Source organism: Aethalodelphis obliquidens, unplaced genomic scaffold (genome assembly GCF_003676395.1).
Source record: "Aethalodelphis obliquidens isolate GAN/ISIS:26980383/991018 unplaced genomic scaffold, ASM367639v1 scaffold44, whole genome shotgun sequence".
In the NCBI taxonomy this organism is placed as follows: domain Eukaryota; kingdom Metazoa; phylum Chordata; class Mammalia; order Artiodactyla; family Delphinidae; genus Aethalodelphis; species Aethalodelphis obliquidens.
The window spans coordinates 12028388-12158875 of NW_020837988.1; the positions used below are offsets into that span (position 1 = coordinate 12028388).

At 58.4% G+C, this 130488-nt stretch overlaps 11 protein-coding genes and 2 long non-coding RNA genes across 46 annotated transcripts in view; 6 read left to right on the forward strand and 7 right to left on the reverse strand.

Annotated features, from left to right (window-relative positions):
* Window positions 1–3957: 3957 nt before the first annotated feature.
* NOTUM (notum, palmitoleoyl-protein carboxylesterase) lies at window positions 3958–11295 on the reverse strand. 2 transcript variants are annotated; one of them, XM_027081054.1, is made up of 11 exons: window positions 10487–11292; window positions 9307–9359; window positions 9129–9224; window positions 8541–8601; window positions 8234–8292; window positions 7736–7838; window positions 6884–7075; window positions 6669–6769; window positions 5982–6129; window positions 4919–4966; window positions 3958–4688 (listed from the first exon to the last, which is right to left on the reverse strand). In XM_027081054.1, the coding sequence occupies exons 1-11, from the start codon at window positions 10816–10818 to the stop codon at window positions 4382–4384; spliced, it is 1500 nt and encodes a 499-aa protein (XP_026936855.1). In that variant the 5' UTR covers window positions 10819–11292; the 3' UTR covers window positions 3958–4381. The 2 variants fall into 2 exon arrangements, with proteins under 2 accessions (XP_026936855.1, XP_026936854.1); XM_027081053.1 differs by having other exon boundaries at window positions 6669–7075; window positions 10487–11295.
* A 12940-nt stretch (window positions 11296–24235) lies between these two features.
* Window positions 24236–55118, forward strand: ASPSCR1 (ASPSCR1 tether for SLC2A4, UBX domain containing). Of its 10 annotated transcripts, none has more exons than XM_027081060.1 (17): window positions 24239–24388; window positions 25291–25346; window positions 28305–28419; window positions 29704–29804; window positions 37795–37852; window positions 38798–38871; window positions 39225–39660; window positions 48939–49078; window positions 49315–49396; window positions 49762–49828; window positions 50276–50338; window positions 50898–50950; window positions 52012–52139; window positions 54325–54376; window positions 54613–54682; window positions 54758–54933; window positions 55018–55116. In XM_027081060.1, the coding sequence occupies exons 1-16, from the start codon at window positions 24287–24289 to the stop codon at window positions 54889–54891; spliced, it is 1731 nt and encodes a 576-aa protein (XP_026936861.1). In that variant the 5' UTR covers window positions 24239–24286; the 3' UTR covers window positions 54892–54933; window positions 55018–55116. The 10 variants fall into 10 exon arrangements, 8 of the variants coding, with proteins under 8 accessions (XP_026936861.1, XP_026936862.1, XP_026936863.1 ...); XM_027081061.1 differs by having other exon boundaries at window positions 52015–52139; XM_027081062.1 differs by having other exon boundaries at window positions 24240–24388; window positions 52036–52139.
* A 1160-nt stretch (window positions 55119–56278) lies between these two features.
* Window positions 56279–60357, reverse strand: CENPX (centromere protein X). 5 transcript variants are annotated; one of them, XM_027081075.1, is made up of 5 exons: window positions 60199–60357; window positions 57546–57597; window positions 57187–57331; window positions 56890–56978; window positions 56279–56795 (listed from the first exon to the last, which is right to left on the reverse strand). In XM_027081075.1, the coding sequence occupies exons 1-5, from the start codon at window positions 60226–60228 to the stop codon at window positions 56617–56619; spliced, it is 495 nt and encodes a 164-aa protein (XP_026936876.1). In that variant the 5' UTR covers window positions 60229–60357; the 3' UTR covers window positions 56279–56616. The 5 variants fall into 5 exon arrangements, with proteins under 5 accessions (XP_026936876.1, XP_026936875.1, XP_026936879.1 ...); XM_027081074.1 differs by lacking the exon at window positions 60199–60357 and adding an exon at window positions 59890–60030 and having other exon boundaries at window positions 57546–57598; XM_027081078.1 differs by having other exon boundaries at window positions 56755–56795; window positions 57278–57331.
* Window positions 60358–60467: 110 nt separating this feature from the next.
* LRRC45 (leucine rich repeat containing 45) lies at window positions 60468–68343 on the forward strand. 5 transcript variants are annotated; one of them, XM_027081057.1, is made up of 17 exons: window positions 60468–61143; window positions 61624–61685; window positions 62074–62144; window positions 62423–62601; window positions 62876–63004; window positions 63847–63959; window positions 64330–64388; window positions 64680–64757; window positions 65058–65193; window positions 65296–65373; window positions 65471–65582; window positions 65668–65738; window positions 66161–66253; window positions 66363–66455; window positions 67003–67176; window positions 67261–67408; window positions 67679–68343. In XM_027081057.1, the coding sequence occupies exons 1-17, from the start codon at window positions 60924–60926 to the stop codon at window positions 67873–67875; spliced, it is 2013 nt and encodes a 670-aa protein (XP_026936858.1). In that variant the 5' UTR covers window positions 60468–60923; the 3' UTR covers window positions 67876–68343. The 5 variants fall into 5 exon arrangements, with proteins under 5 accessions (XP_026936858.1, XP_026936856.1, XP_026936857.1 ...); XM_027081055.1 differs by having other exon boundaries at window positions 60469–61143; window positions 62864–63004; XM_027081056.1 differs by having other exon boundaries at window positions 60469–61143; window positions 62864–63004; window positions 67006–67176.
* A 134-nt stretch (window positions 68344–68477) lies between these two features.
* Window positions 68478–71520, forward strand: RAC3 (Rac family small GTPase 3). Of its 3 annotated transcripts, none has more exons than XM_027081068.1 (6): window positions 68478–69040; window positions 69616–69725; window positions 69888–70005; window positions 70195–70257; window positions 70691–70850; window positions 71002–71520. In XM_027081068.1, the coding sequence occupies exons 1-6, from the start codon at window positions 68849–68851 to the stop codon at window positions 71130–71132; spliced, it is 774 nt and encodes a 257-aa protein (XP_026936869.1). In that variant the 5' UTR covers window positions 68478–68848; the 3' UTR covers window positions 71133–71520. The 3 variants fall into 3 exon arrangements, with proteins under 3 accessions (XP_026936869.1, XP_026936870.1, XP_026936871.1); XM_027081069.1 differs by having other exon boundaries at window positions 68778–69040; window positions 69616–69687; XM_027081070.1 differs by having other exon boundaries at window positions 68890–69040; window positions 69616–69687; window positions 70691–70854.
* A 1394-nt stretch (window positions 71521–72914) lies between these two features.
* DCXR (dicarbonyl and L-xylulose reductase) lies at window positions 72915–74900 on the reverse strand. Of its 3 annotated transcripts, none has more exons than XM_027081071.1 (8): window positions 74773–74900; window positions 74592–74689; window positions 73918–74072; window positions 73778–73820; window positions 73602–73701; window positions 73444–73508; window positions 73234–73351; window positions 72915–73114 (listed from the first exon to the last, which is right to left on the reverse strand). In XM_027081071.1, the coding sequence occupies exons 1-8, from the start codon at window positions 74822–74824 to the stop codon at window positions 73011–73013; spliced, it is 735 nt and encodes a 244-aa protein (XP_026936872.1). In that variant the 5' UTR covers window positions 74825–74900; the 3' UTR covers window positions 72915–73010. The 3 variants fall into 3 exon arrangements, with proteins under 3 accessions (XP_026936872.1, XP_026936873.1, XP_026936874.1); XM_027081072.1 differs by having other exon boundaries at window positions 72997–73114; window positions 73474–73508; XM_027081073.1 differs by lacking the exons at window positions 72915–73114; window positions 73234–73351; window positions 73444–73508; window positions 73602–73701; window positions 73778–73820 and having other exon boundaries at window positions 73980–74144; window positions 74231–74689.
* Window positions 74901–77470: 2570 nt separating this feature from the next.
* On the reverse strand, window positions 77471–78906 carry LOC113606589 (carbonyl reductase [NADPH] 2-like). The gene is given in 6 exon segments (XM_027081093.1): window positions 77471–77616; window positions 77713–77830; window positions 78055–78119; window positions 78242–78365; window positions 78548–78721; window positions 78817–78906. Coding segments are annotated over 6 exon segments (675 nt in total). The 3' UTR covers window positions 77471–77512.
* A 192-nt stretch (window positions 78907–79098) lies between these two features.
* LOC113606590 (uncharacterized) lies at window positions 79099–87445 on the forward strand. The gene is made up of 2 exons (XR_003427615.1): window positions 79099–80944; window positions 87165–87445. It is a non-coding gene; the product is annotated as an uncharacterized LOC113606590 (long non-coding RNA).
* A 14370-nt stretch (window positions 87446–101815) lies between these two features.
* Window positions 101816–106155, reverse strand: RFNG (RFNG O-fucosylpeptide 3-beta-N-acetylglucosaminyltransferase). The gene is made up of 8 exons (XM_027081092.1): window positions 105824–106155; window positions 105121–105169; window positions 104450–104552; window positions 104164–104317; window positions 103774–103862; window positions 103519–103684; window positions 102859–102944; window positions 101816–102785 (listed from the first exon to the last, which is right to left on the reverse strand). Exons 1-8 carry the CDS (start codon window positions 106103–106105, stop codon window positions 102704–102706), a joined length of 1011 nt encoding a protein of 336 aa, XP_026936893.1. The 5' UTR covers window positions 106106–106155; the 3' UTR covers window positions 101816–102703.
* Window positions 106156–106181: 26 nt separating this feature from the next.
* Window positions 106182–111404, forward strand: GPS1 (G protein pathway suppressor 1). 8 transcript variants are annotated; one of them, XM_027081084.1, is made up of 14 exons: window positions 106183–106277; window positions 107155–107247; window positions 107753–107934; window positions 108373–108537; window positions 108661–108796; window positions 108899–108976; window positions 109156–109216; window positions 109653–109738; window positions 109956–110050; window positions 110159–110264; window positions 110345–110425; window positions 110509–110646; window positions 110717–110851; window positions 110934–111402. In XM_027081084.1, the coding sequence occupies exons 1-14, from the start codon at window positions 106245–106247 to the stop codon at window positions 111006–111008; spliced, it is 1464 nt and encodes a 487-aa protein (XP_026936885.1). In that variant the 5' UTR covers window positions 106183–106244; the 3' UTR covers window positions 111009–111402. The 8 variants fall into 8 exon arrangements, with proteins under 8 accessions (XP_026936880.1, XP_026936881.1, XP_026936885.1 ...); XM_027081085.1 differs by having other exon boundaries at window positions 109159–109216; window positions 110934–111081; XM_027081086.1 differs by lacking the exon at window positions 106183–106277 and adding an exon at window positions 106328–106657 and having other exon boundaries at window positions 110934–111081.
* Window positions 111405–111641: 237 nt separating this feature from the next.
* On the reverse strand, window positions 111642–118696 carry DUS1L (dihydrouridine synthase 1 like). Of its 3 annotated transcripts, none has more exons than XM_027081089.1 (14): window positions 118540–118696; window positions 117432–117678; window positions 116854–116962; window positions 116289–116339; window positions 115762–115814; window positions 115125–115207; window positions 114816–114919; window positions 114444–114588; window positions 113750–113846; window positions 113582–113670; window positions 112987–113132; window positions 112462–112499; window positions 112132–112207; window positions 111642–112031 (listed from the first exon to the last, which is right to left on the reverse strand). In XM_027081089.1, the coding sequence occupies exons 2-14, from the start codon at window positions 117666–117668 to the stop codon at window positions 111892–111894; spliced, it is 1368 nt and encodes a 455-aa protein (XP_026936890.1). In that variant the 5' UTR covers window positions 117669–117678; window positions 118540–118696; the 3' UTR covers window positions 111642–111891. The 3 variants fall into 3 exon arrangements, with proteins under 3 accessions (XP_026936890.1, XP_026936889.1, XP_026936891.1); XM_027081088.1 differs by having other exon boundaries at window positions 115762–115874; window positions 118540–118693; XM_027081090.1 differs by lacking the exon at window positions 116289–116339.
* A 37-nt stretch (window positions 118697–118733) lies between these two features.
* On the forward strand, window positions 118734–119398 carry LOC113606591 (uncharacterized). Its single transcript, XR_003427616.1, has 2 exons — window positions 118734–118850; window positions 119002–119398. It is a non-coding gene; the product is annotated as an uncharacterized LOC113606591 (long non-coding RNA).
* A 5843-nt stretch (window positions 119399–125241) lies between these two features.
* The window catches only part of FASN (fatty acid synthase), an 18725-nt gene continuing 13478 nt past the window's right edge, over window positions 125242–130488 (reverse strand). For 2 of the 3 annotated variants that reach the window (XM_027081094.1, XM_027081095.1), the window contains exons 28-42: window positions 130336–130486; window positions 130071–130249; window positions 129866–129985; window positions 129547–129669; window positions 129214–129437; window positions 128934–129135; window positions 128647–128798; window positions 128443–128534; window positions 128083–128234; window positions 127744–127989; window positions 127313–127501; window positions 126803–127033; window positions 126470–126690; window positions 126284–126382; window positions 125242–126188 (exon numbers count right to left, since the gene is read on the reverse strand). In XM_027081094.1, coding sequence (XP_026936895.1) covers window positions 125799–126188; window positions 126284–126382; window positions 126470–126690; window positions 126803–127033; window positions 127313–127501; window positions 127744–127989; window positions 128083–128234; window positions 128443–128534; window positions 128647–128798; window positions 128934–129135; window positions 129214–129437; window positions 129547–129669; window positions 129866–129985; window positions 130071–130249; window positions 130336–130486 — 2771 coding nt within the window. In that variant the 3' untranslated portion in view covers window positions 125242–125798. Of the gene's footprint in view, window positions 126189–126283; window positions 126383–126469; window positions 126691–126802; window positions 127034–127312; window positions 127502–127743; window positions 127990–128082; window positions 128235–128442; window positions 128535–128646; window positions 128799–128933; window positions 129136–129213; window positions 129438–129546; window positions 129670–129865; window positions 129986–130070; window positions 130250–130335 lie in introns of all 3 variants that reach the window. The other variant, XM_027081096.1, reaches the window with a different exon arrangement.

Below are 130488 nucleotides of genomic sequence, written 5' to 3' on the forward strand. Positions count from 1 at the left end.
CTCCTCTGGCTGCTCTTGGCCAGGACGGTCTCTCAGACTTTCCTGGTTTGAACGACCCCGACGGTTTGAAGGAGGGCTGGGCAAGGAGGTGCGGACTGTCCCTCTGCTAGTTTGTTTGATGTCTTTCTCATTATTAGTCTGGGCTTGTGGGTTTGGGGGAGGAAGACCACAGAGGGAAAGTGCCCTTCTTACATCCCTTCAGGGCCTGTGCTCTCAACATGACTCCTCACCGTGGCTGTGCCCTTGGTCACTTGGCTGAGGTGTGTCTGTCAGGTGTCTCTACTGGGGAGTTCCTCTTTCTCCCCCTTTCCATCCTGTTCTCTCTGGGGGCGGGATGTCACCATGCATGGCCCACACTTAAGGGGGGTGTATGCTTCCCCTCCTTGAGGGGACAGTATCGACATAAATTATTTGGAACTCTGCAAAGAGATTTCTTTTTTCTCCCCCACTTAATTTATTTTATTTTAATTTATTTATAAATTTATTTAATTAATTAATTAATTTATAAATAATTTATAATTTATTTATTATTTTATTTTATTTTATACTTTATACATTTATTTTATACTTTGAGTTATAGTCCAAAACGATATTTTTTTATTCTGTTGCTCAAAGCCTTCCATGTGTCCCCTTATGTACCCCCATCAATGGGGGTGGGGTTTTCGGCACCTCCTCACTGCAGGCACTGCAAGATGCCCGGGGCTCATCCTGCACGTTTCCTGCTAGGTGTTTTCCAAGGAGCCCTGGTTCCTGTTATTGGAGATGGTGTAAGAGACTAAGATCTGGGTGCCAGGTGTGCTCATTGCTGCTGGAGTGAACTTTCACACATTGTAACAAGTATTTGTATGTACAAATAAAGCAATGTTATTCAAAATGTATTTAAAGAATTTTCCTAAAAGGGCCTGCAAAGGTCATTAAAACTAGGTAGTACACATATATCAGGTTTTACCAAAACCTCTGGGTTTCTTCTCTTCACGTCTCCTTGTGGCTTTAAAATTTCCAGTAGTGTGTTATTACTTTTTGTTTCTATTCCTTCTGATTAATGTTTTCATTCACTAAACAAGTTCTTCTGCAGTAGCTGCTGAGTGCCAGGCCTCGTTCTAGGCGCTGAGAAACAGCAAAGAACAAGGGAGACCAGAGTCTTTGTCCTCTTGGAGCTGCTGTTTACACCACGTCACGTCAAGGGTCCGTGCTCTCAACACGGCTCATATCAAAACTGAGCAGAGAGCACTGAGAGTCCTGTATACTCCCTGCCCTTAACCGGGCACAGCCTGCCCATTATCTACATCCCCACCAGAGTGATACACCATTGACTTTTTACCATCGATGAACCTACACTGATCTGTCAGCATCACCCAGAGTCTACAGTTTACATCAGGATTCACTCTTGGTTTTGTACCTTCTATGAATTTGGACAAATGTGTAATGACATGTACCCACCATATGGTGGGACCGTACAGAGTTGTTTCTCTGCCCTAAGAATCCTCTGTGCTCCACCTAGTCAGCCCCATCCTCACCCCTGGCAACGAGCGATCTTTTTACTGTCCCCATAGTTTTGCCTTTTCTAGAATGTCATAGAGTTGGAATCACACCATATGTAGCCTTTTCTGATTGGCTTCCTTCACTTAATAATATGCATTTAAGGTTCCTCCAGCCTTTTCATGGCTTGAGAGCTCATTTCTTCTTAGTGCTGAGTAACGGTCCATTGTCTGGATGGACTGCAGTTTATTTACCCGTTCATCTACTGAAAAGAAATCTTGGTCGCTTCTGTCCTGAGCATTTTTGCTGCTACGGGAAGCCTGTGATGTGGAAAATGTAAAGCAGCAACATTTCTAGAAAAGTTGGGGACTTCCTGGTGGTCCAGTGGTTAAGAATTTGAGCTTCCACTGCAGGGGGCACAAGTTCGATCCCTGGTCAGGGAATTTAGATCCTGCATGCCGCGTGGCACGGACAAAAAATAGAAAAAGAGAAGTCGGGAAGTCAGTGTGTCACATCGATGGCTCACTGAGCACTGCAGGTTTGGCGTCACCCGCTGTCCTTACGGGTCCTGGGCTCATTTTGCCACTAGTCCCCAAGGTAAAGCACAGAGGCCGGAGGTAGGCCTTTCTCCCATGTTCCTTCTTTGTCAGGAACATGGGGAGAAGGGATTTATTCATTTGGTGAAATCCCACTGGGCCTAACCCACAAGTATAACATTCAGTGGGCCTGGCATGCCTGAGACACACAAAGCTACCCTCTGACTCTTTTCAGCCCACCTCAAACAGAGCGAGACATCTGTCTGTGCTGATGTCACTGCCTGCCGCCCTTCTCCACACAAGGAACTGGTCTTGCGCCAGCACCTCCGGGGTCCCCCCCAGCCAGCTCCGACCAAAGCGTGGGCCCCTCCCTCTGAACAAGTCTCCCCAGGTAGGTGAAGGCCAGGCCCCTTCCAGGTCCTCCCAGCCCCCTCTCCCGCTGGGAGCCCACTGTCGTATGGGGAGAACTGTCCATGGCCCTCCAGGGAGGCCAAGGATGGGGCTGCTCCCCCAAACCAGCAGCTGCCCCTGGGTACCCTTTCTTTCATCTCTAGCCTTTTGCCACCCCCCTCCCTCACCTCACTGTTTCCCTTGGCCACTGGGACTCCGTGGCTTCCCACAAGAGTGGTCCACAGAGGAAACCGTGATTGGGCCACTTAGCTCCCCCTGGGGAAGCTGACATTGGTGATGAGTGGGCCGCAGGTGGGCCCAGAGCTGATAAGACCTCAGGGGACACCCCCAGTCTTGGCGCGGGTGAGACGATGGGGTCTCTGTGATTCTCCCCACTCTAGGACTGGGGCTGCAGACTCCCTGAGAGAGGCTGGGTGGTCGGAGGCTGGGAGCAGAGCCCAGGCATGAATCCTCCCTCTGTCCCTTCAACCCTTCACATAGCCTCTTTGGGCCTCAGTTTCTTTATCTGTAAATTGGGGTTTTATAATAAGACCTACTTGCCCAGTGCCTGGAGGAATCAGGGTGCTATGTGCGTGGGACACTTAATGCAGGGAGTGCTGAGGAAGCCACGTCTGTTGGAGGGTCATGACCTGGCCACCTGGGGGGGCTTATCAGTGTGTCACTGAAACCACAGGTGCTTGCTTACTGTCTTTGACCCACATGCCACTTCTGGGTGCATCCCACAGAGACGACGGCCGCGTGCAGTGATGCTCACACAGGCTAGCCACGCTGCACCCTTCATACCTGAAAAGGGTATGAAGCACAGAGCTCACTGCTCACTGGTCATGTCCCGCCAGCATGGAGCTCTCCGCGGCCCCAAGATGCAACGGGAAGTAGAAACCAGGCGGCAAGTGTATGGCATGCAGTCACATGTGGAAGGAAAAGTAGTGTGTGTGTGTGTGTGTGTGTGTGTGTGTGTGTGTGTACGTGTTTATGGGAGGCCAGGTCCTCTGGGACTAGCCACAGATGCAGAGCCAGGGGCTGGCCAGAGGGAGAATTTTCACCCTCCAAAGCTTTGCTTCTTTCAAATTCTGGACCATGTGCATGTGTGACGTAGTGAAAATAAACACAATACAAACTTCTAAGAAAGTGTTAGCTGGGTAGGGAGTGTTTTGTGATAAAGTTTTGAAAGTGGAGGTTGCTGGTAGAGATAAACATTGTGGATGTACAAACGCTGAGTCATGCACTTAGAAATGGCGGGGTTGCGGCGTGAAGGTCACCCCAAGAACAAAATAAAGAGGAAAGGGAGCATAAAACCTTGCTGGGGGCTTGCCCGAAACAAGCCCATCACTACTGTTTGCTGAAACGATGAACAGAAGGAGCAGGGATTGAAGGGCAAGAGGCCCCGTGGTCGCCCCCAGTCTCTCTGCTGCCCTGGACCAGGGGGGTGGGGTGGGGGTGGGGGGTGGGGGGGGGGGGGGGGGAGGGGTGTGAAGTGGGCAAAGTGCCCCCTCAAATAAACACATCTACAGGGTGAGGCTCTTTTGTTATCTTTTTTCTTCATTATTTAAAAAAAATATGTTACAAAACAATATCATTCACTATATATTTCTTGCTTATTTTTCTTTCTTAAAAAATTAAAGTAATAAAAAAAGTCACTTTATAAAATAATACAAAAGGGCAGGCGAGGCTGGGGGCTGGGCTGGGGCAGGGCCTTCTGGGCTGGGGGCTGAGGAATCCAGTGCTTCTGACTCCCCACTGTGGGCTGGAGGCGGGAGTCAGGAGGGAGGGATGGGAGGGGGCCCAGGGCCACAGCTGGGCTGACGGTGGGTCCATCTCAGGCTGGGCCTCCCAGAGGCAGTGGGAAAGAGGCAGTGAAGGCTGCCAGGGGAGGGCATCCAGACCCAGGATGGGGATGGCCGGGGCCCTGCGGCCCTAGGAGGACAGGAGGGCCTGGAGGGCAGGTGGGCGGGGCCCTAGCTCCCGCTGCTTAGCATCCCCAGCAGTTTACTGGGCTCCAGGCCCTGCTGCTGTGCCACTGTCTGCACGTCGAAGCCCATGTGCATCAGGAACTGGGCCACGTTCATCTCCTGCCCCGTGAACTGGTCCCGGATGGTGGGGCAAGATGGGTTGCAGTGGGGCCAGGGGCAGCTGTCCACCAGGTGGATGGGGCAGCCCTTCAGGGGAGCTTTGCTGGCCTTGTGGCTGTCGTGGAGGCTTCTGTCCCAGCAGTGCAGTGCCCGGGGCAGCGAGGTCCCCTTTACCTGGACGTCTGTCCAGTGGCTGCAGACAGAAACCCAGGTGGGGGTCACTCAGGTGCGGCCAAAGCAGAGGACGGCATTGCTGCCAGTGAATTCTTGCCACACAGTGGGTTGTCTAAGTGATTTTGAAAGCCCCCAAAAGAAGCCAGAGCCGGGGAGGCCGGTGGGCAGGCCTGCTGGGGATGGGGGCACTGCAGATGCTTGGAGTGAGAGCCATAGACGCGAGCTGTCCTGGGGCTTGGCGACACTGACCTTCGGATGATGATCTCGTGGGAGAGGCAGGCAGGGGCAAAGCTGGCCCTGTTGGGGAGAAGACAACCTGTGAGCAACCATGTCCCCGCCTCAGCCCTTCCCCACCCCCAAAGCCCACAGGTCACAGCAGCTCCAGCCCCCTCTACTGGGATGCTGTCCCCTGCCTGCGTCCTACTTCCCTCCTGCCTCTGTGCCAGCCAGCGGCTCCCCAAGGCCTTGTCCCCCCCAGCACACATGCTCCCTACTAACCCCTGTCCCTTCCGGCCTCCAAATCCTGCTCGGAGTGGGGGCTCTCCCGGACAGGTGAATATTTTGTTTTTCTTAATAAGTTAGCTTTTAATCGAAGTTTTAGGTTCACATCAAAATTGAATGGAAGGCATAGAGAGCTCCCATTTATCCCCTGCTCTTATACACGCACAGCCTCCCCCGTCATCAACAACCCCCACCAGCTGGTACATTTGTTACAATCAATGAACCTACACTGACACATCATTACCACCTAGAGTCTGTACATCAGGGTTCACTCTTACAACATTACCACCCAGAGTCTGTACATCAGGGTTCACATCAGGGTTCACTCTTACATCAGGGTTCACTCTTGGTGTTGTACGTTCTATGAGTTTGGACAAATGTATAATGCCACGTATCCACCATTGTGGTACCATACAGAGTAGCTCCTCAGGCCTAAAATTCCTGTTCTCCACCTATTCATACCTCTCTCCCCCAACCCCTGGCAGCCACTGATCTTTTTACTGTGTCCGTAGTTTTGCCTTTTCCAGGATGACATAGAGTTGGAATCACACAGCATGTAGCCTTTTTAGATTGGCTTCTTTCACTTGGTAACACGCTTTTAAGGTTCCTCCTGTCTTTTGCCGCTTGATCGCTCACTTCTTTCTAGCGCTGGGTAAGATCCCCTTGTCTACGTGGACCACAGTTTGTCACGTACTCAAGGACCCCTTGGCTGCTTCCTGTTTTCCATCTTTGAGGCCTCTCTCTCTTTTTAAGTCAAGTGGTTTACTGTATATTTGGGGTGGGGGCTGAGTGGGGTCCCCAACACACTCACGGCACGTCCTTGAGTGTGTTCCGCAGCTCACGGCCCAGGTTTTGGATGTACAGCCACTGGCCCTCCTGCACCGGCTGCCCCGTGAGGTGCACATTGTCCACAGTCAGCTGGGCCTCGTCAAACAGCCACTGTACCACGAACACCGGGCCTGGGGGGACGGCTCAGATGGGCCTCGCCTCGGTGCTCTGCCCCCCACCCCAGGCTCAGGGGCCCGAGGCTGCAGTCAGCTCCACAGCAGGCTCACAGGCCAACCGGGCTCTCTGTGCAGGGTGCTGGCCGCCAGCATCCCCAGCACCCTTCCTTGAAGAGATGCCTTGTTCCCTCCCTGCACCTTGGCCTGGCTCCCAGGGACTCTACTTTGACCAAAACATGGTGATGATGTCCCTTCAAGTGTGGGGCTGGGGGGACAGCCAAGGCCCCACACGGGCGCAGCACTGGGATCCAGCTCCAAAGCGCATTCCTCACCGTGGATGTGGAAACATGACTAACCATCCTGGTTTGCCTCGAACCAAGTGGACTGCCAGTGCTAAGACCAGGAAAGTCCCAGCCAAGCCCAGATGACTTTGTCACCCATCCTAGGTGGGACAGTGGTCTCTGGGCCTAGCCTCTGAGGGCTGGACTCCAGGCTGGGTTTCCAGCAGGCGCAGATAGTCTAAACACCCCCCGCCGCCCCATATGCCCACTCACAGCGCAGGGTTGGGTAGACTTTGTAGCCAAAGAAGCAGTTCCACTCCTCGCCCTCCTTGAACTGGCGCCTACAGCGCTCCGGGACCACCCCATTCCAGTACCTAGGCCACATGCTGCAGGTTAGGCTGCCCCTGGCCTCCCATGAGCTTCTCCACCCACAGATGCCACCACACCCCAGGCCCTCTGCACAGGATGGGCCCTCCCTCCCAGAGCACCTGATGCCCCGGCGGATGGCCTCCGTGGGCGCGCAGGTGATGGTGTCAATGCAGTCTGTGCGGCGGTACTGCTTGTTGTCCAGGAACCAGCCAGAGTCAGCCAGGCCCCGCACCTGGATGGCTGGATAGCCCAGCTCCTCCAGCTGCTCGGCCACGCGGTCCACGTTCAGCAGCACTCCTGTGCCCCCCGCGCTGCAGGGAAGGTGGGATGTCAGGCCAGGCAGATGAGGACACTCACCCACCAGGGCCTGCCCATCCCCAAGCCCATCCCCGAGTGGGCAGGGATCTGAGAGCATTCTGAGCTGCCAACACGTTCTGTGTTCATGTGTAAGTCCCCTGGGCCCTTCGAGGTCTTGGAGGCAGAGAAGGGCTGGCAGAGCTCCCGGCACTGACCCAGCGCTAAGTGTCAGGTCATCCCACTTCCTCCCACCCCTCCTTCCCTTCCTCTCTCTCACTCTCTGATTCAGTTTCCTTATCTGAAAATTAAGATGAACTAGGTGCCCCAGGCCTCTGCATCCATTCCTTGGATGTCCCCTGGGTCCCCTACATGCCTGCTGGGATACGGTGACCAGCAGGTGTGATCCTGCCTACAGGGACCCCAGCCCTGGTGGTACATGGGTTCACAGCTAACCCCTAACCAACTGCCTAGGTCACTGCAGTCCAAGGCTTCCCTCACACCCAACAACCATGGACCCAGAAGCATCCTCTGGACAGCTTCCAGCTACATGGCACCTGGGAGCCGAACTCTGAGATGCCCCGTGATGCTGAGCCTCCCGGTCATGCATTTGCCCTGGCTCAGCCCCATCTTCTCCCTTCCATCCACACTCCCACCCCAGCCCCTGCCCAGCCCACCTGCTCCCTGCCAGCAGCAGCACCTTGGCCCCGCTCAACCCTTTGCCCAGGAGCTCTCGCACAACCTCCCGGATGATGAGGGCGCCCATGAAGGCGTACTCGTCTGCACAGAGAAGGAGGGTGGATTCAAGTGGGGGCCTGGACACAGAGCAAGGCCTCCCACCCCCAGGTTGGCAGAAGGAGGGGTATAGCTGGGGGTCTGGAGGGTCTTAGAGGGGATGGGAACAGGGTCTGGGTAGACTAGAGAGAGGCGGGTTAGGTGCACAAGGCTGTGCTGGGGGCTCTCCCGCAGGGAACAACCAGGAGTGAGGACGCCTCAGGGTCAGGCCAGCCATGGACAAGCCAGGCAATGGGTGCTGAGGGCAGGCACCCTGGGACACACTATCAAAGGGTTAGAGGGAGTTACAAGGCTGAAAGTCTGTATTTCCCCAGGAGCTCCGTCCTCCCTGCCCTGCCTCTGTCAGGGGTGGGGGGGCTGGGGGAAGGCAGGGGACTCACTCTTTTCAGACTTGGATGAAGCCCCACTCCAGACATCGCTGGAGCAGTAGGGGATGAAGCTGTGACACAGGGATGGTGTGAGCCCGCCATGCTTCTCTGTTGCCCGAGGACCCCAGGAAGGACCACCCTCCTCAGGAAGGACTCCTGAGGACAGGAACCCCCTAGGAAGACCTCTCCCAGGACCAGACCCCCTCAAGGATGGGATCCCCAAGGATGGACTCCCCCCTAAGAACCTCTTAGGAAGGATCCTCCAGGAAGGACCCCCAAGGACAGGACCCCCAAGGAAAGACCTTCGGCTCCCTCTTACACCATGTTGGCGTTCCACCAGTGGGGGTTCTCCTCTGGCTGGGAGGACAGGATCCCCGTGCCTGTGGCAGGGGAGGACAGAGGCAGTGGGTCTTTCTGGTGGGAGGGGGCATGCAGGGGTGAGGACTATAGGAAGGTGTGGGGCTGTGGGGGCATCCTACTTGGCCACAGCAAGGAGGTGGGTGGTGACACCCACCTGAACCAAGGTGGCTGAGGAAGTGGGGAATGAATGGATGGGTTTAGTTACTCCACGGAGTCCCCATGGCCAGGATGACCAGCGAGGCTGTGACATCTGGACATGGCCCTCAACCTCCCCCCTTCCACCAGATATTTTGAGCTAGGGACCAGCTGTGTACTGCACAGCCAGGGTGAGCCCTGGGAAGTTACCTGTGGAAGAAGAATGAAAGGTGAGAATGAATGATCCCTAACTTTGGGGGGGGATGGATGGGGTGGGGCCTCTCTGGGCCTCTAGGGAGTGAAAGAGGAGGAGCTTCTTCCAGGACTTCCAATTATGAGCCCCTTCCCCCGCCACCCCCCGCCCCCCCCCCCCGCCTCGTGGGGGCTCCTGGTCAGTCCCTGGCACGCTGACCTGTTCGAGTGAGCGGCCAGTCCTTGGAGCTCATGAGGCGCCGCATGGTGTCATATCGGGAGTCGCAGTTCTCCCGGTTGAAGCAGTACCAGCCTCCTGCGGGCACAGCCACCACCTCAGGGTCCAGTGCCGAGTGGATCCCCACCCCCACCCCGCCACCTCCGCACCTAGGACGCACCTTCCAGAAACAGTAGCCATCGCCGGCTGCCCTTGGATTCCTTCAGGTAGTAGCTGCAAGGGAAGTGGGCGGAGCGGGCGGTCAGCTGGGGCTGCAGGGCCCAGCTCCAGGAAGGAAGGGGTCATTCCACCTGTCGCCGGGCGCGCGCGGACCGCACGGGGGCGCCAGCGGCCAGGCCCCCGCAGAGCGCGCCCGGCCCGGCCAGCCAGTCCCGGGAGGTGGCGCTCGCGGGGCGGGGAAGGGCGGCGAGGGGTTGTGTGGTCCGTGGAAAATCCCCACTGCCCGCCCCGCGACAGACCCGCTGTAACCTCGGCGCTGGCGGCCGGGCGGGGGTGGGGGTGGGGGTCCTCGCTGGGGCTCGGGATCCTCCTGGGACGCGCAGTGGCGCTTGGAGAGTGAAAAGCACTCTCGCTGGAGGAGTGTGCGTGGGGCAGGGGCACTGGGGTAGGACAGGCGCGCGTGGAGGGGCGAGGGCGCCACCGAGGCAGGGTCGCAGCCTTCCTTCCGAGGCCCGACCTAACGTCCAGTTCCTCGGGCTGTGGAGTCGCTGAGGGCATGGGCGCCCCCAACCCCTCCCCAACCCTCAGCCTCGCATTCTTTTTTATCTGCTTCCGTTTGGAGAGGGGTGAATGCTGCACCCCAGGTCCTTCTGTCCCACCTGCGCCCCCTGCCTGTCCCTCTGGCTGGCTGGGCTCCCTGGCAGTCCCAGCAGCAGCAGGGAGCAGACGGGGCGAGTAGAGCTGGTGTGGGGGTGGGGGTACGGCAGGACTCTCCCCGCCCCCCTGTGTCACCTCCTCCTGCTGGAGCCAGGGCCACTCGCGGACTGCCATCTCCCCGCCCAGGGAACGAAGGACGCGAGCACAGGGGCTGGGCACCGGTGGCCGAGGGGTCAGTGCCCGGGCTGGCCCGCGACCAGCGCTGCCAGCGCTGCCCCACCCCCGCGCGGCAAGCCTCCGAGCAGGGCCCTTCCCGGGGCCAGCGCCTCCGAGACCCGACGGGAGCCCTTTCCCCTGTGGGCGAGCACCGCTGCGGCCAGCAGGGAGGGTCCAGTGCAGAGACTCCGTGCGTCTGAGCGGGGACAGGGAGGCGGGTGTGCGAACCCGCCGGCGACGAGGCGGCCCGCGGCCCCGAGGCCAGCGGCGGGGGCGCGCCGGTCGCGGCGGGCGGGTGCGGGCCTTACCCGGCCGAGCTGCCGTCGTTGCAAGTCACCGACGTGTTGAGCAGGAGGTGCAGGCGCAGGTCCTCGTTGAGATGCTGTGCCGAGCAGGGGTACAGGGACTGTGCCAGGCTCTTGACCTGTGCCATGAAGCTGTCCATGTTGCCTTCCACGGCCGTGAAGTCCAGCGGGAAGCTCTCCACCGGCTGCCCAGCCGCCGTCGCCGCCTCGGCCCGCGGCGGGGGCGGCGGCGGGGGTGGCTGCTGGCCGCGGCGCCGCCAGGTCTTCCTGCCCTCGCCGCCCCCGGCCCAGTGCAGCAGGCCCAGCAGCAGCAGCACGCGCACCCCTCGGCCCATGGCCGCGCTGCTCGGGCCCGCGGCCACCTGCGGAGAGCGGGCGGCCTTGAGGCGGCGCGGTGGCGAGGGCGCCGGGCCGGGGGCGCCCGGGCCGCGGGGCGCCAGCCGCGCCTGCTCGTTCGCCCCGCTCCCTGCGTTGGGCCCGGCAGAGGAGGCGAGGGCGGCTCGGCGTCGAGGCTCTCGGGCCGGGCGCCGTCGGCCTGGGCAGCTGGGGCTCCGCGCGCGTCCGGCCGAGGGCAGCGCAGGGTCTGGGTGCGCTGGCTCCGGCCCGCGCCAATGAGCGGCGGGGGCCGAGCCTGGGCGTAGTTTGCGGGGGCCGCGGCGGCCCGGGTGCCCGCGCGTTAGAAGTGCCGCCACCGCCGCCGCCCGGGCTCGGCGTAGGGGGAGGGGGCCGCGCTCGCTCTTTTCTTGGCGGAGGCATCGCCTTTTCTTCCCAAACCGCAAGCCTGACGGAGGGGCCTGGACTATCCCGCCGCGGCCGCCGGAGGCGCTCCCGGCCCGGCTCCGTGGGGGGCAGCGCGGCCCGGCGGCCCCGGCGGCTCATTCATCGCGGCCAGCCCGGCGCCGCCGCCCCCGCCCCCGGGCGACTGGAAGGGGCGGCGGGGGGGGGGGGGGCGGTGGGGAAGGAGCGGGGCTTTTCCGCGCGGGGGGAGCTCCGTCCGCCACGGGGCGGGTCGGCCCGACGGGCTGGGGGCACAGGGGGAGCGCTCACCTGAGCCGCCGGGGTCCCCTCGCCCCCGCCGCCCAGGCCCACAGCAACCCACGGGCGATCAGAACCCCGCTCCGCAACCCCCACCCCGAACCGGCCCGGAGCCCTGCGCTCACCGCGGGCGGCGAGGGCGGCCCCGCGGCCCCGGCTCCTCGGCGTCGCTCGCCCAGCGCCAGCCTGCTGGTACGCCCGGCTCGGCTGCCTCCCCTCTGGCGCTGGCGCGGAGCCTCCCGGGACTTTTATCCAGCGGGGCCCCCGGGATCAAAGCGACGGCGGACACAGGGCTCCGCGCCGAGGGGCCGGCAGCAGAGGCGCCGGGGCCTCCCGGAGGAGCGGACAGGTGTGGTGCGAGGCCCCGGCGCCCTCGGCGACCTGCGGGAGGGACTGGGCGCCGCGGCACGGCGCCACGGGGGAGTCACCCTGTCCCGCGCCTGGGTGGACAGACTCTGGGCGGCCCTCGGAGGGCAGTGGGGGCAGAGGGGGCGCTGCCACTTATCGAGGTCGGTGGGCCTCGGGGCGGAGTCCTGGATCCTCCCCGCGTGCGCCCTCGCTTTGCACCCCATGCCAAGGACCCCCAAGAACCTCTCCCGCAGCCCCAGCCGCCCCTGGGGTGGTCGCGGATGGAAGAGCTGCCGCCTTGGTTTCTGTTCAGTGACCTCCAAGCACCGTAGTGCATCTGCCCCATCACCTCACCTTCCCAGTGCACCTCACTGGGGACAGAAGGAGATTCCTCCTCAGAAATCAAAATGGGATGAGGGGGCAGCTGTTTACTTAGGAGGCTTCCTCCTGGCTAGGTGGGCAGACAAAAGAAAAAAAAGGGCATTTATTTGCCCTCCACACACACCCACAAAGTGCCATAGACAGCTTTGGTAGACCTCTCATTCCCCTCCCAGCCACAGCTCCGTGGATGTCATTACACCATTGTAAAGACAGGAAACAGACCTTGCCTTTTGGGTCTAGAGCTGGGGTAGAGCTTCCTGAGCTCCCTCCTAATTCGGGGCAGTGGGGAAGCTGTGTCCGCTGGCAGGCACCTGCAGCCCCTCTGGGGCAGGAGAATAGAGGTTGCCAGAGGCTCTGGCAGCACCGGGGATCCTGCCCCTGCCTTTGCCTCCTGAGCTGTCCTCACCAGTCCCTGGGCTGAGTAATGGGCTGAGGGTTAAAAAGTTACAACACCCACCCCGTGCACAGACACAGCAGGCTGCTCTGGCCAGGCTCTCAGAAGACAAAGTGGGAGACCAGACAGGGTCCTTGAGAGCTGCTGTGTGAGGTTTAAGCGGTAAATGAAACCTCAAAGCCTAACATCAGGCTGAGGTGCCCCAGAGGTCGGCCTTGGCTGGGGTCACTCAGTGAAGGAGAGAGCAGCTGTGACAAAAAGAGGTCCTCCCCACAAGCTTCTGTGGTGCAGCTGGGCATCCATTTTCCTGATGAGGGGAACTGAGACTCAGACATGCCAGCAGAAGAGCTGAGAGTGAGCTGTGCATCTGGAAATCCACACTTGCCACCCTCCTGTCTTCAGGTCAATATATAGGCCCTGCGTGGGACTGGCCAGAGGCAGGCATTTCAAACACAGGTCCCCCACGCGAAGGTGTTCCTAGGCATGGGGGAGAACGTGCCCCAGGAACACTCTACGTCTAGGAGCTTGTTATTCCAAGTCCCAGGCAGGGAAATGCTGCTTCCAGCCGGATGGCAAGACTGCGTAGGGTTGTACTTCACACGGACCTGGCTCTGAGCCATTTCCTGGCAGGAGCTCCTGGGCAAGGCCCGTGACCTCTCTGTGTGCCTCTGTTTCCTCTTCTTTAAAGCGGGGCAATGACCGTACCTCCATCAGAGGGCTGTTGTGGGATTACGGGAGCCCATGCATGAAAGTGCTCGGTGCTGTGGGAATGGCAGTTACAATTGCCAATGAAATGCCCGTGCGAGGCGGGAGCATGCACGTTGGACTCGCTAGTGTTGCTGTAATAAGACTTAGCCTGCACTTTGACCGAAATGAATCCGTTTGATTTATTCAACACTACTAGCAGAAGTGAAGAGTCTTCCCCAGAACTTCCCTGTCCTTCTGTGTCTCTGCCTTCCCCACACCCTCTCCTTTAAGCTTTAGACCCCCAACTCAGACTCTTGGTGGTGACAGCCCCTGAGAGAGCCTTCCTTGGCTGTTCATACTTCATCCTTCTCTCGACTCAGACAGACTAGCTCTGTACTTGGGCTCCCTCCCCTCAAGGGCCAGCTTTACCTTCTGCACCTCAGACTCCCCCAACTCAGAGTTTTCAGCTCCCAAAATATGGGAGGGGGTTTCTAGGACAGCAGGTTCTGGGAGCCACTCAGCTCAGCTCCGGGCCTCTGCTTCCAGGCTGCCTGCACTCAGCCCAGAGGCCACTGTGGCCTTGACACATGGGAGGAAGGGGAACCTGGTGGAACAGCAGCAGTTCAGATAACACCTCACATCCACTAGGATGGCTGTGATCAAAACCATGGAAAACAGGGAATTCCCTGGTGGTCCAGTGGTTAGGACTCAGCGCTTTCACTGCCGAGGGCCTGGGTTCAATCCCTGGTCAGGGAACTAAGATCCTGCAAGCCATGTGGTGTGGCCAAAAACAAAAACAAATGGAAAACAGCATGCATTGGTGAGGATGTGGAGAAACTGGAGCCCGTGCATTGCTGGCGGGAGCATAAAATGGTACAGCCACTATGGAAACAGTTTGGTGGCTGCTCAATAAATTACATGTATAATTATCACATGACTCAGCAATTCCACTCCTAGGTATAATCCCAAAAGAGATGAAAGCAGGTGTTCAAACAAAAACTTGACCATCAATGTTCACAGCAGCAGTACTCACGATAGCCAAAAGGGGGAAACAACCCAAACGTCCATAATGAATAAAATGGATAAATAAAATGTGGTCCATTCATACAATGGACTATTATTCAGCCATAAAAAGGAACAAAGTACTGACACATGCTATGACACAGACGAACCTTAAAAACATTAAGGTAAGTGAAATAAGCCAGAAACAAAAGGCCACATATCTTATGATTCCATTTACATGAAATATGCAGAATAGGCAAATCTATAGAGATAGAAAAGCAGACTTTTGGTTGCCAGGGGACAGGGAGGAACAGGGAGTGACTGCTAGTGGGTACAGTGTTTCTTTTTGGGGTGACGAAAATGTTCTAAAATTGATCATGTTGATGGTTGCATAACATGGTGAATGTACTAAATGCCATGGAATTGTACACCTTGAAGTGGTTTTATATTATAAATTTTACCTAAAAAACCCCAAACACCAATGGGTCTAACCAATGATGGTCAGCAGGCTGGGCCTGAGGCACCAGGTGACTGGCAGGGATGCGGGGCAGGTGAATGAACGTGGTGGGCTGGTCCTACCCTGGAGATCCTGCTGGGACATGGCATGTACATGCCCCCATTCACTCATTAGACAAATGTCTGTGGGGCCCACACACTAAGAGATGTAGCTGCGGGACTGAGAGCCTATCTCTGCATTCAGGGCCTGGCTCTGCTGCTGCTGGGCCTGCAGCTGGCTCTCTGAACCTCAGGCTTGTTATGTGTAAGGTGGAAACGAGAATAGTACCTGCTTTCCAGGGTCATGAGAGCATGAAATGAGGCAGGACTTGTTTGATAGTTATTGCTCCCTGGTGGATGCTGGCCATCCTTCAGACACCAAGGTAGACTGAGGTCCTGGGCACAGGGGGCTCATGGAATGTCTGGAGGGCCAACACTCAAGCTTGAGGAGGAGAAGCAGGAACAATGTCCCAAATTGCCTTGTTGCAGTGGTCCCATGGGCCATGGACACCACATATGCTGGACATGGGACCCACCCTTCTGCTTACCAGCCCCCCCCATTGCCATGTCCAGGGTGGGTTCTGTATCATTCCTGCCTCTTGGCTTCCTGGCTCCCATTCAGGTGGGCTGCAGGTGCTTCTGGTCAAGCTTAGATCTCATGCATGCCCAGGTGCAAGGAGGCCTGGGAAAATGAGAGCCCAGAGGGGGCCTCTGCCTATTTTGGAGCAGCATCCCCAGGTATAGGATGGGGGTTCAGGGGCTGGTCCCTTGGGGAGGAAGATATAAGGAAGGGATCACAGAGGGGGGCAATGAGACTTGTGGTCCACACATGGACATGTGCCCAATTCCTGGGAAGGGGGCATCAGAGATGGCACATTTCAGGAAGCAAGAGCTAGGGCCCAAGTTGAGGCAGGCTTGGGGCCCAGACTGGCAGGCAGGCCCTGGGGAGGAAGGTATGGTGGGGACAGTCAGTGGTGCAGGGGAGCCCACCTGGGACTGGGCCTTCAGGTCCTCAGGATGTCCAGGAGCTCCAGACCCAGTGCCCTTGCCTGGACTTGGGACGGCCCCGTATCACACAGCCAGCTCCTTCCTGGGGATCCCCGAGGGCCCTGAGCCCAGGGCTCCAAGAGCACAAGGCTGTTCTGTGCTGCAGCTGCTGCCTGCCGTCTGGGGCCCAGCTGTTGCCTGCGGGCCTCAGCCGCCCCGCCTCACACAACCACCTGGGCGGCTCTGCATCCCAGCTGCTGGCCTCTGAGGCCCAAGAGGGCAGGGAAGTGGGGCAGACCACTGCACTCCCCCCAGTGGCTTGCCCTGAATGGAGACCCCACTCCATAGCCAGGCAAGAGCCCACTGCGGGCTCTGAGCTGGGGGAGGGGCCTTAAGCTCAGGCCATGTAATTACAGAGCTTGAACCCTTTTGGTTTCCCCGAGCCCCCCCCCATCCATCAGCAGGAACCCCCCTTGCCTCACATCCTGGGGCCTTGATGAGAAAAGTCCATTGGAGCCATCTGGTGCAGGGGCAGGGGAAGGTGGGGCTGGGACCACCTGGTCAGTTACAGGCTTTAATAGACAGCTCCTAGGCATGATGCCAGAAGAAGTCCTCTCCTGGGAATTGGTGGCCATTTGCAGGCCTGGCCTGAGCAGCCTTGGGGTCACCTGCAGAAGAGACCCACACACACCTCACCCTAGGACTGGGAACATGTGGGAGTCAGAGTCCCCTTTACTTATGGGTGAGAGCGGGAGGAAGCTGAGTCCCAGATGCTCCTGCCACTCTGCTGCAAACCCCACCCTCCGGTGCCTGGTGAACAGAGGACAAGTAGCGTTTTCTGGTCCCAGGCTCGACCCCTGGGAGCCAGCTTCTGAGAGCCCCTGCCCCAGCCCACCCCCCTCACACAGCCACACCTGGCTTGTGGGCAGTCCTGGCTGAAGAACCCTCCTGGATGCCAACCCACAGCTGACCTCAGCTAACTGTGGCGTGTCAGGGTCCACCTGGGTCCACCTGGAACCAGCCATATTCCAAAGCTGGGGGGAGGAAGGTCATGGCGATGGGAGGGGCTTCCTACACATCTGTGCAGATGGGGCTTCTTGGGGTGTGGCCAGAGCGGCTCTGAAGTGCCAGCGCATGCTCCTCACTGTATAGGCGAGAGGGCGTTGGGGAAGTCAGGCTGCCCCAGGCCCACGGGGAGGGCGGGAGACAGCGCCTCCTTAGCTCTCCCAGCTGCTGGCTCTGCTGAGCCCTAATGAGCTCCAGCCGCCTGGTCCCCATCCATGCAGCCTGCTGGTCCTCAGTGCCTGCTGCAATAGCGGCTGCAGGCCAGGGAGGCCTGGCCGGCCTTGTGACCTTCGGCCCTCCCTCCCTCCCACCCTGTGATCCGCACGTGGCCTCTGGGGAGGCAGAAACAAACCCTCAGATCTGCCACTGGGAACCTTTCAGCGCCAGGGACTTCAAAGGGGGCAGCAGGGCAGCGGGGGTGGCGGATGCTTCTCTTAAAGGGCCACACCACTTTTTAATTCAAAGCAGAGCCTGGGAACAGCTGTCTAGCCACTGCCTGGGAGGGAGGAAGATGAGGTGAGGAGGAGCAGGAAGGTGGCCTTCCCTGTCCTCTCCAGACCCCAGTGTGTTTGCTTACTTGTGAGAGGGCTGTGGGAACTATGCTGCACACTTTCCTTATACCGTCTTGCAGAAGCACCACCACCCTCCACCTAGGAGTCAGGATCCATTTCTCAGAGGAGAACGCTGAGGGCCCAGAAAGCTCCTGAGTCAAGGGCATTGATTATTCTGCCAGCGGCTAGGGTGGCAACGTAGAAACGCAGCTCATTTCGTGAAATCGATAGTGTGATCTCTCTTGCATGTGTGAGAATGAGCCAAGGTTCTTACCTGTCCAGGTGTCTGTCCTGCCTGGAGGCCACCGACTGAGACCAGATGTAGGGCAGCTCCATGCACGGGGGAAGGGTCCCTGACGATCTCACACTCACTCACCAGAGCCCTGGCCCAGGCTTGTCTGCTGGGGGTGAGGGGGCAGATGATGGAAAACAGCTGCCCAAGGGGCTCCACAATGTGATGTCAGGAGGGGAGAGAAAACGAGAAAACCAGGCAGAGGGTGGCAGGTGGGATGCGGTCACGGAAGTCCCCCAGCAGGTGACATGTGGGCATAGCCCTCATGACGTGAGGGAGCTGAGGAAAGGCTTGGGGGACAGGCTGAAGGAGGCTGTGTGGTGGAGAGCAGTGAGAGTGAGCAGCACGCAGCCACCAGGAAGTTACATTTTTTTCTTTGGTGGTGGAAAGCCACTGCCTTATTGATAATACAGATAAACTCCCAAAGGATCTATGCTGGAAAGTAGATTTTTAAGGGACTTCCCTGGTGGCACAGTGGTTAAGAATCCACCTGCCAATGCAGGGGACACAGGTTCGAGCCCTGGTCCGGGAAGATCCCACATGCCACGGAGCAACTAAGCCCGTGTGTCACAACTACTGAAGCCGGCGCACCTAGAGCCCGTGCTCTTCAGCAAGAGAAGCCACCGCAGTGAGAAGCCTGCGCACCACAACGAAGAGTAGCCCCCGCTCGCCGCAACTAGAGAAAGCCCGCGCACAGCAACGAAGACCCAACACAGCCAAAAATAAATAAATAAAATAAATTTATTTAAGAAATATATTTTAAGCTGATTAAATTTAAACTGCAATTTTACCACAATTATATATATCTTTACATACATATTTTTAAATGCATTCGGCTGGACCGTAAGCACAGCATGGGGCAGGGCTGTGCCTCCGTGGGCCCAGCTCAGAAGAGCCTCAGAAGCCACTTGCTCTGAGAATGAGCCATAACTTTCCCAAAGAGACAGGTTCGAGGCGCTTCGGTTCCCAGGTCAGCCCAGCCCAGCCATGGGCTTTTTAACTTTAACCTATGACCTGAAGTCCTAATAGAACCACAGTTTGGGACATTGTTTCTTTGGAAAATACAGCCTTGGTCCCACCAGGGACACCCCACCCCAGCATTCAGGTGGGACCCAGGCCAACCTTGAAAGGATTCTGTGCAGCCTGGGGTGAGGACCCCAGCCTCACCTTCTGACTGGGCTCAGGGCTTCCCACAGCTACTGGGGGGAACTGCTGCCTGTGATGGTCTGTCTGCCTCACCTGCACTGACCTCCACCTCCCTGGGTCGAGTTTTACAGATGAAGCATGGAGGCCCGGGCAGCCAGGAGGTGTCAAAGCTCTGCTTGGCGCAGGTAGGGGAGCTGGGACCCCATGCCCTGACCACTCTCTGGGCTGCCGGGATGCTGTGACAGCCTATACGACATCCAGGACTTTGTGCTCTGATGTACCGCACTGTGGAGGGGAGCGGAGTTAGACGGGGTCCCAGAGTGGGTCATGTAGGCTGCAGAGAAAAGAACAAATGAGGGTATGTTCTGTGTCACCTGCTGTGTAAGAAGGAAGGAGAGGAAGAATCCACATCTGTGTCCACTTAGCCTCTGCTACATGCATGTGCTCATCTTTGCAAAAAGGCAGGAAAGCTACCCCAGAACCAGAAGAAGATTAGTTCTTATGGGGGCGAGTGGGAGTGGATGAAGAAGGAGGACCCTCTTCTGGCTATGTGTCATTTTATACTTATAACTTTTGAATCAAATAATATTCAAATCAAATAATAAATAAATATTTTTCATAATCAAAATATAACATTAAATCAAAAAAGAGTGAAAAAGACCCTAAAATTCAGTAATAAATGAACATGTGTATCCAATTAACATAACCACACACACAAAAAAGAATTAATTCAAATAATTTTGAACACAATACTCTGTATTTCTTTTTTGCGATATATTCTGAGGACAAAAATAACTACAAAGAAATCTTGAGATTTCCTTAGTAGGTCTGGTTACTAGCAGTATTGCTGTAGTAATTCCAAAGCTATTTGGAGGGTTGTTGTTTTTTTAATATTTATTTATTTATTTGGCTGCGCCGGGTCTTAGTTGCAGCATGTGGGAATCTTCGTTGCAGCATGTGGGATCTTTTAGTTGCAGCATGCATGCGGGAGCTAGTTCCCTGACCAGGGATCAAACCCGGGCCCCCTCTATTGGGAGTGCGGAGTCTTAACCACTGGACCACCAGGGAAGTCCCTGAAGGGTATTTTGGAACAGAGCAAATTTATAAATATATTGATGCTGCTGAAAACAAGGGTTCTCACTGTGGATAAGGGGATATTTGGTTGTGCCTTTTTTCGTAGATTGAAAATGGTTGAATATTGGCAATTTCATACAATTCAACCAAATATAAATAAGGAAGGAGGGAAGAAGAAGACTGAGGGGTGGTGAATTCAGGATGCTAGTTCTGTGCCCTGAGAGGGCCTACAAACCAGAGGCACACCGGGAGCAACGAACGTGCTCAGCTCCAGACCTCGGTTTCTAAATCTCATTCCCCTCAAAAAGGGACTAGGGCTTCCTTGAGAAATGGCATTCAGGGCTGGGGCAGGGACATCCTGGGGGGGCCTAAAATACTTTCTTGTGGCTGAAGTGATGAAGTGCTCAGAGAACAACACAAACATCGAAAAGATGCAGGAAAGATGTGAGTGCTACAGGTGACTGTAGAGTAGCTCGGGGTGTGGTATCAATGACAGATCTCCCAATGTTGTATCACAGTTCGGTGGTGAAGTAAGAGAGTGGCCTTGCTCTTGAGAAATACACACTGAAATATTTAGTGGCAGAGGTGAACAATGTCTCCACTTACTCTCAGGTGGTTCAGAACATATATACACATATATGGAGAGAGAGAGAGATAATGATGATGAAGCAAATGGGCAACATGTAAACAACTGGAGAGTCTGTCTAAGAGGTATGCAGGAGTTCCTTTTACTGTTCTTGTAACTTCTACATTTGAAATAATATGAAAATAAGAAGTCACTGCCCCCCCACCCAAGGGAGCATAGGAGCCAGCTTAAAGGGGGTGTGTGTCTCACTGGCCAAATTTGGATCAAATTTGAGCATCAGAAAGAATAACTGAATGAAGAAAAAGAATCCATGAGTTCATATTAATATTTAGGAATTAAAAAAAATTCTTGACCAAAAAATGCCTATTAAATGTAGAGGAATGATAAAGTTGGAAGGCTGTGATTTTGCACCATAAATGTAATGATGGATTCAGGCAAGGACCATCAACTGATGCTAAAACCACTGGGTAAATGGTTCTTGGAAAAACATCATATTTGTGCTCTCAAAGAATTACCCCACACATAGCTTATTCAGTCTACACGGGACCTGGAACATGGAGGTTCAGTCTGCATGTCCCCACTAATGGGACAAACTGATATCCTGGACCTCCTGGGGGGCTGTCATCTATGCTGCCTCACTGCACTGAATGTTTAACTCCAGGAAAAGATCAGACAGATCCAGCCTTGGGCTCTAAAAAATGCAAATGTCATGAAAAATTAACACGAAACAAAAAATAGAGGGACTGTGGTAGGGTGTTTTTTTTTTTTTTTTTTTCTGGCCTCACCACACAGCTTGCAGGATCTTAGTTCCCCAACCAGGAATCGAACCCATGCCCTCAGCAGTGAAAGTGCAGAGTCCTAACTACTGGACCGCCAGGGAATTCCCAGGACTGTGGTAGATTAAAGGAGTGTAAACAGACCCAACAACAAAATGCAATGTGACAACCAGCTATAAAGGACCATTTGGGGACAACAAGGGAAAGTCTAAAGTGGGCTGTGTATTAGATAATATCATTATATCCATGGTTGTTGGGTGTGGTGATGGGTTATGATTAAAAAGGAGAAGGTCCTGGTTCTTAGGAGGAGCTGCCGCATTATTTGGGGGGAGAGTACCTGGATGTCATCAACTTACTTTCAAATATAAATATATATGCATATATTAATGCAGAGAGAAAAGGCAAATGCTGTCATTTCCATAATGCTATATAAATGGAATGGCACAGTATGCAATCTTTGGGGACCAGCTCTTTTCACTCAGCATGTTTCCCTGGAGACTCACCCAGGCTGCGGTGTCAGTAGTTCATTCCCGTGATTGCTGAGCAGTGTTCCATGTGTGGATGTGCCACATTGTTTAACTGCTCAACCTGTTGACGGTCATCCAGGTTCATTCCAGCTTTTGACTATTAGATAAAGCTGCTGTGAAAGTTAATGTGCAGATCTGTCATTTTTTAAAACAGCAAAATTGGAAAGAAAAATGTGAGCTGCAGAGAAAGGCTGAACTATGAGCACAAAGAAGAGGCTCCCCTTTGGGGCCTTGAATGCCTCTCAGAGATGATTTTTTTTTTCCTAAAGATTATGTATTTATTTATTTATTTTTTGGCTGCATCGGGTCTTATTTGCAGCACGTGGGATCTTTCACTGCAGCATGCGGGCTTCTCTCTAGTTGTGGTGTTCAGGTTTTCTCTTCTCTAGTTGTGGTGTGAGGGCTCCAGGGCGCGTGGGCTCTAGTTGAGGCTCGCGAGCTCAGTCGTTGTGGCACGCAGACTTAGTTGCCCCGCTGCATGTGGGATCTTAGTTCCCTGACCAGGGATCGAACCCGTATCCCCTGCACTGTAAGGCTGATTCTTTACCACTGGGCCACCAGGGGAGTCCCCCAAAGATGATCTTTGACCCTACAGTTATCTCTGTGACCTCTGCTGTGATCACGCCCTTAAGGCTGTGCCTGGACCACCCGCAGGAGGTGATGGGGCCTTGAGGGAAGGTGCCAAGTTGCAGCGAGGAACTGTGGAAGGTAAGCACGAGGAGGCAGCCTCCCCACAGAGCAAATGGAGGGCCAGGCGTGTGGGTCCTAATCTATGGCAAACTTGCCATGGGGCAGGTGAGGGTCCTTCCTGCTGTGGTGTGGAGCTGGTGTGTTAACCTGGAATTTTTGCCTCCAGCCTGAAATAATCCCCTGTACCAGGGGAGCCTCTGCTGGGCATTTCCAGCCTCTGGAGGCTTCTCAAGCTGAGATCCAGCATCCAGGGGTCGGCTCTGGGGCTTGCTTCATGGGAGCTTCGTGGGGTCTGGTCTGTCCTGCTTGGTCTTCACCAGGTCTGGCCCAGCCAGGCCACTAAGGGAGGCGGGTCTGCTCTGCCTTTCCCACCTCCTAGTGCCAATGCCAGGACACAGACCCCATTGAGCCTGGGGCACCCTGCCCCTGCCAGGTGAGTGGCAGCAGAAGGAGGAGAAGGCACATGTGGGGGGACTGTGCATTCGTTTGTCCCATCGATAGTCATTCCTCTCACAGATGTTTGCAGAGCACCCACCCCGTGCCAGGCTCTGCTCTGCGTGCCTGCCGGCGGAGGGCCAGACAGACGGGGCTGCCTTGGGACAGCCAGTAAACAAGTGAGCAGGCACGAAAGGCCTGTCCCAGTGCAGATGAGGCTCTGAGGAAACCCCACAGTGCTGAAGAGGCCAGGTTGGGGGCAACTTGGGGCCTGGCTGCCGCAGAACTGCATGTGGGGCCCTGCTGGGCTGAAGGGTGGGTTTGAGAGCTTGCAGGCAGTGGTCACAAATGCCCCACAGGTGTCTGCTCCAAGGCCTCGTGTACTCGGCTACACATAGATGATGAGACCCATGTGAGCAGGTAGGAGGGGGTGGGGCAGGTCAGCAGACCGCTGTCTCTGAGCCAGAAAATTTCTCTGTCCTGTGTCCTGTGGTGTTCCCCGGCCTCAGGAGAGGGGACTGGCCGATGGGGACCAGGAAGTGTGTGTGGCTCGGTGAGGCACTGAGGTTGCATAGAGTGCTACACAGTCCCTCGGGGGTGGCCGTGGAGCTGTGGCTACCCTGAGGCTTTCCCGTTTTCTCGCATAAGCATGCAGTCGTCTGTTTGTCAGTATGAAACTGCTTGTGAGACAGATGTGTCAGCTACACCAAGGCATGACAGCACCCACACCAGAGGGGTGGCAGGATCCCACATGCCCCTCCTCCCGGCCCTTCCACTGCCTTGGGCAGGTGGAATTGGGGGACAAGTTCTGTCAAGAGTTTAGCTGCTGGCAGAGTGAGAGCACGGACAGGCACAATGCTCGTCACAGACTTTCATTGAATCTGCTCTCTGGTTTGGAGTTTCTGGCCGGCCTTTCCTGGCAGCTGCTCCCTGACCTTGACACCACCCCACGGCCGGCAGGCATTCACTCCGCAGGGGTACCGGGCCTGACCCTACCCCTCGGGACCAGAGGGGGCAGGAAGGGGGGCAGTGGGACCCAGGACGGGCCGGCGAGGACAGGGAGCCGAGGCCTAGACGCACTCGCTGCCCGCACCGCCGGCCCAGAACCGGGGCCACGTGGCCGCGCTGGAGTGACCGCGCCTATCTAACGTCGGGCGCGCGCTCGCGGGCCCCGCGAAAGCACCGGGGGCGTGGCCAGGCAGGGGCGGGCCCGGGGGCGCGCTGGCCCCGCCCCGCCCCAGGGCCCGCCCCCGAGGCCGCGAGGCTGTGCGTCCGGCTGTTGCGGATAAAGTTTGACGCTGGGCGGGCGGCGGCAGGTCACGTGAGGAGAAGATGGCGGCCCCGGCGGGCAGCGGGGGCTCTGCGGTGTCGGTGCTGGCCCCGAACGGGCGGCGCCACACGGTGAAGGTGACGCCGAGCACAGTGCTACTGCAGGTGCGGCCGCGGGCGGGCGGCGGGCGGCAAGCAGGGACGCGACGGCCGCGACTCGGCGCCGGCCGCTCCAGCGGTTCTTGCGAGGGCCGCGGGGCGGGGCCGGGCGGGACCCTCGGGGCGGGGTCTGCGACGTCCAATGAGCGGCCTCCTGGCGCGGTGGGCCCGCCCACTTCCGCGCCGGGCTCCGGGTCCGTGGGGGCGGGGGCGCCGCACTCAGGGGCTGTCAGGGGTCGCGGCCTCTGCCACCCCCACCCGAGCTCGCGGTCCTCCGAGCCCGCCTCCGAGGGCCCCCGAACCTTGTCCCCACCCCGGGGTCGCCCTTCGTCTCGGTGTGCTGTGGCCGGGTGTGCTGAGTCACTCGCAGCACTTCACCGGGCACCTGGCGGACGTCGATTGCATTACGTTGGAAATGCTTGTTGGACCCTGAAGTGTAGGGGACGGTGCACATACACGGTGGTGCAGGGGGCTGAGACGATGAATGGTAACTCAGTGTGTGCAGGGTAGGGACTGGGGCTCCCGCCCAGGGGGGCACCTAGGACCCACTCGAGCTGGGTCTCTGTGGAGTTTGAACTTTATTCTCTGTGTGTGGGGTGTCCCCGAGTGTAGGAAGATGTCTGTGGTGCCGGGTTTGTTGGGGACCCGGTTTGTTGGGTCCCACAGAGCTGGGTTGACAAAGCAGGCCCAGTGAGGAGGAGGAGAGTGAGCAGGATTTGCAGGTGAGACGTGTGGAGCTGTTGAGTGGACGGTCCATCACCTGGCTTGTATTAGGCTTAGTCCTACAGAGCCGACCGGCTCTCCAAGAGGTGGACTCTGTGCCCTTGGCTGCCTCAGTGTCACTTGCCTACCCCCGCCGGGGCCCACCAGGCCAGATACAGTGGCTCATGCCCTCATCTCACCCCTAGGTTCTGGAGGACACGTGCCATCGGCAGGACTTCAACCCCAACGAGTACGACCTGAAGTGAGTTTGCTTTGGCCGGGCCTCGGGCTCCAAATCCATCCACCCTTCCCGCAGGGCCCTGCTGAGGCTTAAACCCACAAGGTTTATTCTCTCATCCTCTGGAGGCTAGAAGCCCCTAATGATGGTGTTGGTGGGGCCGCACTCCCTCCAGAGGTCTAGGGGAGGCACCTGTCTTGCCTCTTTCAGCTTTTGGGGGCTCCAGGCATCCCTGGGCTTGTGGCCGCCTCCCTCCAGTCTCTGCCTCCCTGCTTCCTGTGTGTTTGTGTCTCTCCTCTTTTGTCTCTTATAAGGCTACTTGTCTTTGAATTTAGGGGCTACCATGTAATCCAGGATGACCTCATCTCAAGATCCTTAATTACATCTGCAAAGGCCTTGTTTCCAAATAAGGCACATTCATGAGTTCTGGGTGTTAGGATGTGGATATGTCTCCTTAGGGGCCACCATTCTACTCACTGCAGAGGGCTTTTGTGCATTTGGTTGTGTAAGTTCCTGGTGGAGCTCTGAGGGCAAGAGGAGGTGGTCATGGAGAAATGGGAAGAAACCTGCAAACTGTAGGTGGGTTCTGGTGGGCTCACAGACTCTGGAGTTGTGTGCATGGGTCTTTGTGTGCAGGCATTTTTCCAAAGAGAGGGCTTTTACCAGATTCTTGTGGGGTCTAAGGCAATGAAAGGCTCAAAACGCCTCACTGGTTGGTATGGATTTCTGTCCCGTATGGGGAGCTTCCAATCTTAGCAGCGGCGTGTCCTTCACTGTTTGGCTGTCCTCACATTCAGGGGTAGAGAGGAGCCCAAGGGGTGGGAGCCTGCTCTACTAGACCTGGCCCGTGCTGCCTCTCACGTAGGGCTCTGCAGAGGAGGTGTGAGTGGAGATGCCCTCACATCATCCCAGGTCTCTGCCTCTTGCCACCGAGAATCCTAGGGCCAGTGCTGGGCTGTCCCCTGGCATCCTGTCACAGAGCTGTGTGCCCTTTCTTTGCTCTCCCTGAACCTGCCTGAGATCTCCACGTGGTGCCTGGTTGGACTGTTACAACAGGTATTGATTTTTCTCTTGTCTCCTTTGTATCCACCAACTGTGTAATTTGTTTAAAAACTGCTGCCACTGCCACCGAAGGCAGCGTTTTGCACACACATGTGTGTGCACGTGTGTGAGACCCCTTCCTCTCATCTCCAGAGCTCTGAGCCCCGCTTCTCGGGTTTTCCTTAGGTCATCTGTCCTGTCTTGCACTTGACGTTGAGGTTGTTATAAGGCAATTTCCAGCCAGTGTTGAAGATGGGTATCAAAGGTGTTTCTTTCCCAAGTCTTCTAAATGCCCTATTCATGTTCAGAAAACCATTGTTTCCAAAGGCATCTTGGCATTCATGCCATCGGGTGACCACTTTGTGTGTATTCAAAGCTCACATTCTCTCACTAGTGCTGTAGTTTTTCCCCTAAACGTTCATTGAAAATAGAGCTCACAGTCTGATTTCTGAGAGACATAAATAAGTTCTCTTTTTCCCTCTCCTGGTGACTTATTCTGGCTGCTGTCTGTCTCTTGTAAAGTCAAGGCCACACGGCAGAACTATTTTCTACTGTGGGCAGGAGCTTTTCTGAGACCCAGGTGATCTATAGGGTTAACAGTGGTGGTTCTCCTTCCTGTAGGGTTCCTGGGAGCTAAGGGGGTCAGGAGGAGAGGGCCCAGGGTCACTCAGGCTCCAGGGCCACCTGACTGCCACCCTCCCTGCCCACGGGTGAGGCAGTGTCCAGGCCTTCAAAGCCCACGCCCCTTCCTCTCTCTCCTCTTCTCAGGAGTGGGTATCTGCCTCCCTGTCAGTCCACCAAAGAGGTATGATCTGAGATGGATATCAGGAGCTGCAGATTGTGGTCCCAGCACTGCCTTTGGGTGGCCTGGGCTACCTACTGGCACTTCTCATCTGAGTTTCCTGTTTGTGAAGTAGGGTGACCACGACCCTGACTGTGCGTCTCGGGAGGGCAGGCTGTCAATAGAGAGCAGCAGGCGTCTCGGAGGTCCCTGGATTCTCCACCTGCCCTTCTCTCCTGGCTGTGGATATTTCCGCCCTGACTCACCAGTTCACTTTGCTCCCCTCAGTTCCTTCCAAGAACCATCCCTCCTTGGATCCAGGAGCTCTATGCATGAGGGTCAGAGGAGGCTGCAAGCCCATGTGGGCCTCTTCCTCATCTGTTGGAAGCTCTAAGCTGCCAGGTCCCTGTGCAGCAGCTAAAACATGCAGGCCACAGGCAGAGAGACTGAAGGGCTGCTCCAGGGTTGGAGGACCTGGCTTTGTGAGCTAGGAATGGCGGTCTCAGCCCTTCATCTGTGAATCTCAGCCACCGTGAGGGCCTGGCTCTCCATGGAGACTTCAGGCCCGGTCATTCCATTTGTGGTTCTCTAGAACTTTTGCCTCTGTCACTGGTCTTTGGGGTTGTGGCCCTGCTTCCAAGGGTAGCAGGAAGCAGGAGTGACAGGAGCGGGTCATTTTGGCTGATGGCCAGCAGCACAGGGAGAGTGGCCACAGTGGCCAGACTGCTGCAGCTCCGAGCAGTGGCGACAAGGCATCGTTCTGTTAGAACTTTTCTGCGCAGAGCATGGTGCACACCCCTTAGTCATGCCCACGTGCGCTTTTATCTTCTGAGTTTGTACTTGGGCTGGTTGCTGCTTCACAGTCTGAAAGAGCAGGCCCTCGGTTTGCCCCAGGGGTGACCTGTCTGTGTTCTCTCTGTTCTTGCCTGAACTGTATCAATGCTCACTCTCTCTTTCCTTTGGAAGACCCACTGCTGGAGTCAGGGACCCACCCTGTCTCTGCAGGCTTGCCGGCCGTCACTCTGTTCCTGCAGCCTTGGCGCCATGGGCTGTGGAATTGCTAGCCAGACGTGGGCGTCACTCTGCTTGTGCCGTGGTCCTGGCAGGGCTGGGCTGTGTTCGGGTCGGCGGGCAGCCTGTGGCTTTGGTCTGTTTTGCAGGTTTCAGAGGAATGTGCTTGACCTCTCTCTCCAGTGGAGATTTGCCAATCTGCCCAATAACGCCAAGCTGGAGATGGTGCCCATCTCCCGGAGCCGCGAGGGGCCCGAGAACATGGTAGGTGGCTCTCAAGGAGGGACTGGCTTCACTGCTCCTCCCGGCTCTTCCATTCAGACCATTTGGGCCGCAGGATGTATCAGCAGGCCGAGCAGACGGGGTGTGGAGCGTGGGCTGTTTCAGAGGGCTGTGCAGGCGAGGCACTTGTCCTCGTCCTTGGGTGAGGCTGCCTTCTCTAGGTTAGGCCAGAGCCACTTTTCTACTCCAAAAGCTGATGATTGGAAATGAGACTTTTCATTCTTTGTGCTGAATGTTTTTTGGGGGTGGGGGGTGGAGAGGCGATTAATTGTGCTGTGTCCATATCAGCGTGCTGGTAGCATCCACCATACGACCTGATGTTTCTGGTCAGAAAATCACCAAGAGTCTTAGAGCCCACAGGACTCTGTGCGGTGTCCAGTGGAGCCTCACTTCTGGGACGAGGACACCCAGCTCAGGGGCGCAGGCTTCCTCTGACCAGTCTTGGCTAGACCACAGCCCGAGTCTCCTGACTGCAGTCCACTGCTTTCTACCAAATCAGTAACTTTTATGTCCTAGGGATTTAGTGAATGACACTAGGGTTACTGTGGATAGAGACAAGAATCATGGTGATAGCTGCTCTCTTGTGCACAAGTGGGTCCTTTACATACAAAACTGCAAATTCTCCCAACACTGCAGGGAAGTGGTTTTCATCCATGTCGAGAGGCAAGGAGGCTCAGGCCCTGGGGTGTTAGTTCTCTGTCCAGAGCCCACCAGGAGTCAGGCGCCTGGGGCTGAGCTTATTAATACACCTCTTTTTCCATTACAGTTGTGGTTCTCAGCCTTTCACATGGAAGCACCCTGACTTCCCTTGTGGGTTCCTTGGGTGTGCTGGAGACCCCCTCGCAGTTTCTTCCCACAGAACAGTTCCTCCTTTGTTTGTTATTGGGATTTAATGTAAATAAACGTGCCCTTGAGGAGTCCCTTGGCTAGAAGGGCAGGAGTAGCAATGACCTAGAGAGTCATGCGCTGGGCTGTGACAGGTGGGGCTGTGCAAGGTCCTTACCTTGGGTCTCTGCACTCGTGCTTTAGTGTGTCTGTTGTTCAACAGAGGGACCAGAGGAGAATTTACCCGCTTGTGGGTTATAGACTTGTGTCACTATTTAGGAAGATAATTGTTAAAATTATCCTGTAAGGCAGTGTGCTCCCTTACTAAAATTCAGCAAACACAATGCCCTCCGCCTGTGCCCTAAGGATCAGACTTGGTCTGGGGTCCAGCTGGGATAGCTGCTCCTCTTCCTGACTTGGTTCCTGTATCTCGCCCCTCAGGTGCGCATTGCTCTGCAGTTGGATGATGGCTCCAGGTTGCAAGACACTTTCTGCTCAGGCCAGACACTCTGGGAGCTTCTCTGCCGCTTTGCCCAGATCAGGTAAGTGTCAGTGAGCAGGTTTGGGGCTCTGCCTCCCTCTGCCCTGGGGATGCTGCCACGGTCACTGGGGCTAGTCCAGGGCCACAAGCCTGAGCTTTGCTTTGACTTCATACCAGCAGGTGCTGGTCACCAGTAGCTCATCTTTTTTACTTGGTGTCCTGGTATGATAGCCAGGCCGTGCCCTTCTGGAAGAGCTTGTGGGGAACCCAAGAGGTCCCCACCTGTGTGGTGAGCAGTCAGGGGAGAAGTGGGGTGCTGGGCTTCTCAGCAGACAAATGTTGCAGGTGTAAAACTTCCTTGTCGTGAGAATGGGCCGTATTTAAAGAAAACATCTTGATGACAGTTAACATGTGTCAGTTTCTATCTGGTGATTAATGGTTTAAACTTTATTTCTGAGTGTGTCAAAATGGTAGTCTTCTAAGTTTTGGTTTTTCATTGTGGGATGGAAGACTTTGTCCACTTTTAAAGGTCTCAACCAACAGAATGGAAGGGACCGTGAGAGGGTGTAGTGGTTGCTGTGTGGCCGTGGGCAAGTTGTTTGCCCTCTGTGGGCCTTGCAGGGGTGATGTGAGGATGAGATGAGTTAATGTGTCTCAAGTGCCGAGAACAGGACCTTGCCCACGGTTTGTCTGTGCAGAAGAAGGGGCTCTGGGTAGGGCCATCACGGTGACAGGGCCTCTAGGAAAGCCTGCTCTGATCTGATGTGGCACCCACTGCCCCTGCTGTCCCAGCATCCAGATTCCTGCTCCCCCACCTCAGCCGCTCCCATGGAACTCCTCTCCCCGTATCTGATGTGCTGGTGTCCCCCTGTTGCCAGTTCTTTCTATGACGAGGCCACGGTGGGCTGCTGTGCAAAGACCAGCTGGCCCCTTCCCCTCCTATGAGCCTGGTCCTGGGTAGCCGGGGATGCCGCCCCTGCAGCCAGCTTCTGCTTCCTACCCAGATGCTCTCCTGAGAGAACTCTGTCCCCACTCAGGTGGCTTCTGACAGTATTAGTGCTTCTAAAATGGGTACATAGGCTGCCACCTCACTCTACTGCTCTTGGCACCTGTTGTCTGACTGGTTCCTCTGTCAGCTGGGGGGGTCAGGCTGCTGTTACCCTTGTTTTCAGAAGAAGAAACAGAGACCCAGGGGAGGAGGGGGCTCCTCAAAGCCCAGGGCCTGGGTTGCCAGCACCTGCCTTCTCAGCTGCTGAAAAGATGGGGCCTCTGCCTCTGTTTCTACTTCCTTCTTTCATTTATTCAGCACAGGCTTGGCTGGGGCTCTAGTAGGAAGTTAGTCCTGGTCTCCCATAGCTAATAGGCAGGTATACAGAACTACCAGAAGAAACTATCAGAAGCTATCACAAAGAAGAAGGGAAGATGCCTTGGGAGGTGGTGGGGAAGGTCGTGGAGGAGCCAGCTGCACTAGGATCTGAGAAGGAGACATCTGGGCCAAAGGAGGAGCAAGTGCAAAGGCCCTGGGGCAGAAATAAGGAGAGGAGAAACACATGGAACACAGCTTGTGATTCTTCTCCCTCCCAAAAGGCAACTAAAACGTCATTAAAGGACTTTACAGAGATACAGCCTGGAGGATGGAGAGAGCAGGAGCTGAGGCAGTGACAGCACCTGGACGTGGGTGGGGAGGGTGACAAGGGGCCAGGGGTGGCAGGGGGGTGGCCAGGGCAGGCGCTGGATGACGTGGGGTCCTAGATCCCCTCGCACTCCATGCTGCTGGTGCCAGAGCTGGTTCCCTGGGTAGGGTGGGGCTCTCTGGACTGGGGATGCCCTTGCTGTCCCGAGAACCGGGGTAGGTGAGCGTGAGCCCCCCATGTGGCTTCCAAAATGGTGGAAGCTCCCAATGTTGGGGGCATGGGTGGCTCCCCAGATCACCACCTGGATACTGATAGCTGCACTGCGGCCAGAGCCCTGGGCGTAAACAGGAGCCCACAGCCAAAGGTGCCCAGACATTTGAGCAAGGCTGACGGAGAGGCCAATGCAGACAGACAGGAAGAGATGGCAGCTGTCAGGACAGGTGACAGCATTTGTTCCTGTTCTCCGAGGATGGAGGGGCTGTTGGAACTGGAGCTGGATGCTATTAAAAAGAAACATTCAAAGATAAGGAAGGGCTTCCCTGGTGGCGCAGTGGTTGAGGGTCCGCCTGCCAATGCAGGGGACACGGGTTCGTGCCCCGGTCTCGGAGGATCCCACATGCCGTGGAGCGGCTGGGCCCGTGAGCCATGGCCTCTGAGCCTGCGCATCCGGAGCCTGTGCTCCGCAACGGGAGAGGCCACAACAGTGAGAGCCCCGCGTGCTGCAAAAAAAAAAAAAAAAAAAAAAAAAAGGAAGAGCCCTTGGAAGTGGATCGGAAAGCTGCAGTAGAAGGTGCAGGGGTCAGCCACAGCTATGGATCAAACAGCACAATCCCTGTCACACATGACAGGGTGCCGCGTGTCTGGGAGTGGCCGGTGGTCCGAGGATATGCCGTTCTACTCACGCGCCTGAGGGTTAGCCGGTGTGACTGGCTGGTCTGCAGCCTGACTGAGCGCATTCTTTCCGAGGTGGCAAATGCCTGAGGGCACGTGGGGTCCGCCACTCGAGGCTTGGGAGCCGATGCTTGGACCTGGGGTGCAGGGTCCCTGCCATCCCTCCTCCTGGGAGGAGCCACAGAGCCAGGCGGCCAAGCACAGGATGGAGGCCAGAGGAAGGGGACTCGGGACAGGACAGGCCGCTGGCTCCTGATACTGCATCTCTAGAAATAAAGCAGAAGCACAGGAGGAAGCTGGTGAAGATGGTGGGAAACCGTCCTGGAACCGAAGGGCATGCGTTTCCAGAGTGACAGGCCGGCTATGCCTGTACCAGTGGGGCCTCATCTGGTGGCATCACTGTAACTCATCAGGAGCTGGAGATGATGGGATGGTTCCCCACGCTCAGAGAGGGACAGCAGTCCTGCACAAAGGCCTCAGGCTCCCTGTGGCACCACCAGGAAGGTGGCCAAGCAGTGCCTTCAGAATACTGTAGGAAATTCATTTGTTCTAGAATTCTCTATTTTGCTAGATTGTTGAAGGGTGAGGATGAAACAAAGCCATTTTTAGACACAAAGGTCACCCATTTACCGCACACACCCTCTGAGCAAGCTACTAACTGCTCCACCAAAGGGCAGGCGGGCAGGTCCACCCAGAAGCAGGCAGACGAGGGGCGTGGGGGGCTGACGCCTGGGCCCCAGACACAGGCGTGGTGGGAGCCCATGTTGCCAGGCCCCCCGCTTAGGCTGTGACCACCAAAAGGAGGAGTAACCCAGAGGGAGGAGACGGGGCTCCATGGTACGGGGTCCATCCCCCCGGGAAGACTGGGTGGTTCCTCAGCTGTTGGCCTGGGGAGCCAGGGTCGCCCTGTCATGATGAAGCCTGATGCTCCCATCTGGCCCTCGAGTTGTTGGCTGGGCGGTCTGGGGGCTGCCTCTGTGGAGGGGCCGAGGTGCTGGGAACACTGGTTCACACGAGCCTCTCAGGACTGACTGACTCAGTAACCTGGGTTTAAGATACAAGAAACAGAATGTGGGGGCAGTGGGGACAGCGGCATAAGAAGCGAGGTGACATCAGGAGGATGTGGGCCCTGGGAGGGGTCGTCACGCAGGGACGAATTCTTGACTCTCGTGCGGCGTTGAGCACGGCACAGCACGCACCCTCTCTTTCCTGCTGTGCGCAGGGACGGATTCTTGACTCATGCAGCGTTGAGCACGGCACGGCTTGCACCCTCTCTTTCTTGCTGTGACTGTTCTGCGTTTTCTTGGAAATGCCCTCAGCATCGTTTCCATGGCTGTGCAGTCCTATCCTGTGTGTGTGTGCGCGCGCGCGCCCAGCCCATCCTGTGGGCAGCTGGAGGTCTGTGCCCCACTCCGCCCTGAGAATTTACTCTGGAGGCAGAATTGCTGGCCCAGCAAATGGGGACTTGTCTCGGCTTCATCTCCGGAAGTGCAGGTCCGGGCCTTTCCTTGGAAGCTGGCACTCCCTAACCGTGAAGCAAGGTTCAGATGAGGGAGGGAGGGCAGCGTCTTCAGCCCCAACGTCATGGCCAGATGCCCAGTGAGCTGGCGAAACCATGCTGGGGCTGTGCAGGGGCTGCATCAGCTGCCCACCACTGCAAGGGCCTGCCAACATGGGGGGCAGCTGCCTGACAGGTCCGGTGAGGCAAGGGAGCTCTGGCTGGCTCACAGCAGCTCCCTTGCTGGCCGGGGGCAGGAAGCTCTGGGAATTCCAAGTGTCCAAGTCCCCACAGAGTGGGACAAGTAGGAAGCTGGTTTTTCTCACTTGATGCTTTTGGGAGCAGTAAGAGTCCCAGAGCAGCTGGTGCCGTGCGTGGCCGGGAGCTGTGGGAGATGAGCACAGCACCCTGGATCCACTGTTGGTCAGGAGGCAGGTCCTATGCATGGGGATCAGGGTGGATGGTGGCCCGGCCCTGACCCTAGCATCTGGAGCAATGAACTGTCCACTGGACATGCCATGTGGGCCACATGTGCGGGACATGGAGGTAATTCAGAATTTTCTGGTAGCCACATCAAAGGAAAGTAAAAACAGGTGTAATTAATTTTAGGAATATAATTAACTTGACTCAATATATCCAAAATATTCTCTGAACGTGTAATCAACAGGAAAAAGGAGATATTTTACATTCTTTGTTGGTAGGAGGTCTTTGAAATCTGGTGTGTCTCACACTTGGAGCTGGCCTCCTTCTGGGCCAGCTGCCCTGCGCGTGCTCGGCACCCGTGTGGACGGGTAGCCGCCACGGAGGGCACTGGCTCCATGTGGGCTGGCCCGTCCTCCTCTCTGCTTCTCGGGCATCTGCTTCAGGGAGGGCTCCAGGCATGCCATGCCAGGCTGGATTCTTCCCGGAAGCCCGTTGCCCCTCTACACCTGGCCTCATTTCACAGCCAAGCCCACTGGTCCATCTCAGCCGTGTTCATCCCATGCATAGTAAAAGCAGGGAGTCGAGTGTCCCTGGGAAAGGTAGGTGTCTGCCTGTTCTCTCAGGGTCGTAGGGCCCCCAGGGCACAGCGGGCTGCAGGGAGGGGCTGCCCCTGAGGTTGGGGGCCGGCCTGTGGTCACGCTGTGCCCAGACCCAGAGCCTTGTGGGCGGGCAGCCAGAGGCCTAGATTCAGGGCTCTCGCGCAGCACCTCCCCACCCCCCGTCTTGTTTGGGAAGGCCAGAGGCTGCCTTCCCCCTGCAACTGCCCACTCCGTCTGCTCTGGAGGAGGAGTCTCTGTGATTCGGCCGAGCCTCGGCCTCCTTGCTCCCTTGGGCCACAGCCTCATCTCTTTGTGGGTTGGGCTGCTGGGTGGTGGTGGATGTGAGCCACCTGGCCCCTTGGGATGTGGCCTCACCCACCCTGGGCTTCCTTGTGGCAGCAGGGACCCCTCTGAGCCTGAAGTCACAGCTCTGTTAGTTTCAGTTGGTTTTTGTCAGTTTTGGTTGTTCTTTTTTTTTTTTTGCGGTACGCAGGCCTCTCACTGCTGTGGCCTCTCCCATTGCAGAGCACAGGCTCCAGACGCGCAGGCTCAGCGGCCATGGCTCACGGGCCCAGCCGCTCCGCGGCATGTGGGATCTTCCTGGACCAGGGCACGAACCCGTGTCCCCTGCGTCGGCAGGTGGACTCTCAGCCACTGCGCCACCAGGGAAGCCCTTGGTTGTTCTTGTGTGGGAGTGCTGTGGTGTCAGGCTTGTGTCGGTGGCACCTGAGTTTGTACCAGCCCAACTTGGTCAGGCCCAAACAGGTGACAAAAACAGAAGGGGCTCCAGATGCCTGCCTTGCCCCCAGTTCACAGCATCACCTCCCCGCGAGCCCTGCCAGGAGCCATCTGGGTGGGCGGATGGCCCATGTCTATGGGGTGACACCCTCCATGGTGGTTGAAGAGCACAGCAGCAGCAGCGCCTTTGCCCTGCCTGGCTGACCCTGCTGGCCCCAGGCCTGGCCCCGAGAGCAGGTGTGCCGGCCTTAGATAGAGTGAGATCCTGCCACTCCTCCCCAGCATCATCCCTTGGGCCAAGTGGCGTCCAGTGGCTCTGTCTGGGCTGGGGGGTGGGAGCAGGTCCAGGGGCACAAGGGTCCCCGGGAGGTCCCCTCTAGGCTCCCTCTGAGACACGTGGAACTTTAGCAATGTCTGTTGCAGGGAGTGGTGGCTTCGGCTCTCCGTTGAGCTGGAACCTCCTGGTCCACTGTCTTCGGCCGGATGGGAGAGCGCTGTTAATTGGCCAGGAAAGTCTGGAAGTGATCTCGGCTGCCCCTCCCCTCGGCGTGTTTACAGGCCTCTCCTCAGATCCCACACGCGGGAATCCGATCCCTCTGGAGGAGCCGACATCAAAGCTGAGCTGCTGTTTGATGTCCAGGGGCCTCCGAGGGCAGCAGGCAGGCAGGCCTTCCCGGGTGCTGCTGTGCTCTCGTCCCTGTTTGTGATTTGTGGTCCCCACGCTGGCATTGGGTGCCCTGGACAAGGATTTCGAGGGAGGACGCCTGGCCAGAACCCCTGAGAGCAGAGGGGACTCTGCCTGTCTCGTGGTGGGCAGTCAGCTTGCTTTCTGAGCCCAGCCCTGAAAGCTGCTGTCTCTGTTGCCGTTGAAAGGAGCAGGACCCCTGTGTCTCCCCACCGCCTTCCTCCTCTCTAGCCCTGGGATCTTGTTTGCTGGAGTATCTTCCTTCACTCTTTCTCTGTTTTGGCTTCAGGATGAAGAGTATGTAGGCCTGGTCAGGGTTGTCTCTCTGGCACTTTGGGGTCTTGTGTTTTCCTGAGGCCTGGCCACGCTGTGTGTGCGGGGTCACACCCGCCATGGCCGGCCCCCATGAGGCTCTGGTCGAGGGCTGGAAGCCTTCCCTGGGGAGCAGCTTCTTTGTGAGCACAGCCTTGGGGAGAGCCCGGGGTGCTCCATGGGGACCGGCAGCCTGTGGGAGGTGGCCAGGGACCTCTTCCAGGGGCCCCCACGGCAACCTCTGGATTAGCTTGAGTGTCTCAGCCCTGAGGAATATGCAAAGCATAAACTGAAAGCAAACAAGAGAGACGGGAGAAAACATGCTGAACCTGAGCAGAGGACAGTGTCACGGGTCTCGGGGACGGGCCCAGGCAGTCGAGTGTCCGAGTGTCTGTGTACAGTCACCAGCTGAGCCTCTGTGTCTCCCATCCCAGCCACCTCCTTGTCTGAGCCCTGGGCTTGGCCGGGAGCACTGCACGGCCTGAGGGTGCTCCAGGTCTCCTACTCTGGCAGGCGCAACGCCTTGTGTCACCCTTCCCGGAGGAGAGGGTCAGGCCTGGGGCACTGCTGCTAGGTCTGGGACATGCGTTTATTTGGGGGCTAGTTCTACGGGTATGTGTCAGGAAATGCAGAAATAAACTTCCCTTGGTCGTCGCAGGCCTGTGTGGTACAGCTGTCGAGGTACAGGCCTGTGTGAGTGGTGTTGGCCATCCTGAGGGTGTGTGCGCGATGGTGCGCCTGCATGCCTGCCATCCTCCAGCCTGCCCAGCTGTGCTTCCTGGGGGCCCTTCCCTCCCATCTCAGGGTCTGGTTTATAGGGGAGGGGCGTTGGTGGCTGGGCCCGCTGCCCACCTCCCTGTTTGTCCTGGCATTGCCCCACTCTCTCCTCGGAGTTTGTGTGATAGATCCGTGCCAAGTGCTCCTGGTGCTTCTGGGGCAGCAACCTTCTCAGGGGACAGCTTCAGATAAAAGCCCAGATCATGCCCTCCCAGGACTTTCTCATCGCCGACCCTGGGCACAGTTGACAGCAACCCAAGGCACGTCCAGGAGGTGGCTGGTGCCGCCCGTCCCCGTGTTCTGTGTCCTCCCTTTGCTCTGAGCCGGGAGGCCGTGGGCAGGTGGGAGACACCCCCAGGCCATGGGCTGATGGCCAGCCGTGGGGTGGCCAGGGTGGGCGGGTCCCCCACAGTGGCTGGCCAGGGTGCTGTCCCCAGGGCAGCAGTGTCCCCAGGCAGTGGTTACCTGTGATGCTTTCTTCTCTCCCCTCTCAGGGAGTGTCTGGACCGGCCGTGTGAGGCCAGCCCCATTTGCGTGTACATGAGAGATGAGGTAGGTGAGCTGTGGGCCCACCCGCCGGGCCCGCGCCCTGTCGCCCCCTCCCAGCCGCCACATGGGCCCACCCCACTTTCCAATCTGGAAAATTCACTCCTTTAGACCTTTCAAAGCAGCGATGGGCAGACTGGGGCCCTGAAAGCATGATGTGTTTCATGGAAAAAAGGCAGGACGCCGGCTCCGCTGGAACCAACTGCGGGCCGCCCGGGCTGCTCCCAAACCTCCCTCAGAGCCCTGTTTGTTTTCTCAGCTTCTCTCAAAGCCCAAGAGTCACAAAAGTGGTTTCATTTTAATAAATATTTGCTTTGCTCAAAGTTTTGATCTTTTTCAAAACCGAGTGTGGCGTGGTGCAGGCTTGGCCTGGCACTGAGGCCCTGCCTGTCCCCGCCCGCCCGCCCGTGACGGGGGACCCTCTTGGCGCTTGTCCCCTGGCTCACAGGGGCTTTTTGTTTCAACCCTGGCCAAGCGCCCTTTCCTGGCCTGGGGTGCCCACTGTCCCCGAGGGGCCCCTGGTGTAGACAGGGCACACTCACCTATTTATCCCAGTTTGAGGTTCCTGACCCAGGGCTCAGTGGGGCAGGGGTTCCAGGGCTGTGAGCGGGAGGGACCTTGGGGGATGGGTCCTCCCCTGGAGGAGACAGACCACTGGGCCTCAGGCACCTGGGCCTGGATCAGCTCCAGCCCTCAGAGGGCTGGTTAGCTGGCCAGATGTGCCTAACCCCGGCCTGAGCCCTGCCCACCCAGACCTCGGATGGGGTGGGGTTGGGGAGACAGACATGGACCAGCGAACAAATGCTCGGATGTAGATTGGGGTGCAGGGGGCTGGACCCAGGCCTTTTGGGAGCTGTGGCTGGCTGCGGGACCCCATGGTGCTGGTGACACAGTGCCCAGGCTGGGGGAGGCAGCGAGGGGTCAGCAGGATGTCCTGTTCCTTCCTCACAGGTGACCGGTAGAGCCGCCTTGCAGAGCACGACGCTGCAGTCACTGGGCCTCACCGGGGGCAGCGCCATCATCAGGTGGGGGGTCTCTGAGTCTGGTTTAGTGAAGAAAACTGCGGTCTCAAGGGAAAGGAAACAGGAAACGTGGGGAAGCCCAGACCCTTGCCAGTTGCTTCTCCTGCCTGCAGTCTGTGGGGGCTGGGCACCATGGGGTGCAGCATCAGGTGGGGGGGATCTGCCCTCAGCCGGGCTGGCGTGGCGGCCCCACGCACGCTTCTTCCCCCGTGAGCTGAGGCGGGTCGGGAAGGGCTGTGGGGTGCTTTCAGGGGTTGGGTTTGGTTTGGTAGTCACCAGAAGATACGATGCTGGCACTGTGAGACGCGGGGCTCCGTGTATGGAGTTTCATTTGCTTTCCGGGCCTACCCACTCAGGTTTTCCATGAAGAGACATGATTCCACTGGCAGGCAGGAGCCTGGGGTCTCCTGGAGCAGAAGCCCAGGAAGCCCGACCCCTTCCTTGTCGGCCGACCAGGCAGCCAGCAGCCCTCCGTTTCCACTGAATTCAGCGGAGCTCAGCCAGGGCGATGTGAGCCATCAGGATGAGGCAGCGAGCCCGGGGGCTGGCCGCGTGGATGGCCTGGGCCCGAAGCCGGTGGACGCTCAGGCAAAGCAGATCTCGAAGGAGCCCACGCCAGCCCCCTTTGTTCCTTTCTCGGGTGGGGGACAGCGACTGGGGGGCCCCTCCGGGTCCGTGAGGCCTGTGATGTCATCTTCAGCCAAACTGCCAAAGTCCTTCTCCAGCCCTGCAGGCCCCTCCCAGCCAAAGAAGTCGAGGCCTGGCCAGGAGCCCCAGCCGGAGCCGGAGCTGGTAAGGGGCGAGCTGGGCGCTGGGGTCCTTTCTCTTAACTGCACCTGACCTCGTGGCTGCTCAGCCCAGGGTGCAGCAGGGTCGCTGGGTGCGGTTTCATCTTCCCAGGGAAGCGATTTTTTGGTTTTGCTTTGCCTGAAATCAGCTTTCTTGAGGCACCATTTTAGATGTACAGTTGATGGGTTTTGACAAACCTGTGTGTCCTGGCTGGCCATGTCACAGCCAAGAGAGCCATCCTTCCTAGAGCCTTGGACGCGGCGCCTCCACCTTCTCCTGGGCTGGTGGGTTTGACTGGCTTTTGACAGGAAGATGGTTTGGCCTTGATCGTCCCACGCCACATTGACTCCTGAGCCAGGCGTGCTGCAGCTCACATGCTACGTCCCACCACTGGCCAGTGGGCGTGTGGGGCACGCGCCAAACAGGCAGAAGAGGGTGAGTTTGCTCACTCTTCACAAGCTTGTGGGTGGGGCCTCAGACGTCTCTGGTGGGGACTTCTTGGAAGTTCCTGGCGGCCGTCTGAGCCACAGCTGGGAGGAGGGCGTGCAGCCCTCACGGAGCTGTGATGAAACGGCCCAGGCCCTGGGTTGCCTCTGTGACGCTGTCTTCTAGTCTGATCAGCTCTATTGAGGTACGACTTAATAGACACCTACCATCAGGGCAGTGTTAGGCTTTTTGTCTTCTCGATGTTGAATCTGTCTTTGGGCACCTTTGAGCTGTGCCCTAGTCTCACATCCTCCCCCACAGTGATTCCCGCCCCCGTCCCCTGCTCTGACCACACACAGACATGAGGGGTGGAAGGGGCCTTGCATCTTGGATCACGCTGAGCAGGAGGACCCCCAGGTGGGCGGCACCTCTGCAGAAGTCAGGCGTGTGGCCAGTGTCTGCCTCCCCGCTGTCTGATGGAGGCCATCTCTGGTCGTCTGTGGGTCAGGCCAACCTCTCCCTGGGCAGTTGCAGCTGTGTTGGAGCTCCTAAGAGGGAGGACAGGCGTGGCCCCTGTCGGGTTGGTGCTCAAGCTTGGCACCAGGGCAGGACTTTCTCCCTGGAGCACCTCTGGGACTTTCTCCAGTAGGGCTTTCATGAGTCGTACGGCAGAGCTTCCATAGGCTTCTTTTTTTTTTTTTTTTTTTTGCGGTACGCAGGCCTCTTACTGTTGTGGCCTCTCCCTTTGTGGAGCACAGGCTCCAGACGTGCAGGCTTAGTGGCCGTGGCTCACGGGCCCAGCCGCTCCACGGCATGTGGGACCTTCCCGGACCGGGGCGCGAACCCGTGTCCCCTGCATCCGCAGGCCGACTCTCAACCACTGCGCCACCAGGGAAGCCCCCATAGGCTTCTTTGTGTCCCTCTGTGTGACTGCTCCCTCAGCAGAGCTCACAGACTGTTTCCAGGAAAGGCGTGTTGTAGATTTCCCAACGTTTTGGGCTCCTGCGCTGTGCTGGGCCCCCTGCCTCTTGGGGTTGGCCCCTGGAGAGGCTCAGGCATTCATCCAGAGTCCAGCTTAGGTCTCTGGCTCGTGGCTGGAGAGGGTCTTTCCAAATAAAGAGACCTTACGGTGGGGCCAGCCTGGGTTTCCAGCCTGGGCTGCACGTTGTCACCTGTGGAGCCCATGAGGCTGCACAGGTGCATGTGGGCGTTATTCGAGACGCAGCTGCACCTTCTGAGTGAGGGCTCCAGGCTCTCCGCTCTCTTCTGCCCTTCCTTCCAGCCAGAGTGGCTCCATGTGCCAACGCTTAGGGTCCACTTGAGGTTTTAAGTGACGAGAAGGATGCCACTGCTGAAACGAATTCCTTTGTACAAATCACCTTTCCAGACGATGGAGAGCCATTGCAGGATTCCCTGCCTGGAGCAGGAGCTTGTGGAGTGAGAATGGAGAGGCTCCACCCGGGCATGGATGCTGCTGGCTTTTATACCCAGCAGCCTTGCTCACTTGCTTTACTGGTTCCAGCAGTTTCTTATTTTCAATTGGAGTCTGCAGATAATGTCAGCTTATCTTTTTCCTTGATGTCCTTACTTCTCTCATTTTTTTTTCTTGTCGTATTGCAGTGATTGAGTCTCTGTTGAATAGCAGCAAATTTAGTGGGCATCCTTGTCTTGACCTTGATCTCACACGGAGTAATCTTAGTTTATCTGTGAAAGATGCTGTGGGCTGTGAAAAATCTTTATCAAATCAAGAGTTTCTATTCCTAATTCTCTGAGAATTTTTCTTGATCAAAAGTAAGAGTGGTGCTTTTTTTTTTTTTTTTGCCATACGCTGGCCTCTCACTGTTGTGGCCTCTCCCGTTGTGCAGCGCAGGCTCAGCGGCCATGGCTCACGGGCGCAGCCGCCCCGCGGCATGTGGGATCTTCCCGGACCGGGGCACGAACCCGTGTCCCCTGCATCGGCAGGTGGACTCTCAACCACTGCGCCACCAGGGAGACCCAAGAGTGGTGCTTTATGAGCTGCGTTTCCCACATTGAGGTGATTCCACGCCTTCGCTCTCATTTAGTTCGTTTGCATGCTGAGGTTTGGGATGGATTTCCCCCACGAAGCTATCCTTGCATTCCAGGGGTCAGTCCAGCTTCAGTGATGTGTTTAGCTGCACTCTGAGCTGCTGTTAACTAATATTTTAGTGCTGGAGCCTGCATCCTGTCTCTTCTAGAGCACCCTCCTCACTCTTGCTTTCAGGTCACATACCTGAAGGGGAGGGTAGAGGGACAGGGGCACCTGTGCCTGTGCGGGGTGGGCCGTGCGGAGGCTCAGCGGTGGGACAGAGCCCAAGTTCCTGCAGAGGGGCAGGTGGCGGGGGCTTCCTCCTGCTTCCTGAACCATGCTTTGTGTGTCCTTGCTGAATGGATGGGGGAAGGGAGGGGAACTGAGCCAGTCTCAAGCCCCGTGAATGTCCGTCCTGGGGAGGTGGTGGTGGTGCCCTGGCTCTTCAGGGACCCCACTGGCTTCTACGCTGATGTCTGGGCTGCATTAGACACTAGTACGAAGCCCCCAGTCTCACAGGCTCGTCACCTGGGCCCAGAATCAGCTTTCGAAAGCAGAGCCTTGTGGTTGGGGTGAGCCAGGGCTGGGGGCCCAACTCCCTTCGGGCCTGCTCTTTCTGGGGACCCCTAGGTTTGGGGGCCAGAAAACTAGTACCGGGGCTGGCTGTCTCCTTCTCCCACCCTAAAGGCTGTGGCTCTCTGCATCTCTTGGGAGCCTGCTGACTCCCCAGGGCTGTGTGGGGAGTGGCCTGGTCTGGTGCCAGCCTGATAGGTGGTTGCTGTCAGGCACAGGATCCCAGTGCATCCCCGAGCGCTGACCCCAGGGGCCCCAGGAAGGAGGAGTCCTGGGGAGGGTCCGCCTGGCCGCCAGCAGTGCGTGTCTTTGATCTGGGAGCCCCAGCAGCTGGTTGATTGTGGAGCGTCCCCCGCCCGCCTGCCTTGCGCCTCCTGTCACATTGACAGCCGTGCACCCGGAGGCCCGGCTGGCCACATGCTGTCTGCTTTGTGTCCCCTCGAGTCCTGGGGGAGGGGAGAAGGGAACAAATCAGAACTTTTGGGGGAACTTCAAAGGTACACTTTAGTAATCAAAAAGAGTTTCCAAGTTTCCCATTAATGCTTTGCCTGTGTGTGGTTTTGGATTTGAATGAAGAGTCAGAAGAGACAGGATGAAATACAGGCAGGTCCTCGGCTGAGGCCCGGGATGGTTTACAGACCCGGGCGGCTCCTGCCTTTGATGTCAGAACATTAATTATTAGAAGGTAGTTTTACTGGCCGTCAGAACCAAGTGCGGAGAGAGGCTGGGGCTGCCCGGCGGCCCCTGGCCTGTCCTTTGAAGTCCTTCCGCTGGCCCAGGAGGCTGCCCCGCAGCTCTTTGTGCTGCTGGGCTGTGCTCCCAGCCGGCGTCCCCCCACGCAGCTGGCACAGGGGTTCGTGATCAAAGGCCCCAACCCCCTGGGAAGGGCGGGCTGACGGCAGTCTCCCCTGCCTGCCCCTCACCCTCCAGGGGATGGTCTCATCTCCTGAAGACGTGGCCCCGGGGGCTTACTCCGCACCTTGCACCCATGTCTCAGGGCAGGCGTCAGCTTCGCCTCTGGCTGTCCCCGGTTTACGGGAAGGTTTAGAACACGCAGGGCTCGGGGGAGCCTGGCCAGGACCTGGGGCCTGGGGTGGACCGAGAGCAGTGCCCCTTGCTGCCCTGCCACCCTCCTCCTCTTGGCCCGGGGTGCCTGTCCATGACATGCCCCCAAGAGCACAGCCCGCTGTCCCCCCATGTGTGGGCCCAGGGCGTGCTGTGAGCCTGTCCCTGCCCTGCCGCTGTTTGTGGACAGTCCCGGGGCTCTGGCCTTGGCCTTAACTTGGGATGCCCTTTGAGGTTTGCTGGCAGATGGGTCAGCAACTTTGAAGGCCCCAACTGAGTCTTGAGGCGGTTTTTAAAGCCTGGTGACAGGCAGGTGCCCTCCAGCTGTCCTTGTCATGCTGTGTCTCAACCATGACTGGACTCGGGGGAGAGACAGATGCCCAACCTGCGAAGCCATGGAGAACCGGTGGGCAGGGTGCCCCGGCTGCCAGAGTACCCCCTGGAACCCCAGAGCTGCCCGCAGGGCCAGGCAGCCTCGTTTGCAGGCCCCCATCCTGATCGGGCTCAAGGGGCTCCCTCTGCGGGGTTTCTCCTGGCCCTTTGGTCTGCTGTGTGCGTCCACCCCTGGGTTTGCTGGCCTGGAGCAGGCGTCTTACCCTGTGCATGAGGAGAGCCACCCCATGCCTTACATTTGCTTATTTCAGTCCTTTGGAGGTTCATGCACTGCGTGCACAGACAGGTGGGGCCACGCCAGGGCGTGGAGCCACCGGGTTTCAAAGTATGCCTGCGTCACTGTCGCAGCCCAGCGTTTCTCCTCTTCTTAAAGATGCTCTCATTTTTCCTGCTTGGAAGGCGTGCAGGCCCAGGTGTGGACGTTGGCCCAGGGCTGGGGCAGGCGCGGCCTCCGCCTGTGCCGCTGGCAGGCCCAGCGGATGAGGGGCTGGAGTTCAGTGCAGCCTTGCCGGTCAGGCCTGGCCTCGTGCTGGCGCGTTGCTCCCTCCAGAGGGCGGCCGGCTCTGAGAGTGACGGAGGCTTGGCCCGCCTTCCTCCCGCGTAGTGTTTCATTTCAGCTCCAAGCCTCAAGGGGAAACGCTTCACATTCCCTGTTACCAAAAATCATTGTCAGAGGACAGTCTGGGTAAGAGGGAGGTGGGAGGGCGGGAGGAAAACAAGAGCCCTCACAGGGCAGCTGGAAAATCTGGGGTTGAGGTCACCTCCAAATAGTTTTTACATTTTTTCTCCCTGTGTCATCATGTCCTGGAAAATTACTGTCAAGAAAATGAAACCTCAGCAGGCAGTGAGGCCGCTTTTGACATGAGGAGACCCCTGTGTGCCCAAGTGGGTTCTCAGCCACTCGTGTGGTGGCCACTGGAGCATGTCCACTGGCTGTTGGGGGAAGCCGTGGGCCCACGTCTCAGCCCAGAGCCCCGTCCCCTGGTCCCCTCCAGGCCTGGCATCTCACTGCCTGTGGCATGGGGCTGAGGGTAGGCAGTGCCCTCACACCTTCCTCCCCTCGGGTCTCCCTTGAAGGGTCCATCCTGGTGTGACAGAGGCTCTTCCTGAAGGCACTGGTGGCCGTCCACAGCTGGTGGCGGGTCCCCAAGTCCCCATGGCTGAGTGGCCCAGGTGTCAGTCCAGTGTCTGCAGCCTCAGGCCGTCACCCAGGGCCTCCTCTGAACATCACCCGCAGAGGGTGCTCCTGTTCCCCCACCACCGGAGGGTCCTTTCCCTCCCAAATGCCCTCTGTGCCCCTCGCCAGTATCCTCCAGTTTGCAGACAGCCTGACTCGTCTGCTCTCTCCGTCCACCTCCCTCCTTTCTGGTCTTCTGGGTGTTCTCTTGTCTTAATACCCTCGGTGGAGGCTGGGACAGGGGAGTCTTTGCTAGGGTCTTGTGCTTGCTTGCAGGAAATGAGAGACCCCTGCTGGGCGTTCCACCAGAAGAATCGGGTCTCCTGTGGCCCCGCCCTTGGAGGCTGCAGACACCTGCCGATCCTCCCCTCAGGATCATGCCCGTGCCTGTTTTCTCATCTGTCATGCGCTGTCATGTAGGCCCTCCCACCCCATGGGCTCAGACCCCAGGCTCTGGCTTCCTCCTCCTCATTCTGCCCATCTTCTAGCCGACAGTGAGATGCCCGCAGCGTCGGGGCCACCGGGGGAGGAACCGGCTCCTCTGGCTTTCCTGGGGTTAGGGGGTGGGGGCGGCGGGAGACGGGGCCGGGGCTGTGCTCTGGACACTGACAGCGTTCAGGAGCTGGACCTTGAGCTGATGATGGAAAACCTGTGACTTTGGCAGGATGACCCAAGCCTGGTGACATTGGGTTCTTAGTGGAGGCGCGTCCTCTGAGTGGCTCCCTGGTAGGATCTGGAGGAGCAGACCTGGAGATTCGGGCTGTCAGGTGGCCCAGCTGTCAGGTGTGCTGGGAAGGTTCTAGGCCTGTCACCCCACCAGCATCCTCGGGCACCAACTGGGAGGTTCATCTTGGAGGCCCATCCTGGACCCTGGGGCTGTGTCCCTCCCTCGGCCAGCACACAGGAACCCAGTCCCCACGGTGAGGGCGCTGAGGCCCTCTGACAGTGGCCACTGTATGCGTTTTTTGTTTTTTTTCTTAATGGTGTCTCATCCTAGATCTCTATCTCCATCCAAAAACATCTCCATAAATCCACCTAGGATGGGAGCTGTGCATGATAACTGCCCATGACTAAGGAGCGGCGGGTAAAGGAACAGCAAATGAGGGCTAGATTGCCGGCAGAGCATTGGAAGTGAGCAGGGCCAGGGCTTGGCCTCCGCTGGCGCCGTGTCTGCCCTGCTTCCTCCCACATGGAGCGGTCAGACCCACTCCTCCTTTCCTGGTCTCTCTCCTCTTTGCGGTGGAAATATCTTCTGGGCAGGCCTCATGGAGGTGTTTGAAGCCCCCTGGCTTCTCCCTCGGTCATTTGGTAGGACAGGGTGGTCCGTCCTACCAGCCCAGCCATGGATATCCACTGTTCTCATGGGACAGGGACCGCCTGGGGTCCAGTCGTGGCGGCAGCTCTGGGACTTGGGTGATCTGGCCCCTGGGCTCTGATGGGCAGCAGAGGCTGCTCAGAACCCTGGCTTCTCTGCCCAGGAGCAGGGAGGTCCCCAAGACGCAGGGCGGTGCAGGAGAACGAGAGAGTGGGATCTCGAGGTGGCTCTCTCCCAGTGCTCTGGTTCCCGTGTGGGACCCCGGCTCCTGATTGCTCTTGGACAGACAAACGGGCTTCTGGAGCAGAGCTGAGGCATGGGAGGAGGGGTGTGAATTGAAGGTAGATCCAGCGGGGAGAGAGATTTTTGTCTGCTCACTTTCTGACTGAAAGTCAGTGGCCCCTGAGCAGCATGAAGCCAGCAGCTGGTGTCACCTGCGTCCCTGTTCTGGAAGTTGTGGGAGGGTTGTGGGAAGTGCTAGCAGTCTGCAGTCCTCCAGGTTACCCCTGGGCTGTGCACTGGAAGTACCCAGGAGGATAAGGAGGCCAGAGTGGCCCCGTGCACTCAGGGTCGGGCTTCCCCAGCCGTGCCCCCTCCGGGGATCAGGGGGCCTGTCTGATGGTCAGGCTCAGCTCCAGGCCGTGGATCACAAGTCACCCAATTGCTGGATTCTCGGGGTGACTCATGTGTCCAGAACTGGGTCCTTGGAGGGCGGGACTGGGACAAGGAGGTCCCAGAGCTTGCTCGTTGGCTTGTGGGCTTTGTGCTCGAGCGCCGGGGGCCTGGCACTCGTGGACACGGCGGTGCCCAGCTCAGGCACATTCACATCTGCCCTCGCCCTCCCCCGGGAGCCCAGGCGAGTGCTCGGCCCTTCTGGAATGCAGGCGCCGTGGCTGTGGGGGGCAGCCTGGCATCTTGTTATAAAAAGCTCTGGTGTGGACTGCCTGTGGGCGGCAGGAGGGTTGTGGCTTTGAGGGGGCAGCCCCCAGGGGCCTCGATCAGCCACCTACAGACCCCACTGCCCGGGCCTCAGCCAGCCCTTCCTGGCCACCCTGCCACAGTGCCTTGAGATCAGTGGGGCTTCCTGGCGAGAACCCACCTCCCTTCATTACGAGGAGTGACACAGCTGTGCACTCAGGAATGGCAGAGACCTGCTGGCCTGGGCAGTCAAGGCCTTGGGTGTGGCTGGGGGAGCAGCCCTGGGACACCTGGCAGGTGCACTGGGCAGCCTCAGCCCTCGACCAGCCCCAGGTTGGTGAGTCTGACCTCTAGAGTGGGTGGGGCTGTGGTCGGGCCGGAGCGCAGGAAGGGATGATCAGAGAAGCCTGCTGAGCCCGGCTCTGAGTGTTGAAGGCAGGAGGTGGGATTTCGGTGCCAGGCTGGGGCGGGGAGGAGGGGGCAGGCGGGAGCAGAAGGCAGAGAAGTGACCTCACCCCAGACGGCTTGTGGATGTTCTGTGCGAGGGAGGGTAGGACCTGGCATAGGCCCTGCCGGCGCAGCTGGACCCCTCTGTCGGGCCCGGCTCCATGGGCGGCCTCAGCGCCGCGAAGGTGTCTCCCCACATAGTCACTTGGGCTACACTCGCTACAATTACCCACCCGGAGGCACTGCGAGCAGAGCAGGCCCTGCCTTATAATTTCCCACTCCGTTGCTGCCAATTAGGAGAGACGCTGTCCCTTCCTGTGTCCCCACGGTGGGCAGAGGGTGGGGCCAGCTGCTCCCCCAGAGAAGGGAGGAGGGGTCAGCCTGGCCATAGGGCCAGCAGCTGGCAGGTTTTTGCCAAATCTCTAATTTGGGGGCTGTCGCTTCTCCTGCCCTTCCCGTGGAACCGCTGACATGGCCATGACCAGGGCATTGCTCCCCAAGTTTGTTCCCCACTGGGAGACCCTGATAACAGGTAGCTCCCTGGGGCTCGTGGGGAGCCCCCACGGAGACAGGAAGTGAACAGAGATGCTGCTGTTCACCCACTGCCCAAGTACCCCCCAGCAGTCAGGGTGCCAGCTGACCCGGCTAAGCCAAGACCCCAGGGCCATGTGCCCTGGTGGTGAGTGAGGGTCTCAGTGTCAGTGTTGCTAAGCAGGCAGGCATGGTGGGAGGGGCTCCAGTCCTGGACAGGCTCGGCTGTCCCATGCCCCATCACGGAGACCCGGCCCTGGCCATGGGCTAACAGGCGGGGCCGGCAGCACATGGCTCAGCCGGGGTCTGCACGGCCACCCCAGCCCCCTGGGGTCGGGAGCCTGGGCCCTTCCCGGGACCTGCATCAGCCGAGCCCTCTGCCTGCCTAGCCAGTGGACCGAGACCCCGTGGTGTGCCACCCTGACCTGGAGGTGCTGCTCCAGGCCTGGCCTGCAGAGCTGCCTGACGAGTTCTTCGAAGTGACCGTGGATGATGTCAGAAGACGTTTGGCCCAGCTCAAGAGTGAACGGTGGGTATGCACCCGGCCCCTTCAGAGACACCCGTTCCCTTGGCAACACCTCAGAGGGTGAGGGGTCCCAGGCAGGGGGCTCCTAGTCCTGTCTGGCCCTATGTTGCGGAGCAGCTCACGAAGTCCAGGGGGACGAGGGAGAAACCCAGAGTCCAGCTGGTGTAGGGCCTCTGCTCTGGTTGGGGAGACCTGGGACCTTCACCACTGCCGCCCCCTACCCCACCCCCCCACCCCAGGAAGCGCCTGGAAGAAGCCCCCTTGGTGACCAAGGCCTTCAGAGAGGCTCAGATGAAGGAGAAGCTGCAGCGCTACCCTAAGGTACCTTTGGGCGGGAGGTGGTCTGCACATGGCTCTGCACTGGGGCCTCCTGCGGCTTCTGCAGCCCACAAGCCACTGGCCATGGTCTCCTGTACTTCAGCCCAGGCCTACACGGCCGTGGTTCGTTAATGAGCCAGGCAGCCCCATTCTAAGATGAAAAACATCAGTGTGTTTTCACAAGTGCACGTGGGTACTTGACTGGTCCTTGTGTCCAGCCCATGGGGCCGGGAGCGTTAGGGGGCAGCCAAGGTGAGGGGGTGCTGGCCTGACGTGGCCGGGGGACCTAGCCATCGTGGGCCCAGGGGTGTGGACGCCTGGATTGGACTCCAGCTGTCCTGTTGACAAGCTGGCTTGTCCTGGCCTAGGTGGTCTTGAGGGTCCTGTTTCCTGACCGCTACATCCTGCAGGGCTTCTTCCGCCCCAGCGAGACCGGTGAGCAGCCCCGTCTGGGCGTCCGGGAGGGTGGGGGCGCCCTGTGAGCTCTTCCAGGCTCCTTCCCTCTGGGCCATGGGGCAGGCAGCGGGTGCAGGGCTGGGGACCGGCTCACGTTGGAGGCTCGGCAGACCAGCTAGGCAGTACCCGTGGGACTGGGTGGCCCCGTGCACCCATCTGTTCTGAGCATGGGTGGGACAGAGGGGCACCCAGAGAAGGGTGGACCCAGGTCTCCCCCACATCCAGTAGCGGGGTCTTTGGCCTGGGGCTGCAGCTCATCTGGAAGGAAGGCAGCAGTGCCACCAGTTCTGAGTGGGGTTCTTGGTGACCTTGGGGAGCGGGTCTGCACACAGGTTGGACCTGGCTCCCGTCCCATTGCAGAGGGGGCCCGGCCCTGGAGTGGGTCTGAGTGTGGGATCCTTGCTCACCCCACCCTTCCTCCTGCAGTGGGGGATTTGCGGGACTTCGTGAGGAGCCACCTGGGCAACCCCAAGCTGCCGTTCTACCTGTGTAAGTGCTTTTCTGGGACCTCCTGCTCAGCAGCCCTGGCACCTCCCAGTTGGGGCTTGAAGCAGCTTTTCCCACAGAAACAGCATCATGGGGCAGGCAGGTCCTGTGCCGGTGTCTGAGCATGAGTCCGGGACTGGGGAAGTTGGGGAGGGAGGTTGACCCTGCTCAGCGCCCCTGTGCCCTTTGCTTCCCACCTGGCCAGGAGCTGTAGGGGCTGGGGGCACAGGGGCGAGCTGCTGGCTTCCTTTGGAGGGCGTCTGGGTAGTGAAGGGTCAGGCCGCAGGGCTGCACAGGGAACTGTGAAGGGCAGGTGTCCCCTTGCAGGTGAGTCTGCCCGAGGCCCTCTTCCCAGCTTCTTGCTGGGTTTTTGCAGCGGTAGAGTGATGGACAGGGGGATGTGAGCTGAGGAGTACTTCAGAAATTCCTCAGCTGAGGCCTATGGCCCAGGCCTCATGCTCACTCTCAGGCCTGTCCTGGGGCAGGGGGTGCATGGGCAAGGGATGGGGGGGTGATGGGGGGCGTGAGGCGTTTCCTGGCGCAGACAACCATCTTTCCGCAGTCATTGCTCCTCCAAAAACCATCCTGGACGACCACACGCTGACCCTCTTTCAGGTACTGCCTGCCTGCCTGGCTGGCTGGTGGGTGCTGCTAGGCTGGCCCGGGAGGGGCACCTGCCCAGGAGGGAGCGTGAGGCCGCAGTCGGGAGTATGATAAGGCCTTTTAGAGGGTGGACTAGGAGGGAGCAGGGTGCTGCTGAAGTCAGTTTGGGGGCTTTCCAGCCTCCTCTGCCTCCTGCCCCGGTGGGGATGGGCCTGCCCGGCTGGCTGCCACCATCCTGAGCCAGGACTGCCCCTGGGTCTGGATGAGAAGGGGCTGGCAGGTGGGGCTGCTTAGGGGAACCCCTTAAGGGCCAAGGGTCAGAGGCCTCGGCTGCAGGTGGCCAGCTGCCCAGACGGGAGGGGCTGCTGCCAGGCCTGCTGCCCTGCCCCTGCCTTTCCCCTGGGCCCTGTGGCCTCCTCTGGGAATGCCGTGGTGGGCCCTCCCTGCTAGCTGGAGGCCCCTAGAGCTCCCAGGGTGAGGAGCGTTGATCCGGTGCCCTGCTGGGCCGCAGTCCAGAGCAAGAAGGAATGTCCTGTCCCTTCACCCCAGGAGAGCAGCCTGAGGCCTCCCCAGCCCTCTAGCCTAATGGTTTCCTCTTAAAGTGTCTTCAGATATTTTAATTAGTAACAGAGGCTGGCCTTTGTTGAGTGGCCAGCAGGCCCTGCAGAGGTCTAGTTGGGGCAAGGGGGTCTGCTTGCTGCTCAGGACTGCCACCGTCATGGGGGGATGGGGCCAGAGCAGCAGAGAGGCTGGAAGCCCACCAAGGAAAGGAGTCAAGGTTGGGGGGAGCAGGGTGCTTCCCCCGCCCCCACTCCCCCTTCTCAGCCCCCTTCTGCAGCCCCCCGGGAGCCCCAGAGGCACTGGGCCTCCTTCCTCTATCCCCACCCGCCCTCCCTCCCTCCCTCCCCACTCTCCCTCGCTGGCCAGCCTGTTGATAAACATTGAATTTGGAAGATGCTTTGGGATGGAGAGGGGCCAGCGTCCAGGCACCCCCCTCCAATTAGGAACCCTGGGGTGCTGCCTGTCCCGCCCACGTGGCCTGATTCCTGGTGACACTCTGCCCCCGCTACCAGCAGCCGTCTCCTTTCATCCGTCAGCTCGCCCTGGAGCCGTGGGGCCTCTGCTCGGAGTGGCGTCCCTGCCCGCCCGCGATCAGAGAGCTGGCAGGGCTCAGGGAAGGAAGGCTTCCTCCCTCCTGCGGGTGAGCAGGCGCGGGCGCGGAAGCTGCTGGCTTTCATGTCCCTGGCAGGACCGCGTTCTGGCTGCCGGCTGCCCTGGAGGCTGCCCGGGGGCTGGTCCTGCGCCCCAGAAAGTGACAGCTCAGGGTGGGTGTGGGGGATGGCAGCCCAGTGCCCTTTTTGGCCACTGGATCAGGTCAGAGTGACTATTCGTTGGGAGAGGCCAAAAAAGGGTGAGGCCAAGGATGGGAGGATGCAGAGGACCCAGTCCGTGGACACAAAGGTCCCCAACCCCCCACGTCGTACCTGCTTCCTGGGACTGAGCCCCCTTAGTGCTGGTTCTGCCCCAAGCCTCAGGGAGCTCACTCGGCTCCTGTCTCAGCCACCCCCACCACTGCCTCGCCCAGAGCCCCTCCATCACCCTTAGTGGGCCTTGAAGACCACCACGATCCATGTAGACTTCGTCAGCGTGAGCAGAGGGGTACACCCTCCCTCCTGGCGGTCATGGTGGTCTTCTGTGCCGTCCACTCACCCCTTTTCCAATGGGATTCCCTGAGACACAGGCTGGCAGGTAGGGGGCTTCCAGCAGGTGCTGAGGAAAGGCAGGGAGGCCAGGTTCAAGAGGAGCTGCCTCGAGGGGCCCAAATGGGTCCTTCAAGACTTCAAGCTCTGCAGCTCCCAGACGGCCCAGCCGGGTGGGTGGCCCCAGTGCCTGGCGGGTTGGCCGGGTCAGGGTCTGGCTTCACTGCGCTACCCTAGAAAGGTTGAGGCACTGTCCTACCTGTGTTTCTCTCCCCACGCCCCCAGCTTCCAGTGCCTCCAGGGCCCTGGGGCTGCCCTCCACCCTGCAGCCCATCTCCCCGCACCAGGCTATCATTCCAGGCATCACAGTGGGGTTTCAGAGTGTTCACGGCCCTTCTCTGTCCCTCAGCTTCAACTGCAATCTCAGCGTTCCTAGGCCTGGCCTTTGAAGCTTCCTCTTATTAATACTCCCCGCCCAGACGCCAAGAGCTCAGAGCTGGGCAGAGAGGATGCGCTCACCTGGCAGCAGTGGCCCTTCCTCCAGGGCTAAGGACACAGAGCCTTGGGCGGTGGCCTTCCTGCTGGCTCAGGCCAGCTTTGGGGCTTACAGCCATGGTCCTCGTCGGGTGCAGAGGCGGGAATAGAGGCAGGTTACGACACTGGAGGGCTTCGGGATCCTCTGCAACAGCCCTGACTCTGCACCACAGTCCAGCCCCCTACCTGGGAGGCCTCCGGGGGCGTTTCGGGGGCCACGTGATATGTCCTTGTCCCACACCTGCGCAGGTGGAGCCAGTCCTGAGCAGAAATCTTGCACCACCACCCCCATGGACAGGCCTCCGGGAGGGGTGTGGGGACCCCAGTGCAACACCCACCCTGCAGGACAGGCTTGATGCTGGCTGGCACTGGCTTTTCCTTATCAAGCGAGACCAGTGCCGAGTCAGGGAACCCACCTATGGGCTTTTGGGTCAAGGCAGTAGGCCTGGAGGCACCGATCAGCCTGGGACTCCCAAAGCAGCTTGGCTCCCAGAGCACCCCCCCCCCCGCCTTCCCCTTGTGCCGGGGCCACTGAGGGTCCCTCCCCTGGTGCTCCTGTCTCCAGTCTAGCTGCTTCCAGTGCACCTGGGCTCATATGTCAGTCCCTATGGAGTGCCCCCGACTCCTGCACTCTGTTCTTTGGGCAGCACAGGTGAGGGAGGGGAGTGGGGGGCATGGTGGGCTGTGCCCCATGCCCCCACCCATGCAGTTCTGTGTGAGTCTGCATCTCCTCTGACCTCTTGACCTCCTGCAGTCTCTGCTGAGGGCGGGGGCTTCCAAGCTTAGTTCCCACCTTCAGACTGTCAACTGTTTACCCCGGGAACTGGGCAGGAAGGGGAGGTAGGTAAAAATGCCAGAGCACACACACCACGAGAACTTCCTGTTCAGCTGGTGTTTGGGGCTGGCCCTAGGATTCGATGGTCTGATGCCTTGGCCTGGCTTGCACTGGGGTTGGTGCCAGAGGAGGAATAGGTGAAGCTGGGCAGTGGACTGCACGGTGGGAGGGGCCTGGTAGGGCCGTAGCCCTCAGCGGAGCCCTGGGCCTTATGGGTGCAGCACCCATGAGGCCAGCATGGAAGTGCAGTGTGGCCCTCTCTGCCGTCCTCCACGGTGCCCACTTGGTCCCTGAGCTCTCCTCTGTCCTCCCTGCAGGCAAACCTCTTCCCTGCTGCCCTTGTGCACTTTGGACCTGAGGAGCCAACAGGTGGGTGGGGCCCCCCTCTGCCCACCGCTGCTGACCAGCCCCGGGCCGCACATCCCAGCTCATCAGACGCCCCAGAGCAGGGGACTTCGGGTCTGGGAGGGAGACCTGTGGCCCCGATACCCCATACCCTTCTCCTGGGGGCTTCAGGCTGGGTCACGCCCCCTCCCAGAGCAGAGCAGCAGTAGGCAGGGGCACCCCATTCTCTGTGGCCTGAGGGTAGGCTGGGCCTCCTGCAGGCATCTACCTGGAGCCCACGCTGCTGGAACACACCATTTCCCCGTCTGCAGCTGACGTGCTGGTGGCCAGGTGAGTGTCCACAGAGGGTGGGGAGAGCCCGCTGCCACAGTGCCCACCATCTGGCACCTTGGCCTTTGTTCTCAGGTCCATGTCCAGGGCTGCTGGAACCCCACCCCCGCCACCAGCCCCTGACCCTGCGCCCGTTGAGTTGGAGCCAACTGCTGAAGAAGGGTCAGTGGGCCCCCCTGAGCCCAGCCCTGGGACGGCCCAGCCAGTGAGGAGGGGTCTGGGCAAGGTGCCCAAGTGGCTGAAGCTGCCAGGTACTATGGGGGGTGGCCGGGCAGGGAGGGGCTGCTGGGCGGGAGCCCAGGGCCCAGAGGTCATCCCATGTGTTTGCGCTGCAGCCAGCAAGAGGTGAGAGCCGCCAGCCCAGAGGTGCCACTCTGCCAGCCACAGGACCCCTGCCCACCCTGAGCAGGAATAAACATGCAAGCCTCTCTTGAGACCCTCCTGTCGTCCTTTCCAGGGCAGAGGCCCTCGGTCCTCTGACCCACGGCCCTCCTCCTGCTGCTGCCCCTGCGCCGCGTCCCCAGCCGCGGGCCTCCAGCCTGGCTGGACGGTGACGTGGGCCTGGGCGGCTGCTTGCTGGGGCTTGTTCTCCTTAACGAGGGCACAGGTGTCTGCCCTGAACCGCCTGCCCCTTGGCTTTTACTTCACTGACGTTCATGACGACTCCTCTAGGCAGGACACGAGTTCAGGGAGAAGGACCTCCAGGCATCGCCTGCCTGGCTGCATCTCAGGCTGGGCCCCCAGCCCTTGGCAGGAGAGGGGCGGACGCAGCCCCCACCCTGCGGTGGGACCGGGCAGGGCTGGCCTGGGGTTTCCCGGTGCCCCGCCCGCCCCACCATCTGAGCGCACTTCAAAGTGGCTGTGGGGCACGGGCTCTGGCACTTGTCGCCAGCCTCTCCCCTCAGGTCTAATGACTTCCACATGCGCCCAGAGCTTTGAAGCCCTGAGACTCCCTGCAGGAGGGGGGAGAGGGGAGTGGGGGGCAGAGGCGGGGAACGGGTGCGAGAAGGGGCCAGCGGGGCTAAACTAGGGAGGGAGGGCTGGCCCCCCACCCATGCCATCCTTGGGCATGGGGGTGGGGCTCCTGGGTGCCCGTGGCAGCAGGGGCAGACGTCCCTCCCCAGTGGAATAGGTCCTCCAGCTCTGTGAGAGTCCTGACCCCATGGTCACTGGGCCCAGGGCCCTCTGGGTGTTTCTGTCCTGGGCTGATGAGTCCCAGCAGCTTTCAGAACTGGTGGGAGGTGGGTACTGTGTTGCGGGGGGAGGGCAGCCAGGCCTCCCGACTGGGCTTCTAGCGGCTCCCAAGCAGCTCTGAGCTGCCTGGCCCTGTGGCCCTGGGACCGGTGGTCCTTCCCGCTGGCGTGGCTCCCCCTGCCCCACCAGCACCCCGGCCGGGCCGGTGGCACACCACACTCACGGCAGCCCTGTGGCAGAGGCACCGTCCCAGGCGAGCAGCCACACGTGCGAGGGCTCCGATTTCACAGCCTCTTGAGCCTGGCCCACAGCAGGGCACTCACACATGCTGTTTGTTATTCTGTCCTCTCCCAGCTTTGAAGCAACTTGACTTTGGGTGATTAATGGCAACAGGAGGCTGTGCCTGGGGAGGTGGCTCTGATTTACTGACGTTGCTTTGTGAGAACAAATATACAGCTCAGGCAAGCATCTTTTGAGGGGAATATCAGACGGCTAGAAGGTGACACACAAGCTTTGATGTCGGTGGCAGAACCACACCGTTCTGCTTGTTTGTGGAGGACACACAGGCTACCTGCTCAGGCAGGCGGGTCTCCCGCACCTGCTTCCCGGTGACCAAGTGCTTCTCCCACACCGGTGGGTGCTCGGCTGTCCTGAGGGCGGGGGGCGTGAGGGGAGGGCACCAACCCAGGTGCAGGACCCTCATCCTGTCAGTGACCCCTCTATCTGCTGCATCCCGGCCATCAGCAGCAGGCAGAGGGGATGACAGGGGGAAGAGAGTGGTGCTTTGCTGGCACCCGGCCAATCCTGGGAGCTGGAGGAGAACCTTGGGGGATCAGCAGCTCCTGTCCTGTCTGAAGCCAGAGGCCGTGACGTGGAGCGGTGGCCACAGTGAGGGTGGAAACCCCTAGAAGTCCAGAAGCTGTGGGGGAGAGGAGCGCTCAGAGCCTCGTGGATGTAGCCACCCCCCCACCCCCATCTCCTGGGCCAGGCCCTGTTCCTGGAGGTGCACCTACCAGCTGAGGCAGCACCTTCTCCAGCTGTTCCACGTCCACTTGGGCCAGGTCCTCTGCCTGGGCCTGCCGGACACTGCGGATGGCCGCTTCTGCCGTGATGCAGGAGGGAAGTGAGGCAGAGAAGGCTTGGGGGGCCTTGAACCCTAAACCCCGTGGGCCTCAGCCCTGGCTGCTGGCCCACCCCCGTGCCAGCCGACAGCTCAGAAGGCTGAGGTTGGGGCCTCTGAAACACGGAGCTTTTCAGGGACAGGGAGCTTAGGTGCTTGGGGAAAAACTGGAAAAATGTGTCTTGGTTACCCCACTGAAAAATAAAATGCAAAGCGGTCGTGAATGATCCGGACGGGCCTGGGTGGGATACTAGAGAACACTGCTGGGTCCCTCTGCTCACCCACAACGAAGATCTTGAGCAGCTCGGCCATGAGCTGCAGCGCGTCCCCGCTGACTGCAAGGTGAAGGGAGAAGGTTACAGACACACACCCTCTCCCTGCTGCCCCACTCTGCCCTCACTGCTGCTGACCTCACGCTCTTGCCGGTGACCTCAGCCCTCCGTCTGGCCCAGTCCTCTCTGAGGCTCTGGCCCCTGCAGAGGTGCAGTGCAGGGTCCCGGGTGCCCAGCAGTCCCCGGCCACCGCCCCCCCCCCCTCCCCTTCACACACCTTTGGTCTTGTCGTCTTTAAAATGCAAGTGCAGCAGCTTGCTCACCAGCTCCTGAGGGACGGAGGGGGCGTCAGTGAGCCACCGCCCCCGCCCCTCTGCTGCACACCCCTTAGGCATTTAGTTCTGGATGGGATGGGGTTGTAATTTCTGGCTGGAAATGCTGTCTGTGGGGCTCTCCCAGGGTGGGGAGATTAGGCAGTGGGGAGAAACCTCTCTGCCTCCAGGAGGACCAGAAATTAGATGCAAGTGGCAGACCGGTGGGAGCAGCCCAGGTGCCTGCCTGCTGCTCTCTGGGGCTCCAGTCCTCATGGTATCCAGAGCAGTCCTGTGCTCCTGCCCCCAGGGACGAGGTGCTCTCCCCACACTGGGCCCCTTTACAGGCCTGTCCACACCACCAATGCCGCCCAGCTTTGCCAGACCCTGCTCTGGGCACTGGGTCAGCTCCATCCCAGGTCCCTCCCTGGAGCCTACGACACGACACGACACGTGGAAAGGGATCTTCCTGTAATGGGGAAGGGCACTGTGGGAACCGCAGAGCTGGGGAGGGGCCAGGCTTCTCGGTCAATGGGCAGTCAAGGTAGGGGGCAGGGCCCAGACTATCTGCAGGACTTCCTGACCAATGAGGATGGGACAAGGGCGGGCCCAGGCCAAGACTCCTCAAGGGAGAGGCTTGAGCCCCAAAGTATGGCACCACTAAGCGGATATAGATTCTGGGGATCAGCATCTCAGGAGCTCAGCTTGGAACATGTTGCATGAGGGACACAGTGAGGTGTCCAAGCAGAGCAGCCATTGGGTGGCTGGAACTCAGAGATGGTTGAAGCTGGCGATGAGGATCTGGGAGGTGGCAGCACGTGGGTGGACCAAGGGAGGTTGCTGAGGGCAGGGACCAGCCAGAAGAGGCTGCGAATGAGGAGCCAGCAGAGCGCCAGGGGAGGCGGGAGGACAGCAGCAGTGGGTGCCCAGGAGAAACTGGGTGTCGTGCAGGGAAGGTGAGCTGGGGACCCACCAGACCTCTAGCCTTAGCCACGGAGATGGCACTGCCTCACCCAGTGCAGCTCAGCAAAGCTGGAGAGCAGAGTGGAGGGAGCGGACCCTGACGAAGCCCTGGCTCAGGAGGGTAAGAGCTCGTCACCAGTCACTTGGGGCAGCACCAAAGAAGCAGCCTCATCCTCCCAGCAGTGACCACGTGAGCTTGGCGCCACCTGCTGGCCCTCCTTGCTGTGTACCTGAAAGGTACCAGCAAAGGCACAGAAGGCTCTACTGCTCCGCCAGCTCCCAGACCCTGGGGAAGAGCTAAATCAACCAGGCTGCTGCTGGGGGGCAGCTGCATGGGGTTGCCGTGACAACTAAAGCAGTCAGCACCAGCTGGGAGCAGAGGTTCCCTAAACTTGCAGAGGGTAGGATGGGACCTGGGATGTGGTCAGCCTTTGCCCCACTGTGTGGGGGCACCACGACCCCTCCCCCTCCCCGGGGACAGCCCTGCTCATGGGTAATGACCATAACCCCAGCTCTGGCCAGAGCCCTCTGAGGGTGAGGGCTCCAGAGCTGTGCAGGACTGCATGAAGGAGGCCCAGCCCAGTGCTCCCCTCTGCAGCTATTACAGTGGAGGATTCCTACAACCCCCTGCCTCGGTGGTTTTCCCTTTGACACTATATACCCCTTGTAGGCCAGGGCAGAGTGACGATTCTGGGTGATAGAAAGAGAACACCCACTGGAGACTGGCTGGACAAGTACTCATGAGGGGCTGAGACTCTCCCTCCTGCCCACAAAGGCCTGATATCAAGGGCTCAATGTCACCTAACCTTAAGACAGAGCAACAATGTGAGACTCAGACCACTTACAGCCTGCGGGGTGTGGGAGGCAGCTGACCTCACCACCCACCCACCCAGAGCCCCATTTGCCAGGTGCAGAGCAAAGGGGCTGACTCTGGAGGCGGATGGCCTGGGTTTGACTCTAGTTCTGCCTCTTTCCCACTGGCAGGTGGGGGTAGTACCAGTACCCATCTCCTGTGGTGTTGAGCATTACACGGGCTAATCCATTTCAAGTGCATGTAACAGTGCCTGACTGTGCTGGGTGTGCTGCTAAGAAAAGCACTTGTAGAGCCACGTACACACCAGGCAACGAAGCCAGCCTGGCTCAAGTGAGACGCAAAGCACTGGGCTGGTGTGATAGGAAACAGGCCAAAAGGAAGCTTTAGAATACGCAGGCGCCGAGACTACCCGCGAGCTGGGCCGCACTGTGCTCTACGCTAAATTCTTTAGGGTGAGTCCTGCGGATCCCGGAGCCGCGGGGCGGGAGCCCAGGCTCCTCTCTGAGCCTCCCTTCATTTGTGCTGGCACTTACCCTGCCCGATTTCTGCAGACCCTCTCCCTCTTGCCGCAGACCAGGCTGCCTACCCAACCTTCCGCTACCCGGCCGCGGGATCCCATCCACGGAGGACGAAAGGTGTGCAGGACGAGGGTCATTGCCAGATTCTGGGAATGGGCTCACCCTATAAGGCACCCGACGGCAGCGCGGGGTCTGGCTCAGGATCCGCACGTGGGTCACTCAGGGGACCGGGCCGCAGCGTCCCCGCCGGACCCGCGCGTGCCCCCCGCCCCGGCGGCCTCGCCCCGCGCCCCCAGCCCGCCCCGCCAGCAGGCCCTCTCTCACTTTCCGGAAGCCGGCGCCGATTTCCTCCATGACCGCCACCAAGGTGCGCGCCCTCCGGAGCCCCGCCCCCGCGTCCCCAGCCAATGAACCTTGAGCGCGCCCTCCGGAGACCCTCCCTCGCGACTCCAACCAATCGACAAAGAGCGCGCCTTCTGGAGCCCCGCCCCCCGCCTCCAGCCAATGGACCCTCCGCGCGCGCCCGCTCCTTCGCCTTCACTAGCCCGCGGTGAGCGCCCCTCCTCCGCAAAGCCTCCTGGGAGTTGTAGTTTCCTCCAGGTCTTCCCGACGCTCCCTGCTCTTCCTGGATACTGAGGCGCGCGGCGGCCGTGACGAGCGAGCGGGGGGCCAGCGGCGCGAGGGCTGGGGCATCGGGCCCGGAGCCCAGGGGTACGGGCGACGTCCGGACGGACCGGCCCCGCCGCTGGAGGCCCCGCCCCCGAGGACGCCCCACCTCCTCGGTCCCAGGCTTCAGCGGTCCGCTGAGAATCACCCGCCCCTGCCCTCCTGGGGCCTCGCGCCTGTTGGACCAACTCAGTTTGCGCCTCTTTTCCTGGCTGCTGAAGACTTAGAGTCTTTGTGCCCCCACTGAGCTGCCGGGGGCTCTCTGAAGGCCCCCAGGGGAGAGGCCCTGCCGTACTGCCCTTCCCCGGCTTCCCGGTCCCAGCTGGCTCCTGGTGAGGCCTGTCTAGGCGCTTTCCGGGAAGCCCTTCCTGCACCCCAGGGACATGGAGGAGTTCCGGCGCACCTACAGCCGGCTGTGCAAGGAGAGTGGGGCCGAGCCCCAGGAGACTGTTCTGCAGCAAATGCACCAGCTGCCGCAGGGCCGGCTGGACCTGGCCACACAGAGCCTGACAGTGGACACCTGCAGGGCTCTGGGCAAGCTGCTACAGAAGGAGGCACTGCTGACGGAGCTCGTCCTGAGTGACTGCATGCTGAGTGAGGAAGGTGGGCACCAAGGGCCGGCGGCCCAGGGCAGCCCTTCCAACTTCAGTGTTGGGGCCGGGCTCCCCTGGCTTCTTTTTGCTCTGCTGCTTATTAGCTGCACGTGCCACAGTCCTTGGTGCTTAGCATCTCTAGCAGAGAACTCAGTCCCACCCGATCTCTTCTTTGTGAGGTTACTCCCTTTTACTGTCATAAAGCAGCAGCAGCGTCCTCTCTGGAAACCCGGGAGCAGAAGGCAGTTTCTCTTTGTAATGGGAAAGCCTTAGTGTCCCCTGACTTAGGAGAGTCCCTCTGTGCTGGTGAGCCACCCGACTCCACACCTGGCGGATGTTTCAAACCTGACACAGGAGTGGGGTGACTCCTTTTTGGCATGAACCTTGGCTGGTGGGGGCCACTGGGACAGCTGTCTCTCCCCTATGTGTGGGGAGCTGACCCAAGACGGAGACACCAGGGGTGGAGGGTGACTGCCCTGCTCTCTTACAGGGGCCGTGCTGCTGCTGCAGGGGCTGTGTGTCAACACCATCGTGCGGTTTCTGGATCTCAAGGTGGGTGGATCTGCACTCAGGGGCGTGCCACCTGAGAGCAGGAGTAGAGAAGATACAGGTGTCCTGGCGACCAGGGGTCTGCATGGTGGCCGGAGACTGTGTCTGTAAGCACTCTTAGCACACAGGCTCCGCACCATTTGCTCATAGTCTCACGCATGCATGTCGGTGTTCTGAGGGCAGGAACGTGAGTTCCAGAATGTTCTCACAAGCAAACTGAAATAGCCTGCATTAGGAGGCCACTGCGGGCAGGGAAAGCAGAATTTGAAAGGAGCCACACCTTCCGTTCGCCATGGCCTCCCCCACCGCCTGACGCCTGACGCCTGGCGAGGGTATTCAGAGCCCAGCTCAGGATGCCGGGGAGTGACTGGCTGGCCTCTTCCTGTCCTAGGGCAATAACCTTCGCGCCTCAGGGGCAGAGGCACTGGCAAAACTCCTCCGACAGAACAAGTCCATTCAGAGGTAGGGTGGCGGTCCCAGCCCCTGCTCTCCCCCGAGCCCCCGCTCTCTCTCTGCGTGGTTCTGGGTTGGCTCCAGCGGACACGGTTCTGCAACATGAGAGTTCACGCCTTCATGCCGGTCTTCCGTGGTGGGGAGTAGGCGGGTATGAGTTACTCATGCGCCTCCAGCCTTTCTGCCAGAGACACCCAAGCCTGTGCCCCTCCTCAAGCCCGCTGGACCCCATGGGAGCAGGATGGGAGCCTTCGGGGCCACGCACCTCACGTCCACCCTTCCTGCAGCCTAACCCTGGAGTGGAACAGCCTGGGCACGTGGGAAGAAGCCTTCGCGGCCTTCTGCGGGGCCCTGGCAGCCAATGGCGCCCTGCGGCAGCTGGACCTCCGCAACAACCAGATCAGCCACAAGGGTGCCGAGGAGCTGGCTCTGGCCCTGAAGAGCAACACCAGCCTCCAGCAGCTTGGTGAGGCCGCCAGCACTGGCCTCTTCGTCCTCAGACCGGGCCAGGAGGTCTTGGTCTGGGGGGGAAGGGGGAGGGGTTGCATCTCATCGCTTCCTCAGCCCTCCCACTGCTTCCTTTGTCCTCTCCCAGAAGGGTGGGGGTGGGAGAGGAGGGGCACGCTGAGCTGGGCTCCTGATCTGTGGCCGATCGCAGGGAGTACCAGTATTCCAGGCTGGGCCAGCCCTCCCACCCCCGCCCCGTGCTTTCCATCTGGCAACACCAGATTTCCCTCCAGACCTGCGCTGGAATCACATCGGCCTCCTGGGGGGCCGCGCCCTGGTAAACTGTCTCCCCAGCAACAGAACCCTGTGGAAGCTGGAGCTGGCTGGGAACAGCATCCCCGGTGACATCCTCAGAGCCGTGGGTACGGGCACATGGAGCCGCTGGTGGCTTGCACTGTTTGAAGCAGGACATAGAGCTGATTCCCTGTGTCAGAGACTCAGCCACTGAGGGAGGGGTGACTTGGGCCAGAACAAGTAAACACGGCATCACGATGGTAGCATGTTAAAAACAGAGGAAGTGAGAGCAGGCTCCAGGGAAGAAAAGGCAGCGGCAGGAGCCTGCAGAGTGCCGACTGCCTGGTGCTGCGCCTCACCCTCCTCGCACCACGGTCTCCGCCTGTCATGACCCTGACTCCTCAGCCCCAAGCCCACTGAGCACTCTGCCACTCCCCATGGCTCGTTGTCCCACCGGCAGCGCCAGCCACCCAAGGGCCCGAGCCTGGGTTGCAATCTAGTGTGGCATCACCACCTGCTGGGTCTGCCCAACGCATGTCCTCTCCCACTTCTTGGTTCTTGGGCCTGCCTCTGAGTCACGCCAGTTGGCACTGTGGCCACTTCGGGCTGGCCTCTCTCCAAATGCTGCCTGGACCTTTCCAGAGCATGGGAGCTGAGCACACCATTCACCTCTTAAACGTCACACGCTGGCCTTTGGCCTTTGGGGCGGAGCCCAAATGCCCACCTTTTCTGGCAGTTGAGCAGCCTCCCCACCTCTCCCCGTGTGCCTGTTCCCCCTCCCAGGCTCCTGGCTTCACTGTTGTCCCTACCCCCGCCCCCTCTGAGCCCCTCACTTGCTAGTGCACTGAGGGGTCTGATTTGTGGGGTGAGATACCACCTCGTGCAGTGTCTTCTGGGCATGGGGCTGGGCTGGCCGTTGGCCACTCCTGGGGCTCGGCCTCCCGGTAGACAACTTGGCTCTTTCCAACAGAGCAAGCCATGGATCACAACCAGGACCGGCAGACCGCCTTCCGGGAAAGCCAGGCCCGCGCCCACGTGCTCAGCAAGGAGGTGCGGCACCTCCGGGAAGAGAAGTCCAAACAGGTGAGGACAGTGCTGCCTCTGACTGCAGGGCCGCGCCCCGACCCCAGCCCCGCCCTGGCTGTATGGACAAAGGGCCCCCCTCAGCCCCCGTGCCATGGCCTTGTTCCTTCCTTCTGGGCCCTGGAGCCTCTCCAAGCAGCCAGTAGCCAGGCCTGGGAGGCAGCCTCTTGTTCTGATGCCCTCTGGCTGCGTGGGCGGGTAGGTGGGCTTCCCCTCTGGGCCTCCCTGCGTGGGAGCCACTCTCCCTTTGGATGAGGCTGAGCCCTTTCGTGTCCTGCCGCCTCAGTGGATGTCTGCCCTCCTGTCCGCTGACGGTGGGGAGTGGGCGGGCTCTGGGCCCTGACCGGGCTCTGGCTGGCTCTGTCCCCAGTTTCTGGACTTGATGGAGACGATCGACAGACAGAGAGAAGAGATGGTCAGGAGCAGCAAGTGAGTGTGGCCCCAGGGCCAGGGGGCAGGGAGGTGGTGCGCTGGGGGTACCCGGGCTTCGGGTCCTCACTCTGGCCTTGGAGTGACCTGACGTGAGCCTCGTCGCCTGCCCGTGAACAAGGTTGTGGGGTGTGTTTACTGAGGGAGTTGGCTGGAGGGTTAGAGGCTGCACCGCGACTTCCTCAGCCCACACCTGGAGGTGGCGTGAGTGTGAGGAGCAGCAGCTGCCGCAGGGAGGGGCCCAGAGGGCGCCAGGGTTTGGGTCTCTTGAACCCTCGTCTGTGCCCACAGGGCGTCGGCAGCACGCGTGGGGCAGCTTCAGGAAGCCCTGAACGAGAGGCATTCCATCATCAACGCTCTCAAGGCCAAGTAAGGAGGAGCAGAGGGTAGGACGCCAAGTAAGGAGGAGCAGAGAGTAGGACGGGGTTGTGCGGAGGCTTCAAAACACTTTAGAGACCTGCCCACAGGGCAGAGGAGGACTGTCCAGACAAGGACTCGAGTCCCCAGCGTACAAAGGAGGTGGAGGGACCGCTGGGATGGTAACCTGGGAACGCTTCTTGGAGGAGGTGGGCGCTAGCTGGGGTAATAGTCTGACAAGAGTGAGAACAGCAAGGACTTAGCAGAGTCTAGAGGAGGGATGGGGTGGGGCTAGCCCTTCCCTCCTTGCAGGCTGCAGATGACTGAGGCCGCCCTGGCTCTGTCAGAGCAGAAGGCCCAGGACTTGGGGGAGCTCCTGGCCACCACAGAGCAGGAACAGCGGAGCCTGGCACAGAGGCAGGCAAAGGAGCACAGGCTGGAGCAGCAGGTGGGCAGGGACGGCTGGATGGGCAGGTGGTTGGGTGTGGGGTAGGCAGGCGGTGCGTGGTGGCAGGTGTCCAGTGGTGCCCTTTCCCCATCTGACCCCCAGGAAGCTGCAGAGCGGGAGTCTAAGCTCCTCAGAGACTTGTCTGCTGCCAATGAAAAGAACTTGCTTTTGCAAAACCAGGTGTGGGGGCAGGGTGTGGGGGCAGGTCCCTGGAAGGCCTGGGGCAGGGCTTCAGGGAAGGGGCCAAAGCTTCCCTCCCTCAGTGCCGGTTTTCCAGGTGGACGAGTTGGAGCGGAAAGTGAAATCTCAGCAGGATCAGCTATTCCTGACCAGGCAGGAGCTGACCAACACGGCAGCTGAGCTGAAGATGCGGGCTGTCCAGGCTGAAGGTGGGCACACACAGGCCTGCCACTGGGTCCTGAGAACCAAGGCCCCCAGAGGAGTCCTACCCACGCTCTTCCCCTGTGCTTCCAGAACGCCTGGAACTGGAGAAGAAGAGGTCCCGGCAGAGCTTGGAGGACGCGGAACACCTGCGCTTCAAGGAGGTGCCTCATTAGTTGTGTCGTCTGGCCTTTGCTCTCTCTGCTTCATCGGGGCCTGCAGACACCTCGGTGTGGCATGGTGTCCCCAAGGCGCACTCCTGGCCAGGCTTCCCTCGACAACCTTGGGGTGCTGGTGGCATTTCTCCAACAGCCCTGGTAGATGTCAGACCCAGAATCTCCCCACCAGTTTCTAGAAGGGACCCTGACTGCTGGGGCCACAGCGCAGGCTGCCATGTGCTCTGTGCCACCTGGGGTGCAGCACTGGGACGTGCCGTCCATCCTCACTTCCTGTGAGGTCACTTGGGGCAGCCCTCACTCGGAAGTAACAGAGTCCCCAAGATTCACCTGCCCCCAGGGTGGGGGTCCCAGAGGGGAAGGCTGGGGAGCCAGCGTGCCAGCCCTGTCCCCACCCCACACCTGGGCAGGTGGAGCACATGACTCGCCACCTGGAGGAGAGCGAGAGGGCCATGCAGGAGAGGGTACAGAGGCTGGAGGCTGTGCGGCTGTCCCTGGAGGAGGTGAGCTGGGCGCCAGGCTCTGCTCTCCCCTAGGGAGGCTGGGTGTGGCCAGAAGGGGTCCCTGGGCAGGGGCAGAGGGCAGGCCCAGTGGTCACTGTCTGTGGTGTAGGAGCTGAGCCGGGCAAAGGCCGCGGCACTCAGTGAGCGCAGCCAAGCTGAGGAGGAGCTCATCAAGGCCAAGAACCAAGTCCGCCTGGAGGAGGTGAGCCCAGGGCCACGGTCCGCTGCTTGCAGCGCCCACTGGGGAGAGAGGTCTGAGGGGTTGGCATGAGCTGCCTGGGTTGCACAGCCCTTTGGGCTTAAGTGGGCCAGACCAAGGCTGTCTTCTGACTCTGTAGGGAGGGACAAGGGAACAGGAGGTCCAGGGGTGCAGAAAACTTAGACGAGGACACTCATCCCATCAGCACCATATCCAGCCCCCCCCACGCCCACGCAAAGAGCCAATGTCCTCCAGCCCCAAGGTGGGGAAGGAGTTTGGCCCAAATGTGCAGCCTGTGACCACATGGTGGAAGTAGGGGACCAGAGGCCAGAGGGCAGGATGGTGTCAGCCTGGGACATGGGGGAGGCTCCTCATTCAAGTTGAGCCCATTCGGAGCAACATATGCTATAACTTTAGTGACAAGGCAGTTTCCACATTGCAAACATACGCTCCTCTTTGTCTGAAGGTGGGGCTGGGGGGTTCACTCCTCTCGTGAGCTCAGGGCCACAGGCCAGAAAGCAGCTCACCAGCCCCTCTCCTGGGCCTGCAGCAGCAGCGCCTGGCTCACCTGGAGGAGAAGCTGCGGCTGCTGGCGCAGGCTCGGGACGAGGCTCAAAGCGCCTGCCTGCAGCAGAAGCAGGTGGTAGCCGATGCCCAGGCGCGGGCCAGCCAGCTTGGCCGGCAGGTGGAGGGCCTGAGGCGGCGCCTGGAGGAGCTGCAGCAGGTAGCCGGGACATCGAGGGCTCCCAGGGGTGCCCCTGTTGCCCCCAGCTGCCACCTCACCCCCCCCCACCTCCTTGCCTGGCAGGAGCTGAGCAACAAGGACCAAGAAAAGGCAGCTGAGGTGACAAGGGTGCGGCTGGAGCTGCAGGAGCAGAACGGCCGCCTGCAAGCCGAGCTGACAGCCCAGGAAGCGCTGAAGGAGAAGGCAGCGGCCCTGGAACGCCAGCTGAAAGGCGAGCTGAGCGCCACCCCCGCCCCCCTGTGGCTTCTCTGCAGGGCCTTCCTTACTGGGTCATCCCACAGGAGGAGGAGGAGGCTGGCCTGGAGAGCTGAGCTTGGCCTAGGTCTCAGCTCCAGGAGGTGCTGGTAGGGGAGGCTGGGTATGTGTGTGCCCAGGGGACCCCGAGCGAACCCCACCCTGCCGGCCCCCTGCGGACCTCTGGGTTGGCAGGAGCCCAGGCAGTCCCCAGAGCCCCTTCCTCACTGAGCTTCCTCCCTCGCAGTGATCGCAAGTGACCACCGGGAGGCACTGCTGGACAGGGAGAGCGAGAATGCCTCTCTCCGTGAAAAGCTTCGCCTGAAGCAGGCCGAGATTGCCCGGATCCGGGATGAGGAGGCCCAAAGGGCCAGCTTCCTGCAAAATGCTGTTCTGGCTTATGTGCAGGGGTCCCCCCTGAGGACCTTGAGCCCCCAAAAGTGAGGGGAGGCAGGGAAAGTCTGAAAGTGGCAGGAAGGTGGCATCTGTTGGACATCTTTGTCTCATGCCTGCCTCTCCCTTCTTTACAAGGGACAGGCCATGGGTAGGTCCGGGCTCTTTAGGCAGGGTCTACAGCCGGTGACTTGGAAAATCAGTGCTGGATGTGAGATGGATGTGAGAGCAGGACGGCTGCAGCTTACCACCAGAGTGCCCACCTGCGGGGGGTCCAGAACCTCGCTGGCCAAGGGGGCTGGAGAGGGCCCCAGCCCCATCCCCACTCCTTCATCCCAATCACAAGGAATGATGCGCCTGAGAACACAGACCCATGTTGGAAGGAGATCTGGGGGAGCAGGCCCGAGCTCTCCTGGCCCCACCCACCACAGTTCAGTCACCTTTCACAACCATGAGCTCCGCAGGCCCCAGCGCTCACTCCAGGGTGTTCTGAAATACAGACTTTTGCAATTTGTGATACATTTTGGCCCCAGTGCCTTTATCCAGTATCAGTCTTTTCTCCAAGCTTGGGCCCTTCAGGAAAGGCCCTCCAGGTGTGGCTGGGTCACCCTTCTAACTGCTACCAGGTAGGGATTGGTCCAGCTACTGCAGCAGACAGGTGGGGATGGGGGCAGCTCGGCAGGGGGCTGCCTGCCTCGTGGATCTCTAGTGACTGCAAACACCTGAGTTTTCACCAGCTGTCTCGTGGTTAGAGGGTGGGTGGGCCTCAGCCCCTCCCTCGGTGGGCCCGGGGAATCCTCTCCCTAGAAGAAACCTTGTGTGCACCGACCACAACCTGTTCAGGTGGGTGGGAGCAGCCTGTCTGCGCTGCCCTCGCCCCTTGGCGTGGGTCACAGGGGCTCTGGGGAGGGCCTGCCCAAGCTCGACACGGATTGCGGGGTGCCCTGTGACCCCGCCCCCCACCAGATTTCTCTGGAAGGCGCGTCGGCCCGGGTTCGGGGCGGGTCCGCGCCCCCCGCCCTCCATGCCGGCCGCGTTCGGCTGTCTCCGCGCCCGGCGCTCGGCGGCGCTCGGCTGTCTCCGGCCGCTCGGCTCGGCGCTCGGCTCGGGTCCGCGGCCGCTGCGGCGCCGGGCATTTCTCCGCAGCTCGGCTCGCGGCCGCGCCCGCCCGGCCCGCGCCCATGCAGGCCATCAAGTGCGTGGTGGTCGGCGACGGGTGAGTGCGCGAGGCGGAGGCCGCTCGGCCTGGCGCGCCAGGCGCGCCGGGAGGGGTTGGCCCCGGGGACCCTCCTGGGCAGGGCGCGGGGCTCCGGGGCGCGGCCGGGACGGAGGGTGCGGCGTGCGGTCCGGGGATCCCGGCTTGGGGTCCAGGCGGGGCGGCCCCGACCGGCCCGTGGGCGTTGGGGGACCGGGCAGCGGCGGGAGGACTTGGTGGGGCGGGGTCCCGGCTGGTCGCGGGGCGCAGGCCTCCAGCCCAGGCCCACCTGATGCTGCCGGCAGCCAGCGGCCCCTCCTGGCCTCCCGGTGGGTGGGGCCAGGCCTCTCACCTGGGCTTAACCCTCAGCCGGTGCCACCTTCCCGGCACCTGCCTGGGGCTCTGAGGCAGCTCGCTCCAGCCCTCACCCACCACTCTGCCACCCCGGAGGCCCTCCTGCCCTGGTCCTCTATCGCTGCGGATCTGCTGGGCAGACAACCCTGTTCCCACCCTGGGCACCGTGGGAGGGGCTGCCCTCGCTGGGCAGAGGGCTGAGGTGGGTCTGGGAGCAGCGTGGACTTGCCCTCTCTCCGCAGCGCCGTGGGGAAGACCTGCCTGCTGATCAGTTACACGACCAACGCCTTCCCTGGAGAGTACATCCCCACCGTGTGAGCAGGCGGGCGGGTCCAGAGCTGGCAAGGGGAGGGTATGGACGCCTGTGTGCGGGGCTCCCCTGGGCTTCGAGGTCGGGCCCAAGTAGCCCTGGTCTGGGTTCCGGGGTGAGGCGAGGTGCTGACAGAGCTCCAGGTCTGTGCAGGCCTGAGAACCCAGACACGGGGGGGAATCTCTCTCACTTTGTTTCCTGCAGTTTTGACAACTATTCTGCGAATGTGATGGTGGACGGGAAGCCTGTCAACCTGGGGCTGTGGGACACCGCTGGGCAGGAGGACTACGACCGGCTTCGGCCACTCTCCTACCCCCAAACTGTAGGGGACCACAGGGCTGCCTGCAGGGGCCGGGTGGCTCGGGTGGAGGCCCAGAAGGCCTGGTGTGCGTGCATGCGTGTGTGTGTGTGTGTGTGTGTTGGGGGGGTGAGCAGAGGCCATTCGGAGCCTCTTTGACCATTCCTACATGGTACCCTCTCTTCTTCCCTTCTTCTCTCCCTTTCTCCCAAGGACGTCTTTCTGATCTGCTTCTCCCTGGTGAGCCCAGCCTCCTTTGAGAATGTTCGAGCCAAGGTAGGAAAGGGCCAGAAGCAGAGTTGTGTTTCTGGGAGGGGAGGAAGCTGCCCAGAGGACTTGCCCTTAGAGGGCAGGGGTCTCTTGCTTGAGGGCCTTACAGAGACATATTGTCCTTTGGAGATTGCCGGGTGTGAGGTCTCATGGCCCAGAGGGTGATGAGGGGCCAGGGGTGGGGTAGGGGTGGTGAGTGAGGCTCTCAGAGAAGGAAGGGCCCTGACTGAGAGGACCTGATGGGCCTGGAAGCGTCTTGGCTAGGTATTTTTGTTCTTGGTCATTCCCCTACCAGACCCAGTGGTCGCCCCGTGAAACAAGAAGGGCTAAGTGTGGGTCTAGGCACAAGGAAGGGGCCTTTGGGAGCCATGGCCTGCTCTGGGCCAGGCTGAGGGCAAAGCTCTCGAGGGGTAGGGATCAGAGCCTCTCATCCCCACAGTGGTACCCAGAGGTTCGGCACCACTGCCCCCACACGCCCATCCTCCTGGTGGGCACCAAGCTGGACCTTCGTGACGATAAGGACACCATCGAGCGGCTACGGGATAAGAAGCTAGCGCCCATCACTTACCCCCAGGGCCTGGCCATGGCCCGGGAGATCGGTGAGTGGGCACGGACAGGCCTGCCGGTGCAGGGAGGAGAGGTTTGCTCTGGGGGGCACAGTGCTGCCCCCCGCTGCCCACCTGTGCTGCCCCCCGCTGCCTGCCTGTGCTGCCTGCCACCCTCACTCTTCTCTTTCTTTGCTGCCCCCAGGCTCTGTCAAGTACCTGGAGTGCTCAGCCCTGACCCAGCGGGGCCTGAAGACTGTGTTTGATGAGGCCATCCGGGCTGTGCTCTGCCCGCCTCCTGTGAAGAAGCCGGGGAAGAAGTGCACGGTCTTCTAGAGCCCTCACTTCTGGAGGAGCAGCCTCCAGCCGCCCGCGCCTGTATCTGTTGTGTTGAGATGTCTGGTGTCCCCGAGTCTGCTGTGGGGAAGTTTTGTGGGTGGGGAGGGGGAAGAATCACGGGGACGAGGCTGCTGCTCCTGGGGTGGTGCTGGGGCCATGGGGTCCTGTCCACTCTGCCTCCTCTACCTGGGGGTACAGCTCCAGCCTTCCCTGGCCCCCAGGGAGTCCGGAAGGGAGCAGGGTCTCCCTCAGGCTGCAGGGGCAGGTCCAGGGCAGCCCCAGGATGGGCTTCCCTGATGGGGGAGTTTGTGGGGTGGGTTCTGTCCTTGTGCCCCAGGATGGGGCAGCCCCTTTTTATTTTATACAATAAACCTTCTTCATCATCTCCTGCTGTCTTGCTACCTGCCCTGCTCCTGTCTCCCCCTGCCTGCTCCTGCACCCTGAGGGTGCCAGGCCCCCAACCCCCACCATCCACGGGTACAGAGCGGGTGAGCTTCACACACACACACACACACACACACACACACACACGCGCGCGCGCACCAGAGGAGAGGAGGAAAAGCTTGCTGAGCCCTCTCGGTCTCCAAAGGAGGGACCCAGATCAAAATGGGGGCAAGTGCATTTGGTCCCTTCTGGATGAAGAAAGCCCTTCTCACGCTGACTTCAGGCCTCTGGGAGGGCACAGCCAGGCGAGCAAGGGGCAGGATGGTCTGCAAGTCAGGCCCCATGGGGCCCTGTGGAGCCCAGGGCAAGGCCAGGGGACACTAGCTGAGTGTTCAGGAAGACAGACCGTCAAGAGGAAGGACGTCCAGGCAGAGGGACCCTGCAGCCGTGGAGGTAGAACAAACGTGGTGTGGAGAGGACAGGCGGGGTTGCAGGTGAGCCAACAGCCTGGCATCGCTGGGCAGACAAAGGCGGGAGGTGAGGGGCGGGCCTGGCCTGGAGCTAGGACTTCACCCCTGAGGCCGCAAGGCACTACTCTGGTGTGATGAGAAGCCACACTGCACCCCCGCAATGGTGTGTAGAGGGTGGACTGCTGAATTTCAGGAATTTTGCTAGCCAGTTTTTAAACAGCTATTGTTAATAATTATATAAACTTACATTAGTTGTATTAAAAAAAATGAAATTAACAAATACTCAAAACACATCACTTCCTAAATATTTTTGTACATATTACTATTATCTGTGCTATCGGGTGTAAGGCTTTTGTATCTGTGTGGTGGGGGACACGCATCTCTCCCCAGCTCCACCTCAAGGACAGTAAACAGGCGGGAGTATTTTACCATAGAAGTTGGCAAATCCTACAGCTGGAGCTTGTGCTCAGTACGTGGTGAATAACTCACAAAGCTGAGGGAATGAAAATTGAAAACCGTCATCTGATTCAGCAAAGAAGTCGCTCAAGTCATCAACAAAGTAATGAAATCCCAACACACAGCATCCTCAGTTCACGTTTGTCTTATGCATGGACTTCAGGAATGCCAACCAACACTCATGTTAAAAACACCACTGCTTCCATACCAGAGACCTCTGGACAGGGCCAAAGGCCATCCTCGGTCAAATTCACCACTCTCATTAGGAGCTGGCCTTCTGGAAGATTCTACCTCCCAGTCCTGCCAGGGACTTAGCCGGGCCTGAAAATCTCTCACAGGAGGGACAGGCTGCCACTGGCCCAGGATGTAAGTTGAATGGTTGCCTCTACCTGGGACTCATCCCCACACCCAGCCCTGAGCGCTACATCTTCCAGCCACTTGACTGCAGCCTAGGAATGAGTGTGCAGGCTGGGCAGAAGAATCATGTTTATTGGAGGGATGGGGAAGGGGGGTGGGGGTAAAAGTGGGCTCAGCATGGAACATGTGTGTGTGTGGGTGGAGGGGCTCAGGTAGCCAGGAAGCCTCCATCCACCGGCACAGTGGAGCCCGTGGTCATGCTGCTGCGGTCACTCAGCAGGAAGAGGATGGTGTCTACCACGTTCTCCACCTCTGTGGGCGGGGTGGGGTTCAGGATGTGGTTGAAATGAGCTGCCCTTCATCCTTCCCTCCCACCCCTCACCTGAGCAAGCCACTGATGCAACTCCCAGCTGGGCTCCCGCCTGACTCACCGGCAAACTTGCCAAGTGGGATGCGATCCAGCATGGTCTTGGCCTTCTGGGGGTCGCTCCAGTTGGCCTGGCCCATGGGTGTCATCACCACTGTGGGGTTGAGTGCATTCACACGGATCTGTACTGGAACAAGAAGGGGGTCAGCTGGGTGGGCTGAGGCTCTCTGGGCACGTGGGCTGGGTGATGGGAAGGCATCCCAGTGGGGCTCACCTGGTGTGGCCCAAGCTCCAGAGCCATTACCTTGGTCAGCATGTCCAAGGCACCCTTGGTGGAGCCTGTGAGGAGAGACAGCCTGTGTGGAGCCTAAGCTGGCTGCTCAGGCTGGGGGGTGGGGGGTGAGGGGCAGGGCACAGCCGGGGCTTGCTCACAGTAGACGCTGTGGTTAGTCAGTGCGCGCTGGGAGGCCTGGCTAGAGACATTCACGATGGACCCCGGGGCTCCCCGAGCTATTAAGCCTCGGGCCACGATCTGGAATTGCAGAGGAAGCATGAGGCAGAACTGGTGTCACCCCCCAGTTCCCACTCCGGCTCTGAAGGCAGCTCACCTGGGACACCTGGATGACAGCCCGAAGGTTCACGTCAAAAGACCTGGAAGTAGATGGATAGACCGTGGTCAGGGACTGGGACTGCTGCAGCAGGAGACAGCCCTTCCCCCCGGGAGTTCCTCCACCCCACCCTGGCTCACGTGTCACACGCCTCCTTGGTGACCTCCAGGAAGGGCTGCAGCAGCGCCACGGCAGCATTGTTCACCAGCAGGTCCACAGGGCCCACGCCGCCCAGCGCTCGCTCCGTGGCCTCCCAGTCACCCAGGTCCACACACACAGGCTCTACCCCTGGGCACTGTGTGTATTAGGTGGTAAGGGGGCACATCTACCAGAGGATCCATGCCCAAGGAAGGGTACATCTGGGCCTCTGGCATGCGAGGGAGAAGGGCTGGGTTTGCATGGCCTTTCAGTTAGACAGGGGGAGGGGTTAGGGGTTCCAGAGGAGCCAGTCACCTTCTTGGGGCTCAGAATCCCAGGCTGCTGCAGGTGGAGGGTAGTTAACTCGGCCTCTGGGCCACTGGGCAACTCGGGGCTTCGGGAACGGGAGCCTGGCCCCGCCTCCGGCCAGTCTATTTCCTCCCAGCGCCCGAACGCGTCTGGCCCCGGGCCTGCAAGGCAGCCATTTCTGCCTGCTCCTAAGCCCAGGGGGAGTCGTCGTTCTCCCAACCCGTCGGCCCCCAACAGAGGCCGTGCGCCCGGCGTGGGGGAGGGTGTGCAAGAGTCCTTGGCGATCCCTAGCGCCCGGCGGCCGCGTGTCCCGGCCCGCCCTCAGCCTCGCCCGCCGCCCGCTGGGCTGGGACAAGGCGACGCCTACCTCGCGGACCAGGCTGTCCAGGTCGGCCTGGGTCCGGCTCACAGCCACCACTTGTGCACCCGCCGCGTGCAGCGCCTGGACAGTGCTGCGCCCGATGCCTGCGAGGAGCGCGGCTCAGTGCGGGCGCCCCTCCCCGGCCACCCCCTCCCAGGCCCACCTTTGGCCGCCGCCCCGGGCCCACCTTTGCCCGCCCCAGTGACGAGCGCCCGGCGCCCCGCTAGGCTCAGCTCCATGAGGCTCGGACCGACCCTGTGCACTGCTGAGACCCAACTGCGTGCCTGGGTCCAGCTGCGCGCGACTGTCCGGGAGGGCACGGGGCGGGGCGGGACGCGGCGGGCCAATTGCAGGGCGGTGTCCTGGGGAGGGAGGGAATATTCAAATAGAGGCTTCCCCGCGGGGGCGATTGGCCGAAAGGAGTGGGCGAGGCCGGGGCGGGGCAGGCTGGGTCCCCGCTGGACTCTTGGGCGGGGTTTTTCAAACTGCCCTGTTGTGACCCTTCGAACCAGAGTGAAATAGGTTTAGCGGGCCCCGCTAGCATTTCCCCTGCCAAGATGATTATTACAAAAAAACAGATGTGGTAATTAATACGTGAAATTAATACGTAATTATACGTAGCTGTACGTGAAAGAGATCTCAGTCAGGGCTTTTTTTTTTTTTTTTTTTTTGCGGTACGCGGGCCTCTCACTGTTGTGGCCTCTCCCGTTGCGGAGCACAGGCTCTGGACGTGCAGGCTCAGCGGCCATGGCTCACGGGCCCAACCACTCCGCGGCATGTGGGATCCTCCTGGACCGGGGCACGAACCTGTGTCCCCTGTATCGGCAGGCGGACTCTCAACCACTGCGCCACCAGGGAAGCCCAACATTTTTTTCTTTTGTTTCTGAGAAGAAAAGTTTGGCAAAAAGGATCACATGCTCCCCTCCCCCAGACCTGGGAGTAGCTCACGCAGGCTCACTTGTGCTTAGAGGGAAAGGGTTTGGACAACCCAATAAGCCTGAAGAAGAGACCAAGGCCAGCAAAGGTGTGCTTTAGCCTCAAAGGGAGTTGAAACGCTGACTCACCCCACCAACCCACAGAAGGCCACGAGGACTTTAAAAACTTGGATAGGATGGGAAGGGATAGGCTTAGGGTCATGGGGTACCCAGTGGCCAGCAAGGGCAAGCATTGCTTCCTGCAGCTTTAGGGTCAGAGATATATGTGTGCTTACGTGTCCATGTGTGCCATTGGCTCCTCCTGTAAAAGCTACTTTGTTCTGTGGGTCATGGTGGGAAAGTCTAGAAACACTGCCCTTGAGGACCTTCTGTGGACAGGAGTAAGGAAGTGGTGATTGCAGGGCCTCTGGGTCACTGTGGCTTTGGGCCCAGAGAGGTGGACAGTCTGGAGGAGAGGGTGGCTGGGGACAGCAGGAGGCACAGGTTTGAGAAGCCCCTGGAGGATAGCCAAGTGAGTCCTCCCTACCAGATCTGGCACTGTGGTGCAGCCAACACCCTCTAGGCACTGGGCAAACTCTGCCTTCTGCTGCTAACCTTGGACCCTGCCGTCTGCCTGCCAGAAGCCAAGGGGAGGCGGGGAACAGCCCCCAGCCTGTCCTTCCTGAAAGGGACATCTGCTTAGGTCCCTTCACTGTCTTTACCTGGCCCCCAGAATGGTGTCCAAATCCTTTCACTTGCCCCGTGATCCTCGGTGGACCAGCTGGACTGAGCCAAGCCTGCTTTGGCACAAACGTTGCTCTGGGAGGCCCTGAGGCTGGCTAGAAGTGCCCTCAGCACTCCCCATCCCTGCAACGTGCCCTTTGCTCTCTCAGCCCAGTGGTACCATTGCCTGGAGGGCCCCACCCCAGCCCCTCATACCTTGCCCCCTTGCCCAGAGTTGGACACCGCACCAGTCCAGCTGACTGACCACCTCAGGCCTCATCACACCCACACTCAGAAGGCATGTGTCATGTGGAACCTGACCCAGGTAAGCACAGCTGAATCCCAACAGGGCCTGCAAAACCCTCTAGCTGCCCCAGCTGCAGGGCTGTTTTGTCTGGAGTCAGGCCAGGGACAGTAGGTAGAGCAGCAGCTGTGGACCCTTCCCCAGCAGGGGCTGCCCTCTCATGGGTGGTCTTGTGGGGGAAGGTGTGCCCCAAGGCGGAGCTGGTTGCTCAGGGTTGGATAAGCTATAATGGTCCAGCACCCCGCCCCTCACGCCGGGCGCTGAGCGCTCAGTCCCATCTTCCCTAGGGATAGCCTATGGTCCAGAGCATCTCCCCGCAGCTCCTCAGACCCTCTACCCTCTCTGGCCGGCGGTAGTGGGGGCGGGGTGGGGGGCATGCTGGGCTGAAGGGCGGAGCCAGAGCCTCAGGGAAGGAAAGGTGGCTGCACGCTGCCCTCTGCCCTCCGCCCAGAGAAGGTTGGGTGTTGCGGTAAGGGCGTGGACACGAGGAATCTTCTTGCAAGGAATCTCGGCCCTTCAGCTCAAAGGCAGGGTCAGCGGTGGAATCCGGCAGGCTTCGGATCTGCCCTCTCTTTACTTCTTCGAAGGTTAACCGGTGCCCCCCAGACCCTGATCCTCCCCTCCCCAGCCTCCCTTCATGCCCAGCCAGAGCCCTGGCACGGCTAGCTGCAGGAGAAAGGCCTCCATTTAATTAGGCAAATCCACTCCAGCACAGCTGAGGACACAGTGGGTGGGGACGACAGGGGCGGGGTCTCCTGGCACGTGAGTGTGGATGCGGGATGGGATGGTGGGGCGGAGCCGCGGCGTGGCGTGGAGGTGGGGCCAAGCCGCGGGGCGGGGGCAGTAGGCCGGGGCGTGGGCGTAGATGGGGCCAGGGGCGTGGTGGGCTGGTGGCCTTGGCGGTCTGGAGGCGGGGCGGTGGGGCGTGGAAGCGGGGCCGGGCGGAGCCGAGCACCATCCTTCTGGCCGCCCAGAGCACCGCGCTCTTAGGAGGCCAGGTACCCGGCATCCACAAAGATTCCCGAGCCGCTGGTGGAGACGCTGCGGTCGCTGAGCAGGAAGAGGATGCTGTTGACCACGTCTTCCGCCTCTGCGGCGGGTGGCGGGCGGGGTCAGCACGGCTCGGCCCGGCTGTCTGGGCCCGGCCGCCCCAGCCGCGCCCGCCACTCCACGAAGCCCAGCTGACCTGCAAACTGCCTCAGCGGGTGGCGCTCCTTTAGCTTCCGGGCGAACTGGGGGTCAGACGAGGCTTCCTGGCCCATGGCGGTAAGCACCACCGTGGGGTTTACCGAGTTCACCCGGATCTGGGGCCGAGGGGCCGGCGGGGCGGTCTCAGCCGGCGCACAAACCCCGCCCTCACAGACCCCACTGAGCTTGCTTACTCACCCCCTGGCGCCCCCTGCCCCCGTTTTCATCCCCAGCCGCCGCTTGCCCACCACCCGCCAGCCTCCACCTCACCCCCACCCTGCGCCTACCTCGTGCCTTCCCAGGCCGGGGCCCCTGGCACCCCCAGCTCCCCCATGCCTACCTTGTGCGGCCCCAGCTCCATGGCCATGGCTTTGGTCAGGATGGTCATTGCACCCTTGGTGGAGCCTGTGGGAAAAGGGCAGCACTGAGGACCCTTAAGGATTCAGCCCACTTTGCATGAGGCCCAGCCCGGGAGCTCAGCTGCTCCTGCATGGAATGGGGGCTCAAGTTTGGGCAGAGGGACTCACCGTAGGCAGCTAGGTTGGGAAGGGTGACATGGGCCGCCATGCTGGAGACATTCACGCTGGAGCCAGGGACTCCGTAGCTGATCATGCCCCGGGCCACAATCTGTAAGCCAAGAGAGAGGGCACCCTGACCCCACCGCACCCCCGCTTGGGCCATGTCTGCACTGGGCCACATCCTCCCACTGGCTCACCTGAGACACTCGGAACACAGTGCAGTTTCACACTGAAGGACCTGGAGGGAGAGGGGACAGTCAGACACACCATGGCCACACCCGGTCCACTTCCTCAGCAGCCCTCTCCCCAGTCCACCTCCTCTCCTACTCCTCAGCTGTCGAAGGCCTCCTTGGTGGTCTCCAGGAAGGGCTGCAGCAGCGCCATGGCGACAATGTTCACCAGCACGTCCACAGGGCCCACGTTGCACAGCGCCTGCTCCATGGCCTCCCAGTCACCCAGGTCCACGCACACAGGCTCTACCCCGGGGCCCTGTGGGAAGGCATTGGCCAGTGACCAAAGGGGGCATCCTGGCAGGCTGGTGAGGCATCCCGGAGGGTCACAGGCCTGGCCCATGGTGGGGCTGCACACCTCATCTCCTTGGAGAGGCTGACCAGGTCGGCATTGGTATGGCTCACAGCCACCACTCTGGCTCCTGAGGCGTGCAGGGCCTTCATGGTGTCCCACCCGTTCCCTGCAGGGGTGCACGGGGCAGCCAGATGGCGCAATATGTCTGGGCCAAGGCTGCGGGTGGGGGCAGCAGGTTTGCTGCTCAGGAAAGAGCAGTGAGACAGTGCTGGCCAGAGGTTGGTGGCCCGGGGGTCAGGGGTCCGGCCAGCCAGGATTCGGCCAAGGGAGGCCCAGAGGGCAGCCCCTTCCTGCTGGGCTGAGGGAAGAGGCCTTGGCTGGGTCCCCCCATCTGTCCAGACTGATTCTGAGGGCCTCCCTCACAGGAGGGCTCTTGCATTGACCAGCGAGAGGCTAGCATCCTGTCCCAATGGGGCCTGCTGGGTGGTAGGGAGCAGTCCAGGCCCAGATCAGCCGGCTCAGGCACAAAGGGACTTGCAGGCCGCAGCATGGGCCTGTGAGGCTCTGGGTCTGGCCACCTTGCTCTCTAACCTCGGCCCCTCACACACCCCCACCTGCCTCGCTCACACCCATCTTTCCCTGCCCCATCACCAGGGCCCGAAGGCCACTGAAATTCAGCAGCGTGGTGCCAACTCCCAGCCTCTGTACAACAGGAGGCGAGGGCGTGGGGGGTTTATAGGCCTAGGCTGGGGCAGGCTGGGTGGCCAGGCAGGTTTGTGTGTGGTGGGGGGGGCGGGCTGGCTGGAGGAGGGAAGACTGGGGGCACTAGGCGGGGCCAGGCATCAGTGCAGCTTCTGCTTCCTTGTTCGCAGAAACCTGTCTCCTTAGAAGGGGCCACCGTCCTCACCCACAACCCAAAGGTGCCAGCCAGAAGCGCCATCCTGGGTTTTGGAAAAGAAACTAAAAATAAACCCTGGGGTGGGGAACATGCCCCTTCCTGGCTGGCTGGGGGCAGATGGCCTGGAACTGGTCCCTGCAAGCACTGGGCCTGATGCCCCTGGGTGATGGCCAAGGCCACACAGAGGTCCCTCTGGGGAGTATTCTCCCAAACACCCACAGCTTAAAAACATCTCCCTACCTCCATCAACCCCCACCCGAATCAGAACCCAGCAGCACTTGCTTCACGCAGCCAAGGCCGTCACCACACTCCAGACACATTTTCAAATGCCAAAGATAGTTTTTATTTTGAAATAAAAGCTTCACAGTTGCAAGGATAGGAAGGATTCTTTCCCCCTGAACCATTTGAGAGTAATTTGCAAAACTAACACTCCATCACCCCTAAATAGCTTAGTGTCTGTTTCCTTGGAATAAAGACATTGTCCTACGCAACCACAAAAACACACAATACATACGACACAACCACAACATAACACACACCATCACAACATAGCACAACTGTCAGAGTCAGAAGAGTAACACCATGCGTCCCTACCACGTGATCCTTAGCTCCCATTCAACTTTCATAAGTTGTCCCAATGATGTTCTTTAAAAAAAAAGAAAAAGCTATATCAAGGTTTAATTGATATATATGACTATGCATATTTAATGTATACAGTTTGATGAGTTTGGACATGTGCAAACACCTGTGTGAAACCATAGTCAAGGTCATGAGCATATCCATCACCCCCAAGTTTCCTCATACCCATTGGTTTTGTGTTTGTGGTGAGGGCACCTCTCACACAGAGTCCCAATGCTCAGTACCAACTGTGAACTATAGGTCTCTACAACCTGCTTGTCTGGCATAGCTGAGACTTCCACTCCAGTTCTTTACGGCCAAAGGGTCCAGTCCAGAGTCACATGTTGCCTTTGGAGGTCCCGTCTCTCTGTCTTCCTCACTCTGGAACACTCCTTAGTCTCTCCTTGACCTTTATGACCTTGATACTTTTGAAGAATATAGATCAGTTGTTTGGTAGAAAGTCCCTCGATTTGGCTTTCCCAGTGTTTCCTTGTAATTAGCTGCAGGCTGTGCGTCTCTGTCTCGAGCACCATGGAAGTGACACTGCATCCTCACAGCATCCCATCAGCTGGCACCATTTTGATCGGTCCCATCACTGGTGTTAACTTTGATCATGGGATGGAAGCGGACATCACTAGGACACCACTTCAATCGCTGCATCACCCTTCCAGGTGCAAAAAGAACACGGCTGCAAATCCTGGGCGAAATGTCCCCTGTGTTCCACACCAACTCAGAACTGTGCGGGGAAAGGAGTCTGGGACCCTAGGTTCAGCCTTGCGCAATTTACGTTGACCAATACAAATCCACCCCAGTCTGTCTAACTTCACTTCCAAGTAAAGCCAAGAGCAAAGTCGGCCTGACATAATTCAACCAACAACACACAACCAAATACATGCTACCCTCTTCCCAGAAGGTGACGTAAAGTCCCTTTATCCACCTCTGGGTGATGTTCAGCCCTCTTCCAACTGAGTCACACCCCCCTTATGTATCCTGTAACTTACATGCCGACCTAGAAAGATAACCACTATTAACACATATTATGATAGACGGTGAGTGAGAGAGAGAAGAGAAGAGAAAAAAAATCGGTTCATATGTACACAAATATATTTGTGTAAAAATGAGGATGAAATTATTATAGTTCTCTTTTCTGCACATGGTCACCTGGCCATAACTACTGCTTATCTTCTTACACTGCCCATATTCTTTTGTCCTCCACTGCCAGGTGGAGTCAGATCTCTGAGGGTACACATTTTGATTACTGCTTTGAATCTGCTACCATTGTGGCAAGTGTGACCAAGTTGTCTTTGGGGATTAAGTGTGTGGAATCGGGACTTCCCTGGTGGTGCAGTGGTTAAGAATCCACCTGCCAATGCAGGGGACATGGGTTCAATCCCTGGTCTGGGAAGATCCCACATACCGTGGAGCAACTAAGCCTGTGTGCCACAACTACTGAGCCTGCGCTCTAGAGCCGTGAGCCACAACTGCTGAGCCCATGAGTCACAACTACTGAAGCCCGCACACGTAGAGCCCGTGCTCCGCAACAAGAGAAGACACCACAGTGAGAAGCCTGTGTACCGCAGCAAAGAGTAGCCCCAACTCGCCGCAACTAGAGAAAGCCCGCGTGCAGCAACGAAGACCCAATGCAGCCAAAATATAAATAAATAAAATAAAAAAAATTGTGTGGAATCGAAATGGAGCAGGACCCCTATGGTCCTTGCCCCCCATATCCTCAACCTGCCTTTTGTCTGTGGAAGAACTTTGGCCAAAGAATAAGTTTAATCAGAGAATTGAGAAAATGCAGAAACAAAGGAAAACAGTCCAACAAGACTAAATAATAATAGTTTAGTCATTAAGCAAAGTCAAGGGCCTTTAGCTCCCCCTCAAGGGCTATAGATAATATACTGAGCCATATCCTTTGAGCTGTCTTCTAGACACTACAACCCCACCAGGTGGAAGAAGAAAACTACATGATGACCAGACTGTAGCCATGATGTAAGCTGCCACAATTCCAAAAGCTGGCCTCAAAGTAATGGGAACAGAACTTCCTTGGTGGCGCAGTGGATAAGAATCTGCTTGCCAATGCAGGGAACACAGGTTCGATCCCTGGTCAGGGAAGATCCCACATGCCGCAGAGCAACTAAGCCTGTGCGCCACAACTACGGAGCCTGCACTCTAGAGCCTGCGAGCCACAACTACTGAAGCCTGCACACCTAGAGCCCGTGCTCTTCAACAAGAGAAGCCACCGCAGTGAGAAGCCTGCGCACCACAACGAAGATTAGCCCCCGCTCGCCGCAACTAGAGAAAGCCCACACGCAGCAACAAAGACCCAATGCAGCCAAAATTATAAATAAATAAAAGAAATGGGAACAAACTGACCCTGGAACTGAAGGGGTTTTTTGTTTGTTTGTTTGTTTGTTTTGTGATACGCGGGCCTCTCACTGTTGTGGCCTCTCCCGTTGCGGAGCACAGGCTCCGGACGCGCAGGCTCAGCGGCCATGGCTCACGGGCCCAGCCGCTCTGCGGCATGTGGGATCTTCCTGGACCGGGGCACGAACCCATGTCCCCTGCATCGGCAGGGGGACTCTCAACCACTGTGCCAGCAGGGAAGCCCACTGTCCCATGTTAGGGAAGTTTTCGACTACAACCCCTTCAAATATTTTCTCAGATCCTTTCTCTTTCTATTCTTCTGGGACCCCTATAATTCGAATGCTGGTGCATTTAGTGTTGTCCCAGAGGTCTCTGAGACGGTCCTCATTTCTTTTCATTCTTTTTTCTTTATTCTGCTCCTTGGCAGTTGTTTTTTTAAGTGGGGTATAGTTGCTTTACAATGTTGTGTTAGTTTCTGCTGTACAGTGAAGTGAATCAGCTATATGTGTACATATATCTCCTCCCTCTGGCACCTCCCTCCTCCTGCCCATCCCACCCATCTAGGTCACCACAGAGCACCGAGTTGAGCTTCCTATGCTATACAGCAGGTTCCCTGTTCTCTGTTTTACACAGGGTAGTGCATATATGTCAATCCCAATCTCCCAATTCACCCCAGCCCCCTTCCCCCACCCACCGTGTCCACATGTCCATTCTCTATGTCTGCATCCCTATTCCTGCCCTGCAAATAGGTTCATCTGTACCATTTGTCTAGATTCCACATATATGTGTTAATATACAATATTTGTTTTTCTCTTTCTTACTTCACTCTGTATGACAGAGCTCTGGGTCCATCCATGTCTCTGCAAATGACCCAGTTATGTTCCTTTTTATGGCTGAGTAATATTCCATTGTATATATGTACAATGGAATATTATGTAATTTATTTGGCTGTGCCAGGTCTTAGTTGCGGCATGCGGGCTCTTAGTTGTGGCATGTGGGCTCTAGTTCCCTGATCAGGGGTCAAACCTGGGCCCCCTGCATTGGGAGCATGGAGTCTTAACTACTGGACTACCAGGGAAGTCCCTATACCACATCTTCTTTATCCATGCATCTGTCAGTGGTTGCTTCCATGCCCTGGCTATTGTAAATAGTGCTGCAATGAACATTGGGGTGCATGTGTCTTGTTTTTGTTAATAAATTTATTTATTTTTATGTATTTATTTTTGGCTGCGTTGGGTCTTTGTTGCTGCGTGCAGGCTTTCTCTAGTTGCAGCGAGCGGGGGCTACTCTTCATTGTGGTGCGCGGGCTTCTCATTGTGGTGGCTTCTCTTGTTGTGGAGCATGGGTTCTAGGGCATGGGGCTTCAGTAGTTTTGGTGCACAGACTCAGTAGTTGTGGCTCGTGGGCTCTAGAGCGCAGGCTCAGTAGTTGTGGCACACGGGCTTAGTTGCTCCTTGGCATGTGGGATCCTCCCAGACCAGGGCTCGAACCCACGTCCCTTGCATTGGCAGGTGGATTCTTAACCACTGCGCCACCAGGGAGGCCCTATGGGTTTGTTTTTGTAGGTCTTTTTCTTCTCTTGTGTTTCCTGCCTTGAGAAGTTCCTTTAGCATTTGTTGTAAAGCTGGTTTTGTGGTGCTGAACTCTCTTAGCTTTTGTTTGTCTGTAATGCTTTTGATTTCTTCATCAAATCTGAATGGTCTCCTTGCTGGGTAGAGTAATCCTGGTTGTAGGTTTTTCCCTTTCATTACTTTAAACATATCCTTCCACTCTCTTCTGGCCTGAAGAGTTTCTGCTGAAAAATCAGCTGATAACTTTACGGGGATTCCCTTGCATGTTAGTTTTTGCTTTTCCCTTGCTGCTTTTAATATTTTTTCCTTAAATTTAATTTTTGTTAGTTTGATTAATATGTATCTCGGCGTGTTTCTCCTTGGGTTTATCCTGTATGGGACTCTCTGTGTTTCCTGGACTTGGGTGGCTATTTCCTGTCCCATGTTAGGGAAGTTTTCGACTACAACCCCTTCAAATATTTTCTCAGATCCTTTCTCTTTCTATTCTTCTGGGACCCCTATAATTCGAATGCTGGTGCATTTAGTGTTGTCCCAGAGGTCTCTGAGACGGTCCTCATTTCTTTTCATTCTTTTTTCTTTATTCTGCTCCTTGGCAGTTGTTTCCACCATTCTATCTTCCAGCTCACTTATCTGTCCTTCTGCCTCAGTTACTCTGCTATTGATTGCTTCTAGTGTATTTTTCATTTCAGTTATTGTGTTGTTCATCACTGTTTGTTCTTTATTTCTTCTAGGTCCTCGTTAAACATTTCTTGTATTTTCTCAATCCGTACCTCCATTCTATTTCTGAGATTTTAGATCATCTTTACTATCATTACTCTGAATTCTCTTTCAGGTAGGTTGCCTATTTCCTCTTCATTTATTTGGTCTTATAGGTTTTTACCTTTATCCTTCGTCTGTAACATACTTTTTTGTCGTCTCATCCTTTTTGTGTGTGTGTGTAACAGGTGGGGCTGTGTTCCTGTCTTGCTGCTTGTTTGGCCTGAGGCGTCCAGCACTGGAGTTTGCAGGCAGTTGGGTGGAGCCAGGTCTTGGTGCTGAGATGAGGACTTCCGGGAGACCTCACACCAATTAATATTCCCTGGCACCTGAAGTTCTCTGTTAGGCTAGCAGCTTTGACTTTGTACTCCCACCATAGGAGCTTAGGCCCGACTTCTGGCCTGGGAATCAAGACCTGCACAAGCTGTACAGCATGGCAGAAAAAAAAAAACAAAAAACACAAACAGGGAAGAGCAGAACAATAACAAATAATAAAAAATAAAATAAAATTAGAAAAATAAAAATTATATTAGAAAAAATAACAATAAAAATGAAACAACAAAACAAAACAGAACCACAACAGCAAAAAAATAAAATAAAGAAAAAGATTATAAAAGATTTAAAAAATAAAATAGGGACTTCCCTGGTGGTCCAGTGGCTAAGACTCCGTGCTCCCAATGCAGGGGGCCTGGGTTCGATCCCTGGTCAGGGAACTAGATCCTGTGTGCTGCAACTAAGAGTTCACGTGCCACAACTAAAGATCCCGCATGCCGCAACGAAGATCCTACACATGGCAACGAAGATCCCGTGTGCAGCAACTAAGACCCAACACAGCCAAATAAATAAATATTTTTAAAAAATACTTTATAAATAATAAAATAATTGTTTTTACATCTTTATTGGAATATAATTGCTTTACAATTGTGTGTTAGTTTCTGCTTTATAACAAAGTGAATCAGTTATACATATACATATGTTCCCGTATCTCTTCCCTCTTGCATCTGCCTCCCTCCCACCCTCCCTATCCCACCCCTCCAGGCGGTCACAAAGCACCAGCTGATCTCCCTGTGTTATGCGGCTGCTTCCCACTAGCTATCTATTTTACGTTTGGTAGTGTATATATGTCCATGCCACTCTCTCACTTTGTCACAGCTTACCCTTCCCCCTCCCCATATCCTCAAGTCCATTCTCTAGTAGGTCTGTGTCTTTATTCCTGTCTTACCCCTAGGTTCTTCATGACATTTTTTCCCCTTAGATTCCATATATATGTGTTAGCATACGGTATTTATCTTTCTCTTTCTGACTTACTTCACTCTGTATGACAGACTCTAGGTCCATCCACTTCACTACAAATAACGCAATTTCGTTTCTTTTTATGGCTGAGTAATATTCCCTGGTGCCTCCTCTATCAGTGTCCTTGCCCCCATGGTGAGCTACAGCCTATCCCTGCCTCCCCAGTAGGCCTCCAAGACCTCTAGGTAGGTCTCTGGACCCGCTGTGTCAGCCCTACCTCTGCGTGTTTTCCTCTCACCAGTGTCTATTCCTGAAGTTGGCCCGGAGCACACGTGCCTGTACAGGCCAGCTGGGGCTCAGGCCAGCTGGGGCTCAGGCCCCCACAGGTGTGCCTGCAGGGGCCGGCGCAGCCGGAGGAGGCCTTGGAGGGGGGGTGGCACTCAGCCTGCCTGGACCCACATGGCCAGAGGAGGCCCTGTCAGGGGCCTGACCTCAGGCTGCCAGGACCTGCGTGGCCAGAGGAGGCTTTGGCGGAGGCAGAACTCAGCACTGGGACCTATGCAGCCCGTGGAGGCCTTGTCGGGGGGCGGCACTCAGGCCCTCTGGGACCTGCGCAGCCGGAGGAGGCCCTGGCTGGGTCAGGGCTCAGGCCCGGGAACCCACGTGGCCGAAGGGAGGCCCAGGGGGTGGGGGTTCAGGCCTGGGACCCCAGCAGGCTCACCAGAGCCCGAGTGGGCAGGGGAGATGCTAGCTGTGTTCCCCTCTGATCCCCCAATCCCCCAAAGGTCCCTCTCTGTCCCCGCTGATCCCCTCGCCATGAGTGGGCCCCTCCAAGTGTGGGAATGTCTCCCCTCCCCCAGCTCCCCCTCAGGGGCGCTGGTCCTGTCCTGCCTCCACTTTTCTTTCCCCCCTCTTTCCCTCCCACGTTCCACCTTGTCAGCCAGGATTCCTCCTATCCACTTAGGTGTCTGAGGTTTCGCACCAGTGCCTAGTACGTGCCCTTGGAACTGAAGATTTAACTGTACTTAAAACAATCAAGATGACGCTGATCAGACCACTGATGACCAATTTCAAGATGACGGTCAGAGCTGACTGTGCTGTTTCTGCATGTAGCCCCCTCCCTTCACCTATAAAAACTCTTGCCAACTAATCGTCAGCGGCAGGGAGTTGGCCTTTGGACAGGAATCCGCCCTCCTCCCCAGGTTGCCAGCCTCTAAAATAAAGCAAACTTTCCTTTCCACCAAACTTGCCTCTTTATTGGCTTTAGAACACAAACCCCGCTTTCGGTAATAGAATTGAGGGAACCTCAGCCACAGCTGGAGTCTGGGCAGGCCTGTGGGGGAGCTCTCACGCCCGCCACGCATGCCCATGACCCAGACGGGAAAGACAGCTGCCTCTACTTACTGGCCCTCAGGAGGAGGAAATCTTTCTGCCCAGACAGCCCAGCCAATCAGAGACTGCCACAGCTCAACCAATGGGAAGCCTCCATACTGTGGACTCCCAGCTCCTCCAATGTACTCTGGTTACCACGGCCCCTCCTCACACTCCCTCCTTCCCCTATAAAAGCAAGTTTCCCTTCCTTGTTCTCTGGATTTGCCTCTGGTTCCCTGTAGCTTGCATTTCCGGAGTCACCATTCCTCTGGCTATTCCAGAACAAACCTGCTTTTGCTGGTGAAACAGGCTAGTCTATTTATTTTAAAATTTACTTTTATTATTTTTGGCTGTGTTGGGTCTTCGTTGTTGCACATGGGCTCTCTCTCTATTTGCCGTGAGCGGGGGCCACTGTTCGTTGCGGTGCATGGGCTTCTCATTGCGGTGGCCTCTTGTTGCAGAGCTCTAGCCACACAGGCTTCAGTAGTTGTGGCACGCGGGCTCAGTAGTTGTGACTTGCAGGCTCTAGAGCACAGGCTCAGTAGTTGTGGCACACAGGCTTAGTTGCTCCGCAGCATGTGGGATCTTCCCAGACCAGGGCTCGAACCCGTGTCCCCTGCATTGGCAGGAGGATTCCCAACCACTGCGCCACCAGGGGAGCCCTGGCTAGTCTATTTTTAAAGTTGACAAGTACCACCCCTTGGCCCTTGTCACCCTGGGATCCCATCACCCCCAGCTCGATGGAAGCTTTGGCCACTGTAAGCTCTGACCTACAGAGAAGAGCCCCACAGGGCCCTGAGGACGCTGGGGCCCCACTCATGAATTTATTTCTCAGAAGTGTGGTGAAAAGTGCATCTTCCAGGCTCTCTGGAGTGGGCGAGCAGGTCTCACATGATAAGTCCACTCTAACATTTGATCTCTCTGCACCTTAGGACCTCCTGCTCTACCATCTGCTATGGACGTTCTGACATTTTCAGTTTGTTTAGAGTTGCCGTCATGGGGTCCAGGTTTGCCAACCAACCAAGCACACCAGCAGAGCCCCCCAACTGCTTGCAGTCACCCACGGACCCAAGAGCCCTGCTAAGTGAGCCCACATCTACCTTCACCTTCATGCAACTTCCTGTTCCTTCTACACTGGTCCTACACCCTGAGGATACATTCTCCTCATTTCTGTGGATATAAATCGCTCAGCTGTCCAGTTCTTCCCGTGTGCCTCACAGACCTTCACGGGTCACACTTTCTACGTTACCGTTACCCTCTAGGCCCCCCTGAGACTTGCCTCTGGTTGAGGGTCTGGAGAGGGAGAGGCAGTGGGCTGTGTGCTCGAAAGGACCAGCAGTTCCCTGCAAGACAGCAACCTCAGGGTGGGCGGTTTCCGGTTCCTCGGGCGAAGGGCGACTGAGTGCCAGGGAAGGTGGCTGGAAGGGCTGCTTCCACCAGGAAAGGGAAACCAGCGACACTTAGTGGTTCCAAGAGTCCCCCCATGGGTCCCCATCTCACTGTTCCAGGTCCCATTCATTGCCAATTGATGCTGCAGCTTTAAAACAGGGTCCCTGCAGGGCCAGGAATTCAATTTGTGCTTTAATTCAGCATGAGATTTTGGGTGGGATTTTGGAAATCTTCCCCTGCAACTGCTGAGGACCCGGGTTTCTTCCAGGGCCACCCCAGACACTTTCAGTCCCTTAAGCAGGCCTTGGGCTGGGAGTGTTCCTTCCCCGTATGTCTCCAGTACACTTAGAAGCAACCGGCCGGTCCTACTATCCTTGAGTTGAGGAGTGCCACAGATGACGGGAAACATCGTGGAGAATGCAACCCACCACTCCAGCAAGCAGGGGCTGGGCCAGGCCTGGGCCCCAGCCTTTCTCCAGCAAGTCTCCCTGAGCCCAGGAGCAGGGGGCGGTGTAGGGAGGGCTGGGGAAGGGAAAGGGCTGTGTGAGGAGAAGCAGATGCCAACAGACCCATGAGGGGACCATCAGGAGAGGGGCAGAAGGACATGAGACCTGAGGGTCTCACACACAGCACACTCTCAACACACACCCCCCACACCACACACACCACACACACCACACACACCACACACACTACACACCACACACCACAGACACCACACACCACACACACCACACACCACACACACCACACCACACACACCACACACCACACACACCACACACACCACAGCACACACACCACCCGGACGCCTGCCCCCACAGCTGCGTTGCTGGCTGCTTTTCTATCCCTCTCATTCTGGGTGCTTCATTCTCCAGAACCGTCCCTCCAGGGGCTGCCCTCTGCCCTGGGGCCAGAGGCCATGGCCCTGCAGCCAAGGGGCAGGGGTGGGGGTGCAAAATGCCCCCCCCAACACAATTGGTGGCCCATGTGCTCCTGACATCGCTCATCAGAGTCTCCAAAAGGAAAGTCCTTGGCTCCTCATTGAACCAATGTAAGTGGCCACCGTAAGCTTGCTTGTGCTCTGTGCCCGTGATGCTCTAGCTTGTGTGGCAAACCCCAGCCCTCTTGCATCAGGTGTATTTAAAGAATTGACTTTACCAGAGAGGTGTGGTCCTGGCCTCGTCTCCTGGGGTGGGATCTCCAGGACCCACGTCGTCCTGCCTGATGGGAGCATGTCGGTTGCCTGGAGCCTTGGCCACCTGCTGGTCCAGTGTGTGACTTGTGCCCAGGGCTTTGGGACACGCACATCAGTTCTGACTCTGGGAAGGGCTGGGTCTAAAGGATGGCCAGCCACGGGGGCAGAAGGTGATGAGGCCCCAATAGAAACTAAAGGTCTGGGAGAGCTTCCTTGGGTGGCAGTACTCTGTGTGTGTTGTCACACGTCAGGGCTGTGCCGGGAGAGGACAGCGGAAGCTCTGTGTTCGGACCTCCCAGATTCCACCCTCTATGTCGCTTCCTTTGGCTGATTTCCTGTATCCTTTTGCTGTAATAAAACTGTAATCACAGGTAGAGCACATCTGAGCAGGGGTCAGGGTGGGGCTGGGGCTGGCCGCGGTCCGGGACAAGCGGCCTCTGAGGGGAAGGGGCCCCCTCAAAGGGCCAGCCCTCGGGCACCTGCTGGGAAAGGCTGGGATCCAGGCTGAGCGCAAGAACGGCCACAGGGCTCTCAGGGAGGGCCGTGCGCCCAGCAGAGCAGGGACGGGGGTGCACGACAGGGGTGCCTGGGAAGCAGGCCAGGCCCCACCCTGCTGCCCAGGCTGGACAGGGCTTGATGCCACCTAGAAAATTCCACGTGGACTGTACCTTCTGGACCTGGAAATCAAGCCTGTCTCCCAAACAAGGGCGCCTGGGTGCAGCCAGGGTCAGGGGTGGGTGGGGCTCTCCCATGCCCCATCCGGACGCCGCCCCGTTTTGCTGTTCGGTCTGAGCCCGTAGCTCCTCTCTGAGCTTCAGTGTCTCTGCTGTGCCACCTGACCCCCACCCAGAGCCACAGCCGTGGTCCCAGCTCTGCCCACTGCTCAGTCTGGAGCCCCTACTTGCTCCAAACCCTTCCTTGTCCTCCACTGCTTGCCTGGGGCCCACCTCCTGGCCCACTGGTTCTACTGCATGAAGAGCCTTTGATCTGCTTGTATCCCTGTGTTCCTCTCCCAAAGGCCAGGTCACCTTTGCTCACTGCCCAGCTCCTGCCCTGCTTAGACCTGCAAGTCTCCCTGCTGGCCCCCCTTCACCTTCTGGCTTCTGGGCCCAGCTGGGGTGTCAGCAACCTCAAGGGTCACCCCTTTGGACTCACGCACTACTGGTACGAATCTCACACTTCCATCTGCTCCGTCACTTGCAGTCACCTGAACCCTGGGAGGGCAGGGGCCGCTCTCTCCATTACTGTTTCCCTAGCAGTTGGGAGAGAGTGTGTTTCCAACGTGTGCCTACAGAGTGAATGAATGAATGAATGACACATTCTAAAACAAGGGGGACAGCCAACGTGTAGCCACACAGAACTGTGTGGGCCGTGAGCTGTGCCTGCCCAGGGAGCTTGCGATCGAGAGGGCGGGAAGGAATGGGAACAGGGGCGTGAGTTCCGATAACAGCAGTCAAGTGTTCCACCCCTGAGCCCCTAGCCTGGCCCACGTCCAAGACGGGTGGAAATGGCTTTATTATTGTCAATAGGACTGTTATCAAGAGAGCACTGTTGGGCTTCCCTGGTGGTGCACTGGTTGAGAGTCTGCCTGCCGATGCAGGGGACACGGGTTCGTGCCCCGGTCTGGGAGGATCCCACATGCCGCGGAGTGGCTGGGCCCGTGAGCCATGGCCGCTGAGCCTGCGCGTCCGGAACGGGAGACGCCACAACAGTGAGAGGCCCGCGTACCGCAAAAAAAAAAAAAAAACGAGAGCACGGTTGACAGTGAGGCCTCTTAGACACAGGGCATGAACCCTTAAGAGGAGATTAAGAGGACCTGAACCCCATAGAGCACAGGGGGACTTCCCGAATGAAGCAAGAGGCAGGTGCAGCTGAGGGAAAGCGTAAGGGGGCCCTGGGAAGGAGAGAAAACCTGTGCAGCTCACTGAGCGCAGGTCACCGTTCCTGTCACCATTCATGTGTGCCTGCTTGGGCACATGCACATGTGAGCACATGCACACACATAGGGAGACACATGGACACATATGGGTGTAGGCACACGTGAGCACGCACACGAGCACGCATTCGTCCGGCCGGCACAGTGAAGAGGACCCTGGACATCAGCAGGTTCATTCTTTTAATTTTTTTGGCACGTTCACTCTTGACGCTGGGCTGACCCAGTAGCCAGGCTGAGCTGTGTCTTTATCACTGTGCTTAGGGTCCTCTTGCAGGACAGCCATGCTAAGGAGGGGACAGAACCCTGGCACTCGCTGGAGCTGGCCACACGGGCCGGATCTCGGGGGAGGGTGGCTAATGGCACGTTGGCCATGGTGAGGGCCCCTAGGTCGGCTGCCGCTCCCTGGGCTAGGGGAGGCTCCTGGGGATCCTGCTGGGCCAGATTCACACCAGGTGCTGAGAGCTGGGCCCAGTCCTGCGGCCTTTGAAGTCACCATAGGTGGGGGCTGGAGAAATACTCGCCCTCCTGGAGAGAAGCCAAGGGCCATCTCAAGGACATAGTTTGTTTTCTTCTGGGCAATGATGGGATTGAAAGGACCTGAGACCTTCTGGCTCCCACTTTCCTGGACACTGTGCTGGTCCTTCTGGCTCTCAGGACAGGCCTTGTGTGGCCAGCAGCTGGCAAGGACCAAGGTGCCAAGCTGACTGTGCAGGGAGCAGAGCACTCCAGGTCAGATCCCAGCCCCAGGCCTCTGTGCTCCACGCAGGGAGTGGGATCCAGGGCTCAGGCCACCCCAGGAGCCCAGCTGGGGGCCCTTTGCCTCCAGGAGTGTCTGTGGGCTCATCGCCAGGCCTTTCCTGCCACAAGCAACCCCTCTGTAGGGGGGGCGTTCAAGCCCACAGATGCCACAGAGAAAGCGCTTCCTGCAGGCCTCCTTTGAGGACCTCAGGCCAGCACCTGCGGTCACCTCCAACGAGGCGGACTGTCACCATCAGACCACGGCCTTTCTGGTCCTTCCCACGTCGGCTTGGTGGCTCTTTTCTTCCCCCGCAGGGGTGAGTCCCTCCTGTGCTGTCGGGGCTGAGCGTCACAGAGGGGACAGGGACATGCAGGGAGGGGGCCCCACAGCGTAGGCACAGGGTGGAGGGGCTGTGCCTGGCACTGGCCAAGGAGGCAGGATCGGGGGGGATCCCTCACTGCTGAGTCTCAGTGTTTCTCAGGACGTCCCACCTCCTACCCCCTGCTGTCTCCTGAAAACCCCAACCCTGCTCTGGGGCTCTGCCCTCCGGGAAGCTCCTACCTCAGTACCAGGGTTTTGGAGAAATAAGAGGGAGGCTTGAGTGCCAGGGTTATTGGGCCAGGAGGCCCACTCCCCAGAGGCTCCTGGGTTCCTGGGGTCCACAGAAGCTTCTCTGGTGGGAAAGGGTCTGAGGTCCCTGCCCCCAGTATAATGGGATTATAGCCTGAGCAATAGAGTGTGGACTGGGAGAGGCCCTGCTCTCCCAAGAGACGTGCCAAGAGGCTAAGCCCTTCCTGGCAGGGAAGCGCTCCCGGGAGAGGAGAGCGCCAGAAGTAAGGTGATAGCCTGGGAAAAGCGGCCGGGCCATTCTGAGGAGCAGACCTGAGTGGCCGAGGATGCAGAGCTAGGGAGGGGGCATGGAGCTCCCTGTGGGCAAGCTGCCTTCCCGTGGCCCCGCCCCACTGTGGGGCACAGAGGCCCCATACTCTTCTGGAGTCAGCAGTTCACGGAAGAGTTGACCCCCGCCTGGAGGCACAGGGCCCCAAGTACTGTGAATCTGGAGCTGAGGACCCTGCAATCCCGTCCAGGAGAACTTTCTGGGGTGAGGAGGGGTTTCTCATACTGCAGGTCAGATCACTCAGTCCTCAGCAGTTCTGCCTGCTCCCTACACAGCCCGGCCTCTCCCAGCCACTTGGAAAGGATGAGCCCTTCCTCCAGGTGATGGTGTCCCTGGGGAGTGGCCCAGCGCAGATGCATATCTGCCTTCCTAGGCCCCACCAGACCCTCCCACCAGCTAGTGCCTCCTCAGGACCTGCTGTAACTTGCCGCTCAGAGCAGAGGAACAAGACAGAAAGAGACTGAGGTGTACAACACACTGTCCTCTCCATAAACCAAAATTATGCGCGCAGACATTTGCTTGCAGTGGTAATGTTGTAACTGGTACCCACACTAGCCCTCCTGCTGTCAATAACCATGAATCTTGACAACGGAGGCCCCGTTATCGTTTTCAGGAAATGGATAACAAGCAGCACAAGACTTCTATCTCCGGAGGGTGGGACCCCTGAGATGAGACCCACAGATGGACCTCACCTCCTCCGAGGGGTGGAGGCTGGAGTCCAAGGAGATGCACGGTCCTGCCAAGCAGAGAAGGCCGATCGGGACTCGAGGAGTTGAAGAGCTGAACTCTTCAGGGCACAGCAGCAGAGATGGCTGTGAGTCAATGGCTGAGGGCTGGGCTGTGTGTACACAGGGTGAGATGACCCAAGAGAGGTTCAGGGCACAACAGAGCTACCAGGAGTGAAGCAGTGCTGGAGGCCTGCAAGTGGTGGCCCCGCCAGAGTGGACGCAGCTCACTAATATCTAGTCCACTCCCTGGGCACCCAGCTGAGGCCTGCAGAGTCTGATCCTTACCAGTCAGGACCAGTAGAGGGAGACTTACTCCAGTCCTAATCCCCGAGACCTTGATAACGTGCACAGAGACAAGAGTCTGGAGGCCAAATCCCACTAAGTTAGAGGCCCTTGGGAAATGCCATAGGTTTTCCACAGATGACCTTAATGAAGCGCAGACGCAAGCCCAAACAGGTGCAGTGATTTCTCAGTAAATAAGCTGCCAGAACAAACGTCAACACTTCCGCGGAGAATAACGAAGTCCAGACTCCCTGTGGCATGTCATTCACAATGAAAATTGTCTAGACATGAAGAGAAACAGGAGAATGTTACTCAAAGTCAAGAAAAAAAAAGCAACCAATTAAAAAATTGTCTGGCTTTACCAAGCAAGACTTTGAAGTAGCTGTTATAACTATATTCAAAGAATGAAAGGGGAAGCCACCTCAGGGGTAGGTGGAGACAGACCCCTAGCTCAGGTGGGAGGGAAGAAAGCTTTCGGCTCCAGTCAGAACCTGAGCCGCCAGCGGAGGCTCTGGTGCAGAGATGAGACACAGCATGTATAGCAGCCCTGTGCCCAGCACATATCAACGAAATTATTTGGAGGTGACAACTCTGGACGAGAGTTGGAACCCATCCCACATGGAGAACAGAGTCACCCTGATTCAACACCTTCCAGACTGTCAAGCTTCCAAAGGCTCTCGTGCCCCGGCTGAGATTCAAAGTACAGGTGTTTCTCCCCCCTCCTCTTAAAAGACATAAGAATGATGGGACGTCCCTAGTGGCGCAGTGGTTAAGAATCCGCCTGCCAGTGCAGGGGACACGGGTTCGATCCCTGGTCCGGGAAGATCCCACATGCCGTGGAGCAACTAAGCCCGTGTGCCACAACTACTGAGCCTGCGTGCCACAACTACTGAAGCCCGTGTGCCTAGAGCCTGTGCTCGGCAACAAAGAGAAGCCACAGCAATGAGAAGCCCATGCACCACAAGGAAGAGTAGCCCCTGCTCGTTGCAACTAGAGAGAGCCCGCGCAGCAATGAAGACCCAACACAGCGAAAAATAATAAATAAATTTATAAAAAAAGAATGATGACTTTCCCTTATAACTGTGTGCAGCACCCAGGAGCTGTAATAGGGAAGAGCCTTGTATTCTATGACAAGGTAATTACTAAAGGGATGTTGCCTATTAGTTTAAATTACACATAATGGCCCATCTCTGGGAACCCTGCCTCCCAGGTAAAGAGCGTGAAGCTAAAATACCTTTGTTTAGCTGACATGAAATATCCCAACCAGGCCCACCTGTGAATGGCTGTAGGGAGGAAGAAATTAACACATCCCTTCCAGAGTCTGGCCAGAACCAGAACTTTCCCCCCTCCCCTTTTAGTATTAGAAGCCTGAATTCTACCTCGGGGAAGATGGTTCTTTGGGACACTAGTCCACTATCTTCTTGATCTGCTGGCTTTCTGAATAGTCGCTGTTCCTTTGCCCCAACACCTCGTCTCTCAAGTTATTGGCCTGCCGTGCAGTGAGCAGTCTGAGCTTGGACTCAGTAACAGAGCCGCCGTCTCAAGCTGAGGGGCCTTCCTTCCATATCGCCTCTACTTTTTATAGTCCTGTGTGGTCAGGACACTCAAGATGGCTGTCCTCTTGCTCTCTGTACATCCCCCGCAGGACCAGTGCCTGCTTCACTTACACCCTACTCACATGACTGACCTTTCTACATACTTGCGCTAGGCCCCAGCTAGAGATCGTTCTTATCAAAGGGGTGGTGAGGGGCGTGCCCCTCTAATGGTTTCCCTGGTAACTAATGAGCCCACCTGATGTCAATTCCACCCCCCCCGCCCACCGGCCTGGGAGCGAAGGCTGCTGCCATGTCCTGCTTGCCGCCCCGCCGCACATGGTGGGGTGTCGTTCTAGGACGTTGTCTCGGACACTTAAGCTCCCCCACCCATTAAACCACTGATGTCTCTGCTGCTGACGCCGGGCTCTTTCTTTGATCTTGAAGCTGGGTAAGTACAGGCCTTGTAGGCCTGTGGGATGCAGCCCAACACCTCTTTTATTTCATTTTTCTTCCCCTAACTACTCCTTCCAAAAACGATTTGTACTTATGGACTTTGCTTCACATTCCATATGAGTTAGGAGTGCTTCTAGCTGCAAACAAGGTGATTAACACTGGCTGAAATGTTTCTCTCGTAATAACAAATGCATGATGAGAACGTGGCACCAGCAACATCAGAGACCCAGGATCTTTCCCTCTGTCCACTTAGTGAGACGGAGCAGGACCCTGAGGGCCCTGCTGAGTACAAATCCTTTCCCTGTCCCCTGTTTCTTTTTGTAGGAAATAGGTTTCCTTCAGCCTCCTTGGCCTTCCCTGAGTTCCAAAGGGCAGATTCAAAGAGTTGCTAATCAGGGAAGGGAGGGGATGCAGAAACAAAGGAGGAGCAGTCACGAAACAATAGTGCAGCCTTGGGACAGGGTCCTGGCTCCTCCTCAAGGAATAGAGGTAACAATATCTTTGAGCTCTTCTGCAGGAGCTAAGGCCCCCACCGAGTTAGAGGATTGTAACCTCAGGCTGAGCCAAGATCCTAGAACACCGCCCTGCTACCTCACCACCAAACAATCAGAAGTAAGTCACACCCTGCAGCCTTCATCCCAAATTTCACCTATTAAAATCTTCTCCCGGAAAACCATCGGGGAGTTCAGGTTTTTTTGAGCATGAACTACCCTTTCTTGTTCTCCTTGCTTGGCCCTGCAATCAACCTTTCTCTGCTCCAATCTCCGATGTTTCGGTACGTTTGGCCTCACTCATCGGGCACATGAATTTGCATTCAGTAACATCGATGCCACAGCGCTCTTTACCTGTTCCAGCTTCCCTGGCTGTTATGGTGGCCATGTGACTTCTTCAAGCCAGTGACATATGGGAAATTAACATCCCTACTGGGCTCAGATGGTGTGTATCTAGTATGCATTCATCCCGCTTTCTCCTCCATTTCACCTGGACGATCCAAGGATGCTGGGCCCCAGGGATATAAGCAGCCTGAGTTCCTGACTCACCACCCATGCAGGTCACAGTGAGATGTGAACAAATACGCTTCCAGGGCTTAGTGGTTTCTGCAGCACAGCCTAGCGCATCCTGACATACATTCTCCAGGTTGGCTTCTTTTTTTTTTTTTAAATATAAAAAATTAATTAGTAAACTAATTCTGGCATCATTTGTTGAAAAGACTTTTCCCCCTTGAATTGCTCTGGTGACACTGTTGGGAACTCTATGATAGTAGAAGCGTGTATCTGTGGCTGGGCTCTGCTGTGTGTCCCACGGGTCCATCTGTTGGTCCCAGTGCCAGCATCACAGTCTCCATACTGTAGTTTTGTGAAATGAAAGTCATATTTTTATGGCAAGACAAGAGATATTCAAACAGAAAATCTTCTCTGCTCTTTGACCTCCCTTCTCCCCTCACTGTGCATTGTGTATCTGCATTAGGCATCAGGCAAACCTACCCCATCAGCAGGAATACCTGCTCAACTGTAAAGACCAACATTCTCCCATCATCAACAAGACAACTCCTTAAGGGATAGCATTTTTTTAATGTTTTCTAAAATTAATTTAATTTATTTTTGGCTGTGTTGGGTCTTTGTTGCCACACGTGGGCTTTCTCTAGTTGTGACGAGTGGGGGCTACTATTCGTTGCAATGTGCGGGCTTCTCATTGCAGTGGCTTCTCTTGTTGCAGAGCACGGACTCTAGGTGCGTGGGCTTCAGTAGTTGTGGTTTACGAGCTTTAGAGTGCAGGTTCAGTAGTTGTGGCTCACGGGCTTAGTTGCTCCGCGGCACATGGGATCTTCCCAAACCAGGGCTCAAACCCGTGTCCCCTGCACTGGCAGGCGGATTCTTAACCACTGTGCCACCAGGGAAGCCCAGGGATAGCATTTCTTCCTGATCTTGTATGGGGTCACGTGACCCACCAGGATGACACTTAGATCTGGATCATGTAAATTGTCTATAATACGTCATTTGATGTACAGCCTTCTGTATTAAAACTTACATAACTGTGCCTTGACTTCTAATGGGTGGAACAGTTCTCAGAGCTTTCTGAGATGCTCTTCCTGGGTTATAATCCTCAAATTTGGTTCAAATAAAAATTTGCATTTCTTTCTTAGATCGACAGATTTTTAATTTTTTTTAATATTAAAAAAATTTTTGGCTGCCTTGGGCCTTTGTTGCTGCACACGGGCTTTCTCTAGTTGTGGTGAGCAGGGACTACTCTTTGCTGTGATGTGGGGGGGCTTCTCCTTGCACTGACTTCTCTTGCTGCGGAGCAGGGGCTCTAGGAGCGTGGGCTTCAGTAGTTGTGGCACGAAGGCTCAGTGGTTGTGGCTCTTGGGCTCTAGAGTGCAGGCTCAGTAGTTACGGCGCACGGGCTTGGTTGCTCCATGGCATGTGGGATCTCCCTGGACCAGGGCTCAAACCCGTGTCCCCTGCACTGGCAGGCGGGTTCTTAACCACTGCGCCACCAGGGAAGTCCCTACAGATTAATTTTCCGGCACTTCATAGTAGGTCTTGAAGTCAGGCTGTGTAAGTCCTTCAACTTTGTTCTTTTTCAAGGTTGCTTTTCGTTTGTTTGGTTTTGCGGTTCGTGGGCCTCTCACTGTTGTGGCCTCTCCCGTTGCAGAGCAACAGGCTCGGGACACGCAGGCTCAGTGGCCATGGCTCACGGGCGTAGCCGTTCCACGTCATGTGGGATCTTCCCGGACCGGGGCACGTACCTGTGTCCCCTGCATTGGCAGGCGGACTCTCAACCACTGAGCCACCAGGGAAGCCCCAAGGTTGCTTTTTATATTCTATGTGTTTAGCATTTCCATATAAAGTTTAGATTCAGCTGGTCAGTTTTTTTGGTAATGTGTTTGCTGATTTTGGTACCAGAGTAATGCTGGCCTCATAAAACGAATTGGAAAATGTCCTCATCTATTTTCTGGAAGACTGTGTGTAAGATTGATGTTATTCCTTCCCTACATGTTTGATAGAATTCACCAATGAAACCGTCTGATCCTGGAGATTTCTTTATGGGAATGTTTTTGTTCAATTCAAATTATGTAATAAATATAGGGCTATTTCAATTTTTAATTTCATCTTGGCTACTTTTTAAATAACATCTTTATTGAGACATCACTCACACATCAAAAAGTGTACAGTTTTGAAGTGTATAATTCACTAGTTTGTTTTTTTTTTTATTACATTCACAGAATTGTGTAACCATCACCATAATCTAATTCAGAGTGAAGTTCATTCCCACCGGGTTTGTTGCTTTACTCTGCACTGCCCCCTACTGTTTCCATGTTCTCGGAGTCTCTGGGGCCAAGCCTCACCTAGTTAAGCCTCAGCTGGGGATGGGCACGTCTGGCAACTCAATTTTTTTCACCGTTGCTTGCGTGTCTGAGAATGACCAGGAAAGTAGGTGTCGATTTTGGGGTTCAAATAAGTTTTATCATGTGGGTGAATTTGGAAACACAGAGTCTGAAAATAACGAGGATTGACTTTTCATCCCCTCAAAGTAAGCCCATACCCATCAGTGGTTATGCCCCATACACCCCAACTCTCCCCAGCCCTGGGGAGCTGGTCCATTTTGCAGGTCACCATTCCTCTGGGCTTGCTCAGTGCCTGGCATGCAATTACATGGGATTGACTGATGCTGAGTAAATAGTTGTCCAAAAAAATGTTAGATGGAGGTGCTTCCCTGGTGGCGCAGTGGTTGAGAGTCCGCCTGTCAATGCAGGGGACACGGGTTCGTGCCCCGGTCTGGGAGGATCCCACATGCCGTGGAGCGGCTGGGCCCGTGAGCCATGGCTGCTGAGCCTGCACGTTCGGAACCTGTGCTCCTCAACGGGAGAGGCCACAACAGTGAGAGGCCCGCGTACTGCAAAAAAAAAAAAAAAAAAAAAGTTAGATGGAGGGCCAAGTACACACAATTTAATTTTGAACCTTAATTAACAAAATTTTAACTTTGATTATACATCTATTATGTCTACTATACGACATATTTTGTTATTTGTAAAATAACAAAAAGTGGGAAGAGAAAAAAACATTTTTATCAATTTTTGCACTTTTCAGGGACAATCACATAAACATTTTGGTGTGTTTCCTTCCAGGCTTTTTTCTCTCTGAACAATAAATGGCCCGCCCACTTGGGCAGATCATGCAGCCTCAGGGTGCTAGCCAGTCCCACCTCCCCTTAGAGGGTGCTGGAGGGCTGGGGGTGACTATTTCTCTGCACCTGGTGAGGGAGGAGTCTGTGCCTCCGAGGTGGTCGAGCCTGGAGATCCAGACCTGACGCGGCTCCAGCTGGGGGAGGGGCAATTTGGTCCAACTGATGCTGTCCTGGGTCTGTGCTGTGTGGATGCCCCAGTGGGCTGCGGTCTGGGAGGCTCAGTGTGTGTCTAGGTCTCGGGGGCCGTTACACATTCACATCTGGGAATGTGAGGGGAGGTGACTGCTGAGCATGGACAGTTCCCAGTGACCTGCCATAAACCCCTCTCCAAGGGACCTCGGTCTGACCACTCAGCCCATGCTGACTCCAACCTGCTTACTGGGTATTGCTGGCCTGCCCTACACACACACACACACACACACACACACACACACACACACACACACACACACCTGCCCACACGTACACAGCCACACGCGTTCGTACCCACATGCATACGTTTACACAGCAATTCCCACATACACGCACGCACACATGTGCTCACCCATGCACATACACACGTACACGTCTGTGCATGCACGCACACACGCTACTTCCACAGTGTGCTGAGAAAGCAAGCATGACACTCAGGCCGTCTGCCTCCTGGGGCAAGTTCTGTCATGTTTCCATCATTCCCTGCAGGCCCCCCCGCCCCCCGTCACATACTCTTCAACTCACACTGAAGAGCCCAGTGGGCAGCTTAAGGCTTGGCTGCACTGGCAGTGCGGTAAGGAACGCAGATCTGCCTGGCGTGGAGCTGGTCTGGGACAGAGCCTTCAGGGGGAGGAGCTGGATGTTGTGTGGCCCTAGCCAGAGCTGAGCTGCCAGGTGCCACTGGTTAATTAAGACAATGACAGAGTAACAATCAAGGCTTTATTCACTCGTTGCAATAGCAGAGCGAGAGACCAGAAGGCAAGCGCTGGCTCCCCTTGTTCTGTTTCCTCCTCCCATGGAAAGGCACCGTCAAGGTCAAGGTGGGTCAGCTGGTGGGATGGGGATGCCTCACTGCAGAGAGGGCCTCACACAAAAGGCTCCTGCTGTTTCATGGACTTGGGGCCCAGGGTGGAGGAAGGGAGGACCAGTACTGAGCAATGAGTCAGAGTGGAGAAAAGTTCAAGTTCCCTCAGTAAGAACCCCTTGGCCGATGGCCCCCAAGAAGGTGGTCGCTGAATGGAGATGCCCTGGCTAGCAGTAAGCTGTGCCCAAGAGCACAGCCAGCCAGAGGCCTGCATCCTTGAGTGCGGCTCCCCTCGGGAACAGAGAGGCCCTGTCTGGGCTCCAAAGCCTGGTGTGGGGAGGGCGGCTTCTCAAGAGGACGGAGGGTGAAGCATCTGTAGTCACCTTTGCTAAGCTGCAGCATCTCACACACAACCCTGGCCTGGAGTCCCCTCTCCAACGGGTGAGGGGAGCAGGACGGAGCCCTGGGAGTCAGATGTCAGCCCCCTCCCAGGTCCCCGGACCCTAGGGTGAGACCCTTCCTGTGAGAGCTGGGGCTGGGCCCCTGGGCAGGCACACAGCGCTGTCCTCCTCTCCCACAGTGCCAGGTCACCCGGGCCTGCCCGGGGCTGTGGGGAGGCCTCCAAGCCAGCTGGAGTATTTGCTGGGCGCCCTTATCTCCCTGGATGAGACCGTGACCGTGGCCGCCTGGAGCCCAGGAGGGAACAGCACTGTTCTTGCTCCCTCAGGCAGGCGTCGTCCACTTGCACCTGGGGCAGAGCCAGAGGCATATTTGGGTCGACGTCGAGGTTCACCGAGAGGCGACGTCACTCTGCTTCTGCTCAGGACACCAGTCCGTGTCCGGGTAAAGAAGGCAGTGGACGGACTTAAACCTGGGAGGGAAGTGGGAGTCAGGCTGCAAGACGGGTGGGCTGGCCCCAGCACTCCTCCCCACTGCCGGCTCACCGCGTGGGGTCCTGCTGCAGGCTGAAGCCTCCGGCCACGTTCACCACATTATGTGGGTTCTCAGGACCCCCGTAGCTCAAGGTGACCTGGGAGAGAGGAGGAGGGAGAGTCACTCTCCGGGCCAGTGCCTCCCACCCCATCCTTCACAGGAGATACCACTCGGCCTCCTGGTTTCCTAGCGCTCCCCACTCAGCGCTCTCAGGGCAGGCTCAGGAAGAGCACTGAAGAGTGATGGGGGCTGAGAGGCGTGGCCAGCACAGAAGACACCTCAGGGAGGTGGCTGGTGCATGTGTAGGGGCGAGAGGTCCCCAACCCCCTGCCCAAAGCTGATCCCCCCTCCCTGGGCCAGGTCTGTGACTCCTGTCACACCTGAACCACTGCCCATGGCCCGGGTGCCCTGGGCCCACCCACCTGGGAAGGTGCAGCAGCTGTTCTTTACAAAAGAGCCCCTGTATGAGCCTGGGAGCCCCCTACAGCCAGGACCCTGGGCCACAGCAGCCAGGGTCCAGGGTCCACGGCAAAGTTGCCGCAGCGCTGGAACCTACCCCCGCCCTGAGCCCTTGTTCAGCCGGGAGCCCATCTGGGTGCTGGGGAGCCAGGTGGGGGCAGGGGCCCGAGGCAGGGACACCTGCGGAGGCAGCAGGGGCCCAGCGCGCCTACCTGCTGGAGCAGGGTGTCGGGCGGCAGCCTCTGCAGGCTCTCCAGGTGGGAGTGGAACAGCGAGCTGTGCAACAGGCGGGCGCCCAGCAGCCCCTCCACAATGTAGCCCACCGTGCAGTCGTCCGGCAGCCGCACCCGCTCGGCTGTGCTCATGAAACTGCCCAGGCTGGGGAGCGGAGCGGGGACAGGTCAGTGCCTCCCCAGCCCTGGGCAGCTCCATCTGCGGCAGCCAGCGCCTGCCTGGCCTTCACTCACCTGGCCCATGGGCTCATCTTGAGTGCAAGGCCTCTGCTCAAGCAGAACCCGGCCCCTCCGGTAGCAAACCAGAACTTGACCGTGGTTACCTGAAGGGAAGGGAGCCACCGATCAGGTCTCTTCACCCCAACTCTTTGTCTGGGCACTCCAAGGGTCGTCCCCAAGCTGCTCCTTAATGACTCCCTGGTCAATTGGCAGAAGCTTCCCAGGGCACAAGGACACCGGGGCTTCCACAGCCCAGTTGCCTGTGGTCCCAGCCCCTCCCGCAGCCCCACCTCACTTACCCCAGTTCCTGAAACACTGCATCTGGGTGGATCGGGCACCTGTCCCAGCCCTTCCCTGCTAGGGTCTCCATGTTCTCAACGGCCCCTCCCCGGCCCCAGCACTCACGGTTCCACCTCCTTGGACCCTCTCGGTAGCCTCGATGGGGTGGTCCAGGCTGGGCCGCCCCAGGTAGACGTCTTGGCTGGGTGAGAAGGTGGACAGCAGCTGCAGCAGGCTTTCGGGGTTTACGTAGTTGTCATCGTCCACATGGCAGAACCACCTGGGAACGTGCAGTCTCTAGAGTGAGCCGGGCCCAGGGGGTGGGGGTGGGGGAGCCCCTGGCCCAGGTGGGGGCCCGGACTCTCACTCAGCCCTGGGGTCTCCAGGGGGCATGGGCGTGGCCACCACATACTTGCGTCCAGACTCAATGAACTTGTCATATTCCACTGACATCTTGCAGCACAGAGCCTGGCGTGTGTGCACGGCTGAGCAGTTGGTGTTGACGACATGGCTGCCTGCCCATTGGAGAGATGGAAGCATGAGGGCTGGGGTGAGGCCTGCTGCCAGCCCACCCCACTGAAGTCGGGCAAAATGCGGCTAGCTGGTCGGCACAGGGCCTGTCCTGTTCAAGGTCCGGAAGTCGGACCCAATCACAGCTCTGTCTTGACCTCCTTCAGCTGATCCTGTTGCTGCCCTCCGAGGTCTGGGCAGATGACGACCACTTGGAATCTCATGGGAGAAAACCCACCAGGAAATAGGATTGGGGTGGGACCACACTGCTCTGGGCAGGACTGGAAAGGATGATTCCCTGCTGGCCCATCTTCAGGGGACATGACTCCAGCCAGAGGCACTGGGAAGTCAGCCAGTGGCTGAGGGAGGCAGAGCATGGCTGGTAGGGTGGGGCCCTGGACTCCAGGCTCTGTCCTCTACCAGCTGTGTAGCCTTGGACAGGTGCCTTAACACCCCCACCCCCCACCCCGGGCCTTTATACACAGCAGGGGTCCATGTGGCACTGAACCAAGGGATAGCTGAGAAGGAGGCCCTCAGACATGCCAGCAAGGCTGGGCTGGGGAGGGCACTCACCTTCCTGGAGCTGTAGCTCAGGGTCATCCCCGTCGGTAAAGATGAACGTCTATAGAGAAATAACCTGTGAGGTTTCAAGAGGCACCTCCCAGGGACTCTGGGTCTGGCAGGGCCTTGGCCCTGTGAGCAAGGATGAAGCTGGAGAGGCAAGGGTGGGCTTGGAAGGGATGGGGTCCAGGAGAAGGGAGGGCGGTGTCCCAGTGACAGCCTGCTAGTACTCTCAGCATCCCCAGTGCTGCTGGGGCCAGGCTTGCTCTTGCTGGAGGAGTTTCTGTGGCCTCAGCCCAGTGTCAGCTGGGAAAACCCACCCAAGCCTGGAGCCCGAGAACGGACAGGAAAGGGTGGGCACTGAGGGTCCTGGGTCTCTGTATACTCAGGCCTGCGGCCTGACTGCCATGCTAGGGACACAGCGGTGGGTAAGGGGTCCTGGGGTGGTTATCCTGGGTGGGGTCCAGGGCGGGGTTGCCAGTTTGGGGATGAGGGCGCGGGGTCCCAAGGCAAGGATGCCGGGGTAGGAGTCCCGGGTGGAGGATCCCGGCGGTGGAGGTCCTGAGGGCGGATTCCGGGGGGCGGCTGTGCCGGGACTAGGGATGGGGGAGGTCCCGGGCCCGGGGTCCCAAGGTCAGGAATCCGGGGAGCTGGGATCTCGGGGCATGGGAGGGTGCCGGGGGCGGGGTCCGCGGGGTCTCGGGACGGGGCCCACCTGCCGTCGGGCCCGGGAGATCCAGGTGCGCAGCAGCAGACCCAGGCGCGGCCCGTGGTTCTTCCGGGTGGTCTTGACCGCGATGAAGACGTCGTCGGGCCGCAGGCGGGGGGCGGTGGCGGGACGGGCAGGGGGAGCGTGTGGGCCGGGGCCGGGGGCCGGGGTCCGGGTCGGGGCCGGCGCGGGCGCGCGGGGTAGCGGCAGTGGCAGCAGCAGCAGCGCGGCCAGGGCCGCGGCCAGCGCGAGGCAGGCCCGGCACAGCGCCCCCCGCGCGCGGCTCATGCGGCCGCGGGACCCGCGGTCACCGCCCGGCCAGGAGCGCCGCGGCCCCTTTAAGAGCCGCCCCGCCCATGCCACGACCCGGAAGCGGCGGCTGCGCTGCCCCGGAAGTGAACGGCGCGCCGCGGCGGGGTGGGCGAAGATGCCGCTGCCGGTTCAGGTGTTTAACTTGCAGGTAACGAGCCGCGGCCGGCGGCCCCCCCGCGCTCCCGCCGCTGGGCCTGAGCGGGGCCGGCCGTGCGCAACCCCCCGCGCGGCGTTCTCCCTGCGCCCGGGCTCCGGCCGCAGCGTCCCGCCCGTCGGCCCCGGCAGCCCGGCAGGCCCGGCGCGCTAACGCTCTCTCTCCTTCAGCAGCCAGCCAGCTCTGTGTCAGGGTCGGGGGGTGCAGAGAGTCAGGACAGAATGCGGGGTGGCCCGGCCCCCCGCGCGGCCGCGTCGTCAGTGGCAGATGTGCACTGCGCCCCTCCCAGCGGTAGGTCAGAGCTCTTCCTGCCGGGCACGGCCGGGGACTTCAGCCTGAGCGCCAGCCTGTCGGCCTGTACGCTGCTTTATGAGGTACCTTCCAGGATAGGGGCCGGGACCAGCCCGCACGCCCGCCGGGCCGCGCAGGGCGCCCGGGCGCCCCCCTCCCGCCTCCCGGTCCATCGGCGGTACTCGCCCGGCGCTGCGGCTCCGGCTGCTCAGCCGCGCCTGGGTCGAGGCCGCCCGTGTTTTCCCTATGGCTCGGAGGAGGCTGCGTCAGGACGGTGGCTGGGAGCACGTAGGGACCCTCTGGGGTCCCTGGGTAGTGGTCTTTCGGCTCTGGTTCCCGCCCCACAGATGGGCCATCACGATCGGGCTGAGCGTTCTGCTCTTGAGCCAACGGTCTTGCTAGGAGCCCCCTCCCTGATGTGGCGGCGCTGGACTTGGCGGGCAGTGGGGAGGGGCTCGGGGGACAGGATCCCACCCACCCGGGAGATGGAGGGCAGAGCTGAGCTGGGACACAGTGAGGGTCACTCGCCCTCCCTGGGCGTCCCCTGCTCGAGGTGCCAAGGTGCTGGCCCGTGTTGCAGGGAGCCGTGGAGCCTATGCAGATTGACGTGGACCCCCAGGAGGACCCGCAGAACGCGCCCGATGTCAACTACGTTGTGGAGAACCCCACCCTGGTACGGAGCCTGGCGGGCACTCCTGGAGCGTCGGGGACTGCATGGGGGTGTCAGTCCTGCTGGGAGGTCCAGGCCAGGCTCCCCACTTCCACCGCATCTTTTTGTGACTCAGAAACTTTTAGGGTTTCTAGTTGCGCACTTATAATGGGTTGCTAGTCGTTTCCAGACCCTGCACCTGCTTCTCCCCCACACGGAGGAGCCCTGTGTGCCAGGCCCCCCCTGCAGGTCGAGTCTCACTGCGAGGGCAGGCCTTCCTTGGGACCCAGCTTGGGAAGCACTGTCTCCTCACTGCTCAGCTTGGTGACTGGCTGCCCACGTGGCTCTGGCCGTTCACCCCCTAGGGCAGAGATTGACTCCAGAGGGCCTTGCACTGGCCCATCCCGAGTGGCCTTTCGTCAGCCCCTGGACAGTGGTTTATTTGGTGCCCACATGCCACTACTCCTGACTCACTGGCTGGGGTTTGAGGTCTAGGGTCCCAGCTTGCACAATCCACCCCCGCCCCCAGGATCTGGAGCAGTACGCGGCCAGCTACAGTGGCCTGATGCGCATCGAACGACTGCAGTTCATTGCTGACCACTGCCCCCCGCTGCGGGTGGAGGCCCTGAAGATGGCCCTGTCCTTCGTGCAGAGGACCTTCAACGTGGACATGTACGAGGAGATCCACCGCAAGCTCCTGGAGGCTGCCAGGTGAGGCCAGGGCTCAATGAGGTGGGGCAGGGGTTGCGTGTGCTATATGGCCAGCCTGGGCAAGGGCCTTCCCTATGCTCCTGCAGTGCCTGGCCCCATGACACAGTGATCTGGCTTTCTTGTTGAAAAGCCAGGAGGGGCAGAAACGACCCAACGGGCTAGACTCTCACTCTCCTCACTGAGAATTCAGGCGCTCTCCACATTTGCATGCGTGTGCAGTTCCAACACTGAGCAGAGTCTGTGGAGACTGCAACGTGCTTTTTGCTTCTCAGCATGGCTGTGTGACTTATTTCTCGTTGGGCTCTCCCGCCAGGCTGCGGGCTCCTGCTGTCACAACTGCCCCTGTGCCAACTGGGCGCCCTCCCAGTGGGGATGAGGGCCAATGGGAGGCAGCTGCCCCCCTGCACACGGGCCCCTAATGGCCAGGTCCTCCCTCAGGGAGCTGCAGAATGCACCGGACGCCATCCCTGAGAGTGGTGTGGAGCCCCCACCCTTGGACACAGCCTGGGTGGAGGCCACGCGGAAGAAGGCCTTGCTGAAGCTGGAGAAGCTAGACACAGATCTGAAGAACTACAAGGGCAATTCTATCAAGGAGAGCATCAGGTGTGCCCAGGGGGCTGGGGGGCAGGCTCCATCAGAGGGAGCATCAGGTGCACCCTTGGGGTGGGGGGGTTGGGCAGCCAGGCCCATGGACTGACTGGTGTCCACTTGTGGCCGGACCCACAGGCGTGGCCATGATGACCTGGGTGACCACTATCTGGACTGTGGCGACCTTAGCAACGCCCTCAAGTGTTACTCCCGGGCCCGGGACTACTGCACCAGCGCCAAGCACGTCATTAACATGTGCCTCAACGTCATCAAGGTGGGCCCTGGGGTGGGTGGCATGGGAGGGGGGCATAGGGTAGCAATGCCCGTGGACCAAGAGGGGGCGCCCCAGGCTGAGTGCATTCCACCTGCCCACCAGGTCAGCGTCTACTTGCAGAATTGGTCTCACGTGCTGAGCTATGTCAGCAAGGCCGAGTCCACCCCGGAAATTGCTGAGGTAATGATGGCTCTGTGCCCCTTGGAACTTGCCCTAGGATCCCTGACCACTCCTGGCCCTGGTGGGCCTTGTCCTCCTGGAGTCTGCCTCTGTTGCTCTTAGGCTGGGGCCGGGTGCCTGGGGGTTGATGAAGGTATGGAGGGCGGGGGGTTGCTCACATGTGCGACCTTCTCCTGCAGCAGCGTGGGGAGCGGGACACCCAGACTCAGGCCATCCTCACCAAGCTCAAGTGTGCAGCAGGTGAGGGCCCTGGGGCACAGGGGCAGGAGGGCAGCCCGGGTGACCTCATCCCAGCCAGGGAAACCCACAAGCCCCACACCTGTGCTGTACCTGACACCTACCCGGCTCAGGTCCCCCTTGGAGGCTAGGGAGTGGTGAGCAGTGGTTGGGAGTAGAGGCAGTGCCTTCTGACAGGGCTGCCATGGCTGGTTACCCCTGCTCCCACCCCTAGCCTGTCAGCTCAACAGCTCGGGTGCCCTTTGCAGTAGGAGTAGCAGCTGCTCAGCCTCCCTGGGCGCCTGGTTCACGGAGAGTGCTGCCGGTGCTCACTGGCGAGGTTACTTCTCACTTGCCAGCGTTTCTGCCCCAGGTGCGCGCCCGTTGATGGCCCCACAGGGCCCTGGCAGCTTCCTCTGGATGCCGGGCTTCATCCTTTTTCCCCCTGCCCCCGCTCCAGGCCTGGCTGAGTTGGCCGCACGCAAGTACAAGCAGGCTGCCAAGTGCTTCCTGCTGGCTTCCTTCGATCACTGCGACTTCCCCGAGGTGAGGGGCGTGAGGGTCTCTGGGGAGGAGAACTTCACTGGGGCTTGGGAAGCAAGGTGAGGGCTCGAGAGTTGGGCTCTCTGTTGGGCGGTCACCCCCATGGGGTTCTAGGCATTCTGAGTGGGTGGTGGGTGAGGTAGGGTGGACGCAGCCCAGACTTCTGTACTGACTGCCAGTGACTCCAGGACTCTGACCTATCTCCCTTCCTGCTCCTCAGCTGCTCTCCCCCAGCAACGTGGCCGTGTACGGTGGCCTGTGCGCCTTGGCCACCTTTGACCGGCAGGAGCTGCAGCGCAATGTCATCTCCAGCAGGTGGGTGGAAGGTGGGGTACTGGGCACTGCAGCCCTGCTCCTGCGCCCCCAGCCACCTTCAGGCGGGTGGGCAGGCAGGGCCGGCTCTGAGGAGTCTGGCATCTGCAGCTCCTTCAAGTTGTTCTTGGAGCTGGAACCACAGGTTCGGGACATTATCTTCAAATTCTATGAGTCCAAGTATGCCTCGTGCCTGAAGATGCTGGACGAGATGAAGGTGAGGGGCCTGGCCTGGCTTGGAGGTGGGCGGGTGTGGAAGGCCTGGGGCAGCTGTCCCTAACTGGCTCTCCTCGCCAGGACAACCTGCTCCTAGACATGTACCTGGCCCCCCACGTCAGGACCCTGTACACACAGATTCGCAACCGGGCCCTCATCCAGGTAAACGCAGGGGCAGAAGCTGAGGCCAAGGCAGGGTGCTATGGATGTGTCTGCGGGTAGCTCACGTTCCCTTTGCTCTGCAGTATTTCAGCCCCTACGTGTCAGCTGACATGCGCAAGATGGCCACGGCCTTCAACACCACAGTGGCGGCGCTGGAGGATGAGCTGACGCAGCTCATCCTGGAGGGGCTCATCAACGCCCGTATCGACTCCCACAGCAAGGTGGGCAGCCTCAGGGCTGTGGGGTGTGGGAGGGAGACCCTGGGCCCCACTGAGCCCTGCACCTCCACAGATCCTATATGCCCGGGACGTGGATCAGCGCAGCACCACCTTCGAGAAGTCCCTGCTGATGGGCAAGGAGTTCCAGCGCCGTGCCAAAGCCATGATCCTGAGGGCGGCCGTGCTACGCAACCAGATCCATGTCAAGGTGCGGGCAGGGGGGCCCTGGGGTTGGGGGGATGGGATGGGCACACGCGCCCCTCTGGGCTAAGTGGCTGTCTCCACTGCAGTCCCCTCCCCGGGAAGGGAGCCAAGGGGAGCTGACGCCAGCCAACAGCCAGTCCCGGATGAGCACCAACATGTGAGGGCACCCTCGGCCTCCAGGACGGTCGGCACACCTTCCGCCCTGCCCCACCCCCCACCCTCGGACTCCTGGGCCTCGCATCTGCTCCAGCAGCACTTCCAGAGGTGTTGCCTGTGGCCCACTTGTAGGGGCCTGGCTGCTGGCTGACGCTAGCCCTCAGCCCCCTGCCTGGGCTTCCATGTGCCCAGATTCTTGTGCCCCCCTTCCCCCTTGCTGCACCCTGTGCTGGGGGTGCTGGGGAGGAGATGGGCTTTCCTGGAAGGAGCGGCCTGCTGGGCTCACGCACATGGCGCCTGGGGCCCCACCCGGCAGCACTGTCTCCCAGCCTCTACGTTGTGTCATTTGGGGTTGTAGCATTGTTGAATCTTAGTCCATTAAAGGGCAGCCTGAAAACAGCCCCTTGCACCACTCCTTCCTGTCTCCGTGGGGCCCCCTGGCCCAGTCCCCACCTCCTTGGGCTCCCCTTTCTCACATTCCACTTGGCTTTGCAGGGCTGAGGCCAGTGCATGGCCCTCCTTTTAGCAGGTCCCATGGTTAGGAAGATGATGGCAGGCGGCGCCTTGCTCATTCCCCTGTTGTGAAGGCCCTGTTGACCCTGACGACACTCAGGTCTTAAAGAACCTGAGTGGGAACGTCGTGTCTTTGAAATGATTTATTGTTCATCTTGAACACACGTGGGCTGTGAGGACGGGGCAGGTCCAGCCTGGGAGCCTGCTCCCTGGTGCAGCATCTCTGGGCCCCCAGCGTGGGCTGAAGGGAAGACCAGCTTGTCCTTCCGTGTGAAGTAGCAGGAGGTTCCCTGAGTAAAGGAGTTTCCTTAAGTGGGACGTTTCAAGGCTTCAGCAGCGGGCCTGGGGGGTGGCACATGGGGCTGCAGCTGCCCTTCAGGCCAGGGCACTGCCCATGACCTCCGGGAAGCCACCTGGTTCTCCAGGCCTGGCCTGCTGTGGTTCCTGCAGCCGCGGCTGGGCCCCCTTCCAGGCCAGAGACTTCTCCAGTTTGGTTTTAAAAAGCAGTCCATGACCTGGCAGAGGGACAAGAGAGGGAAATGGGGCTCAGGAGGCTGAGGGTCCACTGCCCACTACAGTGGGGGCGGGCGCCTGGTGGCAGCGGGCGCACCTCACCTGGACAGTCAGCCGTCTCTTTGAAAGCTCGCTTCTTGCAGCAGCCCCGGCACAGGTTAAACACACATCTGTTGCCCTGGACATAGGAAAGTGTGTAAGCCTGGGGCTAATGCTCCTCCCCTGGCCGGGCTGCAGCCTGAGTGAGTGGGCCCCGAGCACAGGTGGGGCTCTCCTGAAGATAGGCAGAGCCCCTTACACGACAGAAGCCAACCCACCTTGGGCTGTGCCCAGGCTGCCCCCAAAACAGACAGGGAGAGGACCTCTTGCACAGGTCCCCACCCCTCCTGGGGCTGAGCTCTACCCTGGGCGGTGTGGCTAGGACAGACTCACCTTTGGGTTTCCACACTGATCACACTTTGCATATTTTGCTGGGAAAAGAGCAAAAGGAGGTGCTGGTTGAACTAGGTGAGCCCACCCACCACAGCCATCTCCTACATGTGGCCCCTGGCAGGTATCCCTGCTCCCTGCGGCTGGCCAGGCCAGGTGGCTTGCAGAGGGCAGAGGACATAGTACTCACGATTGCGCCGGGAAACCTCATCCCATCTGCCCGAGGTGCACGGGCTCCATGCCTACCACCTCCCACTTGAAGGTCCTTCTTGGGAAAGCCGCCCCAGGCCCCACTCCCTTCCTCTCCAGCTGCCTCAGGGCAGCAGCTCAGGGACCGCAGCAGGCAGGGAGGCTGACTGGCTGTGGCCTCGTGGGACCCGCCAGTCTCCTTGGGGGCACATGGAAGGGTCACAGGGCCCTCCCTGGTGGACTCCCCATGGCTTAGGAAGCAGCAGAGCCACCTGACCCTGGGGGACCCGGGGCAGGGGCTGGCCACCTCCCAGGGCTCCAGTGGTGGGAGCATCTTACGCTTCAGCGAGGGGTCGAAGGTCTTATGGGGGTTCCTCAGTTTCTTCTTCTGCTTGTTCTTGGACAAGACGTCTGTACTGCCCTCCTCCTCCTCCAGGGCCCGCTTGCTACGGGCACCCCCGCTTTCCCTGCTCCCGTCCCTGGGCCTGAAAGGGAAAATCAGCGGGCGGAGCTGAGGGACACTCATGAGAGGCAGCCCGCCAGCTGCAGTCCCCGGGTGAGGATGTGTGCAACTCCGCTGAGGCCCCAGCAGCCGGCACAGAGGCTGGGACACCAGTGTCTGAGCCACTGAGTCCTGGGCGGGGCTGTGGCTACAGATGACAGCCTAGCCTCACCTCAGAAAAGCCAGAGGAAGCTAGGGAGGGTCAACCTCTTGACCCCAGGGCAAACCCACTCAGGATCAGAGGAGCTTAGAGAAGCATCTTATGAAAAAAACCATTTAAAACCTAAACATAGGCTGACAAGGAAGAGGCCCCTGGCCCCTGAGGGATGAAGCACCCCAGCCAAGGGGGGCAGCAGGCAGGACAGGCCCCTCCTCCATGTAACCCTCTCGCACCCCCCCACCCCCCTGCCAGCCCACATGCGGGAGGCTCACCCTGGCCGGAAGTAGGGCTGGCAGATCCAGTGGAAGAAAGGCAAGCCGCCTGAAGGCTTCTCTCCCTCCTTCTGCCTGGATATATCCTCCTGCAAAAGCCCAGAGGGCCCTCGGTTAGAGGCCCAAGGCCCAAGCCTCTTTCCCACTACACATTAGCCCAGCACCTACCTGACACCGCAGCTTCAGCTCCTGGCTCACTAGGGCAATGCCCTCCAGGGTCTTCACTTTGGCGAGCTCCTCTCGAAGCTGCTGATGCACCTGCAGCCTGATGCAGACGCCCCATCACAGAGCCAACCCAGCACCCAGCTCCCAACCACCAACCCTGAGCCCTGGGCACAGAGGAGCACGGTCTCTCCTCCCACCCAACCTCACCATGTCACCGCGGCCCTCCCAGACTCGGTGGCAGGTGGTTTTGTAAATGTCTGTGGAGAGCTCGTCTTAAAAACCCCAATGCAGGGCTTCCCTGGTGGCACAGTGGTTAAGAATCCTGCCAATGCAGGGGACAAGGGTTTGAGCCCTGGCGTGGGAATATCCCACATGCCGCGGAGCAACTAAGCCCATACGCCACAACTACTGAGCCTGCGCTCTAGAGCCCGCGAGCCACAACTACTGAAGCCCGCGCGCCTAGAGCCTGTGCTCCGCAACGAGAAGCCACCACAATGAGAAGGCTGCGCACCTCAACAAAGCATAGCCCCCGCTCGCCGCAACTAGAGAAAGCCCGCACGCAGCGATGAAGACCCATGCAGCCAAAAATAAATAAATAAAATAAATTTTTAAAAAAATTTAAGAAAAAAACAAACAAACCCCAATGTTCCAGGCAGGCCTCAGACCAGACAGCGTTTGCCCTGGGGGGGCAACTCACGTGTGGTGCCACAGCTTAAAGAGGTGGGCCCGGACGTAGGACAGAGGGCAGGGGTGCTGCCGCACGATGTCCAGGTACTCCTCGGCCAGCTCCCACACGGCAGGACTGCGGCCCTCGAACAGGGCAGGGTTGTGCAGGTTTCCCTCTGCAGGAGGAAGGCAATGCAAGGCTCAGGGGCCCCCGTGCCTCGCCACTGCAAGGGCAAGGCTGGCCACTGGCCTGACAGCTCTGGCCCATCAGGCAGATGGAGACTTCAGTGATGACAGCGTGAAGCCTAAGGCTCTGCAGCTGGGCCAATGGTGCCATGATGCAAACAGGCCCCTCCAGCATCTGCCAGTGGTGGCCCAGCTGTGGGCAAGGGCACAGCCTCACCTGCACTCATGACCCCTTGCACCCCCGTGTCCTGGATGCAGCGTTCCACGTCCCGCAGGCACTGGATGTTCCCATTGGCAAACACGGGGATGGCCACTGCCTTCCTGTTGGGGAACAGGATGGGCAGATGCTCAGAAGGATGCTGTTTCCCCCCACAACCCTGGGGGGAGGGCCAGGCCCCCAAACTCCATCTTCCCACTGTGCTGTTCACCCCCAGGCCCAGCACCCCTCCTGGTGCCCAAAGGGCTGAGGGCCTTGCCTTGGGGCTGGGCTGTCTCCCTGCCCTGGGTTCACCCCGTGTCCACTCACCGCACAGCCTTGATGTGCTCCCAGGACGCGGTGCCCGACAAGGGCCCCTTCTGCTCCTTGGTGCGCCCGTGGACAGTCAGCAACTAGGACACAGCAGCACCTGGCTCAGCCCCACTCTCAACTGCGGCCCCCAAACCAACTCCAGGGGACCCTCTGCCTTTGGCTTTTAGGGTATCAACTTCCCATGCAGAGCAGAGGAAAGGCCGCCCTGTGCCTCTCTCACTCAGTGCTGCACTTGAGGCCAGCTGACACCCTGGGGGTGCTGCCTGGGGCTTGCACGTCAGAGCCAGCCTACTACGCCACCCAGGATGTGGAGGTGAGAGGCCCAGACCCTTTCAAGGGCCAGTCCTCTCTGTAGTGGCAGCACCCCCGCTGCCCAAGGCCAAAGGTGTGAGGGAGGAACAGGCACCAGCCTGACCCCAGGGCTGGTGGGGGGTGGGTGGGAAGAAGGTGGTTGAGGCCCAGCACCTCCCCCTGCACAATACTGGCCTCCTGGGCCCAAGCATGGGGCTCCCCTCCCCTCATCAGGCCTCACCTAAAGGTCACTGATTCCTGCCCACCCCAGAGGGTAAACCCTCAAGGGGCACTCCTGGAGGCGGGGGAACAGTGCAGGGCCCCGGGAGCCCATAGCCCTCACCTGGCAGCCAGCCTTTTCCAGCATCTGGGCGTACCTTACGGTCTTGTCAATCTCTGGGAAGACACGGATCTTGCATGTGACAGGGACAGAAAGTTTTTCGTGGGCTAGCAGAACTAGGGAAAGGCAGAGTCAGCTCCTGAGAGAGCTGTGGTGCCACCTTCAGGCAGGGTGTGGGGACCCATGGCTGAGCCCCCAAAGGAGCAAAGGCCCTGCAGACGCCCCGCGCTGGCTCCCTCTCGATGGCAGCTGAGAGCTGCACCTCTGACCCTAGGGCATTGGAGAGGCCAGGACTGGGTGGGCGAGGATGCCGCCCTCCAGCACCTACTATCTGGTTCGACGGGGGGACAGCAGGAGCGGGACAGGCGACTTCACAGCCACCTTCTACAGTGGAAAGGCGCGGGGGTTGCCACAGCCAACAGGACTCTGCCAGCCACTGTCCTCTCCTGAACCCTGCCAGGCTGTCTCAGGCCTGCCACCCAACCACAACGTGGCCCCAAGTCCCCGCAGGTAGTGTGTGGCCAACTCACTCATTCTTTGGAGGAGGTCCCACTCCTCCTGCAGGAAGGCGCCATAGTGACCTGCAAAGAACAAGCATGCCCTCTGCAACCCCCTCTCGAGTGACATGGGCCTCGAGCTGCCTGGCCAGGTTCTATTAGCCCGGCGGCCTGAGCTCAAGGGTGCTGAATGGAATGCCCACCCCACACGGTCTCTGACCAGCCAGCAACTCCTCAGGCACAGTGAGGGAGAAAGGCTGAAATGCCAGGGCAGCAGCCACTGGTCCCTCAGGCAGCACGAGGGCGTGGTGGGGACTTTTCAGCAAAACACATTTATCCAGAGGGAGCCCAACAACTTCCCAGGACGTGGTGAGCCCCTGACAGCCAGCTGAACCCTGTCCCCCGCCCTCAGTGCCTGAGAAGGGCCGCTCTCCAGAAAGAGGAGCAAAGAAAGGGCCGGTGGCTGCCTGAGCTGCTGCCATCAGAGGCAGGGCCAGGCCCCTGGCCAGCTCAGCCACACACTGGGCACCTCTGGGCTTGGAGTCCACCCCAGCCAAAAGCTTGTGCAATGACACAGAACCCCAGAACAGGAACTCACCTCGCTTGGCTATCATCTGCGGGCAGCCCAAATTCAGGTCGATGGCATCGCAGTAGTCCTGAGCCAGGAGAGCTGCCTGGACAAACACCTCCGGGTCATTGGCACAGAACTGAAAGAGACATGAAAGTTACCATGAGCCCAAGCCAGTCCCACACGGGTTCATAGGTGACCAGTGGGGGTGTTGCCCGAGGGGATGACCACAGGATGGCATCCTATCTTAGATGTTTACAATTTAACCAAGCTGGGATGCGTTCCCATGCCACCACGAGACCGAGTTACGAATTCACACAATTCTCCCAGTTGTAGCAGAAAGCCAGTATCACTGACTTTGTGAAGAGCAGAGCCATTCTCTCTAACTGTTCTGATAAAGAGGGAGCACTAGGGGTGATGCTGGGGAGGGGGCTGCGAATCTTCCATCGCACCCAGGTCATCCGTTCACCAAAAGCCTGAGGCAGCTCCCAGGAAGAGGTCAATCTCTGGGAGAACTGGCCCCCCCCCCCCATTCCGATCTCACGAAGCCTTTTCCGGAAAGGCCCAGGGAGAGGTGCTCGGCCAGCATTCTGGGCTGGGCTGCCCACCTGCACAATGAGAGGTCGGTCCTCGGGGCACACGTCGCAGTACAGGTTCTCCTTGCGGTAGTTGGCATCTCGAATGAAGACCTGGGCATGCAGCATGGGTGTGTAGCACAGCTGGGCCCCGTGGCGGCGGCTCAGCAGCCTCCAGGCCAGCTCGCTTTGGTCCACCATGGGGGCCACCACGTGGCGGGCCCCCCCCAGGGTACAGCTCCAGAACTCGAAGCCCTGCAGCTTTGGCATCGTCTCCACACTGAGGGGTAAGACCAGGGGCTCAGCCGCGGCCAACGGAGCGCAGGTGTAGGAGCCGACCCTCCTCGAGGCCGCTCCAGTGCTGCCCGATGGTCACAAATGTGGACACTAAGGATGTCAGCTGGTGCAGGCCAGGAACTGAAGCCCCAGTGCCGGTTGCCTTCCAGTGGAAACCTTGGTCAGGTCACTCAACCTCTCTGAGCTTTAACCCCTTACTTCTTAGCGGGATTAAGATGTCTGCCTGGCAGGACTGGCGTGAAGAGTAAATGGAACAGTACATCCTGTCAGTGCCTAGCCCAGAGGAGGCTACTCTAAAAGGCAGCTACGACCCAGAAGACTCGGGGACCCCCACCAAAGCAGGACCATCCAGTGGCGACACTCCTGGAAGCCTGCAAAATGCCTGCCCTCCCTGCCCACCAAGGGGCCCAGGGCAGTCACCTGGACACTCTGTGCTCTCCTCTGGGTGCCAGGTTTATAAAAGCACTAAGAGTACTTTCCTCTCTGTCTTATCTTACCTATGCCCGGCCAGCCTTATAGGAGCCATCGTTCCCTACAGGGGCTTAACAGGTGGTAGCCGAGAAACGATTACAATCCGAAACACCGGAGAACGGACTATGAGGGAGGCTTACTTTCAGAGAACACTCACCTCCTGTACCTAGTTTGGGAATTATTAAGCATGGTCATCAGCTTAACAACTGCCTAAGTGCCCAGCTGTGGGTTTGAGAATTTCGGAAATTGTTAAGTTACATGTAAAAATCACCTAGGTCGCCAGTGTGTTGCCCAGCGGGGCACCCTCCACCCCCACCCGAAGGAAGAGCCCCGGGAACCCGAGAACCGCGGGTCAAATCCGCAGGGAACCTACTTGGGCGGACCCGGGCCACCTGAGCGCCCGAGCCAGGCTGAGGCTCCTCCCGACGCAGCTACGCCCTTCGGAGCCGGGGGCGAGGCGGGGCGGCCTGGAGCTCCGGGGGTGAGGCCGGGGTCCCGCGGGGTGCGGCTCCTGTGCTCGCACCGCGTCCTGAGGCCGCCACACCTGGGTTGCCGCCGGACCGCAGCCGAGCTCAGAGCTCCGCGCTGGGTCCGCCGGAAGGTGCTCCGCCAGGGAGGTCCGGGCAGCCCGCGGTGCGGCGAGAAATGCGTCCCCGGGAAACCGCGCCCGGCGGCGGAGGGGCGGTACGCGGGGTCGGGGGTCGCAGGGCGGAGGTTGGCTCCGCCCGGCGCGGTGGGGCGGGTTCGCGGGGGGCGGGCCGGGCAGGGAGCGCAGAGAGTCACCCGTCGCTCGCGGCGGGTATCGCCCGGCTTGAGCTCCCGCCTTTCCCCGCAGAGGAGCTCGGAGCTTAAGTCCTCGCCTCGGCCCCGCGCGCGGAACCTCGTAGAAACCTTCGAAGGATCGAAATCGCCGTTTTATCGCGGAAGGCAAACACTGCGCGAACTTCCTGCCCCCCATAGTGCGACGCTCGGCTGCCCAGACCCACAGAATTCTTCGTTTTAAACCCAAGACGTGCGAGTCACCTGCTTAGAAAATATGATCACAAACTTACCTCCTGCTTGTTCCCCTAAACACTCTCTTCTCTTTCCTAAAGAAACCGATTGGTCTTCTCTTTCCCCTCCCTCCCTTTCTCCTATTACCTTAGGTACAGAAACCCCTACATCTGATTACTGCGTGCACGTCTTCTGTACCCGCCAGAGGGTGTGAATACACTTTGCTTTCTTCCTGTTCACCTGTCTTTTGTCAATTAATTTTCAGGACCTCCAAGCACAGTCCCAAAAGGGAAGAGGGAAAATTTTTCCTCTGGCAGAACCAAGTTTCATTGTATCATTTCATCCTTAAGTATTTCAACATACCCAAAGGACAGGAGTTTTTAGAGAAACAACCACAATATCATTAACACACCTGAAAAATAACAATTTCCTAATATCAAATATCCATCCTTGTGTGTCCAATATGGCAGCCAGCTGTCATATCTTGAGTGCTCGAATGTGACTGGTCTGAATTAAGACGTGCTGTAACAGTAAAAAGACACACCAGTTTTCAAAGATTTAGTGGGAAACAAAAAAGTAAAAGAATTCATAATTTAAAGAATATTGATGACATGTTGAAATAATATTTTTATATTAGCTTAAATACATTATTGAAAATAATTTTATCTTTTTATCTTTCTCAATGTGGCTACTAGAAAATTTATATTTATGTATGTGGGTGGGATTTCTGGAATAGCAGATTGAGGAGCTCACCAAATCTCATCCCCAAAAAGCAGTGATAAAACTGGGCAGAACTGTTAAAAGCAACCATTCCAGGACTCTGGAAGTTGACCAAAGGCATACAATATTTGAAAAGCACTTATTAAAAAAAAAGTACTGAACATCTGTAAGAAGAACAATGGGAGTCTGTGGAGTTTTAGTATTGAACTACTTTTATTTCCTCCCTCCCCATGGTAGTTCCACCAGAGCCAGGTAGGCCTTGAGGACCTCAAGTTCCTACAGACACTGGAGAGAGCTGGCTTGATTGGGGGAGGGGGAAAGCCCCAAAGAACAATTGCAATCACAGTAGCAAACAACTGGGTAGAGGCCTGTATCTCAGCTGCCTGAGGCCATGATAATGGTTGGAGCAAGCAATAGTCCAGCCAGAAATTTTTTTTTTTTTTTTTTTTTTTTCGCGGTACGCGGGCCTCTCACTGTTGTGGCCTCTCCTGTTGCAGAGCACAGGTTCAGGACGCGCAGGCTCAGCGGCCATGGCTCACGGGCCCAGCCACTCTGCGGCATGTGGGATCTTCCTGGACCGGGGCACGAACCCGTGTCCCCTGCATCGGCAGGTGGACTCTCAACCACTGCGCCACCAGGGAAGCCCAATACTGTGTCTTGAATATCACAGCAGTCTTCCTTATTTTCCGTGGGAATGGGCTGTCGCTTAGTACGTCAATCACCTCTTACGGACATGTCAGTGATCTCTTGATATTTTGCAACTTCAAATAATGCTGCAATGAGGGACTTCCCTGGTGGCGCAGTGGTTGGGAGTCGCCTGCCAATGCAGGGGACACGGGTTCGAGTCCTGTTCTGGGAGGATCCCATGTGCCACGGAGCAACTAAGCCCGTGCACCACAACTACTGAGCCTGCACTCTAGAGCCTGTGAGCCACAACTACTGAGCCCACGTGCCACAACTGCTGAAGCCCGCATGCCTGGAGCCTGTGCTCCGCAACGGGAGAAGCCACCGCAGTGAGAAGCCCATGCACCTCAATAAAGAGTAGCCCCCACTCGCCACAACTAGAGAAGGCCTGTGCGCAGGAACGAAGACCCAACACAGCCAAATAATAATAATAATAATAATAATAATGCTGCAATGAATCTGCTTGTGTATGTGTGGTTTGGTTTTTTACAAAAATTGCTGTAGATATACATTTAGGATAAATTACAAGACGTGGGAATGCATAGGTAATCTTTCTGCAGATTGCCAAATTCCTTCCAGAGGATTTGTGCTCTTTTGCATTGCCACCAGCAGCGCATGAGTCCGTCTCCCCACGGCCTCACCATCAGAGGATGTAGGCGGTGTTCTCAATTTGTGCCTGTCTGATGGGTAAGGTATGAGATAGCTCAGTGTGGTTGTCGTTTGTATTTCTCTTAGAATGAGAGAAGTGTCTTATTATGTTAGGTGTCTAAGTGACTTTTATTTGGTATATATATATATAAACTTTTTAACAGATTTATTGAGGTATAATTAACAGTTTAAAACTGCACATAAGGTGACAAGGAAATAAGTTTTTACATGTATGTAAACAGTAAAACTACCACAATCAAAATAATGGAACTATTTATTATCCCCCATGCTTCCTCTACCCCTTTGTAAGTCCTCCCTCCCCTCCCCCCCTCCTATCCCTAGCAAACACTGATCCATTTTCTTTTTTTTTTTTTTTTTTTTTTTTTGCTGTACATGGGCCTCTCACTGTTGTGGCCTCTCCCATTGCAGAGCACAGGCTCCGGACGCGCAGGCTCAGCGACCATGGCTCACAGGTCCAGCCGCTCCATGGCATGTGGGATCTTCCCAGACCGGGGCACGAACCCATGTCCCCCGCATTGGCAGGCAGACTCCCAACCACTGCGCCACCAGGGAAGCCCTGATCCATTTTCTGTTGCAGATTAATTTTCCTTTCTAGAACTTTGTATAAATGGAGTCATATTACATAGACAGATGGTCCCCAACTTATGATGGTTCAACTTACGATTTTTTTTACTTTATGATGGTGTGAAAGCAATACACATTCAGTAGGAACCATATTTCAAATTTTGAACGTTGCTCTTTTCCAAGCTAGCAATATGCAGTCTGGTCCTCTCCTGTGATGCTGGGCAGCGGCAGCGAGCGCAGTCCCCAGTCAGCCTGTGATACGAGGGTGAACAAGCATCCTGGACCCAGACAACCATTCTGATTTTCACTGTCAGTATGGTATTTAATCCGTTACGTGAGACAGTCAACACTTTATTATAAAATAGAGCTTGTGTTAGATGATTTTGCCTCACTGCCCACTGATGTTGGTGTTCTGAGCACATTTGAGGTGGGCGAGGCTCAGCTGTGATGTTCGGTAGTTTAGGTGTAGCAAGTGCATTTTCAGTTCACGGTATTTTCAATTTATGATGGGTTTATTGGTCATAATCCCATCGTAAGTCAAGGAAAAGCTGTCCTCTTCTCTGGTCTGGTGTCTTGCACTCAGCATTATTATTTTGAGATTCATCCATGCTTCTGTGTGTATCAGTAGTTCATTCCTTTTTATTGTGGAGTGGTATTATTCCATTTCAGAAATGAACCACAATTTGTCTGCCTATTCACCTGTGAAGGATTGTTGTTTCTAGTTTTTGGCTATTCCAAATAAGGCTGCAGGAAGCATTCACGGACAAGTCTTTGTGTGGACATATGCTCTGTTTCTCTGGGGTAAATGCCTAGGAGTGGAATGGCTGGGGCATATGGTAGGTGCGTGTTGAACCTTTCAAAGAAATCGCCAAACTGTTTTCCCGTGTGGTTCCACCATTTTGCATTCCCACCAGCAACGTGGAAGAGTTCGTTTCTCCACATCCTCACCAACACTTGGGATGCCTAATTTTAGCCATGCAAATACGTGTGTGATACCTCAATGCGCTTTTGAAAAAATATTTATTTATTTGGCTGCGCCATGTCTTACCTGCGGCTCGTGGGATCTTTTCTTTTTTCCGGTACGCGGGCCTCTCACTGTTGCGGCCTCCCTCGTTGCGGAGCACAGGCTCCGGACGCGCAGGCTCAGCGGCCATGGCTCACGGGCCCAGCCGCTCCGCGGCACGTGGGATCCTCCCGGACCGGGACACGAACCCGTGTCCCCTGCATCGGCAGGCGGACTCTCAACCACTGCGCCACCAGGGAAGCCCTGCCTATATCTTCTTGACTTTGTGTTTTGTGTGGGATTTGTTCACTTCTAAGTTGTCCAATTGTTTGGCATTAAGTTGTTCATAATATTCCCTTACTAGCCTTTTAATATATGTAGAATCTTAGTGATGTCACCTCTGTCGTTCCTGATACTATTGGTAATTTGTGTTTTTTCTATTTTTTTCCCCAGCTCAATCTGTTTTAAGGTTTATGAATTACTGGTCTTCTCAAAGAAGATTTTAATTTCATTTTCTGCTTTTCTGTTTCCTATTTGACTTTCACTCTGATATATATTATTTCCTCTATTCTGCTTAGTTTGGGTTTCATTTGCTCTTCTTTGTTTAGTTTAAGGCAGAATTTGAAGTCATTAATTTGAGACATTTCTTCTTTTTTGACATAGACCTTTATTGTTATGTATTTCCCCTACACTGCTTTAGCTGTACACTACAAATTTTGGCATGCCGTCTTCATTTTCAGTCAGTTCAAAATACTTTCTGATTTCTCTTCTGATTTCTTCTTCAACCCATGGGTTATTGGAAGTATGTTATTTGGTTTCTAAATATTTGAGGATATTCTAGAGATCTTTCTGCTATTGATTTTAATTTTATTCAATTATGGTCAAAGAAAATACTTTATAGAAGCTGAGTTCTTTTCAACTTACTGAGGCTGGTTTTATGACACAGAATGTGAACCATCTTAGTAGATGTTCTATGTGAATCTGAAAAGAATGTACATTCTGCTACTGTTGGCTGGTCGGTCTATAAATGTCAGTTGGTTGATTGTATTGCTCAAGTCTTACATACCCTTACTGATGTTCTACTTGTTCAGTTATTGAGAAGGGTTTTGGAAATCTCCAACTGTAATTGTAGATTGCCTGATTTTTTTTTTTTTTTTGGGCTGCACCATGCAGCGTGCAGGATCTTAGTTCCCCGACCGGGGATTGAACCCACACCCCCTGCAGCGGAAGCACGGAGTCCTAATCACTGGACTGCCAGGGAATTCCGATTCTTCTTCCAGATCTTTCGCTTCGTGTAGTTTGGAGCTCTGTTATAGGAGCACGGGTTCTTCTGTCCTTTGGATTAGTTGACGCTTTTATCATTATGAAATGATCCTTTATATCTAACCTATTCTTTGCTCTGAAACCTACTTTTTCCGATATTAACATACCTGCTCCAGAAACTCTTTCACACTATGTTCTGATACATGTTGTAGCATGTTATCAGAACTTCATTCCTTTTTAAGGCTGAATAATACCCATTATGCAGGCAGACCACATGTGTACTCTCATTCATCTGTTCACAGACTCCTGGATTATTTCCACCTCTCGGCTGTTGTAGATGAGTAACACTTCTTGTTATGAGCATTGGCGTACGAGTATCTGAGTCCGTTTCCAATTCTTTTGAGTTATACCTAGGAGTGGAATTACTGGCTCACATGGTAATTCTACGTTGAACTTTCTGAGGAACATATAAGGGCCCCCGGATGTTCTGGGTTCAACACATCCTTCTAGAAGTCTAGCAGTGGGCCTGCTCCCCCGGCCCCAGATTCAGTCCTGGCCCAGTGCAGGGCCCACCTCTCTCCCTGCTCCATCTCACCTCTGCTGTTGGCCCAGAAGCTTCCAGCCCAGTGCGTCCACCTCATCCCTTGGCTTGGCGAGGTTCAGATGCTCAGGGGCCTCCCTGCCCCACTACTTCCTTCCATGCAGCCTTCATTCCTTCTGCCTAAACCTGTGTGGTCAGTCTTCCGCTGGACTAGGCCAGTTAAGCACACACTCACCTAGGTGTTGCTGTGAAGGTATTTGGTCCGTGCGCTTCACGTCTACGATCAGGTGACTTCAAATAAGTTTACTCTCAATAATGTGGGTGGGCATCCTCCACTCAGTTGAGGCCCAGGAGAGAAAACCTGAGGTTTCCCTGAGGGATAAGGAAATCTGGCAAGGGTACCCTAGGGGGTACCCCACGATTATGCCAGTGGATCATAAGATGGCATACCTGTCTCCTCCTGGTCAAGCTTCCCTGATAGAGGGGCCCCTGCCTCAAGGTGTCCAGCCTGCTTTCAGGAGCCAGGCGTTGCCCCCTCCCTCCAGCAGGGAGCAGAGGGTGGTCCCTTCCGGGCCACCAGGACTTGGCCAGGACAGCGCAGGCTCACAGGGCTGGTCAAGAAGAAAGGATGCCCAGAGGCCAGAGCGCACGTGCGGTTTAATCGTGGGGAGGCTCCAGAGGAGACAACATTTCTACCAGGTTGGTGTAAAAATGAAACAGTATCCAGACATGGTTCTTTACACAGACAATTACAGTAAATTTCAAAATCCAAGCAGCAGTTTGAATGTTGTTTCTTGAAAAATGAACACAGACGAACAGGGTGGGTGCCCAGTGCCCGGGGCTGCTCCGCTCCACTGCCGGCATCATGGGGCCCCGGCCTGGCTACCGTGCGCCGGCCTCACAGGTGGACCAACCGGCGTCTCCCTGGCGACCCAATAAATAGGAGAATCCAAACGGAGAAACGACAAATGGACCCGCGTGGCAGAGCCCGCGCGATTCAGGAAGCTTGGCCTGGCTGGCGGCTCGGCCGACTCTTCACAGACCGGGCAGGTCTCCGAGTTGGCGGTGCGGGTCCCAGCCCCGCGCCCGGGGCAGCCGGGATGGGGGTGGGAGCGGGGAGGGCGCTGGTCCTACTGGTGGCTGCACGTGGGGTGCGGGGCCGGCGGGGTGGGCCCCGCATGCAGGAGCCTCCGGCCTAGCCCTCCCGCACGCTGACCCGGGGCTCGGCCAGGGAGCTGTGGATGATGCTGAGGATGGATTCCAGCCCGCTGCCCTCCAGCAGCGTGCGGTGGTCACCCTCGATGACGTGCACGGACACCTTGCCGTCGCACACCTGGGACAGGTTGTAGTCGGCGCCCAGGTCCTCGCCGTAGGTGCCGCCTGTCTTGGCGCGCAGCAGTGTCACGTTGCCATGGTAGGTGGCCTGCGGCGTGTACTTCTCGGCCGCCCGCAGCTTCTGGTAGAAGGAGCGCGCCGCGAAGCGGACGGCATGGCGGTCCAGGCCCGCATGGCTCTGTGCGATCAGCTCCACGGCGGCTGCCACGCGCTCCTCCAGGCCTTCGAGGGGCAGTAGCGCCTCCAGCACCTGGAGGACAGACAGGACGATGAGTGGCGCCAGGCACGTGAATGGGGGGCAGGGGTGTCGGGAGGCCTCTGGCCGCGCGGTATCTGCAGACTCACCCTGCCATGCTCCGCGTCAGTGAACTGCTGTACGAAGAAGCACATGGCCTCGGCCTCGGCCTCGGCCTCGCAGCCAGGGGTCATCTTGGCGCGGTAGCTCTGCAAAGGGAGGAGGGGCTGCTGCAGTGGCGGCACAAGGGGCTGGGACTCCAGACCCGGCCCCAGGGGCGCCGTTGCCGTCCTCACCTGCGTGTAGGCCAACACGTAGGTGTGCGAGCCATCGAACAGGAAGAGGCTATTGTTCGTGGGGCCGGCGCTCTGCTGTGCCTGCAGCTGTGAGCACATCTCAAAGGCCACGCAGGCCCCATAGGAGTAGCCAGCGATGCGGTAGGGCCCCTCTGGCTGCACCTGCCTGATGCACTCGATGTAGTAGGCGGCCAGGCTCTGGATGCTGTCCAGGGGCGCAGCTGCAGGGACAGCGTGAGGCTTAGCCCTTGTCTGGACGTGCACGTCACCCCCAACCCACTGGGGGACGGAGGAGGCCCGCTGTGGGGACAGCTCCGCAGGACCCTGACATACCTCCCGTGCACTGCAGGCCGTAGGTGGGAATGCTGAGCTTGGCAGCCAGGCTGTGGAACACCGTGATGGAGCCCTCGATGGGGTGCACCAGGAATAGGGGCCGCTCGGAGCTCTGCACAGAGTTGAGTGGAGCCAAGGTCGGGCCCTCAGGGTTCACCAGCAGGGTGCTCAGGTTCAGCTGGGCCTGCTGCCGGGCAGGGCTGTCCTCCTTGGGTGTGGGGGCCACCAGCTCTGTGAAGAGGGGCAGATGCCAGGGAGGGCCGGGGCCACATGGGGTCCCCTGCTACAATCCCCCAGCATGCACACATATACACGCACACACCTGACTGGGGCTGCTGGTGGCTAGGGTAGGAGGTGGATGGGGGCACTGGGCTCCCACTGAGGGCTCTCAGGATGGGGCCAGATGGACGAGCCCTGACCTGGGTGGGGGCAGGTGGGTCCAGGCTGCTCACAGGCCAGCAGCACTGAGAGGACCTGTGCTGTTTCGGGGATACCCCCCTCCACACCTACCATCAGCTGTGCCAGCCTGCGAGGAAAGTTCCTGCAGCTTCCGGAGCGTGAGCTGCTGGATTTCCCGCATGGACAGCACCCGGTCATGCTCTCGCTCCAGCGTCTGGCGCACCTCCACGGCCATGAGTGAGTCTAGGCCCAGGTCTGCCAGTGAGCTGTCCAAGTTGACAGTGGCCAAGTCACGGATGCCTGGGGAGAGGCGCTCAGTTGGCAATGGGGGATGGGCCTTGGTGGGTACTGTGCCCTGATGGCTGGGTCTTCCCAAACCATCATCACTATGGTCATGGCACACAGCACCCACCCAGCTCTGCACAGACCACCTGTGTCCCTCCCTCCATGAGCAAGCCGGCATGCCCCCTTCTGCAGCCAGGGAGACCAGACTCAGGGGAGCTGAGTGTCTGCCAGTTGGGGGGTGCAGGGTGCTCCCTCACCCAGGATGTGAGCCACAGCCTTCACCAGGTCCTGCTGGCTGCTGCCGTCACCATGGGCTGCGGCCTTCTTCTCCGCCAGCACAAAGCTGCTCAGGACGGGGTGGGGCTGGTTCAGGAAGAGGTCCAGCACCTCCATGCAGGAGATGATGCGTTGGGGCAGCGTCCCGCCAATGACTATGTCGTTGGTACCCATGGTCTCCAGCACGACGCCCACATCGCCAATTGCACCCCACTGCACGGCGAGGCCTGCGGGTGAGGGAGGGTGGGGGGCTGGGGTGAGAAGGGGCACAAGTGAGGGTGGCACCGCAGGAGTGGAGGAGGAGGGGCGGGCGGACCCACCTGGGAGGCCGTCATGCCGGCGTTTCTCACATATGCGCTCCATGGCGGAGTTGGCGAACCCGTAGTTGGTCTGGCTGGCGTTGCCACGCCCGCAGCTCACCGAGGAGAAGACCACGAAGTAGTCCAGCTCGGGGCATGCCTCCCGGGTCACCCTGTGGGTTCTTGAGTCACCCCCAGCCGGCCTCCCCAGCCCACCGGCCGACATGCCCAGGATCCCTGGCTCGCCTGCCAAACCGCCTCCACTGTCCCGGACCCTTGGTTCAGACCCTGGCAGAGGCCTGTGGCCTGGTCTCTGGGCAGCAGTGTGAGGGTCGTGCGGGGGAGGGCTGGGAGAAGGAGAGAGAGAAGGGAGGAGCCCACCTGTCCAAGTTCAGGGTGCCATTGTACTTGGGTTTGTTGACGTCCTGGAAGAACTCAGGGGTCTGGTTCTCCAGCATGGCGTCTCTCAGGACCTGGGGTGAGGGGATCTTAGCACCTGCCTTTGCCCCAGGGCTTCGGAGGGCTTGCTTGGGGCGGGGGGCTTCCCTGGGCAGCTGGCTGCAGCCCCTTTAGAGCCGTCCTCACCATGGCCAAGTTGAAGACGCCGCCTACAGGCCCAAGCTGGGTGGCCTCAGTGATGAGGCTCCGGGCACCATCCAGCGAGCTGGCGTTGCTGGTGGACACCAGGACCTGCACACCCTGGCGTCTCCACTCACGGACCTGCCTGGCCTGGTAGCCTGTGGGACACAGATGGTGGGGATGGGCAAATCAGGGCTCTGGCCCTAAGCCCAGGCGCCCGGAGGGCAGCAGGACGGGGAGCTGACTGAGGCCTCTCCCACCACCCCACCCTCGTGCTCCCTGGGGCCGGTCACCTGTGCGGATCCCGGAGCGGGAGGTCAGCACCAGCTTCTGGGCCCCTCGCAGCATGAGCCACTGGGACAGCTCTAGGCCGAAGCCACCCAGGCCCCCTGTGATGATGTAGGTCTTGTGGGCTGGGCAGTAGGTCTTGGACAAGGCCGCCATCAGGGTGGGCTTGGTCCCTTGCAGCACCGCCTCCTGCTCTTCCTCGCGTACCTGCAGCCCAGGTAGCACCGCTGTTCACACACTGCCGGCAGGGGCCGGAGCTGGGGGTGCTTGGGGTGCCCTACTCACCTGGAGGACCACTTTGCCGATGTGTTTGCCCTGGGCCATGTAGCGGAAGGCGTCCTCCACCTGGGTCTTGGGGAACACGGTGCACTTGAGGGGCTGCACCACACCGTCCCGGATGCCCGCCTGCAGCAGCGCCGACACCTCCTGCCAGGTGGCGCTGTCGTCATCAAAGATTGCATCCAGCAGGATCCCGTGGAAAGTCACGTTCTTCAGGAAGATGGCCATGCCTGGACAGGTGGGCAGGTGGCGGCCTCACTACTCAGCTGACAGCCCACCCTGTGGACCCCTGCCCTGCCCAACAGCCCCCTGCCCACCCGGCCTGCTGCCCAGCCTCACCCAGGGGATGGTTGTTGGAAAGGTCAAATTTGCCAATTTCCAGGAATCGACCATGCTGGGCCAGGCACCGCACGCTGGCCTGCAGCTTCTCTTCCGCCAGGGAATTCAGGACGAGGTCAACACCTTGGGGTGGGGGGGCAAGAGGGGTCCTCACAGTCAAGACCACTGCCCAGCCAACGTGGCACAAGTCCAGAAGGCCAGACCCTGTCCCCGCCTGGGCCGGTGTCTCCTCCAGCTTGGCCAGAGAGGGGGGGATGGGAGGAAGAGGGGGCTGAGAATATGGGTGGATGGCGGTTGGCTAGTGATGGGAGCCACTCACCCTTCCCGGCCGTGTGCCAAAGCACGTGCTGCTCGAAGGACGTGTCCCGGGAGTTGGCAAAGCTGGCTTCGTTGAGCTGTGGGAACCTGGCCTGGAGGTATGCCCGCTTTTCAGCTGACCCTGGTGGGGAGAGACGCTGCTGGTAAGTCTGGGCTTCAGGCGTTGGAGGGGCAGTCCTGGGCTCTGGGAAGGGCTGTAGGCTTACCCACAGTGGTGAAGACGCGGCAGCCCAGGCTGAGAGCGATGGCGATGGCGGCCTGACCCACACCGCCCGAGCCCGAGTGGATGAGCACTGTCTCCCCAGGCTGCATGCGTCCGCGTACTACCAACGCGTAATAGGCTGTGGCATAGACGACGGGCACTGAAGCTGCCTCCTCCAGGGTCCTATGGGCACAGCGCAGGGGTCAGCTCTGGCCTGATCCCTGGCCACATCCATGTTGGGCCCCAGGTCACAGCCCTGACCGACTCACCAGTTGGAAGGCACGTCCCACAGGAAGTCTTGAGACACCAGAATGGAGGTGGCCAGGCCTTCGGCGGGCACCAGCCCCATCACACGCTTGCCTCTGGCATCTCGGCCGGAGAACTCCATGCCCAGCATGCAGTCTCGAGCGGCCCATTTTCCT

Bases quoted from the DNA above. Each gene is read 5' to 3' on its own strand.
- NOTUM (XM_027081053.1), bottom strand. From the start codon at position 10,818: ATGGGCCGAGGGGTGCGCGTGCTGCTGCTGCTGGGCCTGCTGCACTGG. The intron at 9,360-10,486 runs GTAAGGCCCGCA...CTTCCCTTGCAG, and splicing joins AACGACGGCAGCTCGGCCGG to CTACTACCTGAAGGAATCCA. The intron at 7,076-7,735 runs GTGGGCTGGGCA...CCTTCCCTGCAG, and splicing joins CTGCTGCTGGCAGGGAGCAG to CGCGGGGGGCACAGGAGTGC.
- ASPSCR1 (XM_027081060.1), top strand. From the start codon at position 24,287: ATGGCGGCCCCGGCGGGCAGCGGGGGCTCTGCGGTGTCGGTGCTGGCC. The intron at 49,079-49,314 runs GTGGGTATGCAC...CCCCCACCCCAG, and splicing joins GCCCAGCTCAAGAGTGAACG to GAAGCGCCTGGAAGAAGCCC. The intron at 50,951-52,011 runs GTACTGCCTGCC...CCCCGCTACCAG, and splicing joins ACACGCTGACCCTCTTTCAG to CAGCCGTCTCCTTTCATCCG.
- CENPX (XM_027081074.1), bottom strand. From the start codon at position 60,011: ATGACCCTCGTCCTGCACACCTTTCGTCCTCCGTGGATGGGATCCCGC. The intron at 56,979-57,186 runs GTAACCAAGACA...GCATCACGGCAG, and splicing joins GCATTTTATTTTTCAGTGGG to AAGCGGCCATCCGCAGTGTC. The intron at 56,796-56,889 runs GTAGGTGCACCT...TCTCCCCCACAG, and splicing joins AGAAGGTGCTGCCTCAGCTG to CTTCTGGACTTCTAGGGGTT.
- LRRC45 (XM_027081055.1), top strand. From the start codon at position 60,924: ATGGAGGAGTTCCGGCGCACCTACAGCCGGCTGTGCAAGGAGAGTGGG. The intron at 61,144-61,623 runs GTGGGCACCAAG...GCTCTCTTACAG, and splicing joins CTGCATGCTGAGTGAGGAAG to GGGCCGTGCTGCTGCTGCAG. The intron at 66,456-67,002 runs GTGAGCCCAGGG...CTGGGCCTGCAG, and splicing joins ACCAAGTCCGCCTGGAGGAG to CAGCAGCGCCTGGCTCACCT.
- RAC3 (XM_027081068.1), top strand. From the start codon at position 68,849: ATGCCGGCCGCGTTCGGCTGTCTCCGCGCCCGGCGCTCGGCGGCGCTC. The intron at 69,726-69,887 runs GTATGGACGCCT...TGTTTCCTGCAG, and splicing joins CCAGAGCTGGCAAGGGGAGG to TTTTGACAACTATTCTGCGA. The intron at 70,258-70,690 runs GTAGGAAAGGGC...TCATCCCCACAG, and splicing joins TTGAGAATGTTCGAGCCAAG to TGGTACCCAGAGGTTCGGCA.
- DCXR (XM_027081071.1), bottom strand. From the start codon at position 74,824: ATGGAGCTGAGCCTAGCGGGGCGCCGGGCGCTCGTCACTGGGGCGGGC. The intron at 73,702-73,777 runs GTGAGCTGCCTT...CTGCAATTCCAG, and splicing joins CTGTCATCCAGGTGTCCCAG to ATCGTGGCCCGAGGCTTAAT. The intron at 73,115-73,233 runs GTGAGTCAGGCG...CCCCGCCCACAG, and splicing joins CCCACTTGGCAAGTTTGCCG to AGGTGGAGAACGTGGTAGAC.
- RFNG (XM_027081092.1), bottom strand. From the start codon at position 106,105: ATGAGCCGCGCGCGGGGGGCGCTGTGCCGGGCCTGCCTCGCGCTGGCC. The intron at 104,553-105,120 runs GTGAGTGCCCTC...TCCAATGGGCAG, and splicing joins TGAGCTACAGCTCCAGGAAG to GCAGCCATGTCGTCAACACC. The intron at 103,685-103,773 runs GTGAGTGAAGGC...TCCGCTCCCCAG, and splicing joins AAGATGAGCCCATGGGCCAG to CCTGGGCAGTTTCATGAGCA.
- GPS1 (XM_027081082.1), top strand. From the start codon at position 106,505: ATGCGGGGTGGCCCGGCCCCCCGCGCGGCCGCGTCGTCAGTGGCAGAT. The intron at 107,248-107,752 runs GTACGGAGCCTG...CCCCGCCCCCAG, and splicing joins TTGTGGAGAACCCCACCCTG to GATCTGGAGCAGTACGCGGC. The intron at 108,538-108,660 runs GTGTGCCCAGGG...CCGGACCCACAG, and splicing joins TCTATCAAGGAGAGCATCAG to GCGTGGCCATGATGACCTGG.
- DUS1L (XM_027081088.1), bottom strand. From the start codon at position 117,668: ATGCCAAAGCTGCAGGGCTTCGAGTTCTGGAGCTGTACCCTGGGGGGG. The intron at 116,963-117,431 runs GTGGGCAGCCCA...TGTCTCTTTCAG, and splicing joins ACCGACCTCTCATTGTGCAG to TTCTGTGCCAATGACCCGGA. The intron at 116,340-116,853 runs GTGAGTTCCTGT...TGTTCTTTGCAG, and splicing joins GCAGATGATAGCCAAGCGAG to GTCACTATGGCGCCTTCCTG.